Consider the following 113,600-nt stretch of genomic DNA (forward strand, 5'->3'; position numbering starts at 1 on the left):
AAAAACAGCAACTTGTTATAGGCAACCAGTGTCAAGCACCTAACGACATATCTCAGTAAAGAACTAGGCTACACTCAAAGGTAAGTCTTTGCTTTCTCAGTATCATCCATGCACGACATCACATGCTTTGCCTCATCGGGCAATTTGAACCCAACTTCTTGTTGCGTGAAGACCACCTGTACATAACGGCACACTAACTGACTCACCTCCTACACCACAGATGACTATCACTGGAGGTTGCAACTGTGGCCAAATCCGCTACAAGATCGACAATGAACCCCTAACCACAATCCTCTGCCATTGCAAGAACTGCCAACGAACTAGTGGCGCATCCTTCTCTGTGAACTTCATTACCATGGCGGATAATCTTACGGTTACCGCGGGCGAGCCTAAACTATATGAAGATAAATCCACCGACTCTGGAAACTCGATGAGTCGGGCATTCTGTGCTAATTGTGGTATGTTTGGATACGAACATGTCTGTTACTTGCCTGACATTTTTGTGTTATGAAAATGCTGGAGCAACATACCTGCAGTGTTTCAACATTATGTAATGGTGACTATGCTGACATGACTTTTCTTGCTTCTTCTCCTTGCGTACTACAGGTAGCAGCTTATACTCAGTTTCCAGTACAAGTCCAGCCGTCCGAATCATGAAAGCTGGATGTATCGATCAAGATTGCATCGACTCTGTAAAGCCATCGTCACAGATCTACACTGACTCCAAGCAAACTTGGGTCGACCATGAGACTTTGAAGCTTCCTTCAAAACCCAAAGGCTAATTGTGGTAGGAGTGATGGTGCTGATGGTGTGGCAAGGGCGCTAGATTCAGAGGCAACCTTATAAGACAGGGAAACCATGGTGTTGGTTGGTGTTGGTTGGTGTTGGACTTTAATTATTGTAACAGCAAGCAAGCGAATATAGCTTCTAAAGAAGCCATACTGAGCGTTGTTCGTCAGCTTGCATTTCACGAGTCTTTTAAGTGAACTTGGTGTGATAAATCTAAAGTGCCAACCTGAGCGACAGACACATGAATGTTAAAAGTTTATACGGGATTGCCGAAAGAGAAAGCGAATATGCAGGCCGTTCCCAGTAAGTCCTTATTAGTTCTTTGAGTCAAGCGTTCGCTAACTTGAAGTTTCGTATGACACACGAACTGGACGAACTCGATTGCCGCACTTGCAAAAAACAGCAACTTCATATAGAAAGCCAGTATCCAGAGGAGAGCCATATATCCACACTACACACGTAGAGTATGTCATTAAGTTCCCATCATTGCTGATACACTTCAGCATCGCCATGTCGATCAATTTGTTCCCCATTCTTGCCGACCTTCCTATCCTACTACATATCACAGCACCAGCTTTTCTCACCTTTTTCAACATCAGATGACTATTACAGGTGGTTGTAACTGCGGCCAGATCCGATACAAGATCGAAAACGAACCAGTCAGAATTACTCTCTGTCATTGCAAGAACTGCCAACGAACAAGTGGAGGCGCATTCTCTGTCAACTGGGTTACGATGGCAGATAATCTAACTTTTACAAGTGGAGAGCCTAAAGTATATCAAGATAAATCTACTGATTCTGGAAACACGCTGTCTCGAGCGTTTTGTGCTAATTGTGGTATGTATGGATATGAACACATGCATGACATGCATATTGTCACTTGATTTATTGTTTATTATGATGGTGTTGGAGCAACATGCCTATTGTGGTCCAAAAAATTTCATTGTCGACGACGCTGAGATGTATTCTTCACCATATCGTTCGCCCCGACAGGAAGCAGCATTTTTTCATCGTCTAGCGGCAATTCAAACCTCCGAGTCATGAAAGCTGGATGCTTTGATCACGAATGCATCGATTCCGTAAAGCCATCGTATCAGATATACGCTGACAGTCGACAAACTTGGTTTGACCCCGACGCTTTAAAGATTCCTTACAAGCCGAAAGGGTGACTGTAGGGAGGAGTGATGGTGCTGCAACACTGTCGTTAGCGCCAAGGGCGGTACCTCATGAAAGTGCAGTAGACGATGGCGGTTGTTGATGGTAGTTGTCGTTTGACTTTGATGATCGTGACGACAAGAATGAGCAATACAGCTACTATTTATAACATCCTACACCTCACGTTGCATGTCAGCTATCTCTCATCGTCGTCAATGTCAGTTACTGGTTGCTTGACTCAGGTTGTGACAGGTTTAAAACTGCAAGCCTGATTGCAAGGCGCCGCAAAGCAAGGGCCCAGATCCACGAATGCTTTGACTGGGATGATTTGAATTGCAAACGGCGATGAGAAATAGTGGCTTAATTATTATTAAGACACGCAGAAAAATTTCCCCTGTTATTCCGAAAACCTAGGACCCCTGGATGAGCCTTTGATCTGGAGCTTTGAGAGTATTTAAGTCAGCTTTTCTTCAAAGTAACCAATCCAAGGAACATTCATTTTACGCCTCCAACCGCATCTCGACTCTCAGGTCCCATAACCAAATCAAGGTATGTGTATGGTCAAACTTCTGAAGATCATCCAAACATCCGGACAGCGGCATGTATCAGTGAGCGTCTAAAAGGAGATCCGATAGTAGCTAACAGCTTCCGTATCGCTGAATGTCTAGTATGACTATCACGGGAGGTTGCAATTGTGGGGAAGTTCGATACAGCATTGAAAACGAGCCGCTGGCTTCAGTTCTTTGCCACTGTCTCAATTGCCAAAAGTAAGGGCTCTTTGCCTGCTCTTTCAATTCAAGACATCGTTTATCTAACACTGTTGCTGTATTAGAACAAGTGGATCTGCATTCGGGACCAACATTGTCGTTTTAGCTGGATCATTAACAATCACACAAGGAACTCCCAAGATATATGAAGACAAGTCATCTGACTCTGGAAACGTTAATACCAGAGCTTTCTGTGGAACTTGTGGTAAAACAGAAGCATCCGAATCCTCGCAAACATACAAAGCTTGATGCTTACACCGTTTGTTTTTCTCAACTTTCCAGGAAGCTCTCTGTACTCCTTTTCCAGTGGAAACCCACACATCCGGGCAATCAAAACCGGTTGTATTGATCATCAATACATTGACAAGGTGAAACCAAGTGTACAAATCTTTACGGATAGTAAACAAACTTGGATCAGTCCTGAAGCTTTCGGAATTGCTTCCAAGCCAAAAAACTTGTAAAGTTGACGCAGTGGTTGCGACTTGTGGTGACGAGGAACGCAGCAACTATGCGAATTGTAGTTTGCAACAATATAACTATCAGACTCATGTTGAAAACGAAATTTTAGGTTCAATTAGCGATTTGCAGATGACTGGTACTTGCACTCGTATGTGTAAATCTTGACTTGAGCTTGTTTTTCACAAATGTTGTTCGTGATGTTGGAATTTCATGTAAGAGGAAGGAGTGGTAAAGCGTGTAGATGAGGTGCAGTGCTTGAAAATCACGTCTTGATACGGTCCCTATGGCTGTTGAACCAATCTTGTTCAGTCTCTTTCCTTTGACCTCCAATCAGAAACAAATTTCGCAAGCAGCAAGCATTCTCTCCAAGCAGGACGAGATCGAGATCGAGAGGATATCGAATAGGCAAGATCAGAGAGAATATCGCCACCGTGTCGAGTGTCTCCATCTCATAGCAAGCTAGTATCTTTTGGGAGCCAACACTAACATTACTTTCGAGTCGGACAACTTGAGGAAGTGAGCCAGTGCTAGTAAAGGCAGGCTGGATTCGCAGATAGGAATAGCAGACAGGCAGCCATGTCCTCATACGTTGTAAAGCGTGGCTACACACTCGTCAAGGAAGATGGACTCAGGAGCTTTATGTGGCCAAAGAGGTGGCTCCTTTTACGAGAACAGACATTGACTTTCCATAGGAATGAGGCAAGTTTATGCGTCTATTTATTGCTGTCATATTCCTATATTGCAGACAGGCTACCCAAGTACTGCTCCTTGCTCTAAATCCAAGAACATCTTGGCGGTGTGATACCCGCGCCATGCAAATACTAGCTGAGACAACAGACAAGAGGGTTTGACTTTGTGCTGCCGACATTGACAGCAAAATCGCAATTGGAATGAACTTAAAACAACTTCTAAGCAACTTATCCAACGCTTAGAACGCCTATCAAGCTGTAGCTCTCATCTTTCTCAAGGAAGTCGAATCAGTCAACAGAGTAGAACTGAAACCGTACTGCTTTGAGATCATGACAAAGGACAAGACGTATTACATTGCCTGCAAGAGTGACGAAGAGCTATACTCTTGGATTGACGAAATTTACTCGGTATGTTTAAGACGGTTGGAGGTGGCGATACAACAATGCGACGACGAGTCATAGCTAACAGTTTGTTTTCTATCATGCAGAGATGCTCACCAGCTGGAATATCAGCTCCTTCCAACTTTTCACATAACGTTCATGTTGGTTTCGATGCAAACAGTGGCTTGTTTACGGTATGCGGTGTCTTGCTTTATCAAGTGACGTGTATACCATAATAGTAGCCATCAATACCAAGAATCATTCTCTCCTGTATTCCTTCCTTTCGCTAACACTTTTATCTACCACAGGGCTTACCAAAGGAATGGATTGCTTTACTTGAAAACAGTTCCATTACAAAGGAAGACATGAACAAGAATCCACAAGCAGTATTGGACGTGCTGGAATTCTATACTGAAAACATGAAAAAGGATCGTGCTGCTGCATCAGGTCGATTACGATCACCGCCGAGTCAGAGGCGAATGGATTCCAATGAAAGGCCGTATAATAGTAAAGGTTATGGCGATGAAAATGGATATGATAATGTATCGCAATCATCGTCATCGCCTTATGGATCTTCATCACCACAATTACAGGTAATTTGAAGGGCTTCAAGTTCTAAAGGCTTCAAAACGTGTTGACATATATGATGTTAACTGGTCGTTTTTTAGCACGTAAACACCCGAGTAGTACCACCACCACCACCAAATCGACCAGCCATAGTACCACGTCCTCCTCATACCATCGACAATGGTACCATACCGACATCCGGACCACAAAGACTACAACAAGACCGCTACCGAAATGATTCACCAGCTCGTAACGACATGTATGATTCCCGTGACAGAGATGGTGATGTGAGGGATCGTAATAATGAACGTATTGACAGAGAAGACTGGGATGCTCGATCACAAAGATCAGATGTACGAGACAATCGAGGTGATAGAATGGAAGCACCAGTTCGACGAGCACCACCAGAAGTTTCACGACCTGTTGATTACGCTAATCGAGCACCGCCACCTGAAGTACGAAGACCCATGCCAGACTCTAGTAGGCGTCCACCTGAACGAATTGAACCACAACGAGTAGAACGTCCAGAACGTGCTGATCGAGGAGATCGTAATATTAATAATGGTAATGGTGATATGAATGGTGATGAACTGATGAGATCAAAATCTCGAGAAGATCGACCTATCCGAGACGAAAAACCACTGTCACCACCACAACAAGTATATGAGGAACCAGCCGCCGTAGCAAAGAAACCAACGAAATCCGAACGAATGTCAACAATGACTGAAGCTGAAATCATGGTGAAACTACGAGGAGTAGTATCCAAGAACGATCCAGCTCAAACGTATTCCAAAATCAAGAAAATAGGACAAGGAGCATCTGGATCTGTATATGTAGCACGAAACATGATTAATCAAACGACAGTAGCCATCAAACAAATGGATTTGGCTCATCAACCACGTAAAGAATTGATTGTGAATGAAATCCTAGTCATGAAGGAATCTCAACATCCCAATATTGTCAATTATTTGGACTCCTTCCTTGTTCGTGGTGAATTATGGGTTGTTATGGAGTATATGGAGGGTGGTCCATTGACTGATATTATTGATGCTAATCAGTTGACGGAGGCTCAGATAGCTACTGTGACTTTTGAGGTAAGATTTTGTGTTGTTTAAGTTTGGTTGAGTTTGTGTTTTGGTGATGGCATATCAGTGTATGACGCCGTTGGAAAAAAGTAGTGTTTTTGTTCTCACTAATCCTCCATTCTTAATAGACATTGAAGGGATTGAATCATCTTCATATACGACAAATCATTCATCGTGACATCAAGAGTGATAACGTCTTGTTGGATTCTGAAGGCCACGTCAAAATAAGTAAGTTGAGCAAGAAAAGGTTGAGCGTCAATCATCAATTAACCGCACATCCTCGGTTGTTTTTGTTGCTTGACCAGTGGTACCCATCCCATTCGTCTTACCACGCACTAACAAATCATCACGACCCAATTTTTACTATTTACAGCTGACTTTGGTTTCTGTGCAAAACTAAACTCTGAACGAAACAAGCGAGCTACCATGGTCGGAACACCCTATTGGATGGCTCCAGAAGTAGTCAAACAAAAAGAATACGGAGCAAAAGTAGATATTTGGTCACTCGGTATCATGGCCATTGAAATGGTGGAAGGTGAACCACCATACTTGGAAGAAGAGCCTCTGAAAGCGTTATACTTGATTGCAACGAATGGAACACCAACGCTGAAAGCACCTGAAAAGTTGTCTGGAGTCTTCAAGAACTTTTTAGGAAGATGTCTTGAGGTGGATGTGAATAAGCGTGGGACTAGTGATGAATTGCTTATGGTGAGTGTGCGGGATCTCAATTGAAAGGGCGTAAATAGTTTTTTTTGCTTCTGTGTTGGTGATGACAAAAAAAGCAAGCGCAATGACTCGTTATAATTACAGGCACTCTGTCTAACATTCCCTTCCCATCATCTTAGCATCCTTTCTTACGTCTTGCTGCTCCTCTCTCTTCTTTGACGCCGCTAGTCAAAAAGACCAAAAAGCTATGAGTTGCTCTACACAAAAGAAAAAGCTAGCCCTTATCTGGCCCACCTCAACCAAGAAATGGCGTTGTATAAAATTCATTTGCCTGCTTTTTTTAGAACATTCAATAATCCCCCATCATCTTCTCTCAATAACTCGTAAACACCACACACACCACACATACACCCCTTTCTCCACTTTCGATATAAAGAGACCTCCGGACATAAAAACAAAATAACTTTGTAAAACTTTCTTCCTAGTTAGAATAAAAACCAGTTGACAAAAAAAAACCTGTTGCAGTGTTGAATACACTTTGGAATGTTTTCCGAATGATTTACATGAACCAACCATTGTTTTAGAGTATTCAAAATACGTTATATAGTGTACAAATTGCTTTTCCTCCCGATAATATTTACTTAAGAAGCCAAACTAACAGAATTTATTATGATATTTTGTTCGTCCAAAGCCTTCCTCACCTTCTTCCTCACAGCCCCAAATCATCAAGATCAAGCAAATTTATATGTGGAGACTTGTTTAATGATGCCAATGACTTTTTCTTGTTGACGATGCTATTGATGTGATTGTTGTTGTTGTGGGACAAGACATCATCATCATGCACATGAATATGATGTATGTCATCATCGCTATCATCATCGTGTAAAGATATGTCTGGTTGAGATGCTAGTTGTTGCTTGAGGTCTTCGTTTTCTCTTGTTAGCACGTCGATTGTTTCGACTGCGTCTTGGTATTTTCCCTATTTGGAAGAGCTAGATGTGAGAAATTGCGTATGTAGCAGGAAGCAAAGAAAATCCGAACGCAATAGGTACTTACACTAATAAGCATCAATTGATCTTCAACCATGCCAACTTCAGTCTGCAATTGCATTTGTCGTTTCATTGCTGCGTTGAGCTCGAGACTTAGACGGTCTCGTTCTCGTTCATTGGCCATCTGAAGCTTTTTTAATTCTGGACCAAAAAAAGTGTAATGGTCAAAAACAAGATATCATCACTATGAACTCTCTCATTCCCACACATCGACAAAGCTGCCACATCAAGTAACATACCCCAATCTCGTAATGGAGATGATCCATTTGTAGCTGTTATAATGCTATTCGTCAATGTACCTGGACTATCTTTGTTTGGTTGGTTTGGTGATAATGATGGCGAGTTTGGCGATGATGGTTGCAGTATGATGTCCACATCACCACTACCATTGAGCAAGTTTATGTCGTGTTGTCTTTTCAATTCTTCTTTTGTTCTTTCCAGTTCTTCTTTTAACGAGTTTATCTATTGATTTATGAGTTTTGGTGAGAGATGAGGTGCAAGAAGTAAGAAAAAAAAGATAGGCCGAATTGTATACATACCACAGTTCTCATCTCTGCAGCATCAGCTTGTGTTTCAGTTTGCAATCTTTCGACTTCCATCAAGTGTGTGAGATTCATTCTGTCCAGTTTCTCTAATGTCATGAAAGGAGCGAAGGTTGGTTTGAAGATCAAAGCTTTGATAACATCAGCCGGCTTTTTTGTTGTTACCTGCAAAAGTGAATTCCGTATTGGCCAGTTGAGCTACGACCTTATGCAATTGTACTAGAAAGCAAGAAACGAAAGCAAATCAGTATCTCGAAGAGGCATCCGATGTACCAAAAGGACGCAGATCCGTATCTGCCAGGGGCAGTCCATGTTCGAAAACAGAGGCTCTTCAATTTGTGCCCACGATGAAGCTCTGGTTGCGAAACTTCCACGTCACGTATGGTGGGCACAGCAAGCATCTTCCACCCAGATGGTTGAACTTACATTTGAGCATTTCATTTTCATCTTGCAAGTCATGTAATCTTCTATCATCTAGGATCTTGCTTTTAGCACTGTTAGGCGTTCCCTACATCACCGTTTGCATGTATGAGCGTTTTACGTTTTGATGAAGCACACAAACACCAGCAGAGAAGACATACAGGAAGATTAGCCAGATTAGTGTGTATGGTCAATGGTGTTATTGGAGGTTCGGGTTCTAGCTTTGGCGTCTATTGAATCCGAATCAAACCAATGTGTGTTAGCAACATAGAAGGTCGAGCTTGTTGAATTGCGCCTTACTGGAGGAGCTATGGACAATGGAGTCAAGTCGACCTCGCTCACTTCGTCGGGCTCCTCTTCCTTGACGGCCTGCGTCTCGGCTCGAAGCATTCTCTCTGTCTCTTGTTCTTTGTAAATGTGTGTGCAAGGAAGCAAAGACCGTAACATGTATCTTTATTCGTGCCATTTCGTTATTTTATATGATTTATACTCAAAATAACTCTTATTGTCGGCTTAGATAACTCTACTATGGGGTCTGTCGGCCACAATGTTCCAACATTTCACCACATTGTGTAAAGGTGTTGGACGTTTTATGCCAATGAACTCTTTTGGCGCTTCGAATATGTGGAATTGATGTGAAACTCTTAGAATTGGTTCTCAATGTGGTATTGAATCCTCGGCAGTCTTTGGGATTCTTGTCAGTTTGGTTGCCGCGTGCTAACGCAAGTTCAACGAGAATACGATTACGAAAAGCATGGTTTTTTTGAAGGATTGAGAACAAGTGCCGAGCAGCCGAATTTTACTACAGAGTTTGCTTAATTGAACTGTCTGGCAACGGCGTGCTAACGATCAAGAATGATACTACAACAACGTTTGCTAACAGTTGAGATTCCTCAAGATATCACAAACCGAAACCTTGAAAAATACCATTGCTTCTTGAGTCTTTGTGAATTGGCGGGGTGCTGTGCTTGGCCAAATATCGGTCCTTTCTACCTGAAGGTGTAGCGCTCAAAAAAAAAACCGGTACCCCCGACACCTAGTGGTGCCTGAATCCTTTCCATCAATAAGTCGAATGGTTAGGCCTTGGTGGAAACAGCCACTCGATCTGTTGGCAAATGTCAGACCTTGCGGCATATGGAAGAAGTGGAAGGTGAGGGACTATAGCACCAGCAGCACCACTATCTTCAGGTCATGGTACAGCTTCTTGGTTTGCTTTTGGATTTGCAGGGGTTTGCTGTGAGGAAGTAAAATTGGCGATCTTCAAGCCTTACGCCTCATGGTGATGCTGGACACATTACTGCTTTCATCCGGAGTGTATCTTCGCGTACGGGATGCCATCGATGTGAAATACTATCGTGACTTGGTATACGTGTCGGTGCTGCTCCTTTCAAGTCAAGAGGTGTTGTTTTCATAGTGACAGTTGGACGCTGAGTGCTCTTCTTACATCGTATCTCCTATACTGAACCATTAGCTGTATCTTTCATGTATGTTTAGACAAACTGAATGTTTAGACAAACTGAAATATAGAGAACAAAGGTCTCCAAATGCTTTGAAAGTTTATAAATTGCATTTGCGTCCTGTTGTTACAATTTTGTACTTTTGAAGAACTTGCTCTAGTTCTGTGCGTCGATCCCATTATCCGTGAGCTTGTCATACATCGAGATTGGGCATTTGATTTTCAATGCGTAAATAGGCGTTTGAGTGTCTGCCTCAAGTGTTGAACTTCATTCTGTTATAAAAGTCTTATAACAGCCAGACTAAAACTTCTTACGATACAAAAGCCGCTGAGCGACAATATACCGTTGAGTTCTCATTAATCAGGATCCTGCTTGACGCCCTGTGACTCTGCCCAAACAGTACGAGTTGGTGAGTTTACTGAGTTTCCAGTGTCGTAGTATATATGTAGCTCATTAGATGTCAACTCTAATCTATTCAATTTTAATATTTTAATAATATCTGGCTATATTGTAGTCGCCTCGCTCTGGCGCGAGCCGTGCTTGTCCAAGCATCACCAGTGTGACATCAAATGCCAACCAGCAAGGAGCTCTCAGACGGACTGGGCATTCACTATGACTGACTTTGACACGCTCGTTTCAAACTCGAAATTCGACATGCCAACACATCTGAACTCGGTTGCGCATCTTGGAAGGGACAGTCCAACATTACAAGCATCAATTGTAGAACATGCAAAGTCAACATCCATAGTAGTGCATGACACGATATTATCGCTGCTACAAGAGTTCTTGGATCTCAAGCGAGCTGAAGGATCGAGTGTGGATAAGGCTGTTTATGAGGGCATGGATGTTCAAGGTTTGTCTCTTGACAAAATTACGGCCATTTTCTCGCTTTTTTGCCCTTCATGTGACTTACACCAACTCGAAATAGATTTCATACGCAGACTTATACGGCAGAGACCTAAAAGCTTCGTTGGGTAAATTGGATGCGAAGTATAGAACCCCTACGTAACTGTCACTGACGTTGATAACTACTAGGCCTAGCGACACTACGCTTTTGCGCAATGGTGTTCGTGCAAACGGCATGCATTGGCTATCAGTCGGCACAGATCACGAGGAATCGATACATCTAGTCGACTACCTCTCATACGATGAAATGCAGTTGTCCGCATTGCTCGGTAGGCCCGAACTTTTTTTTGGCAACCACTCGCTCGAGAGCTAAATCATTTTTTACTGTCAGGAGTATCTTCTCCTACGCTATTTATTAATAACGGATCTCGTTACAATGAAGCAAAACCTGGTCAACCCGGTACTTTTCAACACGATGGAATCTATATAGGTCTGGTGGGAGCCAGATTTGAGCACTTAGACAAGATGGATTCTCTCTACATGATCAAATCAGCACGTGAACAAAGCAAACTAGATCATATGTGGAATAGGTTTTATGGTATTGACTCGACGAGTACCTGGACTCGTCTATCAAATGGGATACAATTCAACATTGCTGCATATAAGAAGAGAGTCAGTATACCTATTCAGCTTTTGCTACTGGAAGCAGAACGAAGAGCTCTAGCACTGAACCGTTACGCGTATGTACATCTTGTCGGCCTTGGTTTAGGAGCTTGGCAGATCACAGATGAGCAACAATACTGGTTTGCTGAAAATGTAGTTGAATCTATCAAGGAGTTGAAGTTACCACATGTTGGAGTAGTGGACTTTAGCTGGTTTGACAAGGACCTGCCAGCTAAACTGGATTACCCTCGTACTGGTGAATACGCCAATGGCAATAGAATCAAACTCGTATTTTCACGTAGAGAGCCAGCTGCTTTATTGACCGGAGACGATGCGGATAAGCTGGTTGTGGCGTCGTATGCGTGGGATGGAAACTCGTTTGCTGGAAACGAGTATTGGATGGGATCATTATCAGGATCTGGAGATCCAGCTGCTGTGTGTTGCTCTACCATAGGTGAACTTCAGAATCCTTGGATTAATCCTTGGATGACGATACAGGTGCTGAAGTCGTAGTCTGATGGGACGCTTGCAATAGGAATTGCAGCCGTACATGTATCAAATCCCTGCGTAAACATATTATAACACTAACATAGGCTAAATTGAAAGATTCCCATGCACGTTTTCAATGAACGGTTTCCTTTTAATGCGTAGCAAGACAATCTAAAGAGGCGTAGCAGTGGCAACGATCTAATACCTCCAATTTTATTCTTAAGCGACTTTGCTGCCGAGCACGGGCGCTCCTCTACTTGCAAAATTCGTCACAATTCGGGTTTGCCTACCACAGATATGAACAACCTTTATTCCAACTGTGACAGGAGTCAAGAGCTTCGGTGCAAAGTGAATGAAGTGGAAATCTATGTATACACATGAGTGCTGTATCATTACAAGGGTGCAACCATAGTGTGTGATAGGGAGTATGTGTCCATTGGCAATGAGCCATGTCCAGCACGGCGTGATCCACTCAAAGAGGCGAGAAAATAGAGTCAGACACTCTGACTGACAATACCGCAATGAATTCGCATTCTTTTACCTATCTCCTTCAAGAACCCATCACTTTGCCACCAATGTCCCTGGTTCTCTGATGTCAGTGAACGTCGGTACCACAATGGAGAAGGCCAATATCGAGCGTAAACGCTTTTCGACTGCCTTGAATCTCATCCTTCCCAAAAGATAACATCAGCAACTCGTATTGGATTACTAGGGCAATCGACCTTGTTTGAAATAACTGGCAGACACCAGGATGAGGAGCAACAAAATGGCTCCCCCTCCAGAATGAGAGTACTAAACCTCATATTCTAGCGCCCGGCAGTCCGAGATCACAGCTCGGCTCTACTTCCCTCTCCTCTGTTTTCCGTGTTTTGCGGAATGTCAGGAATTGGAATTGGCCAGACAGAAAAGACTGAGAACGCCTTTTCCCTTGTGTCGGGACTATTGGACGGGACTACACATTTACGTGCCAAATCAGCAAATCACAAATCACGTAAATTTAGTAAATTTTTGAATTCCATAACTCATCACGTAAAGGCATCCTCGTCGTCCTCCTCGTAAACACTTCCATAATGAGCAACCCATATCGTATGACTGGAAGATGCTGCTGGGCATGTCGAAACCATCTTATGAGGTCAGTAGTATCCTCCCTCTTCATATCTCTATTTGCAACCAAACAACCAGTTTTAACCAAACATCAAACATTGTTCTCACTAGGAGATACGCAACAGCACCACAACCGTCTCGCCCAAGTGTATGGACCCGTCTAACCACGTACATCAGATCATCACGTGCATTCATGAAACAGTTACTCTCAGGTGCTAAAACAATGAGGCATGACGGTCGCATCGCATCAGATTTACGAAAACGAATAAACCTGGAGCAGTACGTGTTGACGCGTAGAGAATTCTTACTGGTGAGTGCTTTGTAGCTGTCTGTGAGTAGAGCCCTTCATGTGCTGCTTCTACTTGTGAGATCCAAGCTTGCGTTTGGATTGTAACCCCAAAACACTATTTGAATGTTGAGGTTTTTTGCCGTTAAACTAGGTCAGAACTTCGGATGCAAACTTCCGAAAGGCTGTCCCATTCTTCTTTGTCTTGTTGATCATACCGGAAGTCCTGCCAGCCATATTGATGTACTATCCTCGGTTTCTACCGTCTGCCTGCTTGACTCCTGAGTACATTGTATGTGTTTGGAATGGAAATTGAAATTTGGAGGCTTTGGAAAGCTTTGAACACTATTGGCGTGCGTTTGGAAGCTACTGTTTCGATGCTCAAGACAACGTATTCGTATAGGAGAAGGGATGGAACAATCTAGCTAAAGTGAGGGAAGAGATGGCTGCTAGAGCATGTCTTGATGTTATAGCGGGTGGTACGGTGAGTTTTTAGATGGCATTGCTAGTACGGCGACAGACAGTGATGATCTGGTTTTTTTTTCGTTTGCCAAAGCTGATTCTCAAATCAATATCACTTTCATTAGTTAAATCCTCGAGATTTCTTATCTCCGTTCTATATTCGCGAACTAGCTTTTGGACAAGGACAATACTTTCGGCCTGAAAATATGGAGAGGGCTCAATTACGGCAGTTTGTGAGGTACATACCAGCAAAAAAACCACTACTTGATGTGATATCACACGGTGCGCGTCTCCTCAACGACGTCCATTTCTCAGGTACATGGGCTTCAATTCATATGCACCATCATGGTGGATGAAGAGATCGTTATGGAAACACTTTAATGAGGTGCTGCAAGATGATGTCGTAAGTGTTGACTAATAAAATCCAACGCAATTGATTCTTTTTTGGTTGCTGACTCTTACGCTTAAACGTCTCTTGGTTTGCATACAGCTCCTGGCAAAAGAAGGCACAACCAACCTATCACAGACAGAGTTAAGGAGTGCCGTTGAAGAACGAGGGTTGTAAGTTGGTGCTTCAGAAGGACTGAATTGAACCTATGTGGTGGCCTAGCGATCCATTTCTTCGCCTCTTCTCGATCACGCACATACCACACACCTCGCTCAAACCATTGACAGACTGCCTTACACACCATCTCTCAACTTTTCATAGACCAAGTAGAGACCTAACGCAAGACGCCATGAAAGACTTCCTCGAGGTCTGGATATCAGTGCGTGCATCATCTTCCTCTCCTCGACCTTCTGAAGCTTCGTCGTTGCAAACGCAAGGCATGGATGTCCCAATAGGCCTGCTATGGTACATGGCAATGTTTAGAGTGTATCTTTCTCGTATTGACAAGACCAAGAACGAAATGGGAATTGATGTAGATATCATTGTAGAGAGCCATGATAATTTTAAAAACAAGATAACTTGAGCAACACAACGCACTTGATATACTGAAGAATTATTTATATTTTTAAACAACAAAAATGAGATGGGAGTGTTTTTTTGTCTTCTTTTTCGTTTGTCTAGGTTATGCATATGGACAAAGGATGCAGGAGTATCAGGTGCATGTTTACTGTTGTTTTTGGTGATCAAACCTACCCTCCAAAAAGGGCTAGCCAGAAAACTTATGTGGGTATATATACTTTTGTATAAATGCAAAACTTCCTTCTTCAACTCCAACAACTTCATTCATTCGAGCACCAAATCTCCAGCTTGTTTTCAGATGCCGATATAGATCCAGAGCCACCAAACCCATATAGACGTAATGCCAACTCCATATCTTCTTGATCAGTCATCAAGACTTTTTCACCATCTTCGTCTACATAACGTAATCGTAATGGATGAGTGGATTGGAACTTCTTTTCTATACGTGATGACAGGTCTGGGAAGAGCGTGTTGGGTGCGATGAGCATCATGAATGTGTCGTCGCCATAGTGGCACTTGAGCTTGATCTATTTTGAAATCAGTCAGATTTTTTGTTAGCTTGTCGTCATTCAAAAATCGAATTCAGCTCAATTTCAATACAAAACAAAACAAGTACGTACCCTTCCACCAGCATCCGGAGAGCTGAGTGCTGGCGACGAAGGTCTGGCTGAGGTAGGTGTTCTGGAATTACTAATGAGATCAGATGGTCGTCGTAGATTGGCATACTCTCGATCACCAGATGGCCTCCTTCCATTTCCTGCATAATCCGACGGATTGTCAGATGGTCGACGCTGACTGCCAGCATTTCCATACTCTGATTCCTCCGATGGTCTTCTCGTCTGCCCATATGGACTACCATCTGGTTTCAAAGACTGTTTTCGTGGTCTATATGAGGAATCATGTGATGATTGTTGTTGTGGTATATACTGAGGTTCTGGTTCTCGTGCTTCAGGAGATGCTCGACCACCTCTGCTTGTTGTCCATGTTGGTTGTGATGATTGTGTTGTTGCAGAGGTGGGTGAAGCGTATGATCGTTCTTTGGGTGGTGTTGGTGTCATACTTCTATTGTTATTACTTTCGTATCTAGTGTCGAGTGTCGCGGCGGATCGTGTAGTGTCAATCGTTTTGGATCGGGTAATGGCAATACCTCCTCTATCATTGTTGCTGTCGTCTCCTCTAACAGTGTCTATTGTTCTTGATCTGGCGGATGCAGTTGCTGCTCGTTGCAGGTTTGGACTTGATGCCGCGACTTGGAGGACATCATCTAGAGGTCCTCGTGTTGCTGTATTGCGATCCAAAGTAGCCGCCTAGATTTTGTTCAGAGATGAGTGAGACTAACATGCAACGAAACCTTGAAGAGGCCAGGGGTATGCTCCATCAGATACTGGGTGACAAGATTTTTTTTACCTTAAGCCTTTTCCCACTAAACCCTGTAAAGTTGTCTGCAGCTTCAACAGCAGCGACGACTTTGGAAGACCCCAAATAGTCTACTTTGGCAGTATTTTCAATCTTTGATGCAGGTGGCTTGTATAATAGTTGAGGTGGCACATCAAAAAGTGATAGCTTGTCGGCAGATCGAGGACCCAGTTCCTGAGCCTGTTCAATCCTCTCATTGTCTAATAGATTGTACGATATTCAGCTATTATATTGATAAGCAACAATACATACGCCTCGTTTGCTTAAAGGCTGAATCGTAAGAAAAAAAAATGTGCCAGGTCATCATAATACCTGCTTTTGAATCTTTTGGACGATCTCGATAAGCATCGTCGAGGTCCTCAAGTCCAGGATTCACACTTCCCAGCTTGATAAAGCAGAGGCCACGATTGAATTGGACATGACTTGAATACAACTTGAATGGTAGTCCAAGTTGAGTGTAATCAATCAATCGGACACCTCTCATTTTCTATAAGCGAATGGGTTGGCATGATGATACACAAGATACAATCGTCTAGTAGTGGTTACCTCCAATGCCAAATCATAATCATTGAAAGCCTCTTCGTATCTCCTGGTTCGAAAGTAGCACCATCCACGTTGAAAGTATGCGATAGAGAGATATGTGTCTTTGCGTACAGCTGACGAGAAGGCTTTGAGCTACAATATAACGAAAGGTTGGGTCAACGCCTAAGGAAGCTCCGATACAAGAGATCACCCGGTTCCAACATACAGCATCATCGACGTGTCCGATCTGCAAGAAAGCCATTCCAATGTTGAATGAGATCTTGGAGGTTTCTGGAATAGCCTGATGAATGGAGTCATTACAATATGAGATTGGGTTGAATTGACATGTCTCCTTTCTGTTTGTGTCTGGTTGGATCCCGAACGAGAAAGAGAGTGGCACGTTTTGATGATGATAATCAATAGTACCTCAAAGTAATCCAGAGCGCGCTCGTAGTCATTAGCTTCAAAGCACTTGACTCCACTGTTCCATTTCACTAGTTCTTCCTATATTGGATAATCATGGCTGGTGTGAGATCTTTGCGCACCCAAAATCCAAGAAATGTGATTCCAACGATGAGATTGCGAGAGAGTCTATGTATTAGTACCTTGAGAGACATGATCACTTCCTTGTTACTATACAGTGAGCAGCATTCACTCCTCCTTCTGATTACTATAGTAACCTTGCTGCTTGCTATGGTAATCTTTTGGCTTGCTCCAAATTGACGGCTTTCTCAGGTTCAGGTAGTCATTCTGACCGCACGAGCGCCAAGAGTGAGAACGCGAGTACGATTATGACCAAAAGAAGATATTTATCGTGAATACACTGAATATACGTATAACGACGCGTCGTGGAACGTGTGAGAACGTGATCCATGACCCAAACACATGTAATTACCAACCATCGTGAACAGAAAACAAAGTTCAACAGTTGACATCATTAATTCCATTGATTATTCATATGAAATCGTAAAATCGTCCTAAAACTATGCTTCATCTCATTACTATCACATCCAGAAGCGACACATGTTTTCACAAATGTGCTTGTGGGTGTTGCTGCTGTTCTCGTGATTGTTTAAGCTTCAGGGCCTTGAAGCACTCAACGAAGCACTTTATCAGGGCAGGCGTTCTTCTATCTCCCGTTACACTGTCAACCACGGCTCCATTCATCACGTAGGCGAAGCTGACATTGTTTTTGCGATCAAACAAGTTTTGGCTTCCTCCGTACCCTCTCCATCCTTCCCAAAACACGTCAGAGTCAGTTCCAAACTCTGGTCTGTAAGGTAGAACAATGAGGGCGGTTAGATTTGAAAGAAATGATGCCAAATGATCTGGTTGCGACTAAATGTACTTGCCTATTTGGGACAATCTCGTTCTCCCAGTTTGCCCAGCCGGCAGCAGCCCATGTGAGTTGCATTCCGGGGAAAAGACCGTCCTGCGTATCATAGAGTGAGAAAGACAGAGGAGGTATACACATAACAATCGTACGGTAACGGAAAGCAAATCTGAACAGAAGCAGCACAACCACCACAACGATTAAGATACTCTGTATAGACAACAGCAATACCACCGTGATAAACCAAACATGAAACGTACCTCCATTTTCGGTTGCTTCACAGCAGCCCTCTCCATGCCGGATTTCGTCAAGATAGTCACCCCATCAAGACTGCCGCCATTAGCCATAGCAGCACCAATTCTCGCTAGCGATCTCGCATTCGTAACGCCATTCGTAGATGGCGCTTGTAGAATCCGTCCATCACGAGTATTTGCAACACATATCGGGACAGACGGATGAGGTGGCAAGCCCGTCACGTCAATGGTATTTATAGTTAGATCAAACGTCTCTAACAATCCTGGAGGAGGAGCCGGGATTCCCTTTGCACGATCTGCTTCATCGACGGCTGTTCTGGGACGGTTTGCATATGGGTACAATACAAACGGTGAGATCCGGTCGTCTACTTGACTGGGTGTTCCGAAGTAGAAGGTCAATCCGAGGGGTTTGGAGATTACTTGTTGCACTAGTTGTCCCATGTCGCGTTTCTTGGGGTCAGTTCGTCGAACCAGTTCACTGAGAGGATGGAAGAAAAGCATGAGCTGCCTTTTAGAGTTTTGTTCGTAGTTCAGGTTGATGGGGCTCACTTTGCATAAAATCCTCTAGTACAAGCGAAGAACGGTCAGTTATTGAGGCCTTGCACAAAACACTGGCTGGCAAAATGGTATATACCTTGTCCATGCGTGATACACTTCGGTGGTCTTACCACCGTGCAGATGTGGTTGAGCAGCTAAATGAGGAGCCATAGCGTCCAAGTCTATAGTTCAAACAACGTATCGGTAACAGCAAAGACATCATGGCACAGCCAGTGTGCATATACCAGACCTTGCAACTTCTTTGGCGTGGGCTTCTTCTTCAGCCCTTCAACACCTCCTCTATGAGCCATAAGCTCTTTGACGAGCACGTTTTCCTTGTTTCCTTGAGCGAATTCAGGCCAATGTTGGGCAATTTTGTCGTCATAGTCTAAGAAGAAGTCAATTTGATAGTACGCATTGAACTCAAAGAAGAGAATCGATTTCAAGCTGGGTTTGACGTACCGAAATTGCCTTGGTCGACCTCATGTGCTACGAGAATGCTCTCCACGAGCTTTGAAGATGAAAACACTACCTGCAAACTACCGGCGTATACACGGTCATACGTTTCATCAAAGTACCCTCCTTCTAAATCTACAACTTTCTTGCCTACAGGAGTTCGAAACAAAATGGGATTGTGTTTGTCAGAACAAGTGTCTGGATGTTAAGCGGTTTCGACAGCGATGTAACCAGTGGCAAGAAGCCAACGAAACTGATGCAGTATTACCATTAACGTAACAACAGATTCCAGCGCCAAGCTCTTCTCCAGCATCGAAATTGGCCTGGAACACCTCACGTAATCTCTCAAACCCAGGTTCGACTCTTCCAACGATTGGGAAGGTGGTAGGGATCTTGATGGTAGACATTTCCTAACTCAAAGTGGCGATGAAGCCGTCCTCTTCAACCCCTACGATGAAAATCTCAGAAGCTGCGAACAAGGATTCAGTTTCACAAAAAGTCCGTGGATAACACAAGAAGTAGATTTCATTTGGAAGGCGGCAGGGAATAAGTAAACAATTTATTAAAAATTACCTGATATGAAATCCATGATTTGAATGTTGAGAGTTCTCTTCCGTGGCATTCTGATGTTAACAATTTCTTGTTTTAAGGCCAAACACTTTGAACTTTGAAATTAGCACTATGAGGCGTAGCGATCGCCACAATTTTATTTGAGATCTGGATACCAATTGCATTTTGAAAGCGATTTAAAACGCTTTTTACCTGCATTTGAAGTCTTTTCCAAGCGTACGGCTCCCTCAAAACAACCATATGACAAACCCCCTATCATAGATCAGATACCTGGAATCACTCCAAACGCTTATGATATCTGATTTGAATTCATGCTGACGGGACGTCATCGTTTCGTGAATATAGAGTACGATGCACTGGTTCCTCCAGTAGGATCAAAGTCATGTCCAATTTGAGTCTCGTGATACGAGATGGGATATTGGATGCATTTTGTCTCGATTAAAGAAAATGCAAGGCTGTATGCCATGTCCCAAAGTACGCGGAGACATGGGCTCGATGTGTGTAGTTTCCTTGCAAGTATGGATCCGTGGTCCTTAGTGTAGCCGATTCTGAAGGTTGCAGTTCTGGAGACTCTTCGTGTTTAGCCTCTCCAACACAGTGATTTGTGTTTGCTCATGGACTCAAAAGTCTTTAGAGATCTAATAGGGCGCGAACTTGCTTGTCAGGCAGACAGCGACAAATTGGCACAAAAGAAAGACGTCCCCAAAATGAACTACGATTAACCCTCCAAGATTACGTTCAGCGAATCAATAGGATACATCATATCTAGCACTCCAACAAATAATTCTTTACACCCTGAGGTGTGATGGTAACAAACACAACAAGCAAACTTCAAATCCCATAGTCCATTTAAATTAATCATGCCAAACTGGCCACAAAGATAACTTGAAACTACATGCCTCTGTTCTTGAAACTATACGTCACAATGCCTCTGTCCATAGCCATATTCCTCTTTACAGATGCGATTGCTTCTGTTGCAGTGCCTTATAGCATTCAACAAAGCATTTAATGAGCGCTGGAGTCCGTCTGTCTCCACTCACGGAATCAGCAACACATCCGTTCATCACGTACGCAAAACTGATATTGTTTTTGCGATCAAAGAGGAATTGGGAGCCTCCATATCCCATCCATCCTTCAAAACATACGTCGGGATCCGTTCCAAGATCTGGCCTAAACAAGGAATGAGCGAGGATGTTAGTTTCGACAGAATGGTGAAAGTTTGATGTTGATTTGTGAGTGAGAACTTTACCTGCCAGGTACAATCTCAGTATCCCAAGATGCCCAACCCGCAGCTGTCCATGTGAGTTGCGTTCCCGGGAAGAGAGCATTCTGTTGGTCATACGTTGAGAGGGTTAGAGGTTACATCCCCAGGGGCACAAAAAACGAGTTTTGGGGAATAGCCAGAAGCTACCACCACGACGAGATGATGCTGAAAACAACAGCAGTCACCAACATCACATCATCGATACTTACGTCCATTCGAGGCTGCTTAACAGCAGCCCTATCCATTCCCGATTTCGACAAGATTGTCACCCCATCGAAACTCCCTCCATTAGCCATAGCAGCTCCAATCTTGGCCAAAGACCTCGCATTTGTTACTCCATTAGATGACGGTGCTTGCATAGCACGTCCTTCCCGAGTATTCGCAACGCATATCGGTACAGATGAATGGGGTGGCAAGCCCGTCACGTCAACAGTATTTATAGTTAGATCAAACGTCTCTAATAGTCCGGGTGGAGGAGCTGGAATTCCCTTTGCACGATCGGCTTCATCGACCACAGTTCTTGGACGGTTTGAGTATGGGTACAAGACCACTGGTGAGATACGCTCGTCGACGTGACTCGGTGTTCCGAAATAGAAGGTCACTCCAAGAGGCTTCGATATTATGTCTTGCACTAGCTGACCCATGTTACGTTTGTGGGGATCGGTTCTGCGAACCAGTTCGTTAGCGTAAAGGCCACGAGTCCAGGCGTGATACACTTCCGTAGTGACACCCTCATGAAGATGAGGCTGAGCAGCTAAATGACGTGCCATGGCGTCCAGATCTATGACAAAGAAAGGAGCACAGTAAAAAAGTTGTGCTAGCAGACCTTGAAAGTATGCACATACTGCACCGAACACACCTTGCATCTTCTTAATTGTAGGCTTATCCTTCAGCCCTTCAACACCTGCTCTATGAGCCATCAGCTCTTTAACTAGCACGTTTTCCTTTTTTCCTTGACCGAATTCAGGCCAATATTTAGCAATCTTGTCGTCATAATCTTGAATATTGCAAAACGAGAATTTGTTAGTCCTTGGAGTTTTCCGCTAAGTGAGCAATCATTGCAATCGATTTATAACTAATTTGACCTACCGAAAGTGCCTTGATCGACCTCATGAGCAACAAGAATGGATTCCACGAGCTTGGAGCATGAAAACACTACTTGCAAACTACCGGCGTAGACTCGGTCATAGGTTTCATCAAAGTAACCTCCTTCTAAATCCACGACTTTCTTGCCTACATGTGTTCAAAACAAAATATGTAGCAATTAGTGATGTTCCACTTTCAACAGTAATGCAACAAGGACGAGAATCAATGCATTTGATGCGGTATTACCATTCAAGTAACAGCAGATTCCAGCGCCAAGCTCTTCACCAGCATCAAAATTGGCCTTGAAAGCCTCACGCAACCGTTCAAATCCTGGTTCGACTTGTCCAACAATTGGGAAGGTAGTAGGGATCTTTGCGGATGTTGGCAGAGCTGGCGTCATCGTTTCGAGTCTTGAGCTCTGCTTGCCAACTTTCAAAGAAAGAACTAGGAGTCAACGTGTGAATCCAAGTTTCACAAAAAGTCAGTGGATACCTCCATACAAGGAATTCCTTCCCATGGTGACTGGGACCACGTCAAAGATCCATTTTAATCTGCCGGCGTGAAATCCAACCTATCTTAATGTGGAGCATCTTGGATGTGGTTTGTGCGCTCGCTTTTTGCTTGCTGCGAATAAGCCAAATCATTTTTATCGAGAAAGACCAGTAGAGGTGTAGCGATCGCTCGGAGATCAATAAATGCCTGGATACAGTACCTGTCGATGCATCGTTTTGAAGTCTAGTTTCTTAGTAAATGAAGTCTGATGTGTGCGTGCTGCCATAACAAACTACTCTCACTGAACAAAGGCCTTCTCGTCCACTTCTTCATAACTAGCTAGTTTCAGTATTTCATCTATTACAATCTAGATACTATTAAAGATGGCGACATATCCTCTTCATTCTGCACCATGATCTTTCGAACTTGGTTTAATTCCTGAGGTGTTAACCCAGCGACAATTCGCAAGTACGAATCAATACTTCCCCATTCTATTGAAACAAGCGTGAGTAAATTCATTACAGCCAAAACGAAGTGAAACTGGAGTAGTGCTCTACCTTGACGAATCCGTTCAAGAGTCAACCGCATAGCTTCAGGTCTTGACGATAACAAATCAAGAGCCCGTTCAGGGGTAATCTTGATTTGCTTCAACCCAGCATGTTTAGCATCCACTTGTATGAATGTTGGGACTGATGCTGTTGGTGCTGCGAGAAAATCAATATAGGTAATTAGATGGAGAAAAAAAACTGGAATCCTAGGGTATGTAAGTAACTTACGGGGATCCAGCACCTCTGTCAATCCATATTCACGACACAGGATATCATCGTCACATCCACAAACACTCAACAGCAGCATGGTAAAGACTCCAACACGATCTTTACCACCACTGCAATGAAATCCAAATCTCTCGCCTTGTATTATTGCTCGAAATAGTTGAGCATATATTGGGGCTCCGAATTTGAGCATTGTCATGTATACTATAAATTTGAGAAGAGGCGGTGAAAAGTTGCACGAGCCGAAAAAATTCGCAGATCAAATAGTGATTTATACCATCAGGAAATCCATTAACACCAAGCTCATACAATCGGAATCTGATTCCAATCGATATTGGTGAAAAGTCGTCTTTAGGGAATATAGGTAGATGGACACGTTCTATTCCGTATCCACTATCATTGATGAAGAGCGAAAGGCATTGGTGAGCATCAGCTTCTTGATTGTTATACTCTTTTTTGCGACATACCTCAAATCATAAGCACCACCAGCAGCTCTAACTTCTTGATCACTGCGCAAATCATACACCTTTTTAGCACCACGGATAGCTAATGCTCGTGCTCCTTGGTCAGAAACGTCTGGCATGATTCTAAACGAAAATAAAAACTAAATCATCACAAAAGGAGCAAATTACCATTTAAAAGCACCAGAGAAATGCTTACCCAGCACTGCGCATAACTCTCCCCATAACAACACGTCCTCCATCCCTTGTAGGATACCCGCCTATGTCCCTCCCATTCCGAATCCCAGGTAGAGCTCTAAACTCGTACAAATCGCTCCCACCAAAAGTCCTCACAAACGCACCCATAGATGTCTCCTGCGTCTTCAGCCACTCCAAAATAATATCAAAGAGCGTCCGTTTCGTAGCAGCAGACGTCCAATTATGATCAGCGTCTTTAACTAATTTGAATGTCTTGTTCCGGGATGGGAGATTCGACATGTAGTGCCCCATTTCGCGGAAACTGACTGCTGTATCTGAGGTGCCGTGAAGCATGAGTACAGGTAGTGATGGGTCCATTGTGTGTAGTTTGCCTTGCAAGTGAGAATCTATAGTCATTAAGGTGGCCCATTCGGCTGTTGTGGTTCTGAATGCTCGCGTCTGGCCTCTCCAGCGTAAGGAGAATTCAAAATGGCCGTGTTCTTTCATGAATTCCAAGTCCTTTAAATGTCTAGAACGAGAGGGTCAAGATAAACAGCACCAAAAAAACACCCATCGGAAAATGACAGATATTCATGATTCAAATATATACCTCTGAGTAAATCCATGCGATATATCATATCTCGCACTCAAACAGACAATCCCTCTAAACACAGTCGGATGCTTCAGCCCATACAATAGCGTAACATTCGACCCACGAGAATGCCCAATAAGATATTTAGGTCTCCAATTCCTTTGCTTTAAATAAAAAACCACAGTTTCAAGATCCTGCAGTTCGTCTAGGTATCCTCCAAATGTGAATCTGCCATCTGATTCACCTTCGCCGGCAAAGTCGAATCTAAATGAACTGTATGGCAGTTCGTGGCATAGCTCAGGCCATATTAGATTCTTATGTGACCATCCACCTATGAATTGATGCGTGAGCTTATGTTGGGTTTCTTACGTCACAGTTTGGACGTGGTGTTGTACCGTGGACTAGAACGACAATGTCAGCTCCATGTCCGTTCTCTATAGTGACTGACTCATCTATGGTCTGCAGCAGACCAACAAGCTTCCCTTCCCGACCAGGTATTCCTACTTTCTGAATGGGCATCGTTTTAACAAATGTTTTTGAGGTTTTGAAAGTTTTCAAGGTGGTCAAGCTTTCGTTTTGGAGAACGGATGCTAGCCGCGACACGTCTCGTTGCTTGCTACTCTATGATGTATGTGAAGTAGGTCCAAACGTGCACCGACCGGTATGCTGTATGTTGATTTTGCAGTCACAAGAATAAAAGGCTGGAAACACCTTCACGCACAGACAAAAGGCAAAATACCAACTCGAACAAAACTTAGCAAAGTTTTCTGTTCCTCAAAATCTTTATATTTGCTACATTGTTGAAAAACGCACTCCACAAAATACTAGCACAACTTATACATCACAACCACCCACAAAAAAGCACGACAGACTATTTGCATAGATAATGTGCATCTCCTTATATCAGTCATTCTTAGAAGCTGAAATCAACTCGCGTCGGAAACGTCGGAAGAGCGACAATGTAGCTTCTCTAAAACACTTCATTCGAGTGTTCCCAAGTTCTGCAGCATTGGCTACCTATAATTGAGCAGCTTTACCTCGTATTGAGCCGCAGTTGCGGCAGCCTCAGCCTTGCTCAACTATCCCAAGGATTCAATGAGAAAGCCGTGAGAGGGTCGGTGTTGGAAGGGAGGGGTCTCAACATGCGTAGAAGGTGATAGCCAAATTGATCGCCTCTTCCAATGGAGGCCAAGTTGCACTTCTTGTGTCCATCATCTTGACAAGCTGGGATCAAGTCCCGTTTAAGAGAGACAATACAGCTTCTCGAAACACTCTTTTCGAAACAATCTTTTCCTCACTCCTTTTGAGGATTAGATGCTTATTGTTGGCCAATCTCATATTCAGCCTGAGCGTTGGCAGCCTCAGCCATGCTCTACTGTTCCAAGAATCTAGTACGAAGGCGTGATAAGTTCGGTTTTGAAACGAGAATGGTCACAAAATGGTGTTGCGTAGAAGATGACAGACAGCCAAAAAAGGGAACCAAAACCGAATGCATCACGTTTCAGCAGCATATTCCGTACCATCACTCTACGCTTCCTTTCGTCCACAGCATATGGCGTACGAGCAGCACTTTGCAGAGCCTGCTCGTACACCGCTCCAAATACACTGGCCTCAGCGGTCAAAGAGATGGATGGCATTTTATCAACGTGCGTCATCTGTGACAATGAGAAAAAAATATGAGCCCACAAAGACTATACATCGGATTCCAATTGCGACATACATGACAATTCATGAGCACCTCTCGACTCTGTAATGCATAACAATGCATATGGTTACTCTGATCTTCAATCTGCAAAGTAACGCATGTTTTCGAGCTGCGGACTGAAAATTGGCAATGTGAGAAATATTCTAAGAGTCTTTGACGTCCTGTCTATCGCTGCGAGCTTGCCGCAGTCTGAAAGGAAGGCGCAACGCCCGCTAACCGTTGACAAACCTTGCACACAAGAAGCGCGTCAAAGAGAGGAGGGCCACTCCAATGAAACAATTGTTCTTGCTCCCTTCAACCTTTTATATTTACTACCGTCCTGCAAACTCAAAACCACAAAAACTACTATTCTATCCTCGTATATCCACAAACTACTTCAAAAAGCCTTCCAAGTAATAAAAAGTTAACTTGAGGTGCTAAATCCTATACTATTTTTTTTTCACTGTCCCTTTCTCCTGCCGTCCCATCTTATGCAATTTACTCTGTCGAGTGTCCATCGTCGGATCCAACAACATGTCGTGGACTACGAAACAGTGTTGCCGGGCCAGCAGCATCATCACTGCCTCCAGGAGCAGGTGGCAAGGGTAATTCCCGATCATCAGAGTCATAATCATCACTACTATGTCCTCGAGATACAGTCATGACACTAATCCTTCGTGAAGCTTTAGCACCTCGTTCAGCAAGACTAGCCCATCTCGCTGTACCATCAACCATCTTTTCTTCCTCTTCTTCAATGTCTACATCCTTGGTTTCTACATCTTCTAATTGTGGTGACGACGTTGCTTGACTGTCTTCTCCAGTTACCGATGCCTCCAAATTGGCGACTTGCCGACAAAGGGGGCATTGGAACATGAGTGCTGATCCGAGTAAGGGTATTACACACTTATAATGGAAGCAGTGAGAGCAAGGAGCGAGGAAGAGTGCTTGGTTGGTAGATATAGCGCACAGACAGATGCAACAATCGGTAGTAGCATAATCATCCCTTGCACCACCATTCATAGCACCCAATAATGATCTGAGAGCAGCTCTTAATCTGATTTAAAATTCACATTGGTGAGCAAGTTGAGGAAGCACAAAAAAACAAAATTTGGGACGATGAAATGAGGCCAAGAAACACATACTTTGCTGCATTGGGCTTCGGTCTGTTACCGCTCTGTACTGTGATAAATATTTTGATCATGACTGATTTGTAAATATCTAAAAACGCGAAAATTAGTACTTGTGACAAAAAGGGTACGTCTTTGGAAGCCCGCCATTACCTTCTTGACGTCCCTGATAGTCAACACCGAGTTGAATAATGTCCCCCGATTTGACTGGATATGGACGCGACTCTTTACCAGAGGGGGACAGCCGTAACCGGTTCAAGAAACTGCCAGAAGAACTTCCGACATCTCTGAAGTAGACCTAGCAAAGGAAGACCCCGGAGAGTTAATAAACAACCAAAAATTGCAGATTGCAGCTTCAACAAAGTCGCATATGGAAACCCAGAACCTGCATTTTTCGCTCTTTCTTTACCTGTCCATCAGCACCAATCCAAATCTCAGCATGCGTCCTCGACACGACTTTACTTCTAAAGGCCACAAACTCTACTTTCCGATGACTAGCCAACGAAGTAGCAGTGACAGTCTCCTTATCCTTGTTTGGCGTTGGAAGCAATGACGACCTGTTTGGTAACCGGAAGGCAGATGGCCCTGCAGATAATCGTCTCAAAGTAGCTGAACTAGTTGGAGGAGATATTGACAATACATCATCCGACGCCAAATCCGTGGTGGTATCCACTGCGACGACATCACTACTAGCACCACCGACCATACCACCGACGTGAGGTTCAAGGCCTGCTTGAGTAGCTGCTGTAACAGCCGATGGGCTTGGCGGTGAGCCAACATGATTTGTTCGTTCAGTTAATGTTTTACTCCTTTCAGCTCCAGTAGTACCTGTTGTGCTCTTACTACCACCATTCGCATCATCATGTTGATGTTTATGTGATGCACTGGCATGACGAGCAGAGGAGGTAGGCTCTCGTTCTCGTTTCCGATCGACTTTTCGTCCGATTTTTATAAGGGTGCCTGGTTTCAAGTCCTTTTCGATCGGGGAGAATGAGAAATGCAGATCTGAGTCGCTTCTTGATAGATGATTGGGGCGATGATGTTCGGTATGTGGGAAGAGTTGGATTCTTATAAGTTTGGGTGGCGGCGTTGCAATTGTTACGTTGGCAGCTTTCCCAACTGGAGTTGATCGAGACCTAGAGATAAAGGGAATGATCAGAGCGATTCAAATGATGATGATTTGCATGGAATCAAAGCATGTGTGTTGTGCGTGTGTGGGATTGCTTGTGGGTACACGAGGCTCATTTGGACGAGCAATCCTCATGACCAAGTAGATCCAACAGTTACCTTCTTGGAGCAGGCAGGTTGTCCTGAGATATGATTGGTATTGGAGCAGGAGCCACTGCTGGCAAAGCAACAGGTGATGTAGACAGTTCAGTTGCCATGACTTTTCAATGTTGTACGTATTTGCTTCAAATGATCGAATGTGAATCAAGTCCGCCTGGTTCCAATGAGTAGAATCTATTGATGGCCTAGTTAGCGCTCATCCAGATGTATTCCAGGCCCAGTTCCTCTCTTGCTCTAACTATTTACAAGTGCGAGACCGTCCAAAAGCGGCGAGAACAAGAAAGGTCTGCTTTTTGCTTTTGCAAATGAGATAAAACTTGCCTTATAGCGCTTCTAGAGATTCCGGATATCTGCCTACAGATGAACTCAATAGGGCACCGACTCTACTATACACTTGTCTTGTTCGCGATGTGGCGGCAGGAACAAAAACAAGACATCAAGCAAAACTTCTACTGGCCGAATGCCGAGCAAAAGAGAAGAAACTGTAATAAACAGCGGAGTGACTCAAACAAGAAGAGATCGTCCTTGCTAGTCTATTTTCTTTCGTGGCTCTTTCTGGAACTGCCGTGTACGCGTTACGTGACAAGCTCCTCATCCACCCAACAAACATGATGCAATCCCAAACCATTGCTTGATTTTTTGGCCTTTTAGGCAATTTTGGTAGTGTATTAATATGCTTACAAGTGCCTTGACTCGTCTTCAGCAGCACTTCACCTCCTATTGCAAACCATCATACAGTTGGAGGTTATCAGACTACGGCTTTAACATCTGCTTTAACACCTGAATCGTCCAAGATTTCTGCAGTTCTCCTATAGCATAGTAACACAGAGCAGCTGGATCACCAGATTCCGACAACGATCCCATCCAATACCCGTTTTCAGCAAACGAATTTGCGTCCCAAGCCTATAATGAATCGAGCAGCTCATCTGCATCTTCTCCTGCCAATGGCATAGCTGACTCTTTACGTGAAAATGCAAGGTTGATTCTGTTGCCATTGGCGGAGGTCACTGGCAAGCCCTTGTCAAATCACTAGGGTCAGCGACTCCGCCGTGTCGCAAGTTTAGCTTCTTGATGGATGAAACTGCCGTCTCGGCACACCAGTATTGTTGTTGGGCTGTTATTTGCCAAACTCCTAATCCGAGACCGACACGATGTATCCATGTGCCAGATGGCTCTGTGCAAGAGTTCTTTCTTCAGCTTCCAGTCGCCGAAGCCGAATGGGTTTACTGACTCCTTTTGATACACGGCAATGTGGAATTGCATTCCATCTGACATACGAATGCTAGCACTAGTGTAAGAGCCAATACCGAACACCCCATTTCATATTTGATCCAGTTTCCTTTGCCTGCGTTCTTGGCTTCAGTTACTAGAGCTGGATCAATCCACATGTCATGCATCTCAAGATTATCCTTGTGAATTATAATCTAAAAAAAGATTCAATATCATGGCATGCAAAAACAACCACAACTAAAAAACATAAGTATCAGGTCCGTCAAACAGAACGAGAAAATGCTTGAGGGCGAGAGCACAACAAAATACGTCAGGCAAAGGAAACGACTGAGTTAGTCTTTGTAAACACGTCAAAGGCTGCGTTCTGTACCTTTAACGGTCCGACAGCAAGCTCACAAAGCTCTCCAGATTCTGTGGAGTCATTTTTGACTCTGTTTAAAGTAAAGATAACAAATCACAGAGTTTAGCATCACGAAATGCTACAAAAAGACCATCTTCTGCACTTGAAACTACCTTTTTGGATATGATAACCCATACCACCTGCCAAGTCTTCCATTTTCGTCAACTTCAAGACTCCATCATGAGGGTGAAACGTGAAACTGTAGGTCTCGTTTGCATAAGATAAGTCCAAGCCATGCGTCCTTTTGGTTTGGGAAGTTGACTCCCATGTCTTTGAATACTGCGTCCTGCGTGAAGGCAATGTGGGAAAACGAAGAATGATTAAACCGGCAGATTCAGATCCAAATTGCATGTGATTTTACCGAATTAAGTTGTCCTAAAACCAGCAAGTCCAGAATCGACATTTGGCGTTGCAACAATGGAATTGTGGTCAGTTGTTCATCTCAACAGTGGCCGTTGAGGGGACGAAGGATTATATGCAATAATAGATAGCATCCAGCGACATATGTGAAATGTAACACAATTGTACCAAGCATGCCCAATCTGACCGCGTTCTTACAATATCCTAATAGATTTTGTGACGTTAAGCTTCCGAAAACTGACACAATTACGAGCCACACACTCACTAGCGAATGGAAGGTATTGGCAACCTTAGCTTTCCTCGTAGTTGATGTACTGTCACCTACAAAGTTGTTTAGCCAGTTGCATCTCTGATCATTGCATGTACCAAGAAGAAGTACCGGAATCACATTGAAACTCTGAAGCACATGGAAAACCAAAGATGCCCAAATGTTATCAACACCTCTCCTTCCACACATGTAATTCATCGGTATATATGTGGCAAATAAACTACAAAAGATCAGCCTACTTCAATGTTTATGAAAGCAATGTGAGCACACACCGGCCTTGAAACTATGTTGTGAAAAATCACTGCATCCACATGTACTACACGGTCCACCACCACCGCCATCATTGCTCAAAGCATTCGAACTCGTACTAGGAGTCATGCCTGTCGTTCCTCGAGCAGCATTAGATAACGACATGTTGGATCTAGAACCTGATAATGATGGTGAATTCGAGAGATTGTTGGTAGGTGCTTTGGAAATATTTGGGTTTGATCCCACGCTTCGTATATTTGAGCCTGATATGCTGCTTGTTAGTCCACGCTAGTTGGTGAGACGAGGTTTGTGAGCCCAAGTCATTTGCTATCCGTGAAACGGTGGATGCCCAAAAAAGGTAAATGATACAGGAATACGGTCTTACCGAGGGGTTGTTATTCACAGGAGCTGATGTATCGGAAACAATCCTAAGAGAATCGAAAAAGGTACATAAATACGTGCTCATATCTCCTCACGCGCGTCCCGTTAGGCCCAGTATAGTGATACTCACTCGACGTAACTAGTTCAAAAAAAAGTGACAAGTGATTGAATCGATTGGTTAATACACTCGACCGTGCATTTTCTTGCTTGAACATCTGCAACTTACTTTGATGGGAACATGCCAGCACGTCCACTTCCGTCAGCCATTTCGCCTTCCCACCATCCTTCATCTATTTCTGTAATCACATTGATGACATCTCCTTTGTGTACTGTTATGACACGAAAACGAGAAAAGGACTGGTCAGTTATGTATACTCGTGACATTGCACATGAACGATAACGTACTACTCATTTCATCAGGCCCTTCAGCTTCGAAATCGAATGTGACTCTCACTTGTTTCGTCCCACTTGCAGGGACACCTTAACGCATCAAGAAAGTATGGTGTGAAAGGGCAGCACTTGCTACAAAAAACAACTACAAGGAGATCATACCTGTTCTTGATGGTAAAGCTGGCGACCCATTCCTTGAACTACCAATCGAAACACCTCCAATATTAGGACTTCCAAACGATGGTGTTCCAACTCCTCCAAAGGCAGGGCTGTTTACACCAATACGTTCACTTGACGGCAGTCCTCGTAAGGAACCACCACCATTCACATTATTACTATTACCGCTCATAGGGTTACTACCAAGACTCATTCCACCAATAGGTCCACTTATTGGATCCTTGATTCTCATCGATCCGAAATTACCCAATCCTAGACTTGATCCAGACAAGTTTTGCTTTGATGTTGTTGCTGGCGATGCTAGGGTTTGTGAACCTAGTGGTGACGTTGGTTCACTAGAGAATGGATTGTTGTTGTCATCGCCGAATGGTGATGAGCTCGATGGTGTCTGTTTTGGTAGATTTGCTGATCGTGGCAGTCTAAGATTTGAAGGAAGAGTTGCATTCGTGAGCAAGAAAACCATAGAGTTCCGAGAAACAGCTGCACATACGAGGCAAACTCTTTGGCTACAGCTGATAATGTCTCTGTGCATTGCTTGTAATAGTCCATTTCAGCATCCAAGAAGGCCAAAAGGTAGCTTATTTGCTCTTCCTACAGACACAGCCGAAAACCACTTTAGGTCAGAGCCTGCGATGTTTGACAACAAACTCTCCTTCAGAACGAACAGGCCGGTACCTCATTAGCATTCAACCGAACCATGACGTTAGTAGCTTCAGTCAAACTCTCTTCATATTTTGCTTGAGCTTGTCGAGTTGCTACAAGAAAGCAAACCAAGTCACTTCATTATATCTTGAAAGCCTAAGAACGCGAAAACAAATCATCCTAATCACACCTTCTTCCAATTCAGGTTTCTCCTTGTTACTCTTGTGCACCTTGTTCAACTTTGCATCGAAATCCAATCTTCTATTCTCCAGTTTGGTTTTCAGTTTAGCGTATTCCTTCATATCATGCAAGCATCGACTGAGATTTCCGACGTATCCGTCTCGTGCTTGTTGGAACTAGTGGTGGTTCGTAGTCGGTGAGTGTGTGTTGGCAACCAAAAGTGATTCACTATAGAGAGTCATACATAGTCGTATTGAATGTTTGCTAACTTGGTTTGAGCTTGACCGAATTTGACTAGTAAGCGAGCTAACGTGTGCCTTCTGGGTCAGCACTTGAGAATGATTGATGTTCATTACACAGTTCACAATGACTTGCCATAAGGAGAATCCTCCTGCATCATGGATCCAAAGTGATTCATACAAGTTCCCATGATCTCTAATGGCATTCCTTCTGTCTTGTCTTCCGGCGACGGTCTCTTCTTTGCTACATTCATCAAGCAAAAAATGAGGTTGTCTATTTAGCATTGGAGTTTGCAGACAACTCCATCAACGACACGAAGCACTTCCTAAGCGTCTTACATAGTGTACGTAGATATCTAATACAGAGATCATAGAGATCAGGATGGTTCAAGACACGTCAACGCAGAGGCGAGTTACTCCTACCCTTCACAAGCCAGATGGACGCGTTCAGTCTGTATCCTTCGTAGATCAGTTTCCTCTTCTAGCCTCTTGAATTCTTCACTCGTTTCTATGATTTGGGGTAGTTGTCGGGATATCAAAATTTTTGTGGGATGTTGACTGAATGTTTGATGATATCTCGACAAACAGAGGGACTGCCTAGTACGTATAGGATCATGTACCTGTCTTTTGGGTATTTCCAAGCTTTTCTCCTATAATAAAGAAAGGACTAATCAGTACACATGAAACCAACAAAAGATTTGCCAAAACAAGATTCTACCAACAAACTGAGACAATTGCCCAAATTTCTTTGAAAAGTTGACATTGCCAAGCGACGACAGCGATGGCAGATTGGCCATTGTTGGATCCACTTATTGGTATGCACGCAAATGGTTTGTTGTTTTGTAGGTGGAGCAGAAGAATGTGAATTGCAGGTTTTTGAGTGATCTGACGCTTCAAAGGATTCAGTCAAGTATTTCACAAGTCGAGCTGTCTACGCCCTTATTACTGGTTATTGGTGCAAGACTGCTCTTCAACACGTCGATTTCAACAGCGATACTGGCTGATCAAACAACAAGTTTACTTCTTATTCGCTTATAGGGCGTGTCATTAGAACCAGCAATGGATAATGTGGCTATATAACTTGTCAGAACTGTCGCGCTTCTGATTGAAAAGGCTTGAAAGTACGTGAACGACAGTCTCTAATCTTTTTCAACGACGCTGATGGCTGCAGTTTATCGAATACATGCCTCATCACCTTGATACTAACAAATTCTTCCTTGTTTATATATGCAGAAATGGAATCCTTATTTACTTGTATTGCTTGAAACCCTTGGGTTGATTGTCCTTCTGACATCAACAAACAACCTTTGAAGTCTCTATAAATGGCGGATGGCAGTTTCCATTCATCGCCCACCTTTTCATCCCCAATTCAATAGAGGAGAGACCTTGTGGAGGTCTCAAACTTGTCCTCGGATAACTCGCGGTCTATAACCACACGTACATTGTCACAACTATACCTTGGATCGTCTGTTTCACATACTCCACCTCTTCACTGTATTTTAACTTTATTTCCTCCTCGCATCGTTAATTCTCCAAAAAAAGCTGGTGTGGGTTTTGATCCCAATCTACGATCGCGCCGAATCATTGGTTAGACCCGAAACCTTGGCAGTATAAGACTACTCGACCAGAGGACCCAAACGCAGCAACAGCAAGTTACTGTACTGTTAGTCGTTAAGATCATTACGATTGGTGTCACTGATATATGAACTTCGAGGCCCATCAACGACACTATCTGGTACGTCGCCTGGTCACTCAATAACTCCACCACCATCATCTAACTGTCTAAGATATACCAAATGGCGACGGCGGCTGGTACTGAGGATCTGATGGTGGGAGGTAATCTACAAAAGATTGAGAAGTTTAGTGTGAGGATTTGCTAAATCCAATGATTGTGGAGGCGTTCGGATTTGGAGCCTGAAAGGATCGTGAGGCTGCATTTGTTTCGAGAGGGTGGACCGTATCTAAAAAAAAGATCTAATTCAAGAGCCAAAACATTTGTGCTAGTGGATCCTGTGCTGTTTTGTCTGTAGCGTTCGCTAATGTGTAGATCCTTGGTTTGCGGACCGGCTGTAGGAGTACTTTAGCGAAGAATCTATCTACGAACCAGAGGTCCGAAAACGCTAGATATTTGAAGGCGGGGTCACTGACATCAAAAACAGGTATATTTAGACTATTCTTGGTGATTTCCTACCATGGTAGAAGCACGTTTTCGCTTTATATACATCTTTTATAGTCAAAAGCTATTCAGCGACATTAGGAAGATGAGCTTGAACAGGAGAAAAGACGACGCTGATGCGAAGAGCAGCAACCCAGAAAAAGCAGCATGGTACTTCAAGAGTGGTTTTCAATCGAGTACACCGTATGATATCGTAATTTGATCTTCGAACCAGCATCTGTCGTTTTTGCTCTTTGAAGTACCATCTGTCGTTCGTCCAAATGTCTTTCTACTTCGTGTGAGGAGACAACAATGTGAGGTCATTTTTGAGTATTGTAAGCTCCCAGAACATCTGAACAGCGTAAAACTCGTAAGTAAGAGTGGACTTTGAGTGCTCTTCACGATTATTGGGTGTCCTTTCGACAGTCATCGAAACTTGCGGCATTCATGAATTTGCATCTGGACCGCACGACCGCACGTCATTCTAACTTTGAAAAAGCCAAAGCATTATCAAAGATTCAAGATAATGTTTAAAGAATTAGTCTCGATGATTTGATCGAGACCAAACCGCCAGAAATAATCACCGTCCCGATGCAAAATGTTTCCTTGTATTCATAACTCTAATCACAGACGCTCCAAGCTACTACGATCACGCGAAAATGGGATTACAGCCACAACCTAGGTATCATATAGATGATAATTGTGATAAAAGAGCTCAACCCCTCCAAAATCACCTTCATTGACAGAGTTGGTAAATGTCGCCATCCCCAATTCATTTCGACGGATCTGTCCGATTTTACAAGCATTTCGTGAAAGTATAAACCAATTTGGAACCGTATAACGCTCTTTCCGATCTTGGGTTTGTGAAATATTGATTGGTGCAACTAGGAACTGCGACATCGTTGCAATCTTCAGCGTAGAGCTGACTATCAATAGGGCGCTTGCAACCAAACGGCAAATCCATCAAACACACAATCTCTCAAGTTTCATTCACTGTATTCCACAAAATATGAATACATCTATTGTGACAAAGCACTCGTCTTTGCCAAATACGACAATAAATCAACTTTGGTAACAATGCTCTTGACAAAATGACTTCCATCAGGACCCTTTTCAGTGACACATGCAGATGCATGCTTTTCAAAGAAACGTTGTAACGAATCCAATGGTGTGTCTTGTGATATCTCGCTAAACTTGCGTTTAGAATCCCAGACAAACATTGCAGATGATACTGGATCATCAAGAGTGATTCGCTTGGATGCCACTTTTGCCAATATGTTTCCTAAAGAAAAGATTATAGGATGGGGAGACGAGTGAGCTGAAGCGTTACTTTTATGAACGAATCGTTTTATTTACCTAGAGTAGCAAGACCAACAAGCCGAGATGAGGAACTTCCAGTCACTGGAAGCTGATCGAATCCTTTAGATTGCATTATTTCGACTGCTTCCCGTGTAGAGATCTACGCGCAAGCAAATAAGTGTGAGACATTCCAGGCTCAAATAGTGCGTATTTTTTTGCTGCCTCCATGGCAACCCATCAGACACACACATGTTGAGGTACAGACACTGCTTGAGGAAGACTCAAATCCTTGATGGTAGCACCATGCCATTGTAATTTTTCATCTTCTTCAGCCTTCTTGGTGACTTCGTCAGTGAACCCTGCGTGGCAAACAAGGCTTGGTTTTATTTCGTAATGCTTGTTCCAGACAGCAACCACTCACCACTAGCCTTCATCCAATCATCATTCAAAAACTTGCTCATATAGTTTCGAACAGAGTCTGGAAGCAAAACAACTACACGTTGTCCTTTCTTCAAACCCTTTGCTGCTTTTAGTGCAGCAACCATAGCAGTTCCACTTGATCCACCTGTTATTGTTGAATCAGTTTAGACAAGTGTAGCAAACGATATGCAAAAAATGGGACAAATGAGGACATTGTCGTACCAACAAGAAGACCTTCCTCTCGAATCAATCTCCTTGCCATGATAAATGACTCCTTATCATCAGTCTTAACCCATTCATCTACATATTCTCGTTCAAGGACTTGAGGGATAAAGTCATATCCAATACCCTCGACCTTGTATGAATGGATGCCCTCGTGGTTGAGAGAGTCTGGGAGTGCTAGGATGGATCCATTCGGATCTGCACCGACAATCTGCAGGAGTCAATCATGTTGAGAATATGGATGGAGACGGGCAAAAAACGTGACTTCATTTGATTCGATACCTTGATATTTGGTAATCGTTCCTTCAACTTTTTAGCAACACCAGCAATAGTACCTCCAGTACCAGCACCAGCAACAAACATATCAAGATGTCCTCCACACTGATCCAAGATTTCTTCAGCAGTTCCTTCATAATGCGCCAGTGGATTATTTGGATTTGAGTATTGATCTGGAATCAACGAGTTCGGTATTTCTTGGTTTAGACGTTTTGCGACTCCGATGTGAGAGTCTGGAGAGTCCCATGCTGCTTCAGTTGGCGTACGGATGATTTCAGCTCCGAGAGCTTTCAGAACATCAACCTGTTGAATTGTGAGTCAGTGTTTTTGTTGGGCTTGACAGGTGAGTGACGTGTCCATTGACATTACCTTCTCTTGAGACATTTTTTCAGGGAGCGTAATGACTGCACGGTATCCTTTTACTGCGGCAGCTAATGCTAAACCGATACCTGTAAAAACAGCAAAGGAATCAGTCACGATCGTGCCATGACAGAAGTGTTTCCATTGATACCAGTGTTTCCAGACGTTGGCTAAGTAAGAGGATATTAGCATAGATTCGAAAAGGCACGACCAGATCAGATCAATTATTACCTCAATGATTGTATATCCAGCCTTCAGCTTGCCATCACGTTCAGCAGCTTCGACCATTCGCTTTCCAATACGGTCCTTGACAGAGCCTCCAGCGTTAAAGAATTCACATTTCACGACTAGAAGACATATAGAATCGTTCAGTAGTTCATCGTCTTCATATATACGATGCACATCAAAAGGAGAAAATCTTACGAATTTCAGCTTCAATTCCTTCAGCTTTTCCAATCCGATTCAGTCGAATAAGGGGAGTTCCGCCAATATGGTCTAGCACAGAATCCAGGATCTTGTTGCGAGGACAGCTTCGTGGTGCACCGACCTTGACGTCCATCTTGTCTTTTTTTGGTGTGTGATGGAAGTTTTGACGTGATTTCTGAGGAATTTCAAATGGTGGTTTTCGCGAAAGAATTAGCTTGAATTACGTGTCTATGTCTGTATTTAAATAGATAAATGCTATATTTACAGGTTATCATACAGACTTGGTTACAAACCGCGCAAACGAAATTGAGCTTCATCAAGTTCGGCACTTTCTTCGTAACCTGGAGCGGCATAAGTGCTGCTACTGAATGTAGACAGCTCCACATGCTCATCATCCTCTGAGCTATCTCTCTGCACTCGAGAATAACCACGCCGTTGCCCTCGTCTGCCAGTAAAGCTTCGAGTCAATCCCACATTCACATCATTGAACCCATCATCATGGCGATTGTTTGGCCTTTCAAAGAACTGATTCCATAGATGAATCAAGAATTGACGTCCACATGGCGTGTTTGAGAAGGCGAGCCACGAAATACCTAAGTTTAGTTCAGATGTCAGCGCTCTTTGAAGAACCCAACTAGTAGCAATCACGTACCTAGCAGCACAGCGAATATCACGAATGAAACAGAGATGATGATGAGAGTTTCAGTGTCCTTCAAGCCGTGATCATCCTGCATTCTATGAAACGTGAGTTGTGAGCTTGAATTACGAGCTGAAAGTAGAACGCCAACGCGTCAAAGCGGCGATTATTATGAGCAGACACGTACATTGAAGTGAGCGGGAAGTCTCGTCTTCCGTTGCTTCAAGCTGATTGTTTTGTCATCGAGTGAGTGCTTTTCCAAAAATCTCGCTCAAACCGCTGCCTCCGACGATATGAACTTGGAAGCTGGTAGAATGAAGAAGGAAAGCTATCTGTAACGAGCATACACTGAGACTAGACTCGCTTATTCGCAGATCCGGACGGGCCATAGACAGCTGGAAGCATTTGCCAAGGAATCAGCTCAAATCACATTTTCGGACGTTTAAGACATGATCCTGGTGGATAGTAGAAAGTTCGCTTGTGAGAAATGCATTCAGGGACATCGGTACGCTGATCTCATTTCATGCAGTCTCCTCTTCAATCAGTTCGAAGGAAACTCACACATTACCCAACAATGGCCAGGTCATCAACTTGCGATCATCTACTACGACCTCTAACGGAGGTCAAAGGAATCGGGAGACCTACAACTCACTGCTCGAAGTGCCGAACAAAGTCTCAGAAGGGTAAGAACGATTGTGAATGCCAGAAGGCACATATTCTGAAACCAGTCACATGTAAGACGCATTGCCGATTCTAATACGCTCAGACAATTGTAGTTAACTCAACGTTTTCAACCTAGTAACTCTATCGGGAAACATTGTGTTGAACTTTTCTGTGACTGATTCAGAGTACGATGTATACAGAAATCGCGGAAGGGACAAGTCCTACTTTAGAGTCACTACCGCAAAGAAGGGCAAGAATGTAGAAGACAGTGCGACTGACTTTGATGCCGAGTTCGTATCGTTAAGACTGGTCGATACTACCACGGACGACAAAATGGACGATCAGAGGGGAGAACGAACCTCATCAACTGAGAGTGAGTCACATTTGAATACTAGTTTTGACCGCATGGTCTCCCTGACGCTGTAAATTAAATTCACAGGTCTAGCAGGTGGTAATTTCATGCCACGCCATCCAATAATACCAAGTCCACCTCAACCAACATCATCACCGTCACAACCAGTATACGCATACGGTTTCGATGGCACTACGAATAATACAGAATATCCTCAGTTCCAGGACACGGACTTGTATAATACCATCATGTCGCCTGCACCTGTAACTCAACCCACATTTACAAACCCATACGATTTCGAACAGGCATTTGACAGTCCTATAGACGGTGGCATGCCTGATTCCTATACATATCCACCACAGCCACCGCAGCCGGTAACACGAGCACCCACCATCATAAACTCTACAGAAGCACCAACAGTCATATCAACAAATCCAGACCCTATAGAAAGGCTACGAGAAGCATCGGATGGTCGTATAGTGCATATCTCGCCCGTGGTAAACGCACATGATGAAGCTCAATATGAGAGAGTGCTGAATCAAGTAGCTCCTAATGCTGTCAAGCAAAACACTATAGAGGCTGATAGGTTGTTGCAACATACTGCGTATCATCTAGCTGCCAGTGATATCTTCAATGATCCGAGATTCTTAAGAGGGGAGAGGCCGCACCGGTCAACGTAGTTCGTATACTTGTAATGACTTTGTGGTGGTGCGGTTAAGAAGGGTAGGTGTAAGATATGGGAGAGGACTCTGTTTGCATATATATCTGTAGCGCTTGCATCATTTTGAAAATAGATTTTATGTAGTAATAGTATGTGGTTTCTATCCGGGGTGTAGCTTGTGTGTAGCTTCCCAAGCTCGGTGGAGAAAGCGTGGTTCATTGTTGCTATATATGTTTCGTAGAACAGAATGGTGCAGATCTCAATAACTTTCTCCAATATTTAAGTCAACAATGCGTTTGATCTAGTATTTATTGTCTGAATACACCATGTACAATCATTTTCACAATTTCGACATTTATCAAATATAGGATACAACAGAGAGCAACCATAACCTACATGACATTCATAGCTCTGATTCCCCAAACTCGACATGAATTCTTGTGTGGCACCATCCTTTAACCTGATTTTCATAACAATAGCTTCATCTACAGATTGAGTTCTCCGATGGAACAAAGGTCAAAAGGCACAAGAAGGATCAGGAAGGAAAATTATCAAATAATATGCAATAAAAAATACGACAAAGGCTGCTGTAATGTTTGTTTTCATCTACTGAATATGCGACTCTGCCAAATCGAATGTTCTTGTTCATAAAACAACGAATTCACTTGCCCAAGAGAGAAGCAGGACAACGTCCTATGCAATATATCATGAGATATTACGTAAATCTACTCGAGTCAAAATATTTTCCCTTGGACCCTGTGCTTCCAGCCTATGAATACGACGCCTTTCGTCACATGATTCCCAACATCCTTCACAACAAGATATCTGAGAGATGGAGATGCAGGACAGCCAAAGACACTTCAAGCCACTGCTTCATGGTTAGTACATGGCATCCATTCATGATTCAAGCCTGGATGGCATCCAGATCTAGAGATATCCTAACTTTCTTGCAATTTCACTAGTTTGCCGCTTTTACGAATTCCCGACACAATTATCGATTCAAGGAGGGGAATGAAGGTACACCCAAGGCTATTCACTACTGGATCTACGTTTCCGGTATATCTCTCTCCTTGTTGCTGCCTCTTGTTATTGTTTTGTGTGGTTTCTCAAAGACACATCAACTTGCCGGGTTTAGATTTCTCAACACGATTATCAAGCCATTCAAGGATCTGAGGGAAGCTACAAAACCATTCACTCCTGGATCTATTATCAAGGCATCATCTAGGTAACCACTGTCTTCCTGCTGTTCGTCGTCGTTTTTGTTTTGTTTTGATTTCAATTTTCTCATTCCATTCCATACCTCCTGTATATATATATATATATATAACCTATCAGGAAGTCAGACCATCTCAACGGAGCATCTGCTCCAGAGATCATCAAGCAAACTGGTCTAATAAGGCTGGATTCGCTATGCGGTTCAAACATGTGAACCGGCAGTCAACCTCTGCACTGGTTTGTATATGCAGATACTATTTAATAGTATCTGCATTTGATCCCTGACGTCGCTTGCCTTTGGGCAGTTACTGTCCTGTGGCATGGATGAGGCCCAAGGTAAACCACTGGGGTGTTTACAGTAGGTCCAAAGAAGACCTTCAGTCGAGTCTCTTGCTGACAAGCATTGTGATGGCTCCATGTGCCTTGGCCTTTTCGAGAAGGAAACCCTCTCCTGTGAGGGTAGTAACCCCACCCATTGGTACCTTGGATCCCCTTCTAGACTTGGAGTGGCTGCCAACAGCTTTACAGAGGCCATCACCTCCATTTTTCAGAGCAAGCAGATATTTTCAGGAATCTCACTCTTGACTTTTTACAGTAAGCCAAGGCAGGCCTCGTAAAGAGTAGAGTGAGGATACTTTGACGTCAGTACGGTTGATGGGACCGAGCGTTTCTTCATCAGTTTCTCTGGCATTGTGGTTGTCTGCTATGATCGTATTTATCACTGTAGATTTGCTGGAGGAGCAGGAATCACGGCAAGACCGTTCATTTGCAAACGTTTAGACATGGAGGGAGTTCCAAAACTGACCATTCCGCTACCGCCACGAGAGCTTAGGCTACCTTTGAGCTGACTGACCTAGCGAACAGAAAAAAGTGTCAAATATCAAATCAAATGTGCGTTGAGCTGGACAAGTTGTGAAGTCAAGGATTCTGACAACTCTCAAGTCCCTTGACAAATGTTGCGAGTAACACATACTTTTCTGAACTGGAATTGCTCGCGACAGAAGAACAACCTTCTTTCCCGGCTGTTATTGTCAAAGTATGAAAGAGTTAGCATGTGGTTGAAAAACAAGAGTGCCGTCACAAAAGATATTTTTGGCTGCTGGTATTCCATTTAGAGTTCTGATACTCCAATGGCGCTATGAATCTTACCCACTTTGGTGCTGTTGACCGCAGTTACGTCAACGAGGAAAGGCAATATGATTAGACGTTTGTATATGTTTGTTGCTAATAGACGTGTCAGAGTGCCAATTTAGGAGCTTCATAGATTGTACTGGGTTGTGCGCTCTTACAAAACTGCAGCAGCTACTGAGATAACTTCTTTGGCGCGTCGGCTTTGGTGTTTGCCTGTTCGTAAACCTTTGATGATTGATGTTGCTTTGCGCCTGGCGCAGTCAGATCTCTTTCATCTGAAGAGCGCAAACTACCAGCAGTTCCAGTTCTGATAATTATACGAGGTACGCGCATAAGCTCACCTCTCTCTGACTCTCACAATTCCACGTATATCGAAGGCGTTTGATACAAAGTTCACGGTATTACAGCCCCGAGCCAGACACGACATATCATTCATAATATCTGTGGAATCACCTCGTGAATATAGGTCTCAGGATACTTTAGTTGAGTTGCCAAAACGGGCGCCTTTTAACCATGAATTCCAAACATTCTTCGCAATTAGACGTCCGAGGGAAACCGATTTTGAAAATTTCGTTACGGATTGAGCTGCTTTGCTGGGTATTCGTTTCGGCGGCTAGAGCTGCTACGCTTGTTACATAAAGACGGGGACACTTGTGCCGTGATCGGCCATCGATATTCATCAAGATTTTTGGCCTTCCAGATAGAGGTTTTATCACAAACGACACAAAAAATGCTGAAACTGTCTTTTGCAAGCGTTTCAGCTATCAATACTGTTACTACCAGTTCAAAAGGCTCGAAGCCTGAAAACCACAAAGATGGCGATGCTGCAAAAAAATTGGATGCGGATTTGATACTATATTCTTAAATAACGACTGTCTTTTCATCGTTCAGTCCCTGCCAACATCGAGCACCGATAAGGGTCGAGATGCGGAAATTGCTGGTGGGTATGGTTTAGAAGATGCAGCCACATAGTTCTTCACCATATCGGATATGAATTGCCCGTATTGGTTCTATCAAAAAAGAGTGTGGTGATGAGTAAAGACTCGTTACATAGTGTCACGAATTTCAAACTTATTATTTTACCTCCAAATCCTTAATGGTATCCAGTACCTTATTAGCACGCTCATACTGCTTATCCAACTCCGCAGTACGATTTTCAGGTACCTTCCATTGAAGCTTGTATCCACCAGCCTTGATTTCCTCGTATCGTTTAGCTTGCTTTTGAGATATGATTGCCAAAGTTCCAATCTAAAAGATTATTGATAAGTTTCCTGTCCACGTTATTTTTGCCGTAACAAGCCTTTCAAAATTCATCCATACCAACTGCTTTTCAGTCATCTTGTTCTCAGTCTGAAGTATGAGAGCACGTTCCTTTGCTTCCATTGTCTGACACGAAGATTCAGACGACTCAGCTTGTTCCATGGCTTGAGATAATGATTTTCTCAACATTTGAAGAACTAAAAAAAAGCGTAGGTTTAGTCGTCGACCATGCTACAACCCGTCACACATTGCCCCCTTTACCTTCTTCAGCAGCCTTGGCATCTCCCATAGCCTGCTTCAACTTCTTTCCAATATCTTGCGCTTGTTTTTTCAATATATCCTTGCCAGATTCATTGCCAGTCGCCTTGTTGACACCAGCTCGGAAGGCAATACTTCCCCGCCGCAACACAGCACGCTCCATTTCTTGCACGAGCTGTTCTTGTAGTTTGGTTAGAGACGCAGCACGAAGACGCATCCGATGTATCTCAGCAGTCATCTCCCGGATTTCTGATGCTCCTTCTTCTGGGTCTAGTGCGGATTGGGTTTCTTTGGCGAGTTGGATTTTCTTTTGCCAGAGCATTATTTGGCGTCTGTGAAAGGAATGAAAGTGAGAAAAACATTGAAAGCAGACTCGGAACCATATGTGTAAGCGAGACTTACTCTGCTTCAACTAAGCCTTGCAGAGCACGTTCCCGCTCAGCCTTTGAATCTTCAATTGCTTGTTCAAGTCTAACGGAATCCAATTCTGCATCCTATAGTAAACATGACTTCGATATCAGCAACATCCAGCTGACTTTGCCCCGTTTCTTTTACCTTGAGTTTCGCCCTGAAATCTTGCTCCAACAAGAGATTACTCTCTTCAATCTTCGACTTGATTGTTGATTGTTTAGCAGCAAGGGTATTGATTTTAACCATATCAGCTTGTAGCTGCCGAACTTGTCGTTGATGGTATCGGATTTCTGCTTCCTCGGTTTCGAATGCATCTGAAGGAAGAAAGGTCTTAGGCAAGCGGCATCAACGCAGTTTGATTTTGCAAACGATATAACTTACTGTTGACGACAGCCCTCTTCCTCGTCAAAACAGCCAGCCTCGTCCTAGCTTCGCTGATCTGATCTGCCACCTCAGCATGCAATCGAGCCGACACGACCAACTCATTCTGTACTCGCAACCACTGCTGCTGCAGTCCACTACACTCTTCCTCTCTCGTCGAAATAGTCCTCGTCAAATTACTGATAGCAGATTCGAGTGGCCCAGTAGTCTCATCCAGCTGATTAGATTGCAATTGATCGTATTTTTTATTCAGCAAATCCACTTCCCCTTGTCGTTTAGCCAGTGTCTCTTGCCCACGACGTATATCGTCCTCGTATCGCTGAATCAGCATTTCACGTTCTCGGGTCTGGTCTTCGATTCGTGTACTTGATTTCTCGAGTTCTTGAATTCGGCCGAATACCTGGAGGGATTCCATCTGGGCGTTGGAGATTTCATTTCGAATTTGTATTGCGAGAGCTTCTTTTTCAGAGACCAGAGCTGCTACACGTGTAATGTCACGGCGTGCACCGTGAGAACCTTTTGTGGCTGAAAGTTGCGTCTGCAGCATTTCGTGGACTTCGATTTCGGTTTTTCGTGCTTCAGCGTTGGTTTTTTGGAGAGTCTTGGTTAGACTTGAGAGCTCGAGCAGGATGGCTTGTCGTTCCTATAAAGACGAAATGCGTTGAGACATCCCTGTATACATACACCATTATTACTGATTATGTTGTTTTTGCACAAACCTGAGTTGCTCTCGTAAACTCTTGTTCACTCTGCTGAATAGCATGGCTGAGAACCGAATAATCTTGACTCAATTTAGACCGGGCGTCAGAAGAGTTATCCATTTGACGTTGAACGTAATCTGTCTCGGTTTCCAGTTTGGTTACTGTAGCAGACAGAGATTCAGCTTGCTCTTGAGCCTTGCGTAGGGATGTCCGGAAGGCTGAGAGTTCGTTCTGGATGTTCTGAATTGTTTCCTTGTTGGTTCTATAAGGATATTGAATTATTTTGGTGTCACATTCTGTTGGACAAATCTCAGGTCGCTTTGCAATTGATGAAAGCACTCACGCAATATCCTTCTCGATCCCATTCAAAACCTCATCACGTCGCTGTAAAGCCAACAAGGAAGACTTCCACTGATGCAACAGTTGTCTCTTCTCAAACTGAATGGCTTCCATTTCCATCGCAGCATCTTGGAGTGTCTCTTGAGCAGCCTTGGTTTCACGCTGTTGAGATTCGTACTGGGACTCGTAGAGAGACTTTTGCTCGTTTAATCGGTGGTGCTTCTCGGTCAAGCTGTCGATGAAGAAGTCCTAGCTCATAGAGAGGGTTAGTAATCATGCTCTACTGGTGTCTCTTTATTTCAGTTGGCCAAACCTGTCTCTTTTTCTCCATTTCCTGCTTTAGCATGTCTTGCTCGGCCTTTAGAGTCGTTCGTCGAGCCACCGAGATCTCAGATTTGAGTTGCTCATTGTAAAGTTCGACTTGTTTGATGGCTCTTGTGATCTTTTCGAGTTCCTGACGATGTGAGTCCACTAACAAAAAAAAAGATATCAGGTCGGGAACCGCTCATTATTCTTGCGTATAGTTCGTGGCACTCACATGTCCGTTCACGTTCATTCAGTCCCTGCCTCTGATTGTTGTACCGTTCAGAAGCTACTTTAAGCGTGCTTTCGGTCTCTTCACGGAATGACTTGATTTCCTGATACGAACCATCAGCGGACTCCAGAGTTTGCTGCAAACTAGCGAGTCGTTGTTGTAGAGCGTATAATTCCACACCGATAGATTCTCGTCTCGTCATGGCTTGCTTCACGGATTCTTCACGTTCACGAAGACTCAACTCCAAAGCAGCATTTCGTTCTGAGAGTTGTTTGTATAGAGCATCTTGGACTCGTTGCATCAATGGCTGTATAAAATTGCCGTCAGTTTTCATTTTTGCATTAAAGGTTGGCGTCAATGCTAAAAATATAAGTCCCAATCAAATCACATACGTTATCAGCATCCAGCACCTCCATCTCTTCATCATCAGCCTCATCATTCGCTAATTCCATGGTATTCGGTGCAACTTCACTACCCTCTCTCCATCCGTGTTCAGCCATGATACGAGCAGACGATGGAGCCTGATTGTCAGCCAGTGGTGGGAAGGCAGAAGTCGAAGGCTGGGAGACATTAACCTCGGTTAAAAATACAGCAGGTTCTGAAACTGATTCGGCTTTTGATTCCACGGCTTCAATCTCTTGGGTATCTTGTGGGCGTATTTCATTTGCGTCGTCGGTTGGTATCGTATTTAATGTTTGCGAGATCTGTTGGTCTGGGAGGGAGGTGGGAGGTTCTATGGTGGTTGAATCGGGTATTGATTCGTTCGTTATGCTAGCGGTGTCTATTACGGGATCTTCAGCTACTGGTTGTTCAGATATCTCAGCATCGACATACGAATTTGATGCAGAGATCTCGACATTTGCTGGTTGTTCAGGTCCTAGATCTGCAGTCTCTGGCGCGTCACTGGTCATAGGCTCCAAGTCGGACATCGTGATCTATACTCTTTGGTGTTCCTGGTGGGATTGTAGTTGTTCTCCATGTCAACCACTCATGCTGCGCATGTTTTTGGCCGCGACACTTGGATGCACTACTGTCACAGCTATTCACATCATCAACTACACACACGCAAATCTACAAAAGATATTCTACGTGTCTGCAGAAAAAACTACTGTATAATACATGTCTTGAAAATGCAAAAAAACCACGATTCATTCGAAACCCATGGCATGCCAGCTTCTACACTATTCTGCCTTTTTGACTGGTTTCTTTATAGGCCGAGCACTTTTAGATTTAGGTCGTGATGCCTTGGCCTATGAAGAGTGGTTTGCGTCCTGGGATTAACAGCATTTTTTTGCACCAAAGTTCAAAGTCACTCACATCTGGTTTAGGATACATGACAACCTGCAAGGCCAACACAAGATTCAAGACAGTTGCGACTACAAAAGCCGTCAATATAGCAGGATCCTTGACTTCCTGCCAAGTAGTAAAGACCCGAGCAGCAGAACCAGCTAGCGTCAACAAGACCGTGATTGAGCTCAATTGGCCGGTGGATGAGTTGCTATAGTTTGTATAGATCTGGGGAAGCTTGGCAGCGAGAGCCAAGAATATGGTTCCCCATTGGAACTGGACTAGGAGATTAGAGTTTACGAGAGTTGGATCGAAAAGGGCGTATGTTGCAGCGGAGAGAGCACCGGCTACTGCTAGGAGGATGACTACTTGACGAGAGTATGTGAAGAGGAGTAGCAAGACTATAAAGTTTTGCATTGTGATGAAGGCGACTGGAGAATGAAGTGTGTTAGAATGTGTGTTAGTATGTGATGTATGGAAGATTCATCCATTGTTGGGAAGGTGCTGGCAAGCAATGCAATAAATACATGATAATACAATATTCACATCAAGACCGACATGTAAAGCAAACTTGCCTTCACCATAAGTGGAGAATGCATTCCCATTTCTGTAATTATAAGCCAACGAGACGAGATATACGACGGTTTCCAACAAGTAGGAGGCAGCACTGATGCCAGTGACAGATCCAGATGCGACTATTTTGAGTATCTGAGGTACCTTGAGTATGCTTCCACCTGCAACGACTCCCAATCCAAGCCCCTTTGAAGCCAGCAGTCTTAAGCAAGTATAGTCTTCAAACCCTAAGGACAGCAATGTCTGCGTACATTCCGGCCCTACTAGAGTTCGTAATGCGGTGTCAATTATTTCCATTCTTCTAGTCGGTCAAAGAATGATGTTATTTGAAGTGTTGGTGAAGCGTAAAGGAAATTGAAGGAATAAGGGATCAAGCCCATAAAGCTATCAAGAGTCAAGACATTCCAGAATGAAATTGAACGCGCTTCTTCGCGTTTATCGGCGAGAAATTAATGCAAACAGATCTAATGCGTGTACATTTAGTATTTCTTTAAGGACAGTTCATACATCGCATCAGGTGCTTCACAAGCAACGGCAGACTCGGTAGAGTAGTATTCAAAGAGACCACATATGGACTGACCTGGGTTGTCACTCTCGCCGGTTTGATGCCAATATTTACATTTTGGTGGAATGGAATGTGATGAGATACCACGAATTTCCGCAATTTAGGCAGTTTAGAGTTTAGCACCTAAATCACTTGTCCCGTCAATATAGTTTCAAATCCTTGGTAGGGTGGTAAATGCAGATTGTCTGTCTGCACAATTACTAACGTTTAAAGAAAATATAGAGCAGAGGGAAGAAAACTCATGGAAGTAGAGGGCCGAGCTGTAGTCTTGGACTGCCGGGCGCTAGGATATGAGATACCATATTTTTACCTTTGGAGAGGAGCCGTTCTATTCGCTCCTCATCCTAGTGCCTGGCGGTTATCCCAAACAAGGTCTGTTGCCTACTAATCCAGTACAAGTTGCTGATGTCATGTCGTCGGGACGAAGGATATCTAAGGCCTGTCGGAAAGCCTCACAGCTCGACATGCCCGTCTCCTTTTGGTACCGATGGTCACCGACATCAGAGTAGGGGCGATGTTAGTTCGCAGTTTCTCGGGGTGGGCCGGTAGAAGGCTCACTGCAGTAACTGTAGTCGGTACTATGCAGTTGCTTCTGTCAAGCACTCTCGGACTACGTCACGTTGGACTGGAAACCATATTTTAAGCACCACAATCCCTATAGCTACCACATTCAAAACACACTGTAATTGTAGAGGAGTAATAGCATTGCATTCATACATATACCTAGAATCTCACTTCATTTACTTTGCATCGAAGCACTCGACTATTGTCACCATTGCGATATGGGTTGTTTCTATTTGTTGTGTGGTGTTCACGACCGTTGAATATGGCAAGTGGAGGTGGGACCGTACTCCACTGCTGATATCATAAGTAGGGCGTTGGCGGTACGATCGCTCGTGGTGGAATTTCAACATTTTGTTCGTGTTATGTTTTGAGACAGCTGGTGCGAGACTAGCCTTACGCATGAAACGAGAATTGGTGGCTCTTATCGACGACACCTTAATTTCGATGTATATAGGCTTTATGTCCGTAACGACAGACCGTTCATGAGATACGTATTCCAGCAGGCGTCGTCGCAAGCAAAATAGCAACAGAGCAAGGATCCAGATACGTTATGATAGATCTCTGGATCTTGGACGTCTTTTGATGACACGTAGCTTTCATTTAGAACGTGTTTGTCAACCTGCGCCTCGCACCTCCTCCTCGAAGCTTCATTTCTTGCTTACAACTTACAACAAACAAACCTGGTTTAGTGAATACACTCAATTATATAAAACCTGAACCATTGAACCAACGCGATCTCAAAAAGCTTCCGACGGATCCATCCGTGATCGTCTTCATCAAGCCAAACCGTCCCAAACCAAACGCATCCTACGTAAAGCCAAGACCAACGCAGCCTGCCTATCGAGAAGGCCTTGATCCCTTTGAGACTACTGGCAGAGATTAGAGCTGAGTATCTAGCCAAAAGGGGAAGTAAACAAACGACAGAACCGACACCAAATCCATCTTCCAACGCCTTCGTTAGTTGATTCTGTCATTCACACCAATAGTCATAATACTATTAATAGAAGTAATACAGGAGTTGAAGTCGATCAACAGGAATGGCCGGATGAAAAATGTCCCAGAAGAGCATGACCGCTTATTTCGCCTAGGATCATGGGATATCCGAAACAGAACTGCTAGATGGTATAACGGCTGGATGCTCAAGGTTAGTTGCGATACAAGTTGAAATCATTGGTTGGATAGACGCTTTTGGCACGTCGCGTTTTGATTGAATGCATGATTGACCGGAAGTAACATATAATTCTCATTGCTAGCATGTCGACCATACTGCTCCCAATACTGATGGCTTGGACAAGAATACTTTTATGGATGATTTGATGCACGTGATGAGAGACTCGTAAATTGGATCGAGGTGGAAGTGTTGTTGTGGAGTCCCACCTACTTTGTTTGAAAATGGTTGGTTAACCTTTGGTGAGCTTTTTTTAAACACAATTTCAACAAATATGAACTGACGATGTCAACATGTCCAGCAGCATTTTGTAGTTAACCGACCCAGGATCAAAGGTCGCTCACGAAATTGTCAATAAAACATGCGACAAGAGGAAAGCAAAAACATTTCTTTCTTAACTAAATAATGAAAAATCTTTTGAAAAATCTCTTAGCTCAACCATATACAGTTCCTGTACAATGTAAAACATACTACAATAAACACTCCTACTGTGGTTGCTCCAAGTCCACAAACCCGCTAGCTTCTTCGCGTGTGATGACTTGAATGGTCGACACCTTCTTGTTGAAGATGACTCCATAAAACTTGTCGGCGTGAACCAACAATTCAGGTCTAAATGTCGTAGTCACGAATTGTGCGGTTTCACTCAACTCGTGAACCATACCTAGGAAAACGTGATGAAGCGTCAGAAGTCATGCTTCAATGAATTACATGTTTGTGCTGCAGTTTTCTTCTGCCACTCAGCCATAAGGAACTCACTTGCTACAGCAGTCCTATACTGAGCATCAAGAGCAGCATCAATCTCATCAAAGAGGTAAAAGGGAGCTGGATCACATCGCTGAATAGCAAAAATGAGAGCTAGAGCCACCAATGACTTTTGACCACCAGATAACTGATTCATTCGTAATCCTTCATCCTTTCGTGAATTGAAGGATACACTGATGGCTACTCCAGTATAACTATCTATTGACTTTGTTGGTGCATCTTCCTCGTCGTCTTCATCCATAGCGTCGGTCTGTTATGAAAATAAAAGATACGTCTATTAAGATACGAGTTGAAGCGGGAACGCTCCAAAAACAACTCTATTTCATTCAAATAACAAATTACCTGATCATCAGACCTCAATATGATGAGCTCACCACGTCCAGCAGGTACAAGCTTCTCCCATACTTCTCCAAAGAACTTTGCAACTTGGTTGAATGTCCGTTCAATAGCTTCATCCTTCCTTTGATCCAACTTCTTGATTAGATCTTCGATAGACTGTGCAGTTCCAGAGTGAGAGAAGGATCAGTTGCAGATCTGCAGCCGGAAAGGAGACCGAGTCACTTTTTCCCCTTCATACCTTTGACGAAGTATCTAATTCCTCCTTTCTTTTATCCAAAGATTCTCGTTGTCGAGTAAATGAATTGTATTGCTCAAGGGCTTTCTTGTTGACATGCGAGAATTTTTTTAGGTCCTCATTGACTTTATGAAGTTTCTTCAGAAGCTAAAAGATTCGGAAATATACAAATAAAAAGTGAGTAACAGGCGGTATTGCTCTCCGAAAAGACTAATGCTCGGACTTACCCTGGCAGGCTGAGCATCACGATACTTTTCAAAAGCTTCTTCAGGCAAGACACCCAAATCTCGAATGTTCTTGACACATTCGTCCTTTCGTTTGAGCAACACTGCTTTTGTAGCAAGATACTTTTCAAGGGAACGTTGAGTTCGTTCCAATGTCTTGTGGTCTTCAGTTTGCCTGGCCTAGATAGTTGCGATGAGCATAGAAACCCACAACAAAAAAAATCTTGAGTTGGAACCCTAAAACTTACTTTGGCTCCCTCAAGATCCTCTTGCTTGTCTTCCATTGCCTCCACTATAGCATCAACCTCTTGATCAATTTCTAAACAGAAGGGAGTGTCAATCTTTCGTCGTCAAAATTCACACACATCATCAGTGCTTACCCTCCAAACGAGCTTGAGTATCAGCAATCTTCTTGTTCAACTTTTCCAATTCAGCTCGTTTAGCAGCTTCAACGCGAGTTACATTAGACTCCACAGTGAGTTTGGAGAGACGTTGCGTAAGCTCTTCGTGTCGTTTCTTGACACCAGTCAATTCTGTTTCGAGTACCACTTTTTGCATTTCCAGCTGCGAAAATAAAGGAGGAAAAACATATCACCTGTGAGACGAATTGACGACAAAATCTCAGCTATAATCAAGATTGGATACCTGCAGTCGGGCCTTCATCATATTAGCTTTCTCAACTTCTAATTTATCAATTTCAGTCGTACACTCTTCAAGACGACGTGTTTCTACATCAGTCAAATTGCGACTTAATGGCACTTGAAGCTCTTTCTGATGAGCTTCTCGTTGAATCTTGTAATTGCGAGTACTATTCGTCAAATCCCGAATGGATCGTTCCTATATCAATTTGAAAGATAAGCGAAAAACCAGACCAATTACCAGAGTTACCAGAGAATGTAATCTGCCTTACAATGGCATCAACCGAGTTCACCAACGCATCCATCTCTTTACCCTTTTCATAAGCTTCCGAGGCACTAGTAGTACCAGAATTCGACATCTGGGTACGTTGAGCCTGCAATTGAGCAAGCTGAGCACGATGGGTATTAATTTTTTGATCGAGAAGAGCAAGATCTTTGTCAATCTGCTCTTGTCGAGCTTCTGCTGCTCCAAGTTTCTCTTGCCAGCCTTTGACGGCTTTGGCAGCTTCAAGTCTTGATCGTTTCGTGTCGTGCCATCCACCAGTCAGTGCTCCTTTACGATTCGCGCTATCACCTAAGAAGCATTTTGAAAAGGTAAGCAAAAAAGTACTGATTAAAGATCTCTTTTCGCAAGGACTGTAACGACTCATGCGTCGAATATACACCCTTACCATCTAGAGTCACAGCTTGTAATGAATGGCTCTTGGCAAATCGTGCTCCAATTTCCAATGAAGGTACAATGATGGCTTTTCCAAATATCTAGATGCCAAAATATTGAAGTAGCATTAATGAAAGAGCAAACGATTTATTTTCCACACTGAATTGTGTTGTTAATCGAGATAATTCTCGCTCACATTCTTAAAAGCGGGTGCGAACTTGGCCTCATATTGCAGCTTTCGAATCATGGGCACAGCATCCCTGCTGTCTGGGTATGTAGAATCTTTGGCTCGAACACGAGAGAGAGGTATGAAGGTAACTCTTCCAGATCTCTCCTTGTTCAAAGCATCAAGAAGAACCTGTGCAGTGTTTTCATTGTCAACCACCACATGGAACAGACTATCGGAGAAAATTCACTGTTAGAACAAGAAAAACTTGATACGAGTTCGTAAGAATTGTTGCTTACCTATTGCCAGCAACTTCTTCGACTGCAACACGATACTTCTCATCAACATCAAATAGCTGATATATGGGTCCGTGAACACCAGGTATATCGCGCTGCTCAACAATTCGTTTGATGGCTCTGATACCATCGCCGATTTCCTAGAAGAAAAGACATCAGGCATGGCGAACAGAGAGCCTGCGAGAACTTTGTTAACTTACTCTTGGCATGGTACTACTCAGTGCTCTTTCACTTTTTTGCCTTTCATCAACACACTGGGCAACGGCTTGAGTAGCTTTAGCTTGCTCGCGCCAGAATACCCTAAACAAACAAGGATCAGAGACACACCTATAGTTTGCAATGAGCACAAGACATTTACCTCTTGTGTTCGTCCAATTCTGTGAGAGCAGTTTGTAGTTTTTCAACATCAGCCTCAAATCGAACAGTCTCTGTTAAAATATCTTCGACTCGAGCTTTGAGTGCCTTGATGGCTTCATCCAATATTCCAATTTGCTTTTGAGTATCGATCTTATCTTGCTCCAATTGCTTAATTTGAGAAGTTTGAGCAGTGATGCTGTTCGTTATAGCCCTGATTTCGGCATTGAGGTATTCATCACGAGCAGCTTGAGTTTTGAATTGAGCATTACGACCTTGTTTGGCATAGAGAGCATCTCGTTCTAACTCTAACGTCTCTAGCCTATTTTCGAGCAAGAGGGAACAGAATTTAGGAGGTTTGTCATTACAGCCCAAGAAAAACGTTTTCTTATTTTACCTTTCCCGCATTTCTTGTTCAGAAGCTGCAGCTGCTGTGAATCGAGGCAATAAATCGGCCATTGAAGCTTCTTTGACTTGAATCTCAGCGTTTACAGTTCTCAGTTCATTTGTGACTCGTTGCTATGAACCGGAGTTGGTGACATGATCGTATATGAACATGGTAACTAGTACCAACCTTTCGTTCTTGCCCGTGCTGAGCATTCTCGACCAACTCATCGAGACCCAATGTCGTATGTTCATGAGTGCGAACATACTCTTGCAAATCGTCATCGAGAAGTTGCTTTTCATTCTTGAGATCAGCCATATCAATACGGAACGCCTTAATCTCCTTTTCGATTTCCTATGTTTGTATAAAAAAAGTCAGCTATGTATTGATGTATATTGTTTGTGACAAAACAATCACTCACAGCAATGTGCTTTTCTCGATCATTGAATGCATTCTGCTTCTCAAAAGCTCCTTCTGCATCTGAGCGACGGTCTTCTTCGAGCTATCGATACATGAGTTGTTAGTATGAACAATCTGAAGTTGCCAAAGAAAGTCTTCCAGCTTTACCTGTTCCAGCTGATTATTGACTTCAGTTTGATCACGATGGTAGACTGAATACTCGAGACATCGTCTTTCTCGGTCCTTTTCTTGAAACTGGACCAGTTCTTCCTTTTCAGTCTCTAGTTCAGTGAGACGTTCTTGAATGTATTCCAGAAGTTCATTGATTTTGGCTCGTTTTGCATCTAACGGTAAGCAAATCTGTCAGACAAAAGAATCGCTTCATGCAAACTACCGATGCAGGATCCATACCAGTTTCGTCCATAATCTTTAAACTCTCCTGCCTCCTTTGCTCATAAACACGAGTGCCTGCTACATCCTTAAGTAGCTGCAACCTCTCTGCGTCCTTGGCGTTTGTGAGCATGGTTATCTGTTGTGAGAGAGCTGCTAATTAAGACCATACAATCCCAGCACGAGCGTGTGTTTGCGTATGCTTACTCGTCCTTGAGGCACGATGTAGTATGGATTGGATCGTGAGAACCCAGCAGCCTCCAGAAGATTGATGACGTCTTGTTTGCTATATCGAGATTTCGGAGGGTGAAAAAAACAACCAACAAACTGGAATAATGTCAGCATACGTGACACTCTTCTTGTCTAGCGAATATTCATCCTTCTTGAGACCAATGGTCCTCCTCAGAACGACTTCATCTTTGCCAGTCTATGGGAAAACAGGAGGATTGAGGAGCTGACACTCGATGAAGCATCAGAAACTTCTTACTGGAAATCGATTGTCTGTGTTGTCAAATGTGATCTCTACATAGGCAGTCATTGTCGCAGGACCTGAACCTTCCTACAAACGAGTATTAAGGTGTGAGCACAAGGATTGGCAGCAAAACCCAGTAGGAGGTGTCATTCAACTTCCATAACACTGATCTTTCTTACATGTAGCAGCGATTGTCGTTCTTCTTTACTCATGCTGTGGTATGCATCTCCAAGAACGAATCGAATAGCTATAAACACGTTGAGCAAGGTTTGCATCAGTCACTCATTCGAAATGTCTCAATTATTGATGTACACACCCAAGAAGAAGTTACTCTTTCCAGATCCGTTTCTTCCCACTATTATATGTAATTGTATGTAAGCTTTAATTATACTCGCTATACCTTGGCACATACCGACGACATTGTGTTTTGGACTGAATTCATCAGTCACAGTTGATTCTCGATAGCTCTTGAAGCCTTGAATAGATATCTATGTGTAATCAAGTAAGAGTTAGCTGATTATTGAGGATCAGAGCTACGTGATCTTGAACCTGCCTGCTTGATATGCATCTTGTATCATCTAGCTCTGCTTCGCTCTTTCAAACTGTCAACTCGCTTGAAAGAATATGAACGAGTTCGAGGAGACCTGTTTGGAGAACTCTATAACGTGTAATATGTCACGATGGCCTCGAATTTCGCGTCACTGCACGTCAAAATTGACAAGCCTTCATTGAAATCTTCTCTGTCGTTTGGAACGGGAGTTTGAAGCTCAGTCAGAGAACGCTTAGAAGAGAAAGATACACGGCGATCATCATGATGAAGAGTGGTCTGTCTATTTCAGTATTTCAGGTATGTGAACAGCGGATAACGTGGAATGCAACAACATCTTTGAGGTTGATGTGGTCGAAATAAGAAAGTCATTAACGCATACATGTACATTGTAATGAGGATGGCGTATTGTTTGGTGATGATATGAATCTACGTATAAATACAAGTATGCAGCCTTGCCGCTCCTGTACAATTACACTGTGTGTTTGTGGAGTGGAGTCGAGTCCGTCGTACAGTCCAAGAGTGCTAGACAGGAGCAGCTGCATAGCGCATAGCACTGACTACAACCATTACAACGAATCGGTTACCAGTCTATCTAGAGAACCCATCAAACAAGTCAACATCCTCTTTTCTGATGTCGGTGACCGTTGGTACCAAAAGGAGACGGTGAGTCTGGATATTGCGATACGCCTTGGATCTCATTCGTCCCAACGATATGCCAGCAGCAACTCGTTCGTGGATTACTAGGGAAACAGACCTTGTTTGAAACGACTGGCAGGCACTAGGATGAGGAGCATCAGTGTGGCTCCCCCCTACAGAATGAAAGTGCTAAACCTCATATCCTAGTGCACGACAGCCCAAGATCACAGCTCGGCCTTCTACGTCCGCGAGTTTTCTTCCCTCTCCTCTGTGTCGTGACTTCAGCCATGTTTCTTGAATGTTAGGAATTGCGCAGACAGAAGATCGCTCCTTCCCTGCTTTGAGACAATATTGACCATACTACTGAACTATATAGGCAAGACTAGAGATTTTCGTGTCGAATACCGTAAATTCTCGAATTCTGTATTCTGTCACTAAAAGAATCCTCCATTCCAACAAACATTCTCATTCAGTTTACATCGAATCACCACAATGAACAACGTATATCGTATGATTATAAGATACTGTTGGCCTTCTCGAGATTCGAAACATCTTACAACATGAGTAATCACCGAAGAGCACCACGTCATGCTTGCGAGAGAGTCAATCAGTAGGCTATTTGCTGATGTATGGCCTAGCTTGAGCCTTATTGCACGCGACGTTCAAGGTGATTTTACATATATACGCTTCGAATACGCGTAAGGAGTGATCTGTGATCTATCCGTGATCTGCCGAAACTGTCCTAGCTCTCTTCGGTTGGGTTGTGAACAAGCAAAAGGAGCTAGAATAACAGCCATTACAATACAGAGAAGCAAAGCAAGGCGCCTCCAAATATGAGATTGAAGGCTAAAGTAGCTAATAGCTTCTTGTTTGCTCGTAAGTCTTGTCAGTTCTATTAGCGTGGGAAGCTAACTAATTTCAATTTAGGAATGTGTCAAAGCTTGGAAAAGCTCAGCAAAACTGTATGGATTTATCACTTATCTTGTTGAATGTATACCGCAATATTGCATCTAACTTCTTTCTCTTCCTAGTGGGTGTTGAGATTAACACCAGATCGTCTCCATTTTATTGTCGCAAAGTCAGATGTCGATTCGGGATTACAAGTTTGGGGTCAAGTTAATATGGTAAGTTTATTTGCATGTTTTGGATATCGATTCGTGAATTTGATCACATGTTATACTTGTCCTTGACTCAATTCCAAAACACTAGGATGCCATATTTGAAGACACGAGAATCGAATCCGCACAGCAAAACGAAATATGGCTCGAGTTATCTGGTGAATTCCTACACAAGGCATTGAAATCCACGTTTCATGCTCATGACGTCGTGTTGAAATTGACGAAAAAGGACGATTTACCGGTCCTGTCGTTTGTTATGTCCAACCAGGTAATAACCAGGTTTTGTGTTTCCTTTTTTTTCGCGGCTGCATGTCTTGGCTTACTGTATACTCGAGACTCATCATTCATCTTCGACAAACGCAACAGAGTCGAAGTGGGAAGAATGTGACCGTGATGCAGGACGTGCCTGTACGTGTCATGACTCCACAGCAGACTAGAGAGCTTCGTGAGCCTACCGTCGGAAATTCAGAGGTATTAGAACGTGAAGCGCTACGTTTCAATACGGGTCTCCCTTGTTTTTTTTGCCAGAGGTAACTTTCTCATACTCTCACACTCAAACGTCCTCTCTTTTAACATGCAGATATACATTATGATGCCACCATTAACAAGCATCAAAACCATTGTCGAGAAAATGAAGTCATTCAGCAACTTTGTCACCATCTCTGCCAACAACTCTGGAGATTTCCGTATGAGGGTTGAAGCTAAAGTCAAGGTGGAGACGGCGTATAGAGACTTGATCAATCCTGAATTAGGCAAGTCATATTGGTGATTTTGTATGTTGTGACTTGTGAGTTACAGTGTGAGAAGAGTTGGTAGTGTTGAAAGATGATCGTTTATTTTATTCGCATGTGAGGATACTCAACGCTTCTCACCTCTTCTTATACTTAGATGACTCACAAAAATTATCTCAAGACATCCCACAAGTGGATCGTGATCCTGCTTTATATGCTGAAGCCAGGATTGATGTACGTGATTTCATCAAGTTTTTGCAATCATCTGCTGTGAATCCCAAGGAGGTTGTGTGCTGTAAGTTGGCAAGTGAGCCATTGATCCTTTCCATATACCTTTCTGTTTGCGCTGACGACGGGTCCGAAAGCCATGGAAAAAAATAACTCAGTACCTGGCACGATTGACATTTCTTTCATCACTATCCTGTTTTAGGTATACTAGATAAGAAAGGATTGGTGATATATGTGTATGTCAGTGCCGACGCTACTGCCAATCAATGCGGTTCCCTCACATACTACATGCCTGCAAGGAGTGGCGTGTAGACTGGAGGCTCTTGCAAGGATGTGATCTTTGATCCGTCTTCTTCTTCGCCTCATATTTGTTATTCCAGTCATTTGGAACCATCACTGTTTATAGCAGGAAGTGAATACACTAACTTTAATTTGATTGTATTGTTGATGAAGCTGCACTGCATACAACAAGAGAGCTCAGAAACTTCTGTGTACATTCTGTCTGCCTTTGTCTCGTTAAGAAAGTTAAACCTCTGAGCTTTGGCTTCATGGACGCCAACAAACTCCAAGCCGTTGCCAAAGAACAGAAAGGTGTATAATAAATGGCGTCCTTATGGGGGCACGGAAAGAAGAGCAACAAACATGTCCGTCAAAGACTCCAGTAGGGAGCTCAATTTAATTACTTAAAATTACAAATTACCACACAACATTACTCTAACTCCAACAGCTTCAGCAAGCCACAGCGCCATCCCACCACGCTCACCTCCTCTTAACACCCAACAACTTATTCACATTCAACCTCGCAACTTTCTTGACACTCCTAAACGTCAAACTAACCCTCGTCTTCTCCCTCCTCACACTCACACCAACATCCAAAGCCGCATTAACCACTTTATCATGCACCACATACTCCACCTCATCACGAATTCCATGCAGATACAACGTATATACCTCATCCGACAAGACAATCAATGACCGTGGCGCGAGATATATACTACATGCAACACTCTGGATTCCATTCTTGACGTCTTCAACCTTGTATAGGTCGAGAAAGCAGGATTCGCCAAGCGATATTGTGCCGACGGTTGGATGGTATGCGAGTCCGTCTTCGTGTGGCATTATGCCTTGGGTTGGGAGGTATTCGTTTACGAGGCAGCTAGAAGTGGGTGGGTTGTGTAAGTTCGTGATGTAGTGTGAGAGAACATTAAGGTTGGTTCACTGTGTTGGTGCTTGTCCATTATGGAAGATGCCCATGTTTCCTAGCCTGTCTGCTAGTCGTTGGAGCCATGGAGGTAATGCTTCATGTAACGCTACATTCGTAGATGAGTTTACGGGAGATGATCCCCAGTTCTGAAGCCTTCTAGAAGCTAAAGTCGTCCATTTCGGCTAACAAACGAATAATGTGAGTCGATTCAAAGAGTTGGAACGAGTGCTTCACATTTCAAGAAATGTCGTGATGCGGAAATGCAAAAACAGTTGTAAATTGTAGAAGACGGACGTCTTCAAATATATATTCATAATGAAAACATACTTTGGGAGCAGAATACACCTTGGCTAGCAATGCTTCTTCCTCTTGCTCCTCAATGAAATCAGGGAGATAATAAATGCTGGGAGGTGCATTTACTAGACGGAATGGCTCCAGATCGACAGTGGAAGTCTCTATATCAGGTGCCTGTGGAAGATGTGAGCTACTTGAGGCTTCTCCAGAAATCATCTTGCTGCTCTAAATCGATACAAGAATGTGATTACATTTGAAGGATGGAGAGGATGAACAAGAGGATTTGAAGGTTGCTGCAAGCTTTTGAAATGGTCGTTTGAGTCTATTTCGGCATTGAACTTCGTGTTGCACTATTTCCTTACTTGCACAGCAATTTGAACATCAACACAGTATTCCGCTTTGAACGCAGATGAAACAATTGGTGTAAGCAAACTATGTTTTCATGATATCAAGTAACGTATTCTATGGTTTAATTTTGAAGCGTTACTCGATTTAACGAGACTCCTCAATACACAGGTCGGAATCTATGCACAAGACCAAACAACAATTAGCCAAGCTGAAACGTTTCCACCTCAAAGTATTCAACCTGGAATGAATACATACTTGATAATCGGACCTCGGTTGGTGACATGCAGCCTAAACAACAAGACCCGGAATGAATTAGCGAAATCGTCATTGTGGTAATCCAAAAAAAAAAAAAACAGCAGCTTGGTGCACCAAGACATGAAACTCACTCTCTTTCAGCATCTCCCCAACTACTCGACGGATACGTAACTTGGGTATCACCAGAGTTGACATACGTGATTCCGAGTTTTCCGTCTTCCAACATGACAGGGTACCACTACCAATGTGTAGGAAGATCTGGCCGCCTAAAGCGTATGGGACGGCCCATCTGCCATCTACGTGACCCTGAGGAGCAAGGTCATCTGCTATGACATCACCAGTTTCGGCATCACCTTTAACTTGCACTATTCTGATTTCTGGTTGGGTTGCTGTACAACCTGCTGATGAAGTATGTTGCTCAGATAGTACTGTGAGGTTTACGTTAGAGAGTTTAGGAGACTATGCAGACGTGACACTTCATTAAGCCACAGGTTGAAGCAAGCGCAATGTGATACGATACAGACCCGCAAATCAAACGCTTGGAAGCTTTGCACGCAGCATATAAATACCCCAGTTCCAAGTTACATTTGTTTGTTCTGTTAAATGAACTTAATATAAAGCTGTGTATACAAAATTTATGTTATAGCTTTCGCTCATGATATGGTAAAAAAGAGTTGATTGATTGTGTGTATGCGTGTGTTCAGATGATTTTTAAGCTCTTCGGTGCTGTTGAATGTGTCTTCCTCCCTGCTATTATTGACAAACTAGGAATCTGCCACGGTCTTCTTGTCCAATGGGCCATTTTGTTGATTGTTTGAAGCCTGCGTTTGTATAAAATGAAAGAACGTCCACGAGGGCATACAGCAAGACCTAAACGAGGATTCATGTGAGATAAAAATTCCCAGGTAGACCAAGAGCAATTTTTTGCTTCTGCAACCCATACCTCCTTCCCACGTTCTCTAGCAAGCTGTAGAATCCTCCTAAGCAAAACACGACCAAGCCCTTGCCTCTGCTTGTGCGACGAAACCACGACACTTTCAACCCACACATACTGTTTGAGAAACACAAATGTCACAGCACCTAATACAGTATCTTGTCCAGAGATGGCATCAGGAGCAACCAGTAATTCCAAACTAAAGAATTCATCTTCGACACAATCCAATGTTATAGCATAATTCTTTAGAGCGAATTCCTTGGTTACGAGGTTTTTGGCTTGCATAAAGAGGGCTAGATATCTGGGATCTTTGATAGGTGGTTGTATCGTTACGAAATACATGTTTTGGATAAAGTCGCTCCGGGGAACAAAGTTTGCTTGGCTGATGGTTTGGTCTCTGTCACGGTCAAAGGATCGGTCAAAGTGTTTGCTGCCACCAGTTGTGAGACCTAGTTCGGCTCCAAGATTCATCCTAATGTGATTTGCACCAGCATAAGAACGAGGATTTTTGCGTGCATCACGTATAATTCACATACCTTTCAGTTCCGAGCTGTACACCTGCTAGACCACGGTTCTTGAATGTATGAGAGTCGTGATTGAATTTGGCTAGATTTATAAAACTTTCGTGATGTACATAGTTAGTTTTTGGCTTGTGAACGAACACAGCCTCCTAGGATTGCATACCTCCTAACACGTTCAGCAGTCGTAGCCTTGGACACCCAATCTCGATTCTTAAACGATAGCTTCCTCTTCATGAATTGGTTTTTGGATCGTGGTTCGTTTATACCCATGGAATCGTTTGACGACGATGACGAAGTGGACGAGGAAGACGAGGACGATGATGCTGAGAAGAACATGAGCGATGGTGGTGGTAGCGAGAATTCCTGCGGATCTGGAGATTGTGATGTGGTATATACTGAAGCGGACTGTGAAGACAGGGAAGGTGACGGAGATGTAGCACTTAATATTGGTATGGCATCTTCAATGACTGTATCGCCTTCGACGGTGTTTGCTGTTGGGTAGTTTGCAAATGTGTTAGTGACATTACATAAAACACACAAATCTAAAGTGAGAACGATGGTTGGTTTACTTACACCTTCTCCTTGATATGATTTCTTCCCTTCTCGAACGAGATATATCCATTGATTTGGTGACCCGTCGTTCTCTCATTGAAGTTGATGACATTGCAGTTCCAGTCTTGTACTGCTCCTTTCGATTAGATTTGGGAGTCTTGGAAGCATAGTTTGCATCATATGTATCTGCTGGATCATCTGTACTATGGGCGTTATCGTGCCGAGAGGCCATTTGTAGCGTCGTGGATACTGGGTAGATCAGGTGTCGCTTCCTTACAAGGACAACGAAGGGACCGATAGCTATATATCAAAGGACATCCTAGAAAAGAAGGTTAGTACCTGCGCCGTGCTGGCTGTTCTCTCTGTACTTCAAGAGAAATCACTTGCTCAACCAAAAACTCCGACTGTGACCAAACATAAATCAGAAAAAGCTTATTTCGAAATACTACGAACAAGCAGATTACGAGCAAGCGTGCGCGTCATCTGTGCACACCACTGTGAAAACGCGTTCCTCAACTCTCGCCAACCTTACGCTGAGAACATTTGAACTTCACCTATATACAACACAAAACAAAAATCCACATATATCATAAGATCAAACTATAAGATCAAACGTATAAGATTGCAGCAGTAATCATAGATAGGGTACACCCGGTAGTGAGCTCCCTGTCGGTTGGCCCCCTTCGTTGGGGGCGCTATGCTCCATAATCTGTCTTTACCTGTGCCCTTTTGAACGAATGACTGAATCTCAGCTGTCTTGCCTTTCGGACCACCGCGACTCTCCACAATCCGACAATACCACACAGTATTCCGTCTTTATAGAATCTCATCATGCTCCTTGGCCTCCACTTTTTCTCAACATCTTGCATTGTCTCCCACGGAGAGTTTTACACCACCGTCAAACCTGTAGTTTAGGTCTTACCGGTGTTCTTTATTCTGCTTCTACCATCTCTACAGCCCGAGCAAGGCTTACAGTATTGCTCAATCTGGCCCGAGTGGGGCCTTTAAAACACTTTCTGTCTTCCATCTGGCTCGCGTGAGGCTTTAAAGTCACGGCACTGCTCTGATCTCTCATCTGTATGGTCTCTTATATAGTATTAACGACAACAACAAAGTCTTCCGTCGGACATTCAACACGTGCTAAGTCAGGAACTTCGTTCAGCTTGTGTCTTTAGAAGTGAACACCAACTTGCTGTCTTTAATTCCAATATCATAAATCATATGTATTCTAAATCTGTCCCACGGTTTCTCCTGATGGAGTTATCCAGCGGTTATAATAAAACTGTTAAAAAAAAAAAAAATACAAGACATCCTATATACAACAAAACTATGCAATGGTGGACGTGTGTGGCCTTCCACTTTCCGATAAAATATGTTGCCAGTGAAACGCCATGTTCCTATTCCGATCAAATTCAAAGTTACTTCAACACAACTCACGTCACAACCATTTAAGCTCTTACCTCATTCGGACACACGCAATTACCACCTTGACACAACGATGTAACTTGCGAACAGGTGAAATATCTCCCTGATCGTCAGGTGAATCAATTCCCATTCCATGTATGAGATTCAATGTTGTCTTGTGACTAGTTTGTAAAGGATGAAGAGCTTAGTGTGAGTATAAGATAACTCCGTGTCATGCAGATTTGTTTTGCTCGGACGCATCTAAGCCGTCACAGCAACCTTACGTCTCAAGCAAATTGGTAATTGTCATATCTAGATACAGTTTCTGGTAACCGAGATCTTTCCTCCACTGCATCAAACGTGTAACATATGCTCTCAAATAGGCCAGTTCTTGTAAAACAAGTCGACAATCCTCACGTAATCTAACAAAATAGAGTCAGTCAAATGAGCAAAAATAACTCACGAGGTTTGGTACAATCCACTTACCTAGAATGGTCTGACTTCAGTTTCTTGTACTTGGCAATGACAAGTTTGCTTCTCTCTCTTTCAGTCCTGCGAGCCTAACGGTGTGAATGGTGTTAATTTCGTCATTACGCTCATTCAACAAAACTCCTGCTGTACCTCTTCAGAAATAGCCAACTGCTGTAACGTTGATTCTTGAAGAGACTGTTGCGTTCGATCCATTTGAGATGCGGCCAATTCAGCTTCATTGGCTCGTATAGCTACGGGGAAGTTGATGGTGGTTGGTGTCAAGCGAAAAACGATTCGTCGTTACAAGGGGAATCAAGAACTTGCCAGCATTGAGACTATTGACCATGGCTTCCAATCTCTGGATCTGAGCGTCCTTTGTAGAATCCATCTTGCCAAAGCGCTGAAACGAGAGACAGTTTGACGTTAAAGCAAGGAGCAAAACAGCGACATTTATGTCGAATAACAAATACCTCTGCCTGGACTTCTAACGCCCGTTGAATAGCAGCACGTTCAGTCATAGCTTCATCAATATGACTGGCAGCTAACTCGGCAGCCTCTTTAGCATTATCAGCTTCTATTATAAGAGCTTTACGCTCGACATTCCAAGCAGACTGTGCCTCAGCAAGCTGATCAGCCAAAACAGCCCTTTCACGAACCAGCCGTTGTTCTAATTCCTGCTTTTCAATAGTCCATCTTGTTTCTCGTTCTCGGAAGGTCTTCTCAAATTCAAGAATGCCTTCTTTACTAGCCCGATCACGATCGGCCAAACGACGTTCAACAGACTTTTTAGCAGCTGCCATGGTACGTTCTCGTTCTTCACTTGCAATTAGCAAGTCTGCTAATTCATCGACTCGTTGTTTGGCTTCAGCTAGTTCTGCGGATTGCCCAGATAAATTACTAGTTGATTCGTAAAGAGCTCGTTTGGCTGAATCCGCTTCGGCGAGTAAGGCTTCACGTTCTTTGCTCCAGTGGGCCTTTTCATGATTCAATGTCCTCTCCAAATCAGATCTCACAGTCTTTAGATCTGATAGTAGCTCATCACGTTGTTGTCTTACAGAATCTAGCTGACTCGACAGATCTTGATGTATACTGGTTTCACCAGCATGCACGAGACGTTCTAGGGTGGCAATCTGTCGTTTATGTTCAACAATGACTTTATCATATTGTCGAGCCAGATTATCCAATTGAGTAGCAAAATCATGTTGCATATTATCCGCTACCTTGTCACGATGGACTTCTATATCTTGGATTTGCTGTTGTAGTGACGACAAGTTGAGATTGTATTCCTTCGTGAGTTTTTCGAGCTGCTTGGTATGTTCACGCGACAATTGAGCAATAATATCGGCATGTTTACGTTCAGCACTAGCAAGTCTTGTTAGTTGCTCTTCGTGTACTCTACGAAGTTCACTGGAATGGTCACTATGTTCGTCTACGGCAGAATAGAATCGAGGTCGTCGTGATTGATTTTCGTTGAGCACTCTATTCTTCTCCTCCTCTTGCTGTTGACGCAAGGCAGAGAGCTCTGATTCCAAATTTTCACGATCTCGGTTCCAGCTGCTCCTATGTGATTCTAAATCTTCTATGAGCTCCTTGACTTTGCTGAGAGCAGCATCTCGCTCTCTTTCAATCTTTTGTAGCTCAGCGGAGGAGCGAGGTGGACTAGATAAGGTGCGTGCTGGAGAGGTGGCTGCAGACCTGAGGGACTTGTTGCCAACTTGGTTGAGTTCGTGCATCAACCGACGTACTTCATTATCAAGGTTATGACGTTCGTCACTGACTTGTTTGAGCTTCGATTCCGTCACGGAAGCTGAAGCGAAAGTAGATTCGAGTTGACTATGTAAATCCAATTCTTTACGTCTTGATTCCGACAATTCAGCTTCTAATCTACTACGTTGGGTCTCCCAGTCAGGCTCCTTCTTGTCTGGGAAGGGCTTGTCATCCATTATAGACTGTTGAAGATCCAAGACCTCCAGTTCAACATTCTTGAGCTGTTCTAATAAAGAATCTCGTTCTTCGTGTGCTTGTTTCAACTCACGTTGTAAACGAGACAAACTTCGAGCCTGTTGAGCAGCCACTTGATCTCGTTCTTCTTCTAGTGCAGCAACACGACTAGATGACATATCCGCTTCTGATATTTGAGAGGCTAGTCTATCATCGTAAGCCTTCATATCTGCAGATACTCGACGTATTATTTCAACTTCTCGTTCAGCAACTAATCGAGCATCATTTGCCGTTTGCTCACACAAAACTACCGCTTCATCTAGTTCAGCTCTCAACTGTTGCTCACGGAATTGAGCTTCTTCAGCAGCAGCGACGGCCTCCTGCTGGGTCTTCATGATCAGTCCGCGAAGAATACTATTCGCAGACAATTCGTGAGACCAGACTTTGCGTAGCTCTTCTACTTGACGTTGAAGTAACTTGAGTGCAACCAAGTCAGCAGAAGCAGAACCTTCTACCGGTCGTGCAGTCATAGCTTCTATAGCCTCCTTGAGTACATCAATCTCTTTTTCTTGATCCTTCAGGATGGACTGACAGTTATCAAACTGAGCATGGTAGTTTTCTGCTTGAGCGGCTTTTGCTGCCAACTCTGCAAATTCGTCAAAGTTGATACGATAGGCTGATACGTCTCCATTGGTTACAGTACTCATGTCACCAGCACCATTATAGCTCATGAAGGATGTGTTTCCATCATCAGCAAACCGAGTTACTCGTCTACTCTTCTCTACTGCAGACAGCAAGTTTTTGGCATGTCGAGACAGACCTTGGTGCTGTAAGATGACTTCTCGCAATTCCGAAGCCAAAAACGAAATCTCTGCTCGTAAATCCGGAAGTTTGTCTGATTTTGTGTGTCATAATGTAAAACTTGTCAGTAAAAAAAATTCATTGCCACTACTTGAAGTTGCGCTTACCACTGATAGAATCAACCATCTCGCTGGTCTTCTCAATGAGCTCAGCGACAATTCCTTGATATCCACCAACAACTTTTACAAATCTAGCCGATAATTCTTCAGGATTTACAGATCGTCTACTAAAGGACTGAGATGCCGACTCCATTTCTGCCAAAAAGAGGCGATGCTCTTCAAGCAAATTGGACTGCATCTTGATCAGTTTCCTAACACGTTCCTCTTTAGCAGCTGAAAATTCGGGTTTAATTGGTGATTCTTTCGTTCTAGAAGGACTATGACCTGCTTCAGAAGCCGATGAAGACAATTCCATCAAGATCCTCTTCGAAGTCTCGGCATGGTCAGCTGACGATTTCATTATAGTGGATACTTGTTTTACGAGATGTTGGAGTATTTCGGCTTGATTTCCATCGACATCGGCATCGTTATCAAGCATACATCCACGATGACATTCGACATGGCCACAACAGTTAGCGGGCATAGTCTGAGGAGGCCCTCGTAAACTAGCACTAGATACTGCCCGGACAAGTTCATCGATAGCAGAGACACCAGTTTCGATAGCTCGAGAACCAAGTTCACTAAATCAAAAAAATCGTCAGCAAACAGACAGCGACAGAGAAGGAGGAAAATGTATACTCAATATCAGACTGCTGTAGACTGCCCACACGACTCCTATCTTGTTGCAGTCTTCCAATCTCTATCTCCATCTTTTGCAACTGAAGCTGTTTACGACTGAGTTCATCTCGATATACTTCCATAGACTTGACTGCACTGTCAGCAAGCTGAGCATACGATTCTACACGCTCATTGGCAGCGGCGAGACGATCATCAAGATCTCCATCCTGCAAGTCTTGTTCTTTTCGTCGTGCTAACTCTTCTGACGACTTTTCAACCTCGTTTTGTAAATGGCGTATTGAGGTAAGATGGTGGTTGACTTCACGATTTCTAGTATCGAGCTCCGCAGTTAACGAGCTGACTTTCTCGGTGGCTTGTTGTAATTCAACCATCTGTTGAGTATGCACTGATTCTGCCTGAGCACCAATAGAGAGTAATTGATGAGACAAATCATTTAGTTTACCACCGTGCTCGGAAGCCTGTTTACGTGCTTGGTCACGCTCTCGTTTGAGATCTTCAGCATGTCTCTCCCACTCCGCTGCTCTACTGACTGCTGCATCATAGCTCTTATGAGCATCCATCAATTGATCCTGTATGGTATCAAGTTTACTAGACAATACTCTGAGATATTCTATTTCATCGACAGTGGCCAAATCAGCATCGACTGGGGAAGGCAGTCTGGCGGAGAGATCCGACAATGAGCTCCTTACTGCCTGCCTATGTTGCTGCAATCCTTCAAACTGCGAGCGGAGAGACTGACATTCTGCTTCAAGACTCGAGACTCGGTCAGTCCTTTCATCTACAACCATCCTTAACTGATTCAAATCAATTGCAAGGAGGTCCTTCTCTTTACGGGAGTCATGTTCCTGGTGTTTGAGATCATCCTCTACTCGTTTCTTGTATGATTCCATGTCTTGCTCTAATCGTATTGCGGTAGCTTCTAAGACATCATTATCTTCTTCCAATTGACCAATTTCGTTAGATTTGGATTCTATTGATTTTGCTAGTTCTGCCATAGATTCTTCTAGTCGTGCTCTTACTTGGACAAGCTCGACCAAATCATTCTGAGCACTTTCCTCTGATGCTACCAACTTCTCATAGGATACTCGAATAGATTCAAGCTCTTGTAACGCTACTTTCTTGGCGGACATGGCTTCCTCGAGCTGAGTTAGCAATACAGATTGATTATGAGATGATTGGGCCTGTTGGTTGATCTGAGCATGTGCTGATTCTAGTTGACTTTGAGCTGATTCTAATTGAGTACGCGCTGAGCTCAATTGGGCTTGAGCGGCTTCTACATCATTACGAGCTGATACCAATTCGGCTTCTAGTCTATTTACGGAGGCTGCCGACGACGATAAATGTTCCTCCAGATTTCTAGCAGACGCCTCGGATACAGACAATTTTGATTGAAGACGTTCCAAAGTCTCAGAGGATGCCGATAACTCGGACTGCAGGTGTTCTACAGTCTCGTTGGATGCCGTCCACTGAGTTTGCAGATGCTCGAATGCAGCATTCGAATCATGAAGCTGGTCCTGATATGCAGTAAGTTGGCTCTCTAATACTTCTATACGACCAAGCAGTTCAGATGCATGTGACGAAGATCTATCTTGCGCTGCTCGTAACTCTAGTTCGGCTTCTGTGAGGCGATCTCGCATTGTGGTTTGGCTGTCAGACATCTCCTTTCGTAGGGTTTCAAGTTGGCTTCGAGCATTATCACGTTCTTCTTCAGCGGCTCGTAATACATCGGCACGAGCTGTAGCGACTGTATGTGCTTCTTCAGATCGTTCGCGTTCAGCTTTATTGGCATTTACTTCATGATCCAAGTCATACTGTAGTTTGCTAATAAGAGCCGATTGAGCTGACGCTTGAGTTCGTTCGAGAGCAAGATCGATTAGAGCTTCAGACAAGGCCTTTTGAGTATGTTCAAGTTGATCTTCAAGATGTTTCCGTAATTCTTTGGCATCACGTTCTAATTCAGTGAATGCATGTGATATGACCTTCTTCTCGTTCTTGAGAGTAATCATCATCGCGTCGAGTTCGGCAATTCGTCCGTCTCGAGCGGATTTTGTCTGATGACTCTCTCGTTGAGCTTCGGCCAGCTGAGTCCTCATAGCATCACAGGCTTCTGTTAGAGAAGCACCTTCACGTATAAGAGCTTCCTTCTCTTTCCGTAGTCTGGATCTTTCTGATTCAGTTGTCTCTTCTAGCTCTTCTATACGGTGACGAGCTACAGATAATTGCTGTGCTAGACCGTCGTATTGGCTCTTGAGGTCAGAGTTTTCATTCCTACAAATGACAGATGAGTGAAATGACACCTATTTCAGTGCCAAAAATCAACGTGCAGTACCTGAAGGTATTGAGACTTTCAATTCCAGACTTGATGACAGTATCAAGACTCTCATTTGCATTCCTCAATACATCCAACTCTTCCTTGAGAGCAGCATTTGACTGACTGAACAAGTCACGTTCAGCTTCAATATCTTCCTTTTCTTTACGAAGGATAGAGACTGCATCAAACAAAGCATCACGTTCTGCGATGGCCGTTTCTCCAGTGGACAAAGCCTCACCAAGTGATCTAGCCAGAGATTCACGTTCACGAGCCAACTGAGCATTTTCTGCAGCTAAAATATCAAGTTGATTGGACAGCTTTTGTTGACCATCCGATAATTCGCCAGTTATAGCATCCAGACGAGCTCGTAGCTGATCACATTCATGACCAAGCTGAGTAGACTCTGAGATGGCAGTGGATTTGGAAAGCTCTAACTCTGATATACGTTTATTGAGGAATTCCTCTCCGCTCACGAGTGCCTGTATACGTGATTTAGCTTGAATGAGGCCCTCCATTAGTTTCTCTCTCTCAGCTGCCCAAGACTCGGTCTCTTGCAGCGCTCGTAACGAGATTTCACGAGAATCAGATACGACTTGATTATAGCTTATTTGAAGCGTATCATGAGCACTTGTCAAAGACTGTAGTCTCTGATGTAGCTCCTGAGCATCTCTAATACTTTGGTCTAGCCTAGCTGTAGCCTCGTTTAAAGCTTGTTCAAATGTCTGGCTCTGAGCTATAGCCGTATCTCGCTGCTGAGATACACTAGTCAACATTTCATTTACGGATGCGTGGTCAGCTGAGAAATCATCTCGTTCCTTTACAATACGAGCAAATTCGTCAGATAATGACTCATACTCGGTTTGAAGCTCTTTGAGCGTTTGAGATAAGTCTTCACGCTCTTCATTGGCTTGAGCTATTTGTGATGCTTGTTCCAATAATTGTGCATTTAAATCGTCTCGTTTGGCAGTAATTTCATCGATTACTCTATCTCGGCGGGCAATCTCTGCACCATGCGATTCATGCCTTCCTGATAGCTGTTCTTCTGAAGCCGATAGACGTTGTGTTAGATGAGTGAGTGCTGTGTCTTTATGTTCTACATGAGTCTGTAGCTGATGCAACTGACTCAATATGTCACGTTTTTCTCGCTCCAAATCAGTCATAGCGGATTGAATCTCATCTTGTCGAGCAATGGCACTATTACGCTCTGCTTGAGCAACGTCTAGTTGGACCTTGGTGTGCTCTGCAGATATGGCATAGCTATGGACCTGAACCGAGCCAAAAAATCAAAGCTGGTTAGCGTTTACAAAAAAACCCCCTTTGCTGACTGGATAATGTTTACCTGTTCTCGTAACTCTTCCAACTCCGTTCTCATAGCAACTACACTAGCCTCTGCTTGTTTCAGGGCATTGGTCAAAGACGTGTTTTCTGTGTCTCCGCTAGATATTATTGTCTTGGCTTCATCACGTTCCTTGAGTACAGAACGTAAATATTCAGTTGCTTGAGCCAATTTATGTTGTAGGTCGGCTTCTTCCTGTCTCACATGAGACATTTCGGAAGTCACCCGATCCAACTCTGATGTAGACACAGACAACTGCGCTTGTAGTGCAAATACTTGCTCTTGCAAACTGTCTCGTTCTGACGTTAATTGCGAGAGTTTTTGCTGGAATGTCTCACGATCGACTTCAACATCAGTCATTCGGCTTCCAATCTCAGTGAGATTGGCTGTCAATCTTCTATTCTCTAATTGAGCAGCGTCCAGTTCCGCTTCTGAATCGCGCAAAGCGACTTTATATTCACCAATCTATCAAACGCAATGCTTAAGTTTTTTTGCGCTTGCCGAATTCTTTTACCGAAAAGAAAACTAACCTGAGTTTGCAGATCAGCCACAGTAGATTCAAGAGACTCAAGTTTACTGGACGATTCACGAGATTGATTACGAGATTCATCTCGTTCATGTTGTATGGCCAAGACGTTACGACTGAGTGTCTCCATTTCGGCATTATTGGTGTCGACTTGAGATTTCAAGCTGTCACGCTCCTGAGATACAGATTGAAGACGTGAAGTCAGATCTTCAACTTCTTCCGACATTTCAGTCGCCTTTTGAGTAATTTTGATCAGTTCAGCTTCAGCAGACTTGAGTTGATTTAAAACTGAATCTCTCTCGGATTCTAAACGGCTAATGGCCTCGTCGTTGAGCTGAGTACTACTATTTCGCCAACTCTGCCGTTCTGCTTCTGCACTAGTCGTGATGGCTTCCATTTTACGTTTTAATTCATCTGCTTGTGATGACAATACTTGTCGAGTATGAGCATGATTGGATTGAGCATCATCAAGACGTGTCGTTAAGGATATTACTTGCTCGTTGAGCTCATCACGTTCTAAAGTTACACCTTCCAACTGAGATTTAAGTGTAGCTGCCTGCTCAGTCAAATCACGGAGACTCTCCAGTATGAGCTCCTGATCCTGAGCTCCTTTCGAGACACCATCTTGTAATTTATCAACGTCACGTCTAGCTCTATCACGTTCTTTAATAGCTTCTACTAGCTCCGTGGCCAATTGTTCAGACTCTTTACGTTGATTTACTAGCTCCGCGGCCAGTTCGTCAGATTCTTTACGTTGATTTGACTCGAGCTCTACTAAATGTTGGGTCAAACCGTCCACACGTGCATTCAACTGCTCATGTTGAGCTACTGCAGCATCACGACTATTGCGTAGCTCATCACTATGATAAAGGGCGGCTTCTAGTCGTGCCTCGACGTCCTTGTATTGTTTGGTCGTCAATGCTAAATCTTTCGATAGCTGTTCTACTTGAGCCTGCAGTTCATTGGTTCCTTGAGGATACTGCACGGTAGAGCGAAGCCGATCAAGCTCTTCCTCGAGACGGGCTATCTTTTCGGTAGCCTCAGCTTCACTCAATTCCACGACTAGATTGAACATGTGTGAGCGAAAAATAGGGAAATGAAAACCCTGATAAGGCGATGCCCGACAAACCTTCCGCAAATTGCTCAGCAGCTAATTCATGATCTCTTATACTACGAGTCGCGTCATTAAGTTGAACAATCTTCTCTTCAAGCTGACTTTTATACGTATCGAGCAGGACGGCCATCTCCGCCAGCTTGTTAGAATCTCGAGATTCTGATTCAACTTGTTCTAACTTGGCCTTGATGGCATCACGTTCCGATACAAGAGCATCAAGGTCAGAGATCAGCTTATCTCGTTCTGATATCAGAGTGCTAGCTTCAGATATCAAACTGTCACGCTCTGATTGCAGCGAATCACGTTCAAAAGTCCACGACTGTCGCTCAGACAAGAGCGAATCACGTTCTGACATGAGGGAATTATAGTCTGATTCTATTGACTGTCGTGCTGATAGTAGCGATTCGTTCTCCGACAGCCAAGAGCTTCGCTCCGAGACCAGAGTCTCACGTTCGGAAGCAGCCGAGTCTCGTTCTGCTATTGCTGAATCTCTTTCGGCTGTGGCCAAAGCCAGTTTTTCGTGTAAATCTCGTATGGATTCTTTGGCGATTTCAAGACCTCGTCGTAAATCAGCTTCGACCTTACTACGGGCTTCTAATTCTGCAGAAAGGGCATCTATCTGATGTCTCGTCTCATCGAGGCTAGCTATTGGTTCCTTATTTTGTAACTCTGCTACAAGTCGAGCATTCTCGGTTTGTGCTACGAGCAGGGACTGTTGTATAGATTCCAGCTGAGGACTCAAGACCAAATTCTACAAAAGGCCATCACTTATCAGCCAAACAAAATTTGGCAGTCAATCCTGTACAAGAACATACCTGAGTTTCCAACGAATCCGCAATGTCCAACCTTGCTCGTAACTTATTCGTCTCTGCATCAATACTAGCAAAAGCACTGCTCTGCTCCTGTAATTTATTCTCCAGCACGTTTAGCGAATCCTGCAAAAAGCGATTATCATCTTCCAACAATCGAAGACGAAGACGAGACTCTTCTAGCTCTTCGTAATCTTTAGTCCATTGATCTTCATGGACCTTGGCTTCCTGCTGTGCCTTGGCTAATTTATCTTCTAGTTCTGTCACTTCATGTTCTGCAGCTTCAGCTCGTTGTACCAACCGTTCGCCCGCTTCAGCGCGACGTTCGGAGGCTTCCTTTTCGTGTGATGCTGCTAATAAATCTGCCTGTAATTGTGACAGCTTATCTAGTAGGCCACGATTCTCTGATGTGAGAGTGGCATTGAGTCCATGCAAAAAGGTGTTTTGGGTTTCGAGCTCTGTGGACTTTACGAGATCTTTGGCAGGATCAGAGAATGGCTATGTATTGTAATTTCAGTATCGCGTTCTTTAAAATTGAAACAGGGATCAAGACTTGTCTTCTTCTAGTTACCAGAGGAGCATTCCTCGTTGGACTCATTGACGTTGAGCGACTTCGACTAGTTGAGACCTAGTTGAAAGAAATATTAACACGTAGGCCGAATCAGTCACATAAATTCATGTAGCCCCATACAGGAATTTTAGAAGTCGAATTGCTGCGTCCTCTCTGAGTGTCAAGCGAAACACTAATAATTGTGCGGCGTTAGCTCCAACATCCACGCGGTGCAACGAAACGAAAACAAAACTGCTTGCCCGTATGAGGCATCCAATAATGCGGGCGTGTTTGATCTTGAGCCATTCGTCAATAAAGGTGTTGGTGTTGATTGTGAATATCGTGATGAAGGATTTAGTTCCAGATCTTCTAGTATCGAGACTGTGGCTGCCGTAGAGCCAGAGTGTTCTGTACTTGTATATGATGAGGCCAATGGATGAGTGGCAGCAGTAGCAACCTCATTGCGCTCTGCGATTGATGTTGTTGCGACTCGAGTTTTTTGGAATTTTTGTAGCTTTGCTCTGGCTGCGGCGAGTTTTTTCTCTCGTTCACGCTGAGCTTGATCAGTTCCCTCCATCGGATTATGCTATATTGGCTGGTTCATCGAAGCCGATTGTGTTTGAAAAACTGACATTCAATTGTCAAAGCTACAAACACGAGCCGGACTAGATCTAACGTGTAACTTTCAACTGAAATCCGTGTATTTTGTACTATTTGAGCTATGGAACATTATAACTACATTTGAAACTACCTCTTTCGTTGTTTTTGCTGATCAGAATGCACATTATACCCAAAAATAGCATCAACTCGTCGAATAATAACTTCGGTGGCTGCAGCTATAGCCGTCGATGCTGTTGAGTCCACAAATATGGCTTTTGTGAGAGAACGTTCCTTGAATGCTGCAAAGTCGAAAATGTCATTGGGATCAGACGGCTTATTGTCTTCGTCTGAAGTTGGTTGTGGGGGTGGCGAGTCTTCCTCGTCGTCATCAAAGTCTTCGGACTCTTCCTCAATAGCAGGAGCTGCTGCAGCCTTTTGTGTCGCAGATTGAATAGCTTCCAAGAATTGTCGACCGTATTCATCCATATCGTCCATAATAGCAACAGAAGTTCTTGCTGCTCGATTCATTGGTGGTCCCAACCCACCACCTGAAGAGGATCCCATGGGTGGACGAGATACCGGTGGTGGGCCGCCACGTTTCGAGGGAGGAGGAGGTCTCATGGCAGCAATTCGGTCACCTGCTTCAGATCCATCAACGGTAGACAATTCAACATCAAAGAATCCTGGTCGGGTGAATTCACTGGCTGTTTCAGACATGATGGTGGCATTCATATTGTCTGAGGCGAAATCGTGTTCAAAAAGAGATGCGAGTGCTTGACCTTCTGCTCCTAGCATGGCGGCCGCTCTTTGTATACCATTGGCAAGACTGGCATTGTTGTGATGATGGTGGTGATGATGATGGTGACGGTGGTTGGCACCGTGAACAGAGTCTCCAGGTATCTGGCCATCAGTTGTTACTCGGAATATCACTGGGCCAAATACAACACCCAGGTTTCGTACGATGTCAATATCACATAGCGATGATATCCTAGTTATTGAAGATTTAGGCCTCTGGTTCATGATGGTATATTGACACATTTGAACAACATGAAATTGAAATATACCTCTGCAAATGACTGAAGATTGCCTTCAGCAACAAATATTCGCTCCTTGGCACCTTGGAAATGATTCGTTTCAAAGAAGCAGCAATGGCTTCATCATCTTCGCTTTCCTCTGTAGTAATCATAGCAAAAGTTAGCAAAAAAAGGCAGAATCTCCTGGAAAATGAGTTCTTTGATCTTCCTTACCAGCGACTCTCAGTATATCTAAAGTGATGTTACCAGGTATAATATTTTCCACTACCGATCGAATGTATCTGTACATATGGTAGCAGAACTTGGCTGCATCCTCTTCGGTCAACCTTGTAATCATTTTGGTTGGTACAATAGAAGTGTCGCGGATAATGAAGGCTCGTTGATTGTCTCTCATATCAGAATCACGGGCTTCCAATTGAACGAAATCTAGCGAATGATAGAGTTTGTTAGATCTAGCATCCACACAACAATCTCCAGGTCAGTATATACCATTCAAGAAGATGAGCTTGTAATATTGAGAAGAATGCTGTTCTTCGTTTTCTTCTGGTTCTAAATTAGATTTCAGTTAGTCAATGTGGAACGAAATTTCACAGTTCTTGATCAAGGCTTTGCTTTACCTTCTTCCTCGTGATCAATAGTCTCTTCTATCCTCGAAATAATAGTTTCACGATCTCCAGTAAACTTCGGTAAATTCGATGGGAAGAATTGCTGTTCTTCTTCCTCTTCGGAGTCGTCGTCAGAGTCAGAATCACTATCATTAGCAAAGAGCTTGGTCCGTAATAATTGAGCAATCTGCTTAGCCCTTTCACCTAGATTAGCCACATTGCGTAAGGGACACGTCATTGCCTGATAAACAGCAACAAAGTATTGAAACTCACGATTTCGAAGAAACTCATTCCGTTTGATTGGATCTCCAACACCACCAGGTCTCCAGGTTGGCATTGGTTTTGGAGCCATCGACTGTCTTCTCTTTGCATCCAGTGGTTTGCCACGGACAGCTTTTGGTACATCAGGTGCCAATCCACCTGGCGCATCAACTTCTACTTTTAATAACGGTCCTTCAGGAGCTTGTACCTGAGGTAGAGGATGCATCTCTCTGGCTGGTGCTATACGAAGACTAAACGCCGTTGTTGATTTTTCAGCAGCTTTCTTGGTTGCTGGAGGCACTCGAACTTTTGGTGGTGCAGCTGACAATTCAGGAGGTAGGAAAGGTGATATGACTGCCACCTTGGGTTTCGTAATTACGTTTGTTCTGAGGTTGTTGCTTTTGGGAGGTTGGAATTGGAATGGTGCTGCCGGTTTCGTCAATTCTTTCTCGTTGGGATTTGCTGACATGGTTCTCCTTCTTTCACGAAGATGTGCAGCTAGACTGTGTTGCAGTGGAGCTCCAGTCGTGCTTGGCCTATGACTTGGCGGCGAGAACGATCGAGACATTCTTGATGGATGAGTCTTTTCTGTAGGTGTAAGCTGTCGAGGGGTTCGTGGAGGGCTCATGGCAGCTACCGCAGCTTGAGATCGACGTCGATCGTCTCTTGAAGTCACAGTTGATGCTGTCCAATGGGAATCTTTCTTGTCCCTAACCTTTGGCTCCGCATCAGGAGAAGCCGGCATTTCAAACCGGACTTCTTCTCCTCGTGACGGTGGTCGTTCATGCAATCGAGAAGGTGGTCGACTTGTTGTCTCACCGGCACCTCTAGATACTGGTCGTTCAACGACCATTTGTGTTGCAAATGTAACGTCAGTTCCCCTTGATACTGGCCGTTCAGGCGCCATCTGTGTGGTAAATGTAGCATCAGCTCCTCTTGAAGCCGGTCGTGCTGGAACCGTCACGTCTTGTCCTCTTGAATTCGGTCGAGAGAGAAGTGGTGTTGTTTCCACCTCCTTTGCTTTCAAAGGAATTTCTGTTGATGAATCTACTCCTCTAGATACAGGACGAGACACTGGCTTATCTTCCGAAAGTGGGTTTGACATTGATTTTCGTTTGCCAAAGTTGGGAGGAATGTTCGATATGGAGTCTCCTTCTTTATGGGGCTTCGAGTGGGTTGTGTATTCGGAATCTAGAGCTACTACATCACTAGCAGTTGATCTCTGACTGCCCCTAGACAATGGTCTTCCACGCTCGTCGTCAGCTTTTGGAAATTTAGACTGTATTGGATCCTTTGAGACCTCGTCGTTAGACACCAATTCTTGACGATGACGAGACAGCCGTCTCGTAGATTTGGGCATTATCTCGCTTATAGTATCAGGTACTATAGCTGGTGATGCTGCGACTGGCGATGCCAAATGATTCTCTATGTCTGATTGCATACCAGACGATGACTGTGCACGGCTTGAGGAATGACCTCGTTTGGAAGGCTTTTGCTCAAGCACCAGCCCATCTTTCACGTCAGTCTTCATAATCTTCATGTCCGACAAATTGTCTTGAAGAATTCGGCGTTCCGAAAACTTTAGTGTTGGTGTTGGAGCATGCGATAGTTGGTGATCTTGAGGACGAGACAGTGGAAGAGCGTCTGAAGCTGTGGCTGACGTTGAGTGCCTTAATCTGTCACTGTGCGTAATTCGTGGCATCTCCACAGTCTTCTCCACGAGATGTTGAGACTGATGCAGAGCATGATGCCCATTTGAGTGCTGAGTGTCCGGCGACGCTGCCCGTTCATTCAGACTAATTCGAGAAGCGTTTTCTGGCATTCGTAACTTGTCTGCACTTAGAGCCTCCACTTGTCCAATTTGCGTTGTTCGTTGTCGAGAAGTAGGAGACGGCGGACCTCGTTTACGACCACGAGGTGATGGTGTACGTGCTCGCTCACGTTCTTGACTGCTGCCAATTCTTCGATCAAAAGTCTGACCAGCATACGACGTCGGTATAGCATAGTAAATTTTTATTGGATTTGTGGTCAACATGGTACCAGCTGGCAAGGGGCGGGTTACAATCGGAGTTCCTGTTTCCATTTGCTGCATCTTTTGGCTAACTAGAATAGAAAGTGCGCTATGCTGCACATCGTGCTCCGTTAACCTCCAAGGGTTGGATGCTGGCTGTCGTTGTTCATATTTAGATCGGCGAGGGCTCGTTGGTACTGATTCCGTCTGGAGTAAATCTGCCACATCCTGCGCAAACTCATCGTGCACCATATTGGGGTCCCGTTCATCGGCGTGATCTATAGCTTGAGGTTCTTGGATCTCGGCAGTCTCGGGTGAGGATTCAACCTCTGGCTTCACATCAATCTTGACATGCATGGACCGATGTTTCCTATCACTGCGTAAAGGTCCATTGGACTCGGTTTCAGTGACTACTTTATCATTGTCTTTCATATGATGGTGCTGTTTACGATGCCGCCTCCCAGTATGGGTATCTCGATTCTCACTCTCGACTTCTCGAGACTCTGTTGTAGTAGGTTCTGCATCTTCTGGCATGTATTCAGCTGGTTTTGGTACTGATTCTCGTTTAAAGGAATCATCTCGAGTATGATCTCTTCCTGCGACAGACTGACGAATACGGAGTTTCGCAGATGTTATAGTATCACGGGCCAAATTGGCGACTCCAAGATTTTGGCGATCAGGATCTGAAACTCGTCTTTTCTCTATAGCATCTGCTGAATTGGCTGTTCTAAAAACTCCAATGCCGATTCGGACGGCTTCGTGTTGCTGTGTCGATGGTCTAGACGGTAGATTCTGATAATAAGCGGCTTCTGCTTGGTGCTTCTGATGCGAGGTTTTCCCCTTCAGCGTAGTGGGAATTACGACAAAATTCGATGGTGGTAGGAAGCCTTGCAGCGAATTTGTTGATGCAGAATGGATCGGCGAGGATTCGGCGAATGAGGAACCTCCTTGCGGAGAAGCAGCCGAAGCAGCATTGTGCATATTCAGTCGGCCATCCATTTGAGGTGTTAAACCATGGATATCTGAGGAGATGTGTTCACCAGGCATGTAGATGAAGTCGTCCTAAAGTTTGAGATCGAGTGAGGTTAAGCACTCCAGCAAAATCAACCAACTTTTGTCTGATCTTCACCAATTCTATCGGAAATTGGATACTCGTCCAACCTCTCCAACAAAAAAGCGATATTTTCTTGCGAGTTTCTGCTATATGACAGCAAGTTCGACATGGACTCTTTAATCTACGGCCTATATCCAGATACCAAAGGGAAAGCGTGGTCCATCGAGTCACTATAATTTCCCGACCCTCGATTGGTAAGAAAGCAGAGAACATAAAATACTGTATAGACGAGAGTACGAAGGCAGTCAACCTTGAGTAAAATCAGAGAGAATATGCACGACGTCTCAAGATCTTGTTCAATATGCTTTGGAATCGCAACAGACAGTAACGTCAATATCTTTTTTGAGGAACAGACGCAACATTCAATTGACGAGCTACCAGTGTCTCATACTACTATTGATTATATCAAGACGCATCAGTGTATATTCAAATACAGTAATACAGTAATACTGGAAGGTACTTTTGAATCCTTGGGTTGGAAAGCAAGCAAACTTGCGTTTTGATGATGTCGTTCGTTTTCGCGTTCAGACACAGCTTATGACAATCAATAGTGGCAATCCGGCGATCGGATGAAGAATTTTGAGCCTTGGTTGCTTGGCACTGTGAAGTATTCTACTTGACAACGCTCAGCGAGAAGTATGATTATACTTGTCTTTGGCTTGTGTTTCAAGCACTTCAAAACATCAATTTAATGCAATAACAGGAAGTAGTTAGACATAATTTCATCTCTATAGAGGCATACCTCCTCTCGACACGCAGTCAACTTGCGATGATAGCCATAACGTTTTCAGCAATGTTTGCAACAATGAGTTAAGAGCTGAGGGCATTTATACATGAAAGAACGCGTATTCTCAACACAAAAATTGAATTAGATTATCTCTACATGTCTGCGAATTCTCACCACCAACTTGCTTGAACAAAGTTTTGTCATTCACATCTAAAAATGCGGCTTCTCTTCCTGCTGTTTGGGCTGATAGTAGTAGACGGTCTATTTCAAGATGAAGTTGGCTCTTATGACTGGTACAGTCTCCTTTACTATTTGCATCTAGACGCGAAGCTCACATAATTGTATTTTGAAGGATTAAGCAACTGGTCGGCACTCCAGTTCACGTTCAATTTGGAGACGAAAATCTATCAGATTTCATATATTTGTCTACAGAAAAGAATGCGGTCGCTGCTATCAACTCGGCATCTAACTCCATCGGTACGCTTTCTCAGCATTTTGCTCAAAACATTTGAACGAATGCATCACTTCCATTCTCATTCACATCCCTCTAGTCTGGAGACACGTATTACTTCCAAATGACCAAATTCGAGCCATGACCGTGTCCAAGAATGGTGCGTGTATAGAAGTGTCACGTCAAGCACAATACTCAACCAATATTTTGCCGCAGGTGTTTTGACTTTATCTGGATCATCTCATCCAACTCTTCGGCTATGGGACGCTGAAACTGGGTATTCAATTTGGGAGAGTGTCGTGGAAGCATCAGATTCAAGTTGCAATGGGTTTGATCTGACCGTGGTTGATGGAACTGCATACACTCTTACAAATGGGCTCACTATCTCCAAAATCAACGTCAAGTCTGGAGATATTGCATGGACATCATCACCAGTCAAGTGAGCTCCTGAACCTAGTTGCTCTCTCGTTGGTTAGCCCGGCTCAACTCGAATTGTCGATATAGAACACCTGCTTGCTTGTCGAGACTGGTCGCAGACTCTAAAGGAGCTCAAGCTGTTGGAAGCTCGGCGAATAGCACCGACGGATCTCTCATTAGTGCAGTATTAGATGCCACTACTGGTGAAACAAAGGGCATCACTGTCACCAAAAGTGCTCATAGCGCAAACACAGAATATGAGTTGGTGGGGTCAGTAAAAGAAGTGTTAGTAGTCTACGTAGACGCTAAGGGCAAGAGTTGGTTGTCTCCTCTGGCCGAGTCAAGTCGTCCAATAGCTCTGGATGTCGCAGTACGTTTTGAAATTTCCATTATTCAATCTGGATACAATAATGACTCAAACAATATTTTTTCAGTCATTCTCCGATGATTCCTCTGCAATTTCAGCAGTGTCTTCGATATCCTCATCGTCGATTCATCTTGAGTTTGTTATGACGACTGTTGCTGGATCAGTCTTTCTAGTGAAGCCCAAAACTAGTGGTATTGAGCTTGTTCGCAGACTCAAGCCAGTATGTATAGCATTACCGCATTTATGATTCCCACTATCTCCTCATCGGCCTGGTTTAGATGGGATCTCAAGCATCACCTGCTTTGTTTGCAATCACAACCGAAAAGGATATTGCCGTAGTTGCGGTTGATACGAAAGATGACTCGACGGTACGTACGAATGTTCAGTTGTTAGGAAGCTTTTTTCGCTGATTCCCTGTGTCTAGATCTCGATTGAAACCGTTGCTATGGGCAAAGGCCAACCATCAAAACCGATATTGATCCCTTTTTCAGCCTCCGAGTATGGCACAATTACCAAGGTATGAGACATTTCAAGGACTTGATTCCGCTAATGGACGACCGTATCATGCATTGGAACCAATAACTGACGCAAAATTTCACAGGCATTTGCATCGAGCAAAACAGGCTTGACCAAACTGTTGATTGTTAGCTCTGATGGATCGATACACTTTGTGCAAGGCAATGAGCTGAAATGGTCTCGTGATGAGTCTCTCGCTCAGATCACACATTCAGAGTTTGTTGAACTTCCAGCTCCATCGCTACTATCAGAAGAATTGGATGAAATGGGTAGGTGCCTCAAGTCGACAGTTTTTGTTTTGAAATTCATTTTAACAATTGACCACTACTTTTCGTTTCAGACGAACCTGCGTCCAAGTCAGCAGCTACAAACCCAGTTACTCGATATGCTAAACGCTTGTCAACTCATATCAAGAAGCTCTCTGTACGCTTTCTTACATGTGTTTACTATAGCGAGGAGTTTCTTTCTGACAATGTTTATGATCCGATCTAGGCTGCTGTCAATCAATTCGTCGTGTCGGCACCAAACTCTCCTCAAGAAGCTGCACCCGTCCAGAATGCAACTCAAGACTTGTATGCATTCCGCAAATTGTTTATTGTAACGACAAGCACTGGAAAAGTGTTGGCCTTGGAAACAAAACATGGTCAAATAATCTGGTCACGAATGTTTGGACTTGGAATGGGCAAATTTATATCTGTCAAGACACTTCGTGCTTCTTTTGTGAAGTATCCACCCATAACAGCTTTGGTGGCTGTGACAGAAACAAGTGTAAGAATGATGAAATATTACTCTGTTTGCCTGTTTTTCTCACCTTCGTTTTCTACAGACAACCATACATGAACTCAACGCCTTGACTGGAGAAACCATAACAGCCTCCGTGTCTCTGTCTAGCGTTACGGAGAAAGTAGTAGTCCTTCCCATTGAGACAACGCAAGACAGACTACATGTTTTGGCATTAGTTGATACCAATTCTAATGTCCGCTTACATCCAACATCTGATGATACAGTGATGCAGTTTGAGAAGATGAGACCATCCTTTTATGTAACTGCCGGGCTACGTGCTGGGTCACAAACCATCTATGGCAATGCTTTGGGTCCTCTGAATCGAGAGAAGGTAGACGCGTCCTTTCAATACCGTGAGTACACGAATGTAAAGGTTCTAATACCCCTTTACCACAGGGTTGCTTTGAAGCCAGTCAAATGTGGGAATTCTCATTGCCAGAGGGTGAAGTCATTGCTAGTGTGTCGGAGAAGGACAGGAATGGTAATGTCATGATATGGTTATCTGGTGCTTGGTCGTGGGATGTTTCATCGTACTAACATCAAGTCTCCTGCCAGATCATATTGCATCTATCGGTCGAGTGCTGGGCAATCGAGCCGTCTTGTATAAATACTTGAACTCCAACCAATTAGCCTTTACCACTCTCAAAACGAGTGACACCGCAACGACAGCCTCTGTATATCTCGTTGACGCTATTACTGGAGCATTGCTATATCATGCAGTCCATGCTGGAGGTGGCAATCTAGACTCGATCCCTTCAGTTCATGTCATCCAATGTGAAAATTGGGTTGTATATTCCTATTGGAATCATGGACCAGACGCTGCTGAGTCTGTTGTGGTAGCAGATGAAGCCCCTGAAGGTGACGCTAAGACTCCAAAGAGAAAGTCTGGCAAGAAGAAGGCACAACGTGCTTCTCTTCCGGAGGTCAAAGCTATGGAAGTGGTGGTCTTGGAGTTGTTTGAAAGTAGTAAGCAGGATAAACGATTCGAGGGGTAAGCGCTTTACTTCTAAATGTAACCGTTGCAGTCATTTCAACACGCTTTTGTTTGTTTGGTGACAGTGATACCTTCTCGTCATTTGATGGATTACGGCCGGATGTGCTCTCAGAAGCATATGAATTCCCAGCTGGAGTAACTGCCATCGGAGTGACAAGGACTCCAGCAGGAATTTCTACTCGAGATGTCATATGTAAGTGCGAAGAATTGCCCCCCCCCCCCCCCCTCTCCCAAAAAAAAGGCTTCTACAACCTGGACTCACACCACTCTTTCTCTCCTTAGTCGGCACTACCTCAAATCAACTGCTCGCCGTGAATAAACGTGTCTTGGATCCCCGACGACCCATATCCTTGTCGGCCGACGACAAGGACGAAGGCCTGGTCCAATACACTGCATACATCCAACATAATCCAAAGGAGGTCTTGTCGTATCATCTAGAAGTGGCAGGTGTATCTCAGATTGTATCTGCACCCAGTATACTTGAATCGACGTCCATTGTCGTAGCTTACGGTCTTGATATGTTTTGTCTACGACGAGCACCATCAAAGACCTTTGACTTGCTGAGTCAAGATTTTAATCGAGTGAATTTGGTTGTGACCATGATTGGTTTGGCAGTTGCCATTTTTGTTGCACGATACTTTGTTGCACGACGGAATTTAAATGCTGCTTGGAAGTGATTTCATTGTATACCAGATGAGGAAAGGAAAATACCTTATAATATATCTTCTTGTTAACCAAAAATTCGAGTTGCTTTGCAGTAGCATGCAGGTGTGACTAGAGGCTAATGGCCAACACAGGCTGGGTCAATAGATTACATGAGGCCCACAATACGATCCGTAAAGCAGCATTTCAGTTCTTTCTGTGCTGTGAAAGCACTCAATTTCAATTCCTGGACCGAAGGCAGCGAATTCACAACCTTGCCTGCAAATGAAACGGGAAGTACGCTGGCATGAACACACTCTCAGAAATTATCATGTGAGTCTACGCGGCACTAAATTTTATTCCTTGGACCCTATTCTGCCAGAAGCTATAACATTCCGACATATGATTCCAAAGATTCTTCACGGCAAGAAGTCCGAGGAAAGGAGATACAAGAGGAACAGAGACATCTCTCGTCATGCTATATGGGCAGTACGTTACATCCTTTGAAGATTCAAGCCTGGGTGGCAACCAGATCTAGAGATATTCTGACTGATTTATCTTGGTTGCCGCGTTTAGAATTTTCAAGAACAATTATCAAGGAATCCAAGGATCTGGAGAGACATCCAATGCCATCTATTACTAAATCTGTCATCAAAGTAGGTCGCCTTGCCTTTCCTTGACTAGCATACGTCAGATATAGCGTTTTTCTATTCATCATATCTGAGTCATTTTGCTCAAACCATACCTTCCTGTCAGCATGGACAGTCTACAAAGACTCCGAATCGCTCTGAGAACCCAATATATCTCATAGATCATGCAACCAAGTCATCCTCCCTGTCTCTGACACATGAAGAGTTTCTCATTTGAAAGAGCATACTCCAAGGGACCACCTGGTTCCGGTAAATGTTCCAATTGTGGAATATATCCGCTGATGGCCTGCTCCAGACGCCTTGTCCGAGTGTGGAGCGTAGCCCACATTGATTCTAGAATGAGTGGCAATCTCCTCCCTCACTTAACCGTATATGTGTTTCCTTGTTTCGGACCTTCTTTCCACAAATCAAGTGGTCTGGTAATTTCTTACTCCAATTGTGGAACAGAGCCGAGATGGCCTAGACCCAGTATAATGGAATAGTCTCTGATCAGTTGCATGGCTCTACTTGACTCTACACATCAGTTGCACTGCACGGTCACAGCTTGCTGAAGTCCCATAGCTAGCAAACTCTACAATCGACATGAGTAGAGGTCGCGATGCTGAGCGGCTTTTGCACTGGACCAGTAGTAGCTGATGGAACTAAGAAGTCTTGGTAGGAGAGCAGGGTGATGCAGCTACGAATACAAACACACACGTGCCGATGTAATGTGGCCATAGCCGGTCCCAAGCCCGGGTTGAGAAAATACAGAGGGCCTCTTGGAATGAAGAATAGATTGTAGCATTTCGTTGCGCGAATAAAGTGGTCTTTAATGATATGATATGTGTATATTTGTTAGTGTGAGTGATCTGTACAAGTTCTCTTTACTATGTTTATAAGTCTATATTTTCATGAGGCCTTCAATAACCTCCACCACTTTGTCAGCTCCATCAGTATGTAAGTGACCTCGAGGGGATGTTTGATTCAATTCAACAGCTTTCAAAATGGTATGTTTCCATCTCCCAGCTGTAAAGTCTGCGTATTCCATTTGCACGGCATGACCGTATGAGTTCATCATGTTGATCAAGCCTGATTCTTCAGCCCATCCACTTCGTTTGATGTATAGCAACGGTTTGTTGTGAGCCACGACCTCTGAGCATAGGCCATATCCAGCTTTTCCAAGGACCACGTCACTGCACTATATTATTTGAGAAAGTGTGTTTGATGAGAACTGAGAACCCATGATACGTCCGTAAACCATTCCCCTTTTTGGCTTAAATGCTTACGTTGATGAGATCAGGCATAAAGACATTCTGACCAACAGACTTGAGTCGACTAGTCGAATTCTTGGAATTCCAGCCAACAACCAATCCATACCACGTATCATCTGGCAATACAGTATCTGGCGACCATGAACCAACCAGCAATTCATGTCCACCAAAACATATCAGTAATACTTGAGCGTCAATAGGTATTCCAAGCTCAGCACGTAATACATCCCTTCGTTTTGTCGAATGTCTGACTACAAGGGGTACTTTGTAGACCAAACCGTCTCGTTTTGTGAATGCTGGTATATCGACTTCTCCTGGTAATTGTATGAGATTTGTCGTGGCTGCATATGCGAGGTAGACAGATTCGAGAATCTTGGTTTCCTTAGGTGTAGGCAATTCACATAATGAAGAGTACATCTATGTGGAATGATTGAAAGATTTGTTGGTGATTTCTTTCATGAAGGTATAAAATGATAAAATCAGTGAGTGCTGACGTGTTCATGATGTGTCAATGAATCACACGTGCAAACCACTGCTCTTACAGAATCAAATGTAAAGTTGGAAACCACGACAGCAGGAATGTTGATGGCTTTAGCTGCCAAAGCTGGTAAGAATGGGGCATCAAGAAGAATCATCGAAATATCATTCTGTTGCAACCATTGTGTTTCAGTGCAAATCCATTCAGAGTCAGTCTTCATAAATCCTTCCAAGGCATCCATGGTTTTGGTCCTGTCCAGTGTGATTGCATCTGACTGTATCATAGAGAAGATTTCAGAACATGTCTCATCCAAATCATTTGTGAGTGTGCGTAGTAACAAAGAAATGACCTGGATGACACCGACGTCAACAATCAATGGTCTCAGATGACACTGGTGTGTCCATTTCAGAGCAGAATCAAATAGAAAAGCAGGTGCATTGGTGACAATGTGAATGATGAATCCTCGATGTATTAAGGCATCGATAATTGGCATTGCCCTAGTCGCATGTCCAAACCTATTGATGGATGAGTGATATAGATTAGACAGAAGCTTGTAAGATCAATTCAAGACAGCACAAATGCAAAAATATGTTGAGAGATATGGTTTTCAACACAATAATGTCCACAGTGATCACAGCAAAAGTTTCATTAAATAACATGAGACGAGGATTCGCTCGAGTCCAGTACGATTGATCGAGCAAGTACATACCCGTGACCAGAGACGTAGTAGGCCAGTCTATGCATGTCAGATTTAATGAATGTTATCGGCATTCCATTCAGATTTTCGGGTTTGCGTTTTGTGTCGAATTGTATTCACCTTTCACATTTCAGCAGCAGAAAACCAGCCATGAAACAGCGAGGCCGAACAAGTTTTACGTGATTTTACGCGTCCGATACAGCATTCAACACCGTTGATGGTCACGGGATCACGTAACCTACCGTCTGCAACCTTTTGCAATCTCCAAATTCGCAATCTTTAAGAAACCCCGTTTACGTGACGAGTCGATGACCTCCCAAGAAAAACCTGCTCATAGAAGGAAGTTCCCACTGCCAGGATGGAGAGATTTCGTTGCAGGAGGAGTCAGTGGCATGGCTCAAGTCTTAGCAGGGTAAACCCCAAACTTTGGTCACAATCTGTAATCTCTGAACTAACCACTCCTCCTTTTCACTTAGACATCCTATGGACACTATCCGCATCAGGCTACAACTCGATCAGAACAATCTATACAGAGGTCCAATAGACTGCATCAAGCAGCTTATCAAACATGAAGGTGTTCTTGGCCTCTTTAAAGGCATGGGATCGCCTCTCATGGGCATAGCGTTTGTCAATGCTGTGCTATTCACTGCTTTTGGCTGGGCTACCCAGTATCAACAAGAGGGTGATGGACCTCATGCTATGTACAATCTCACAATTTACCAAATCGCGCTGGTATGGGCTGTTTCCTCGTTGACTTTTGACGCATTGTGGCCAGTATGAACAGGAGCGCGATGGGCCTCATGCATGATTCTCACATAGGCTGGTGCTTTCGCTGGAATTGCAAATACTCCTGTAGTTGGCCCAATCGAGATGCTCAAGGTTAGGACCCATTTTCGCGTTGCTGTTTTCATTCTCTGTTCTGAACTTGTAAACTTGTCACTTTTCTAGATCCGAATGCAAGCCCAGCGAGGCTCTGGAACACCTCAAAAGTACAAATCACCAACAGATGCGGCACGACAGCTCATAAAACATTATGGAATTGCCAAGGGTTTCTTTCGAGGAACTTTTGCTACTCTACTTCGAGAGATACCTGCCAATGCGGGATTCTATGGGGTAATAGTTGCACGCCGTGTTTTATATTGGATGTTGTGTTGTGGTGGTGGTCGTTTTTCCGCTATTCTCCCCAACCACCCCCATTGTCTAACCAAAAATCAACATTACCGACTTTACAGGGCTTTCATCTCGGCAAGCGGCTCCTTACACCAGAAGGAAACAAGCCCGGCGAAGGTCTATCGGTTCCTAGATTAGCTGCATCGGGAGCTTGTGGAGGTGTTTTCCTTGTTCTTGAGTTTTGACATTGCCCGTTTCGTCCGCTTACAATCTTTTGTGCTTTAGGGCTCGCATATTGGACAATGTCATATCCACTCGATATCATAAAATCACGGATACAGCAGACGGATCCAGGTCAAATGACAGCAAACCCATTCAAAGCCTTATCAGAAATGTACAGGAGTACAGGAGTACGAGGCCTCGTCAAAGGGTATTCGATGGCAGTAGCTAGAACAATACCAAGCGCTGGTGCTACATTTGCTGCTTTTGAAGTCACGTATAGGTTTTTACAGACCATTTAGTCCGGATATACGGTTATATTTGGGGCTAGAAATAATAGAGAAGTCACAATATATATATATAGAGTCATCCGAAACAAATCTTATTGGGCTGGTGTTTCTTTTAATGAAGCTTTTGATTTCTTCATGTCATCAGGCTTGCCAACCAGACTCGACTTCGATTTTGATTTAGTTGGAGAACCACTCGAAGGACGAGATGGTGATGCAGCACTGCCTGGTCTCGTAGGTGATTTACCCTCTGAGGGTGCCTTGGGCCCCTTCTCAAGTGTAGAGACAGACATTCCAACCTTCTTCACATTGTCATTCAACACATTGTTGCTATTGGCCCGACTCTTGGCGAGCATGTCCTTTGAGCCTGCCTTCTTTTCAGTGGCAGGTGGAGCTAGAGGAATATCAAATCAGCTCTAGCTCATTCAGTAGCTTCTGAAAGCGATAACTCACTAGCTTCAGGAAGTGAAACAGTCTCCTTTGGAGGAGACGCAACAGGAGTTGCAACACTCTTGGCGGATCCAGCCCATGGCGCCTGATTACTAAGCGCATTATTGGAGCCCTTGACCAAATCGCCTTTAGATCCCTTGACAAGATTGCCTTTAGATCCCGTCAAGCTTGGGTTTGATGATGCAAGCCATTGCGATGAGGCAGACTATGTTGAAGTTAAGTCAATCAGCATACGGCTTCCGACAGAACGGGTATGCGTGTTTATTACCTTCAAACCGGCCTTGGGGAACAAGAAGTTGATTTCTCGTTGAGCTGTTTCGGGAGAGGTGGATCCATGTACTGCGTTATGCACGAAATCGGTACCATACATGGCTCGAATACTGGTTGAAGTTTAAAAATTAGTGAAACGCACAAAAACTGAAACATTGATGTAGAGACAAACCTCATTGGGTAGGTACGTTTTGCTTCTTCTGGATCAGCAGGTCCAATCAATTCCAACCATGCTCGAATCACATCATCACCACGAAGTACAAGACCCACTGACGGTGAACTATGACAAGTAAACACCACATCAGTAACATCAACCAAAAAAAAAGTGAGAAACATCGTCCTCACTTGTCCAAAAATGCAACAGCCTCATCTCTAACAGGCCCTTCAGGATAGATATCCTGCAACATTTCATTCGTACGATCCGAAGATCCAAATTCAACTTCTTCACGTTTAATAACTTGGAAGCCATGGAAGAGGATTCGTTCGATGATTTCGTCCAAATGGGGTATAGCATCGGGCTTGACGAGACATAATGTCTTTTGTTGTAATGCGGCGGCTCCTTCGACTTTGGGGAAGATCATTTCTAGCACTGAAGGGTCATCAAATAGTATTGCTTGTTCTCGAGCGGCTGAAGCTGGTGAATCTGATCCGTGTACCGCATTCATGGTGCCGTCTGTACCAAACTGGGCTCGAATACTACAAATTGAAAAGAATCAGCATACGAGATCTACATAAAAAAACAATCCAAGAAGAAGACATACGATTTTGGTGCCGTATCTTTAGCAAGCTTGGAATTCGTGGGTCCAGCCAACTCCCTCCAGGCCTTGATCGTCCCTTCATCCTTATGCAACAAGAAAGCCAACACAGGACCACTCGTCATATACTTGATAAGATGCGGATAGAACGCCTTTTCTTTGTGTTCAGCATAAAACTGTCCAGCCTGATCAGTATTTAACCACAGTTTACGTTTACGAATGATATCTAGACGGTGTCGTTTCATGATTTCAATGATTTCTTCAATGACTGCCGGGTGCATGGCATCAGGTTTGATGATTGCTACAGTGACTTCTCCTTCTGGAGTGGCGTCTTTGAGGGAAGTGCGTCTGTCTGTTGCTACTACACTTTCTGTTCGCGAGACTGCGGCAGCTGCTGCAGCTCCTTGTGACATTGTGCCCATTTCGTCTTCGAATACGTACTATGATGAGAAAGGAGAGGTACGATAAGGTGTTGTAAAATTCCAAGAGGAATAAGAGACATACTGGAGCGTGAGCATGACCAGCCTTCTCAATCTCGATTTGCTCACGGATGGCTTTCTCAAATGCAGGAGCATTAGCACCGTGCAAGACTTTGACCAAGACTCCATTCTAGAGAGGTTGCAAATTCCATTAGAACGAGGAGGGTTGAGTACCATTCGCGATCCTTACAAAGTAGAACAAGAACAAGGGCTGACTCTTGTTCCTGAATCTTATCAATTGAGTTATAGCGTCGGTTTGTGCCTAATAATCATAATGGTTAATTCGACCTTGAAAAATATGATTGTCATAAGAGTCGTTTACCGCAATAAAAGTGACGTTTGCCTGCAGCTCCGACTTTAACTTTCTCTGCAAAGGTTGCATGGCTTCACAAGGGCCCGCCCACTTTGCTATTTGATTTGAAGATGGTTGAATGTCTCCCACGTTACATTTTTGAAATGTTGATGATTACTACCATACCATATGCATCGACGACTAATAAACCGAGAACAAACGGTTAGTATACAAACAATAGTAATGGAAATCAATTCGAGTTACCTCGTAAACCAGGTTGTGCTAAATGGTCAATCCATTGCTCATCCTCGGCAAGGACGATCATAGGATTTGGGACCACACCTAGGAAACGAAGAGTGTTTGTTCTGATCGTTCTGGGCCACGACGCGATAGATCCAGTGTATATTTGTATTCACGTACCTTTACTCATTCTGACCTAGCGCCTTTTGTTGTCTGTTCTTCTAGTACTATATAATTGTTTGTCGCAGACAGATTATGCAAGTTGCGTTTTTCGTGTTTTCACGGATGAAGGTGAAGGTGAAGTGTTTGACGCAGAGTAGAAGAACTTAGACAAATTAGTATCTATTTTATAAGCAAAGACCCGTGTTTTAATAGCTGCATCATCGGTTATTGTTGTAAATAGACAACTGACAAAATGTTGAAGAAAAGCGCTTCGGCATCAAAAGATCGGTAACATATCACCAGGTCATCCCTTAATTTTACTTGTACATTTAACAATCTCTTTATATAGGCTCACTCCTAGACCACCAACTGCAGATCCCATCAAAAGAAGCCTGGATTTGCCCATCTTGTCGCCAGTAGTCTCACTCCCCGAATTCAACGAAGCAGAAGTCGCTGCTGAGAAATGGGTCGCAAAACATGCTTTCGAAGATCCAGATGGCTCTATTCTTCTCCCCAGATCCCTGTCTTATATGGTCGAGGGTTACAAGAGGGCTACTGAACTGATACCTGAAGGTCATTCTCCCATAGTTGCCAGATCACCCACGGATTGTGCCAGTATGTTCATAGTAGCATTATCCACGCCAACCACATCTGTCACGGACTCGAACGGTGTCTTGCTGTCTAATGCTGACGGTGAAACTACGCCGATAGAACCACAGTTATCACCACAACCACAAGCCACCATTACACCGTTTATGCAAGCAAATTCTCATCTGTTATCTTCAGAACTCATGAAGAGTATTTTGGTACACCTGCATTTCCTATATGATCAGTCAATCAATGTCAAGGACGACGATTGTCCTCCACCATGGGATCAGATCTATCCGCACTCGAAAGATGGCAGTCCGGTCATTTCTGCTGCTGGAAAGTATATAGTAAAGCTGTATTTTATGGGGGCTTGGCGTAAAGTCACTATTGATGACAAGATACCGGTGGATTCGCAAGGAAGGCCATTACTGATATCGAGTCCGGAAAAGACGGAATTGTGGCCATTACTGCTGTCTAAAGCATTGATAAAAATTGCTGCGTTGAGGTATGCACAGTTTTTGAAACTTTTGCAAGTCACCAAACTTTCATGAAATTCCATTTTAGCTACAAGAATGTCGAAAAATCATGTGAACACGGTGACTTTGATGTACTGCATACCATCCGTGGCTATATACCCGAACGAGTGACTATTGGAGAACGCATGTCTGAGAGCTCTTGGTCCCATCTCGGTTCCGTAATCAGAGGGCATGGACATATCCCTTCGTCAAACTCGAATCGTAAAAGCAAGGACTACTTGACATCGAACGCTGCACTAGCGAAAACAGAACGATCATCCAGTATACAAGGATCCTCCGCAGCTCGTAGTCAAACTAATATCAGACAATCCGGCAGAGGTCAACCTATCGTTGTCTTTGCATACCGTGATGTGAGTTGGACTTTCAAGCTGTAATTGAAATGATTGTGCTGACATTTTTGCTCCTCGTAGACTCCTCGAAATGTAACGAGTCTGGTTCGTGTCGTTGATCTAAAGGAGACGGATGAAGTTATACCGGCCACGACGTGTCTTACCCTCGTTGTGCGAGATTATAGTACGAATTGTGGTAAACCAGTGGAAGCTCTCGCCATGGCAGAATCTCAGCATGATCTGGCATATGAGAGTGATGGGACGCTTACGGACTCTGATCTCGTCAACAATGGATATAGGTTGGTTCAAGAATCATCTATCAGCTGTTGTTTGGTTGTTGACGTTTTTGTCATTGTCTAGATGTTTCTTGTTTTATCATGCTCAGATTTTATTCAAGCCACCAAAACTTATCAATAATATTATCGTCGATGCTTCAAAGGTTGCGGATACACCAAGGATACCTCCTCTACTATGTAAGATCATTTCATAGTAAAATCTCAGGTCGTTGTAGAGTTCTTCATCACGCATCGCTCATGTAGTCGCCCAAGATCCCTCTCGTGATACAAACCTGCTGGTCACTTTATCGACATTTGGAAGAGTGCAGGCTTCAGGTCTCCCACGACTGCCTGCCATTACAATCGAATCCTATGACTGGAGGAAGAAGTCCCGACAGGAATCTTTGTTGAGATTTACAACAAATGCTACTATTGGGACTTTTGTAGTTATACCTGCCGGGTAATGACAGAAACCGATTGTGATGGACACACGCATTTTTTTGCTGTCTGACATTGCACTTGCTAGAACACATGCGCTTCGACTGACGGTGGATTGTAGCATGTCGTATCAAGTTTCATGCTGGTCTCGTGACGATATTCTGCTGGACGATGAAGCCAAGTACTTGACAGAACGGTTGAATGTTCAAGTTAAAGATATCGATGAGAGCTTTGCAGCTCAACCTGCAAATTCTTGGTGGTTGCTGTACAAGTGAGTTTGTGAATAATTTCCTGCTTGAAGAAATTGTCTCAAACCCAACTGTTTTTTTTGGTAAGGCAAATAATGATGTTGTCGGCACCCACGTTCCTCGCTGCCGACTTGTATGTTCCAGATCCTTTCCAGTCAGGAGCAAGGCTACATATCATTAATAATGATACTGGAGAGGAAGTAGAGCCGTCATTTGCTCTACAGCCGCGACAGTATCCTGTGAACAAAGTGAGTGTGTACAAGAAGGACAAAGCCCATCCCGCCACCTGAAGTCGTTTTATTTTGTCACCACGTAGGCGGGATACACCATTATCGCCGAATGCAAAACCGTGGTCGCTAGACCACCTGGTAGATGGAAAGTGAGACTGGTATCTGATCCACCGTTACCTGCTGATCTCGTCACGTCATCATGGACAAAGTTTGTTACGCAAGACTTTGAAGAGCAGCTAATTCCAAATCGACAGAATGTCCTATTCAGGTATAGATGCATCAAAATCTCGTTTTTTATCGTCCTCACCAACAATTTGTGTTTTGCCCAGGTATCTCGTAAAGCTGAAGGATACACCCGAAATGAGAATAGGCTGTCAATTATCATGTACGAATGCTGCCTTACCGATTCGATTGCAGATTTTAAACAATGGTTTGGAAATGGTGTCGGTGGGAGGCATGAGTGCAGCTACAGTTTTGAACTTCGTCGTAGCTGATGACTCGGTAAGCATTGATTGCTGGGCCGGCAGACCTGCAAGCTAAAAAAAATTCGGTCAATAGACGACAAAGAATCGTTACATAATTCAAGGATCTGTGGACGTGCTCGGCCTTCTCAAGCAAGGACGAGACTTGGTTTCTGCCGTAGGTGACGTTAGGCCACAATCTGGTGGCGGTGTAGCAAACGCTTCCAGTAAAACTCCTGGATCAGGCAAATCATCGGCTGCCAAGAAGAGAACGACATCCACCATGGATGATGCCGCTTCAGTAGTATCAACAACAGCAGCTCCAACGGCACCAGTAGCAACCACCACCGAAACTCCGGACCTTTGGAAGTTGCGAATCTTCTTGACAGAGCCTGGCTCTGCGATAACATCTAAAGATACAGAACGAGAAGACCGCCAAAAGGCGATCAAAGATGCCTGGGAAGCTGCTCAACCTGGTCGAAGCACTAGAGCAAAAGAGCTTAGAGAGGGGTACTTGAAACAACAAGATGGCAACATTCGACCGACGACGCCAGCTGCTGCAGCGGCGGCAAAAGCAGCAGCAGCAGCCGAATGCTCGCTAACACTGCCACGAGTCTTGAATATGAATGAAGTTGCCATGAGAGAAGCTGAACGAGAATATAAACTTGCTGAAGCCATTGAAGCAGCAGAAAAGATACGAGCACAACGATCTCTGGATAGAGAACAACGTGCTGGACTGAAACTACATGTATTGGAACGTATAGAACAGAAGGCTCGTGAGGTGGAAAAGTTCAAGGAGGAAGATTTGGCGAAACGAGAGTCGTATCGTGATAAACGGACCAAAGAGGTAGATGAATGGAGGACGGCACGCGAAGCTGCTGCTAGAGAACAGGCAGATCTATTACGACAACAGCAGGAGGCTCAGATGTTGTTGGAAGGTGCAAAGGACGATTCACCTAAAAAGAAGAATAAGACCAAGAACTAATTGTGTTTGTGGACTGGCTGCATATTGCAAGAGGACAAGGAAACAGTGAAGGTTGGAGTTTACAGTGGTTTGTAAACGCGTAAAATTATGTAGATATTTTAAACAAAGTACTTGTAAATGAACGCGTTTTGGTTGATTGTTTCTCGAACCTTGACTTGCTGTCAAAGGTACTAAACTTCGCAAACCATTCGAGGGACATGATGGTGGTATTCGACGACGTAGCGAGAAGGCAGGTTGCTGCGGCTGTATTTCTAGGCATACAAGTAAGTCAATCGACTCGGTTTCATAGTTTTTTAAGCGCTAGCTCGCACAAAGTCGAACTAGAGCTGACTTGTTGATTCTGCTTTATAGGCCGTGAAAGTCCACCAGTGGTTTGCTTCGACCGAAATCATCTGGTTATGGATTCTTCTAGATATAGCATTCTTTGTTACTCTCCACTTCATGAGGATCCCTCTGTTGGATTTCTCGTTGCCAATTACTCTATTGTTGGTCGTGTCATTCGTCGTTGTCAACTTGATTGCTTCTCAGTCATCTATACAAGTATGAATTTTGAGGTCTTTTGTATTTATATGGCTGATGCTTTGGAGTGCTGATGTGATTATCGCTTTGGTAGGATGGTTTACATATACCAGGAACAGCTATGAGTATTGGAGGACATGTGCCTGAGCATATACCTGAAGGTAAAATCTATTGGCCTATGAAGTTTTCATCATGCTACTGTATAAACTACTGATTTGCCTACACTTGGTTTGTTGTAGATGGGAATGGAACACATATTGTTGGAGTTCACACCGTAGTCGTCAAACCTCCAATAGTTGGAAGCCTCAATCCAAACTCGACGTCATTCTGTCTATCAGATACTACTACCACCGTATCTGTACCTCTACTTATCCGTGGATCCTGGCTTGCAGAGTACCTTGTAGAATACGAAAGGACTCCGTATGGTGCCAAAGTGTCTGATCGTCACAACTTGACGGTGACATCAGTACCAGTATCCAAAAGCATTGCGGAAACTCCCATTCCGAAATCCCAACTCACGAAAAGCCAGCTATTCTTGAATAAGCCTGGTCGATATCGACTATTACGTGTCTGGGAGCTTAAAAAAGGAGTCCCACATACTCTGGGCAGTGTCATCCATGGCGAGACAGACGTCGTCGGGTGTCCAGAAGCCAAATGGATCTTCACGGATACATCTAGGAAGCGGGATATATGTGTCGATGAACTTTATAGGCTCGAAGCTGAACTGAATGGCGCTCCGCCATTCCAGCTCAGATATCTACAACGAATTGCCAGAACGGATTCGCTGATGACGACTACTGTAGACATAGCTTCACCAGATACGTCGACTGGTGACGAGCAAATCGCCCTGGATGCAGATGTCGCTCCTCAAAAAGTGAGGCACAGTATAGAGCTCAGAGTAGACGTGACAGCCCCATACTTCTTCCGTATACTGTCTGTATCAGACAGATTCGAAAACTTGGTATTCTATGAAGACTCCATAGAATCGGTACCTGACGTAAAGGGCATGGTAATCCATGCGTCTACGCAAGGAGATCACCAATTAGTAGAAGTACATCCTCGGCCAACAGCCAGATTCACCGAGACGGATGCATTCAAATTGTTGATGCAAAATGCGGATGGTAAACCAATTGCATCAGGATCAGAGCTTCCTTTTGTGCTTGATGGATCAGCACCATTTACGATTACATACCGTAAAGATAATGAATCTCCTCTGATCAAGTCCGATATAAGGACTTCCTTGTCTCATATGCCTGTGTCAACCTCGGGAGTTTACGAACTCCTGTCAGTGAAGGATCAGTATTGCGCTGGGACGTTATTGTTACCTTCGCAACGGGAAGTAGTAGGTGTATACCCTCCACGTATCACCATTGCTGCTGAACCACTTATGGAGCGTTGCGTTGGAGAAGTCGGTGCAAGGTAAGCCAATTCAATCATAACTCTATTAAGTTTTTAAATAAATTTCTATATCCCTAATTTTCATTAAACAGTGTAAATCTTACTTTCGCTGGTGAGCCTCCCTTCCGTCTCGACTACCAAGAGATCAGATCAGATACCGGGACACGCACAAACCACTATATAGATTCACCAAAGTCTAGAGCCAATCTACCACTTCGGCCAGCGGTCGCTGGACGCTGGAAGTATGAATGGATATCAATATCAGATGCGTATTATAAAGACGTCAAGATATCTGCTCCTCCCTTCTCACAAGTTGTGCATCCTCAATCTGAAGCACGATTCAATATTGGCGACAAGTTGCTGAGGTGTATTGGTGACCATGTCAAGCTTAGAGTAGATTTGCAAGGATCTGGTCCATGGACTCTGACCTATGATACTATAGCAGATGGTGCTTCACTTGGTCGCACGAGGTTGAATGTTGCAACGTCCCCAGCATTTATAGTCACGCCGCCTTTCAACTCTTCCGGGGAAGTCAAGATTGACCTAATTGGTGAGTTGTGAGACCTGTGTAAAGATGATATGATTTTTCCTGTCTCATTTTGAACTATAAGCTGGCTTACGAAAACAATCGATCTGGTAGAAATTACGGATGCTAATGGTTGTAACTTCCCATTATCTGTACCTCAAGCATCAGTGTCTGTGTTGACACAACGACCTGCTGCGAGCTTCATTTGTCCAAAGCCAGTGGAGATATTGGAGAATCAGATTGCAAACCTGCATTTGTCGCTTTCTGGTAACAAAAACCACTTATGAAATGCTGAGCTAACTCCCACTAAATTACGATTTAAAATAGGACATCCGCCTTATAAGATCAAGGTTCGCCACGTCGAAACAGGCCAAACATTTGATACAGACAAGTCTCCTGTAAGTGCTATTGAATAGTCTTGACCTGTGAGAGTTTTAATCTTGAATGATCTTTTTTCCATTTGTAGCTTCCTGTCAGGCTAGCTGGGGTCTACGAACTAGAATCGCTCACGGATGCTTACTGTTATGGAAAATTAAAGTCACCAATGAAATGTGAAGGTAATAAGCTAACTGTCGACAATTATAGTAACCCCAGTCTGCTTTTTTGGTCACATTGACACAAAGGTTTTTCATTCCTAGTGACGATCACTCCAAGGCCCTCGTTGATTTTGGATCACAATCAATGTGCCAACTACAAAGAAGGAATTTGCTGCACTCCAGAAATCTGTGAGGGTGATACGTCAATCGTGCATGTGGACATTAAGGGCAAGCCGCCGTTTACACTAGACTTGACTCAAGAAACTGAAGACGCATCAAAGCGTTCTTCAGTGGAATCGAAGCATATAGACACCGATAAACGTGCCGCAATCCCATTGTCAAGTCTTCCAGGCCGTCATACCTACCATATCACAGGCGTACGAGACGGAAACTACCCGATCGATGTACCTAAACGGAATGAGATCCAGTTGGTACATAAAGTCAAAGCAAGGCCACGTGCGACTCTCGGGCATGCACCAGTACGAATATTTCGATGTGCTTCTGATGGTCCATCTGGATTGGATAGTCCAGACGCTCTAAATGACAGTGAGGCATTGTTAACGATTGATCTGTCCGGCGAGCCACCATTTGTGTTGTCTCTGAGAGTCAAGCAAGATGGTTTCGCTCATACTCAGATACGTGTCGACAACATAACGGAATCCACATATGGACTACCCTTAACTCGAATGGCTGAGTCTGCTGGCTCGCTCACTATATCATTGCTCAGGGTTTCTGATGCAACTGGATGTCCGCGTGACTATGATCCAGGTACTTTGCTAAATACCGCTCAAGTTTTCTATACAATCTCAACTTTTCGTTTACTCTTCCAGGTTTGGTTGAGCACCAAAAAACAATTCAAGTAACAGATGTAGCACGGATAACGTCTCTAAGTCCAGCTTCTGCATGTGTCGGTGAAACTCTGCTTTTCTCATTACAAGGTGTTCCTCCCTTCTTTATCAAATACCGTCTGGGTAAGCATAATGGCATTGAAGTGAGCTGGTTTCGTTTATGGTCGTGTTGTGGCTCATCCCCTTTTGTCGTTGTAGGTAACAAGACATTGACAGAACAGGAATCGCAACCTGTATTCTCAGTGTCTGCTACTCAATCCGGTGTGGTAACGGTTGACGAAGTATGTAATCGAGCTGAGGGACTAGGTCAAGTAGAAAGGTGCTGCCCAGTCTCTCTATCCCACACCGTACACGAAATCCCCTCTGTAAGGGTGGACGGAGGACACGCGACGATTGACGACATTCAAGAAGGTCTGTTGCCTGTCTGTTGAGAGCTGACTTGTGTACTCAACTGATTTGTGTTGTTTTCCTGATGTGTATAGGAGGAACCTCGCTCATTACATTTGACTTTATGGGCACACCGCCGTTCAACATGACGTACAAACGCTCGACACCAGGACAGCCAGATGAGACCTTCCGTGTTGCTGATATAAAGAGTCGCCATTACGAAGTCGAGACCTCACAAGAGGGAACTTACCGAGTAGTTTCCATTGCAGATAAGTACTGCGCTTATCCACGTAAGAGCTGAGTACATGAGTGGGCATAATTTGCATTTTATCTGTATAAATTCATACAAAATGGTCTTGTAATATACACATACCTGAATGGTCAGACATCTATCGATACCTAAATATGAGTTCATCAAGCACTCCAGGCGGTTGGGTAAGCATCTCTATAACCTCTTCTATAGCGCCAAACGTCTCAAGCTTTGTTCAAGCTTCGCGATTTGCAAAGAGATGAATTTCCTCGCATCACGTATCGTCCTCGATACGGGAGTTCCTCCACAGACTTTGTATGTACACGAACATGTCTCGATCATCTCTCTTGTCTCTGCTCAAGTTCAATTTCTCAGCACCAAATCTCCATCGTCCAAAGAAAACACTGCAGACAAGTCATTTCAAACCTCTTTGTAAAAAATGGATGAGATTGAAGATGAGCTTGAATGTCCCTTATGTCTGGAAGAAATCGACATTACGGACAAGTATTTCAAAGTAAGCCCCTCGTCTTGCCTGTTGTAAAAGTTCTCGTTGGAGTTTCAACATATGAAGAAAAAGTGTTCCAGTTTGTTGTGAATAGCAAATCTAACTATGCCTTTCATTCATTAGCCATGTCCATGTGGATATCAGGTACTTTTTGCTTATAGACAGATTCAACATTTGTTGTGCTGAAGAAGAAATGTCTGCGCAATCTTCAGAACATTTGACCACCACCCGTTTCTTTCCTGTACCAGATATGTCGATTCTGCTGGAACAAGATCAAGAATGATTTGGATGGAAGATGTCCTGGTTGTCGAAGAGTCTACTCGGAGCAAACCATGGAGTTTAGACCCGTTCCTCCTGAGGAGTAAAGAAAAAAACGTCAAATGTTGAGAATATTGGAGGCAGCGCTTACTAAAGTATATATATTTTATAGACTCGCTCATATCAAGAATCGAAAGAAACAACGTGAACGAGAAAAGAAGGATCAGGAAATCTCTGCAAAACGACATATGGCTTCAGTTCGAGTCGTAATGAAGAGTTTGGTTTACGTTTTTGGATTGCCGACAAAGATTGCTGTAGAAGAGGTAAACTATCATGTATAATTCATGGTATAAGAAGCACGGAAACTCAATCCATATGTTGACTAGACTATCCGACTAAATGAGTATTTTGGTCAGTTTGGCAAAATTACCAAAGTGCTGATTGGGAAACGTGGTCATGGTCATACTCCAGCATTGGCTAGTCTAGCGAATAATGGTGTCTATATCATGTTTGCCAAGAAGGAAGATGCTGCCAAAGCTCTCCAGTCTGTGGATATGACTCTGTGGGATGGGCGCTCGTTACGGTTCGTTTTGCTTACTAGTCCGTCGAGTACATAAACGTGGAAATGCTGACAAACTTGTACCAATTGTTTTAGAGCTACTTATGGAACCACCAAATATTGCACATACTATCTCAAGAATTTGCCATGCTCGAATATAAATTGCCAGTGCATGCATGAGCCTGCAGAGGAAGCCGAAGCATGGGCAAAAGAAGAGATAGTGTATGTGTCAATTTGGAGTCTTATTGTCTTTGTGATCCTAGTTCTCATATGTTTTCTTTACCAAAACAGACGTCTTGCGACAAGAGAACGAACGTGGAGAAGTCCACCATTCCCTACTCTGAGTGAGCAGGCTCGAAAAGAAGAAAAGGAATCTAGTGCCTTGCCTGCTACTGCAAGTTGGTAAGTTTTGCTAGCTTTCACTTGATGCAAAAAAGGCTCCACTGACGCTTCTTTACGCTCATCATGTCAACAGGGCAAAGACTGGACAGCCACCACAACCACCTGCTCTTGTGCAGCATAGATCTACTGCTAGTGTCTCCTCGGTGTCGTCTTCTTCATCAAATCTACCAGATGGCACACCAGAGCCAGATGTACAAGAGCAGCCAGAGGGAGACTTTGGTAATGATCTAGATCTCCCATTTTTGGTGCCTGCTAAAGAATCTCAGAGAGAAAGGAAGCAGAGATTACGTGGGAAGATTGTTGTTGAACCAGGAGGAGTTGGACAGTCATCATCAACGACTCCAACATCAGCTACCACTCCGCAACCACCAAGCATAAACCCAACACCGCCTCCTGGTTTGATGGGTCGAGGAATGTCAGCTGTAGATCATGCTCTGCCTCATATTGAAGAAGAGCCAATATTGGGATCCAGAGCCTTGTCGGAAGACGATCCACCAGTAACTTTATTAAATCAGTCATTTGGCGGTGTAGCACCATCTAGAATGGCAGTGCCTACATCATCATCTGTCTCGTCGGCATCATCAACAACGATAGAATCCAGAACCTCACCGATAGAAGAACCAGACCATTCTGCACTGTTTAATTTGCATCCCAGATATTCTGGACCATTTGATCCATTCAGAGAAGATTCTTTGGCGTTCTTGACTGGAGCTTCTCCAACATCGACAACACCAAATCGATATGAAGACGCGCCATTATCATCAGCATCAAATAGTAATATCCAACCATTAGGACAACAAACGCCACAACAGCAACAGCAATTACTTCCGCAACAAATGTCACCGCAGCAGCAACGGTTTTCTCAACCACCGTCACCCTCACAATCATCCACGCCAAATGGTATGTTGTCGTCGAATGCAAACTTTCGGTTTGATCCATTCCGTGATGAGGCTGTTATTGCTGTAAGACAACGAGAAGCTGCTATGGCTGGATCGATACGTAATAATGATAGCATGCCGTCGACATCTCCGCCATCAACGGATCCAAGATCTAAAAATGGCAGCAGTAGATTCGAACGATTCTTTGGTGGTAATCCTGCGGATATCTTTGAAGATGAGGTCGTATTAATGCGACCCCAAGAGCGAAAGCAGGTATGAAACATTCTCCACCCGGCTGAGACCTTTTTTTGCGAGCAGAATTGCGATAAGAAAAATGCTTATCATCGCAATTAATTAGGAATCAATTCGACCTGGAGGATTTCCCAATACATCGTTCGATGATTCAGGTCCTCGTTGGCCAGAGCCATCACGACGAATGTCTGCTGCTCAGGATGAAGAATCTTGGTCCTCAGCGCCTCGATATGCAAATCCTCAACAGCAACAACAACAGCAGCAACAACAGCAGCAGCAACATCTACAACAATATCGTAATGTCGCTCCAGGATTTGGTGGTGGTAATTTACCTCCGAATCGTGAGTCCATGCTATATATGCAACAAGGACAGCATCAAGCTGCTGTCGCAGCAGCTGCTCAACAAAGAGAACAACAATTGTTGGCTGCACGAGTACAAGCAGCTTATCTGGCAGCTGGTCGCTCACCTCCTTCTCAAGATGAATTATTGTCTCAAATGATGAAGGAGGCACAATTTAGAGATCGAGAACGAGAGCGGTCTGTATCTTCGTCACGAGCACAGCAGCAGCAACAACACCAGCAATCTATGCATGGATCTGATCAGATGAATAATAATGGTATTCGAGATCCTGCAATAATGTCTATTCGTATGTCGCAGCAGCCAATGCCCAATCAGCCGCCTCTGTCACCGTCGTCGTATCAACAACAGCAAGTTGATGGTGGTCGGTCGAGATTAAGAGTATTTGAGAATGTGGCGCTAGGGCAAGGTGCTGGTGGAAGTGGAAGTCCTATGGGGTTTGGACAAAATCTTGATTGGGGTAAACGCTTTTTTTCTGAATGTACCTCCATTTTCTATCGCAATAATTCATCGCTACATGAGAACATTGACTGAATCGTTTACTTCATTTAGGTCAGCAACGAGGTGAGCCAGATAGGCAGCTTCATCCACGCGATGCAAGACATGTGAATGATATCAATGTTGAGGAGGATTTTCGGTTGGGCGGGACAGATTCAGCGGTTTTTTTTCGAGGAGAACAACCGCTCCTGGTCCCGCCGGATCATTTAATGGAGGACCAGGGAGGTGGCAATGAACGAACTTCCTCTCTTCCCGACCCTTTACGGTCTCCTCAACAAGCCTCATCCACATCACCATCAAGAATAATAGCACATAACGATTGGAATGCATGGAGACCAGAAACCTTTATTGATTCGTCACCTGCGGTCGTCGGTGCTGTCCGAGATGTAAATAGTCAAAATAGTCGAACTTCAGCAGTATCACCAGCACCGTCTACAGCAGCGTCTCGGTCTACCTCTTCAGCTACACCAGAACCGCCATCAACACCTTTAAGAACAATGTCTCCTGCACCATCTAAGCCCATCTCATCATTGCATCAACCTACGTTAAATCGATCCACTACTCCACCAGTAGTAACGACATCTATATCATCTACTCCGATAAAACCATCTAGTGAACCAGCTGTTATATCTGTATTTTCGACTACAGCATTTCCACCATTACGTTCACCTGAAAAGCCGACATCTCCATCCTCGCCTATTGGTCTTCCCATACGCAGTAAAGTAGTATCTATCGCATCAACTCCAGCGTCGTCCGTAGCCGCTAAAGCTGTCTCGGTGGTTGCTACTGCACCGTCGTCACAGTCGTCGTCACTCACTTCTTCACCAACGCTATCCAAATTGGCTACACCTCAAGCACCAGTCAAGAAGATTGTTGAAGCAAAGTCTTCTAGTATCGCCAACGGTATTAGTTCTGTGACAGCAATCTCAACCGCCTCAGATCAACGTAATGGTAATAAGAAGGTAGACGTCAAGTCTCCTGATACTGAAAAGGCCAAGATTCAATCTCCTGCGTCGGCTTCAAAGGAATTGCCCAAGGCATTAGACGTCAAAACAGAAGCCAAGGTGGAAGCCAAGGTTGAAGCTAAAGTCGACGATAAGACGGAACTCAAGGCTGAGTCTGCTTCAAAACAGGAGAAACCAAAGTCTGAAGTCAAAAGTCTTCAACCTAAAGGTGGTTTTCTTCCTCCATCTGCAATTGAAGAAAATCCACTGGCTGGTCGTAAACGAAAGACGAAGGTGAAAAATGATGGTGAATTTATACTTAGAACTGCTATTGCTGGACAGGGTTTATCATCAAAGGGTTCTCAAGAGAACTTGGATACAGCATCTGTAGCTAGCACAGAACCAGAGACTGTAGTTGACGAGTCATGGTTGTCTGGATTGGTATTAGGTCCTGGAGGTTCCAACTCTAAAAAGAAGAACAAGAGAAAAGGAACCAACAATAATTCAGTAGAAAGCTCAGCACCAATGTCTCCAGTAAATCCTAAACAACCACTCGAATCGGACACAACTAATACTAGTAAACCATCATCAACAACCAAACCCGACACCAAGAATGAAGCTCAATCAGCTAGCATGCCATCAAAGGTCTGGCAAGACTTGCAAAAGAAGCTATACGATCTGGATGCAGCCTTTAAAGCAACTGTGCCACCTCGTAAACCCGAAACTAATACTGCATCTAAACGATCAAAGGCTTCTGTGTTGGCTTCTGCAGATGCCAGAGCTGCCATGGTCTCCATGCATATCGATCCATCTGCATCGGGTGAAGCACGCGTTGCCGCTGACTGGACTGTAAACTTGTCGCCTAATGACGTTTCCTTGATGCCTGGTGGAAGTACAGCAACTGGCAGTCTTGATTTGAATACTTTGAGTTTGAACTTTGGTAATCTTGGTCAACTTAGTCAGCTTGCTCAGAGTTTGGGTAACATGTCAGTTGAGCTCCATGATTCACTTGACGCTCAAAAGAGAAGTGGCAAAAGCTACGTGCCTTTATCTCTTGGTATGTTTGATTTTGTTAGTGCTTCTATGTTTATACCGCCATTGTCGACCTGACTCGTACCGATTAATAGATCCAAGCACGTTTATCGACCAAACTTTGGAATCTTTGGCCGCTACTGCTTCTGTGTTGTATGAAGGATTAGAAGCTCAACTAGAAAGAGTAAAATTTTTGGAAGAATCTCAAAAGGCTAACTCAAAGGGCAAAGGCAAGAGGAGTGAGGACGACGCATCTGTAAAATCCAATATTGTTATGGCCAGGGTAGCAGATCATGTCAATCGTTTGGAAGAAGTGGCTTCTAAGCTCCATGGAACCGTGTCTCGTACACCTAATAATCATAATTCCATGAAACCTTCAAGCTCAGTCAACAAGAATGAAAATGTAGCATCATTATCCGCCATGTATGGGCTTGCAATCAACCCGACCACGTCGACTTGGTCTACTGATGATTGGAGAGCCAAAGTCAAGTCCGTTGAGTTGGTCATGAAACGTGTACGTGAAGCACGAGATTTGAGAAAGAAACAAAAGGAACGTACTAGCCTGAGTGAAAATACTACAGCACTTCAATCGATCGAAGCTGCTGTCGCTACTATGATATCTATGGTGCAACCTGCTGTCAATGGGTTGCTGGTACCTGAAAGTGAACTAGGTCATTCAGATGGAATGGAGTATGATGACGATGACGAATTGCAATCGTCAAATGATCGATATGTAGAAGCTTCTGATGGCGGTGTATATGGCCAACTAGACACAGAACGTAGTGTAGATGTCAATTATTGGCGCAACTGGTTGAATGCTTATTCGCCACGATTGTCAAAACCACCATCTCAGCAAAGTTTGCCATTTGGAAACGATTATCTCCGTCAGCTCTTGGAATCAGTTCGTGGTATTGTTGTAACTGGTGAAGAAGGTAGTCCCTTCAATAATAGTAGCCCATCTTTGCCATCTCAGTTGTCTCCCGAAAGTGATGCTTCCAAACAGGATGCCATACCTCCCACGTTAAGCGATACGGCTTCTACAACACGACTATCACCCAACATTGATGATACAGGATCTGTAGGCGATAGTTTAGCTAGTCAACCATCTCGTCGTACACATAGAACTGTCTCTCATAGAGGATCTTCGTCGGATCTGAGTATATTAGAGTTGCCTACGGCACCGGCTGCACTCTTTCAGACATTGTCAAACCCTTCAGTTGAAGCAATAGAAGCTCAGCTGGACGAGGTTCGTTTATACATTCAAGAGCTAGAGAAACGAATTGTAAATGTAGTACGCCATAATCGTGGGCAGTTGAAGCGCATCGGGAAGCTTTTGGGAATCGACCCACATCTAGAAAGATTCGCATTTATAGAGCCCGTCTTGTATTATGAACAGATTCAAGACCCGGATAATGGCGATACCACCGAGGGTGAAGATCTAGATGAGTGGCTCGACGAGGAAAATGAAGAGGATGAAGATTGGGACGATGAAGAAGGGGACGACGACGATGAAGAAAATGAGGATGATGAGGATATGGAGGCAGAGGAAGAATTTCTTAGGAAACAACTGGAGCAAAAGGTTGATTATTGATGTTATTTCCAAGCAGCCTTTGTTCAGGAGCTTTGCCTGCGAGACCTATCAAAACTCACTGTTATTATTTTATAGAAGCTCGAGCCCATCAATATCAGGGTTGTAGGAAGAGACCAACCTGAAGCCGGTAAGCTATGTTGCTAGGACTGTAGGGCTTCCGTTTGAACGCATAAGAGAAATTTCAATTTTACATGACGCCAGCTTACTGATTGGATACCACTGTCGTCATTATCTCAATTTGCCCACTCTAGCATCTGTCTTGATTTGCTCAAACTTTCTGTTTTGTGTTTCATAGCTTTCAAGATCAAACGAACAACGCCATTAGAGAGGGTGTGTGCAGACTTAATTTAATTGTTTATCATCTCTTGCTATGAGGTTCAGCCATCAGTACTAATTCTCGTTTTATTGGATTACAGTTGATGACCGCATACTTAACAAGGATCTATGTATGTTCATGTTGATTTGATTACTTTTGCTCCATTCAACTGTACTTAAAAATTCTTTTCTTTATAGACTGGACAGGTACATTCACTCTCACCGCGGAGAGAAAACGGGTCAAGTCTACTCATCAGATGAAGCTCACCATACATCTCCTTCCTTTTAGAACAAGAATAGCGTCCGATTCCTTGCCTCGAGTGGTGAAACTATCAACCCTACAGACACGCCCCATGATGTACGCAATCTGGCAACTCGTCAGTGTATTTTTTGGGTGCTTTAGGATGATTGCAAACCTAACGCCACACATTCTTCACTTAGTTGGACATGGAAGATGGCGAGGTAATACACATTTCCGATGGTGGCGTCAATGGCAAAGGCCTTGGTGTCGTTCTAAAAAGTATGTAGAGAAACACACAAACATTTGTAAGCCTTTGTAGATAGATTAAAGACTCGGAAAAGAACAGCACAAACAAAATACATATAGTCATTGAGCCAGCAATCTTGTAGTTTTGCGGATGAGTTTTCATGTTTGCGTCAGGTTTATCATATGTGTGTGCCACCACTATTATATACGATTCAATTTCCATCTAATACTATTGCTAAATCAGTTATATAAGTTATCGAGCCCTTTCGAAACAATCAGACACTATTCACATAGGGTGGTCCAGCGTTTTACCAATTCCGTCAACACAGCAATCTCATGATTGCCCTTTGATGCAGCTTGATCTAGAACTGCACTTATCATGCCCCCCAGTGCGTGGTCTTTATGTTCACGAGTCAGCAATGTGCATAGCTTGAGAACTGGTGGGAGAGATCGCATGCTAGACTCTTTCGTGATTGAGAATGTAGAGACGAGCGAGAGGCTGCCAAAGAAGGTGATTCTGGTTGAAACAGATGGGAAGTGGGGATATTATTTTCGTTCCCAATGTGGTAGTAAACCATTCATCGTTTTTGGCGCTGAAATCTTTGAACTTACGTCGTCATGAATGAATGAAGGCTCGCGAGGGTGATGGCGGGTAATGCGGCGAGAACTATGGAGGATAGGTTTGCGATTGCTAATGCAGATCGATTCCACCTATGTAAAAAAGAAGGTTAGTGTGAAAAAAATGCAAATTGTTTCGTTTCAATCAAAATGTGGTACATGACATACGCTGTGACGTGTAGATTGTTCAGACAGGCAGGAACGTCACCGCCATGACGTAGTAGAGCTGATAGTGCACCCTGCGAGATAGAAAAGCGTCAGTACGCTTACTATACGAGAGTGTTCTGACGTTTTTTAGCATTCAAGCCATCACACTGGCAATCGCAAATCCACAACCATCAAAATGCGACCACCATGGGTCTACCATGGTTTAGATATTAGCACTTACAGGCTCATGAAGATAGAGTTTACAAAAGTTGTATGTCAGTAGCGTGTGAATACTGGCAATTGCCGATTGAGCGGGTGGGAGTTTTGAGGTTGCTATGAGGTCTCCTGCCGTTACGTTTTTGACTGCGGAGGGAAGTTGGTTGTAGACACTAGACGTGAAAAACATGAGGATATTTTACGAACTTGCATACAAAAAGTCACCGCACAGGAAACGAAAAGGTGCAGCACAACACACACACCTCTCAAGCCGATTCTCCAAATTTTGTATTGCAGATATGTACTCCACTCCAAGCACCTCCTGCTTCGCTCTCCACACCAACTCGTGAATGTCGAGCAGCACTTCATGAAACATGAGCATGGGGATTGCCAAGTCAATTTCATCTACGAATTCAGGAGGAGTATTGTCTTCTGGATTTGCTGATGCCCATACTTGGTATGGTCGAGGGTATTTACATTTTGATTGTGCGTTTGTGATTGGTGGTGGACGAGATGCTTCGACGCTTGTTTTTATTTCTGTTTCGTGGCTAGAATTGGCGGGAGGGAAGCCATGAGTTCATATCTTGAGACGATACACACAAAAAAATTAGGGCATGTTCCCAAAAACTCTTGTTTTTACCATGTCCAAAACAACCGTCTTCTATGCTCACGACCAAACCAACTCTCGAGCGCTACGGCTGTTGGTAATTCCATACAGCTCGTGAATGCTTTAAGCAACTCCTGGTGCTTGAGGTTAGTATCATTGACTTCAATCTTGACAGTCGTTCCTTCTGATTCGTCCTGTATTAAATCGTCCGGATCTGTGTCTAACCTCAATAACCGCATCATCCTACTCATTATACTCGACCACCTCCATGTGGAATCCCATCGTCCAAGCCTCACAGAATAAATCACATTCAAATAACACATTTCCACAATCTCAATTGAAGGGACTTCGAAGTTACAGTTTAGCTGTTGCCTGCATATACAGTGAAGCTTCTCAGCGGCTTCGGCACCAGATAGGACGAGTTCGTTTGAGAAGCGGACGGGATGTGTGTCTTCCAGTCGTGCGCCGAGAGCTGCGAGTCCGATGAGCACGAGCCTGTAGCTGGGGTCATTGTATCTCGCTTCAATGACTTTGACGTGGAATGGAGTGCTTGGGAACTTGCCCATGTCCCTAAATATACAGTGGTTTTGGTGAGTGCGTGCTCTTGTTCATTTGTAAATCAATAAAACATTACTTTGCAACAGCTACGGTGGCCAACTCCATGATTGAGTTATGAAAGCTCTCATCCCAGCATTCGATCGAGCTTGCTGAATTCGGAGATGAGGTTTCCAGTGAGCTTGGGGATGTGTCAAACAAGTATGAGCTTGGTTCTTGTTGGTGGTGGTGCTCATTGAATTTATAGGCAGCAATCAGTCTCTCGATATTATTATAGAGGATCTCCTTCCTTCGTTCCAGCTTGCGAATGTAGCCTGACTTGGCCGTTCCCTGGAGATTGAACGGAGCGTCAGTGTGGGTCACGGACGGATGTCAAAAAAAGACTCGAAATGTTGATGTTTTGTTTGGCTCACTTTGCTGTTTGCAGCATACTGTGACGAGCCCGAGTATTCACACATTTCGTGCGACGCCATGCATCTGCTACATTCTGGCTTCGCTTGATCGCATTTGAGCCTAAAGTTCGAGAATTGTTAGGTTTTCTTTTTCGTCTCAAAATCAGCGACAATGCGATACCTTCTTGATTTGCATCTGTTGCAGGACACGCGCTTTTCGAATGAGATTGCAAGCAGCTCGGATCTTAGCTGAAACAGCCTCTCCAACGGTTTCATCCTGCCCTAGACTCGTCGCACACAAGTGACAGGGTTTGCACATGGGGTTCAGGCACAGGCACCGAATACATAATTTGCAATCACACAGTTCCGTATTAAGAGGTTTACTATTGTTACTCCATATTTGAATACAGAAACCATATTACACCCGTCCACGCACGTCAAACTCTCTCCAGAAACTGCACTACAATCGTCCATTACTGACGCGTCAACACACAAACAGCACGTTTACCTCAATAGTCCTCCTGCGAATACAAAGCGTGATTCTCTGTCTTGAGGTCTGCATCCGAAATTCCA

At 43.8% G+C, this 113,600-nt stretch overlaps 20 protein-coding genes across 20 annotated transcripts; 7 read left to right on the forward strand and 13 right to left on the reverse strand.

Moving 5' to 3' along the window:
• Positions 1–3,746: 3,746 nt before the first annotated feature.
• On the forward strand, positions 3,747–6,809 carry SmJEL517_g03343 (uncharacterized protein; the record flags this gene model as incomplete). Its single annotated transcript, XM_031169271.1, has 9 exons — positions 3,747–3,823; positions 3,916–4,015; positions 4,103–4,267; positions 4,348–4,434; positions 4,549–4,833; positions 4,909–5,901; positions 6,021–6,120; positions 6,266–6,600; positions 6,738–6,809. The coding sequence occupies 9 exons, from the start codon at positions 3,747–3,749 to the stop codon at positions 6,807–6,809; spliced, it is 2,214 nt and encodes a 737-aa protein (XP_031024702.1).
• A 458-nt stretch (positions 6,810–7,267) lies between these two features.
• On the reverse strand, positions 7,268–8,959 carry SmJEL517_g03344 (uncharacterized protein; the record flags this gene model as incomplete). The annotated part of the gene is made up of 8 exons (XM_031169272.1): positions 7,268–7,537; positions 7,615–7,748; positions 7,847–8,069; positions 8,147–8,238; positions 8,315–8,368; positions 8,576–8,657; positions 8,731–8,799; positions 8,870–8,959. 8 exons carry the CDS (start codon positions 8,957–8,959, stop codon positions 7,268–7,270), a joined length of 1,014 nt encoding a protein of 337 aa, XP_031024705.1.
• Positions 8,960–10,638: 1,679 nt separating this feature from the next.
• Positions 10,639–12,048, forward strand: SmJEL517_g03345 (uncharacterized protein; the record flags this gene model as incomplete). The annotated part of the gene is made up of 4 exons (XM_031169273.1): positions 10,639–10,879; positions 10,955–11,000; positions 11,062–11,201; positions 11,264–12,048. The coding sequence occupies 4 exons, from the start codon at positions 10,639–10,641 to the stop codon at positions 12,046–12,048; spliced, it is 1,212 nt and encodes a 403-aa protein (XP_031024704.1).
• Positions 12,049–15,103: 3,055 nt separating this feature from the next.
• Positions 15,104–19,768, reverse strand: SmJEL517_g03346 (uncharacterized protein; the record flags this gene model as incomplete). The annotated part of the gene is made up of 14 exons (XM_031169274.1): positions 15,104–15,370; positions 15,464–16,150; positions 16,251–16,459; positions 16,572–16,746; positions 16,806–16,934; positions 17,008–17,082; positions 17,208–17,285; positions 18,130–18,213; positions 18,375–18,846; positions 18,918–18,932; positions 19,003–19,087; positions 19,156–19,293; positions 19,368–19,511; positions 19,630–19,768. The coding sequence occupies 14 exons, from the start codon at positions 19,766–19,768 to the stop codon at positions 15,104–15,106; spliced, it is 2,697 nt and encodes an 898-aa protein (XP_031024707.1).
• A 1,116-nt stretch (positions 19,769–20,884) lies between these two features.
• On the reverse strand, positions 20,885–22,681 carry SmJEL517_g03347 (uncharacterized protein; the record flags this gene model as incomplete). Its single annotated transcript, XM_031169275.1, has 6 exons — positions 20,885–21,101; positions 21,181–21,260; positions 21,405–21,976; positions 22,055–22,192; positions 22,285–22,428; positions 22,528–22,681. 6 exons carry the CDS (start codon positions 22,679–22,681, stop codon positions 20,885–20,887), a joined length of 1,305 nt encoding a protein of 434 aa, XP_031024706.1.
• A 4,277-nt stretch (positions 22,682–26,958) lies between these two features.
• Positions 26,959–28,972, reverse strand: SmJEL517_g03348 (uncharacterized protein; the record flags this gene model as incomplete). The annotated part of the gene is made up of 5 exons (XM_031169276.1): positions 26,959–27,514; positions 27,603–27,678; positions 27,741–27,885; positions 27,997–28,723; positions 28,875–28,972. 5 exons carry the CDS (start codon positions 28,970–28,972, stop codon positions 26,959–26,961), a joined length of 1,602 nt encoding a protein of 533 aa, XP_031024709.1.
• Positions 28,973–31,362: 2,390 nt separating this feature from the next.
• SmJEL517_g03349 (uncharacterized protein) lies at positions 31,363–34,187 on the reverse strand (the record flags this gene model as incomplete). Its single annotated transcript, XM_031169277.1, has 16 exons — positions 31,363–31,367; positions 31,450–31,669; positions 31,767–31,809; positions 31,893–31,901; positions 31,989–32,091; positions 32,168–32,242; positions 32,315–32,748; positions 32,820–32,920; positions 33,005–33,084; positions 33,162–33,327; positions 33,396–33,471; positions 33,517–33,634; positions 33,730–33,746; positions 33,814–33,898; positions 34,011–34,040; positions 34,109–34,187. 16 exons carry the CDS (start codon positions 34,185–34,187, stop codon positions 31,363–31,365), a joined length of 1,641 nt encoding a protein of 546 aa, XP_031024708.1.
• A 2,377-nt stretch (positions 34,188–36,564) lies between these two features.
• CYS4 (cystathionine beta-synthase) lies at positions 36,565–38,681 on the reverse strand (the record flags this gene model as incomplete). Its single annotated transcript, XM_031169278.1, has 10 exons — positions 36,565–36,827; positions 36,902–37,004; positions 37,094–37,203; positions 37,266–37,409; positions 37,487–37,697; positions 37,769–38,065; positions 38,132–38,211; positions 38,274–38,292; positions 38,354–38,469; positions 38,546–38,681. 10 exons carry the CDS (start codon positions 38,679–38,681, stop codon positions 36,565–36,567), a joined length of 1,479 nt encoding a protein of 492 aa, XP_031024761.1.
• A 5,413-nt stretch (positions 38,682–44,094) lies between these two features.
• SmJEL517_g03351 (uncharacterized protein) lies at positions 44,095–48,021 on the reverse strand (the record flags this gene model as incomplete). Its single annotated transcript, XM_031169279.1, has 12 exons — positions 44,095–44,217; positions 44,291–44,455; positions 44,528–44,664; positions 44,729–45,057; positions 45,128–45,219; positions 45,281–45,450; positions 45,518–46,160; positions 46,237–46,480; positions 46,562–46,806; positions 46,871–47,028; positions 47,096–47,399; positions 47,485–48,021. 12 exons carry the CDS (start codon positions 48,019–48,021, stop codon positions 44,095–44,097), a joined length of 3,147 nt encoding a protein of 1,048 aa, XP_031024762.1.
• A 252-nt stretch (positions 48,022–48,273) lies between these two features.
• On the reverse strand, positions 48,274–49,249 carry SmJEL517_g03352 (uncharacterized protein; the record flags this gene model as incomplete). Its single annotated transcript, XM_031169280.1, has 3 exons — positions 48,274–48,342; positions 48,410–48,810; positions 48,907–49,249. The coding sequence occupies 3 exons, from the start codon at positions 49,247–49,249 to the stop codon at positions 48,274–48,276; spliced, it is 813 nt and encodes a 270-aa protein (XP_031024759.1).
• Positions 49,250–51,734: 2,485 nt separating this feature from the next.
• On the reverse strand, positions 51,735–56,779 carry SmJEL517_g03353 (uncharacterized protein; the record flags this gene model as incomplete). Its single annotated transcript, XM_031169281.1, has 23 exons — positions 51,735–51,910; positions 52,006–52,261; positions 52,354–52,506; positions 52,589–52,732; positions 52,813–52,989; positions 53,058–53,128; positions 53,190–53,373; positions 53,455–53,646; positions 53,720–54,021; positions 54,119–54,206; positions 54,302–54,503; positions 54,571–54,707; positions 54,768–54,867; positions 54,926–55,243; positions 55,319–55,440; positions 55,496–55,660; positions 55,728–55,808; positions 55,874–56,049; positions 56,117–56,234; positions 56,303–56,381; positions 56,443–56,522; positions 56,583–56,654; positions 56,747–56,779. The coding sequence occupies 23 exons, from the start codon at positions 56,777–56,779 to the stop codon at positions 51,735–51,737; spliced, it is 3,426 nt and encodes a 1,141-aa protein (XP_031024760.1).
• Positions 56,780–58,586: 1,807 nt separating this feature from the next.
• Positions 58,587–60,142, forward strand: SmJEL517_g03354 (uncharacterized protein; the record flags this gene model as incomplete). Its single annotated transcript, XM_031169282.1, has 8 exons — positions 58,587–58,629; positions 58,681–58,715; positions 58,785–58,877; positions 58,963–59,139; positions 59,238–59,342; positions 59,452–59,557; positions 59,760–59,897; positions 60,033–60,142. The coding sequence occupies 8 exons, from the start codon at positions 58,587–58,589 to the stop codon at positions 60,140–60,142; spliced, it is 807 nt and encodes a 268-aa protein (XP_031024757.1).
• Positions 60,143–65,394: 5,252 nt separating this feature from the next.
• On the reverse strand, positions 65,395–76,575 carry SmJEL517_g03355 (uncharacterized protein; the record flags this gene model as incomplete). Its single annotated transcript, XM_031169283.1, has 16 exons — positions 65,395–65,524; positions 65,627–65,764; positions 65,829–65,902; positions 65,964–66,064; positions 66,150–66,213; positions 66,284–68,649; positions 68,723–69,294; positions 69,353–71,620; positions 71,682–72,928; positions 73,003–73,464; positions 73,530–74,587; positions 74,655–75,390; positions 75,455–75,946; positions 76,020–76,076; positions 76,140–76,172; positions 76,252–76,575. 16 exons carry the CDS (start codon positions 76,573–76,575, stop codon positions 65,395–65,397), a joined length of 10,122 nt encoding a protein of 3,373 aa, XP_031024758.1.
• A 170-nt stretch (positions 76,576–76,745) lies between these two features.
• On the reverse strand, positions 76,746–81,556 carry SmJEL517_g03356 (uncharacterized protein; the record flags this gene model as incomplete). Its single annotated transcript, XM_031169284.1, has 5 exons — positions 76,746–77,586; positions 77,663–77,771; positions 77,846–78,058; positions 78,122–78,181; positions 78,250–81,556. 5 exons carry the CDS (start codon positions 81,554–81,556, stop codon positions 76,746–76,748), a joined length of 4,530 nt encoding a protein of 1,509 aa, XP_031024755.1.
• A 1,010-nt stretch (positions 81,557–82,566) lies between these two features.
• On the forward strand, positions 82,567–86,555 carry SmJEL517_g03357 (uncharacterized protein; the record flags this gene model as incomplete). The annotated part of the gene is made up of 16 exons (XM_031169285.1): positions 82,567–82,643; positions 82,703–82,827; positions 82,902–82,961; positions 83,018–83,240; positions 83,306–83,588; positions 83,653–83,805; positions 83,864–83,953; positions 84,010–84,102; positions 84,187–84,370; positions 84,442–84,524; positions 84,594–84,869; positions 84,928–85,215; positions 85,281–85,365; positions 85,440–85,875; positions 85,944–86,071; positions 86,161–86,555. 16 exons carry the CDS (start codon positions 82,567–82,569, stop codon positions 86,553–86,555), a joined length of 2,979 nt encoding a protein of 992 aa, XP_031024756.1.
• A 1,495-nt stretch (positions 86,556–88,050) lies between these two features.
• Positions 88,051–89,391, reverse strand: SmJEL517_g03358 (uncharacterized protein; the record flags this gene model as incomplete). The annotated part of the gene is made up of 4 exons (XM_031169286.1): positions 88,051–88,347; positions 88,436–88,837; positions 88,963–89,172; positions 89,248–89,391. 4 exons carry the CDS (start codon positions 89,389–89,391, stop codon positions 88,051–88,053), a joined length of 1,053 nt encoding a protein of 350 aa, XP_031024753.1.
• A 1,915-nt stretch (positions 89,392–91,306) lies between these two features.
• On the reverse strand, positions 91,307–93,887 carry YNK1 (nucleoside-diphosphate kinase; the record flags this gene model as incomplete). Its single annotated transcript, XM_031169287.1, has 12 exons — positions 91,307–91,605; positions 91,665–91,866; positions 91,930–92,041; positions 92,104–92,211; positions 92,277–92,627; positions 92,693–93,126; positions 93,191–93,295; positions 93,356–93,427; positions 93,488–93,573; positions 93,644–93,658; positions 93,722–93,799; positions 93,878–93,887. 12 exons carry the CDS (start codon positions 93,885–93,887, stop codon positions 91,307–91,309), a joined length of 1,872 nt encoding a protein of 623 aa, XP_031024754.1.
• A 225-nt stretch (positions 93,888–94,112) lies between these two features.
• Positions 94,113–97,949, forward strand: SmJEL517_g03360 (uncharacterized protein; the record flags this gene model as incomplete). The annotated part of the gene is made up of 11 exons (XM_031169288.1): positions 94,113–94,147; positions 94,209–94,952; positions 95,012–95,333; positions 95,394–95,611; positions 95,673–95,785; positions 95,852–96,047; positions 96,114–96,296; positions 96,362–96,521; positions 96,590–96,771; positions 96,833–97,004; positions 97,062–97,949. 11 exons carry the CDS (start codon positions 94,113–94,115, stop codon positions 97,947–97,949), a joined length of 3,213 nt encoding a protein of 1,070 aa, XP_031024810.1.
• A 200-nt stretch (positions 97,950–98,149) lies between these two features.
• SmJEL517_g03361 (uncharacterized protein) lies at positions 98,150–102,464 on the forward strand (the record flags this gene model as incomplete). Its single annotated transcript, XM_031169289.1, has 12 exons — positions 98,150–98,212; positions 98,301–98,489; positions 98,563–98,629; positions 98,708–99,887; positions 99,959–100,416; positions 100,507–100,659; positions 100,720–100,790; positions 100,859–100,949; positions 101,031–101,696; positions 101,759–101,899; positions 101,975–102,187; positions 102,259–102,464. 12 exons carry the CDS (start codon positions 98,150–98,152, stop codon positions 102,462–102,464), a joined length of 3,498 nt encoding a protein of 1,165 aa, XP_031024809.1.
• Positions 102,465–102,852: 388 nt separating this feature from the next.
• On the forward strand, positions 102,853–110,533 carry SmJEL517_g03362 (uncharacterized protein; the record flags this gene model as incomplete). Its single annotated transcript, XM_031169290.1, has 17 exons — positions 102,853–102,927; positions 103,042–103,062; positions 103,167–103,279; positions 103,349–103,499; positions 103,563–103,759; positions 103,832–103,957; positions 104,027–104,137; positions 104,211–105,288; positions 105,374–106,085; positions 106,178–108,124; positions 108,195–109,678; positions 109,766–109,817; positions 109,986–110,020; positions 110,107–110,136; positions 110,204–110,212; positions 110,295–110,363; positions 110,447–110,533. 17 exons carry the CDS (start codon positions 102,853–102,855, stop codon positions 110,531–110,533), a joined length of 6,297 nt encoding a protein of 2,098 aa, XP_031024808.1.
• Positions 110,534–113,600: the final 3,067 nt, after the last annotated feature.

This window comes from Synchytrium microbalum (genome assembly GCF_006535985.1).
Source record: "Synchytrium microbalum strain JEL517 chromosome Unknown SmJEL517_scf0017, whole genome shotgun sequence".
Classification (NCBI taxonomy): domain Eukaryota; kingdom Fungi; phylum Chytridiomycota; class Chytridiomycetes; order Synchytriales; family Synchytriaceae; genus Synchytrium; species Synchytrium microbalum.